This window comes from Drosophila rhopaloa, unplaced genomic scaffold (genome assembly GCF_018152115.1).
Source record: "Drosophila rhopaloa isolate 14029-0021.01 unplaced genomic scaffold, ASM1815211v1 contig_3, whole genome shotgun sequence".
NCBI classification, from domain to species: domain Eukaryota; kingdom Metazoa; phylum Arthropoda; class Insecta; order Diptera; family Drosophilidae; genus Drosophila; species Drosophila rhopaloa.
The window spans coordinates 20,742,934-20,884,025 of record NW_025335123.1 but is presented as its reverse complement, the minus strand read 5'-3'; the positions used below and the strand labels follow the sequence as shown (position 1 = coordinate 20,884,025).

The following is a 141,092-nucleotide window of genomic DNA, read 5'->3' as shown; positions in this document are numbered from 1 at the left end:
GAAGTGCAGATTTTGGACACTTTTCCGCAAACCCATTTTTCGACCATTTGGAAAGGGGTAACATCATTGAAAATGACGAAAAATCGACCCAAAAAAATTTTTTTACTAAAAACACAGATTTTTAGGGAATCAAGCCACAATCATTTTGAGGTATGCCACTTCGAAATCGGATGTCTGTAAGAAAAGTTATGAGCTTAGAAGTGCAGATTTTGGACACTTTTCCGCAAACCCATTTTTCGACCATTTGGAAAGGGGTAACATCATTAAAAATTACGAAAAATCGACCCAAAAATACAAAAAATGTGTGAATGCAGATGTTTAGGGAATTAAACCACGAGCTATTTAAGACATACCATCTTAGAATCGGACTTCAGATATAAAAGTTATGAGCATAAAGGTGCATCTTTTAGATCAATTTTCTGCAAAGACATTTTGCGAAAATTTCAAAAATTTCAAACAGACTTATAATAAAGATCCAGATATAGACAACCATTGTCACAATACATAGCAACAAGTCTTTTAGAGCTTTTTTGAATGCCAAATATAGTCAGCAAATATTCTAAGGCGACGAAATAATAAAGTTAATTTATCATTGACAAACAATCCACTTGAAAAGCCATTCCAAATGGTGCCACACAGTTTTTCCTTAGTTTCCATTTTAATTGTTTACCATTTTGCAGAGAAAATAGAACTCTGAAGTCGTTTTGCCCAACTCAATTAAAGTTTATTTATTTTGGAAGCTTATATAGTTCAAGATCCCCAGTCATTATTCTATTTATTAACCATTGCCAGTTGTTTGTTCCATTCAATTAAATGAGAATTTATTTTCCGTTTTTGGCTTTAATGCGCCAATTGTTTGCACATATCGTTGAACAAATGATGGGCCATATTTTTGCCCGCCATACGATGCCAGAGTAAGGGGTGAGTAAGCGGTGCGTGGGGTGCTGAGTAATGGGTGAGCAGTAGAGTGGGGAGGGGGGGTGCGGCTCGTATTTGTTCTATGATTAAATATAAATAAAGCATTACGAGAAAATGCCGCGCCAAAACTATTAAATGCTCGTTGGGGCGACATGGCCCCGTGGTGGGGAGGGGGGTGGGAGGGAAAGGGGGGATAGCCATGGCATGCCATGCCATAAGGGTCATAAACATTTTGCGGCCCAATGATGTATGGACATGTGAGGTTTTTCTGCTGCAAAATCTGGGTGGATGGTGTGAGGGAGGGGGGGTGGGCGAGGAGGCGGACTGCACAGCAGGTGCTTAAATGGCGCACAATTAAAGGGGGAGGGGGGGTCAAAGTTTGCCCCTGGGTGGGTTTGTAGGTGCCACAGCAGGCGGTAAGGATAATAAATTTTGGTGCTACGTTAAATGCAAACAAAAAAAAAAAAAAACAGGGAACTATAACAAAAGCGGCAACTGAAAATGGAACAGGATTCTCCGTGTATCGTCGCCAAACTCCCCCTCCCCCTCCCCCGTTTTCCATTATACCCCCCTGTGTTTCTCTTTGTCCAAGTCACGCTTTTCATTGTCACAGCAAATCCGTATATAAGTGACCCCAGTACTACACCCCACCCCCCCGCCAACCCATCAGTTTTCCACCCCCAACAAAGAAAAAAAAAAAAAAAAAGGAAAAGCTGTTGGTCAAAATAATAAATTTGTTCAGGTTAATAGAGTTATTTTAATTTATGTGATTTCATGCGGTTTTTCGTGTGGCTTTTTGCAAATGCGACCCGTTGTTTGGTTTAACCCCCCTCGGAGAGAGCCCCTGGAATTTTGCCCTCCCCTCTCCTCCCCCCTTCCCCCTTTTCACCTGCTCAATTAATGACACAACAAGGTTTCGACCCATTGATCATTTCGCTTGTGTGCGGCAAATATTATGATTTAATTGATTCAATTTCTTTTCACTTTTTTTTTACCCTCCTCTCTGGCATAAATAATATACTGCGGTACATAAATGCATTCACTCGATATTTATGGCTAAAATGTAATTGGCTTTGGGGTTCAGCTGGCTGCAAATCGAGATGAGCAGCAGGGATAAATCTTACGGCAATTGGAATTTATAGGGGGGAGATATGAATTCAGATTTGAGGCATCATGATAATAGAAATTCATTCGTTTATCAAATTGCTTAAAAGTTCGGTTGTGTATATATCTTTATAGGAAATACTAATATATTTCACAGCAGGAAATGATGTAGGTAGAATGATAAAATACGCTTTTTGGATGGCAAATGAGTGACTTCTGTGACTTAAAGTCAGCTTTTAAGTGAAACGGATGACAATAGTGCCCCGCTAAATAGGGCTACAAATCTGGCCGCAGCAAACTCACAGAAAAGCAGGCATTTTCCGGCCCAAGTTTTCAGTTTTCCCAAGTTTTCACCTGCTCGCCTGCGTAATCGCACCGCATCCTGTTGCTCAAATTGAGGGGCCATCAAAGAGCAGAAAGCAAAAAGCAGGAGCTGCAGCCAAATCTTCGGTTGCATTTCCTGTCCCACAATGGGAAAGTGCTGATGATGGTGTTGCACTGGGCGAAAAAATCGGTATTTGCTTACCCAAAAAAAATCTGCATTTTGCTATTAGTTTAATAATTTAATTTAATTTAATTTAATTTAAGTTTCTTGCCACCCATTTCTTCTTATTTAAAGAAGTTAAATGGAGTTCCTATTCTTTACTTTTTTGTGTCTATATTTTTAAAAAATGTATCTATGATTTTTAACATGTATTATATTATATTCTTTTTATTCTAGCTCTTATTAAAAATGTACATATTTGTGTACTCGACTAAACAAAATATATTTACTTAAGGACAATTAATTTATTCTTTGACTAACATTTGATATTGCGGAAAAATAAAATCAACTAGTGGCTTTAATTTAGTCAGTGTTTTTAAACATTTAATGTTGTGTGCATCAGTTTCCTGAGATTACAAGCATTTCTCACCGTGTCGACACTGAAAACTGAGTGGTGGCTGAGTGCTGGGGCAACAAGTGTTGCACTTAATTTGCATGCAACATGCAGAACGCCGAATGCATCGCCCCCTCTCTTTCTCGCTCCCCCAGCGAAGATTTGCATACAATCAAAGTGAAACGAAATTGATTTGCCACTTTGTGTCTGACTGGGCATCATCATCACCCATCACCCATCCGCCCAGCTGCCCATCTGCATCCATATACAGCATACGGCATTCGGCATTCGGCATACGGCATACAGATCCCCATCCATAAAGCCCATCAGCTGCTGCTTTCAATTTAGCAAATGGCACTGATGCCGTCTCTTTCAGCGCCCCCGCAGTCCGTCTCTTTCGCACCGCTCAATTATTAATTTCTGTCGCGTGCCAACGCAACGATGCGAACTTGAAAAATGATTGCGCATAATTGAAGCCGAAATGATGCCCAGCATTTTCGTTAATGTCAACGCCTCCGAAATCCCCCCTCCTCACACCCCTTTTATTCCGATGCCAACCACCTGTTTCCAAGTGTGATGAAAGGATTTAGTGACGAATGATACACGGAAACGCGCAGAGAGAAAAATATTTGAAACTTCGCTGAAGGACAAAAAAAACCCAAAGCAAGTGTTTTTAAGTAGTTTTTTTAAAGATTATGTTTCAAATTATCTCAAACTTATCTGATAGTGTTCGCTAAAAATATATATAATATTGTTATGACCATGATTATTAATTAATATATTAAATGGCCACCTTTTGCAAACATATTTTATATATTTTTTTGTCAGTGGGCGGCCCTTGTTTAACCTTTTTTTATACCTGTCCATGTGTCAACTTCGCTGGCCCACACAATTCGTCAGCCGAAGACGGGGATTCACGAAAATAAAGCAGGCACACGCATGCATATCGATTATTTTCGCAGATCCTATGAATAGACACAACCTGACCCATAATTATAATAAATATTTCAAAATAACCCCAGCGAGACAAGCGTGAGAATTTAACGTTCGGTGTTCGTCTCTCTTTTTTCCCTCAGGTCCGTCCGCCTGCAATTATATAATTAATTATTAAACTGCAGAGCGAAGAAGGAGAAAATTGTGTGCGGCATGCAAGCCAAATGACTCGTCTGTTGGCCAAATCGGGGCTATATCTTCGATATCCCGACAATTGATGGTCCCTGCGGAGTGCTCGAGCCACTGGATTTATTATTCCAGCATTTCGGTTGTCAGGCGTATTAAAATGGAGGTCAAGTGGTAGGTATTTATATATATTTTATATTATTATTTAGCTCCTGCAGAGCCACATATATTTATCAACGTCTTTAAAGATCTTTAAATTGCCCACCATTTAATGTCTAACCTTTTAATGCGAAACCAAAAGTTTCACTTCCGACTTGTTCCCAGCTTTAATTCTGTGATGTTTTTCTGCATTAAGTTGAGGGGAAACTTTTGCAGATCGTAAATTATTTTCACCGAAATAAAGCAGGCGAGAGAAGGAAAACAACGCACTTTGTCTGTTGAAACAAAAAACTCGTAAATTTTCATAATTGCATTGGACACAACATCTCGCAATGGCTTATATACCCGGGACTTTATTCCGGGTTGGAAATGTTGGGTGGTTTGCTGATGGGGGGGGGATAAGGGGGATGCACGGGGGGTCATACGGGGGGTTATTCGGGGGTCTTGGCGGTCTCAAGACTAAACACGATTTCCTGCCCTCGGGCGCGGTGGCAACAACGTGTCGTATGAGCAATGTCTCGGTGCAAACTCAAGGCGGATGTGTAATCATTTTATCATATTACCCCCGTACTTTCCTTTACCCCCCAACCCCCGAAAACCCCGTAACCGTAGACGGGGTCGTCCGTTGGCCAGTGTTTTAGCCACGTTTCGCTCGTTAAGTTCCGTCGTCTCGTTGATGGCGGCGCAAATTCAATTAAATTAAATACATGGCGAGTCGTGGCGGGGCCAAAAAAAGAGAAGCAAAAAGAAGGCAAGTCTTGTAGTCTCCAGTCTTGGGCATTTTTCGCACCAAAAAAGAAAAGGCCGAAGAAGGCCGAGACAAGCGGTCTGTGCATTTAAATTTCCGCTGAAATGCGCTCGGCCGACGCTTATAAATCTTAATTAATTAAAATACACAAAAAAACACAAAAATACACGCAGCACAACAATAAGCTTCGACAAGACGGAAAGTTTCCATACGCTTGGGAACTAAACACGGCCTAAGTGCTCGAGAGCCAAAATCCAGAGAAGTTCATAAATATTTGCTTTTTGGTGGACTCAGAAAAAGGCACTATAGATATCAGATTTAAGAATAACAAGTAAATAAGTACATATGGATGTGCCTTATGTTTTTTTTTATTTAAAGGTACCAAAAATGTAGAATTGTGATAAGTATTGTTTAAGATAACACTTCTATTCCCTTTAAATTATTATAGGCTTATCTTAGTGTTTTACTTTATTGAAATAAAAAATACAAAAATTTACTCAAATTTTAAATATAATTATAAATATGGTGAAATTAAGCTTGTTATTATGTCATACAATGCAATCCATATTATTTCAAATAAATAAGAGTGTATTTTTTATACCACTTCTTCTGGTTAAGACAGAGGTACGAAAAAATTCTTCACACCAAATTTCCTAACGAAATCTCCAATCAATGTCGAGTTACCATGGGCTGGTTTGGTTTTCCTCTTTCAGAAGGCACTTAAATTTGCCCTCAATTGCGGCTGCCGTGATGACGAACTTCCTAATAAAGTTATTATGCCCCAGAGTTAACAGCAATTACATGGCCCCTCATCGTCATTTAGCATCTCTCAGCATCTGTCAACGCGGCAACTTGAACTTTATTTTATTTTATTTTATTTTATTTTATTTATTTTTTCCCTGCTTTTTTGTGGCCGTCATCCATCGGCTCATCATCAAACGCCCCAAAGAACAGTTAGCTTCTGGTTCTGGTTGTGCCGCTGCTTTTGCTTTTTCATCATCTTCAGCGTTTTTTGTGGTGCTGCTCCTCCGTTTTTCTAATCGAAATGATTTTGCTTAATTCATCTTAATTAGAGGAGCCAAAAGGCAGAGCCCAAAGTTTGCTGACCGACGCAACTCGCAGATCTCTTGGATTTCTCGGATTTCTCAGCTTCCATCTGCCGGCAAGTAAACATAAATAAAAAAAAAATAAAACACACAACATAGAACAAGAAACAAAAAAAAAGGGGAGAAGAGTTATACTTTTGCCAGCCGGTTGCGATTTATTTTAATTTTAATTTGCGCTTTTGCAATGTCCGTTAGTTTTTTCGTTGGGTCACCAGAAGTTCTTGAGAAAAAAGACGGAAAAAACATAATAATAATAATAAAGATAAGCTCAGCTGGGAATTTTTAGCATTCAGAGTCAATCCGAAAACGGAAGTTACCGCTTGAAACGAAACTAAATGGATTCGCTCCATATTCGCCGCTTTTTAATTTGCCAGTCTTATTCTTAATCTCAGGATTCCATATTAAAAGGTTTTGCGGTTCTTTTTATTGCCTTATGTGAAAAAGAATAATTTTTATCAAGCGAAAAGGTTATTATACCCTTGCAAAGGGTATTATAATTTCAGTCAAAAGTTTGCAACGCAGTGAAGAAGACATTTCCGACCCAATAAAGTATATATATTCTTGATCAGGAGAGTCGATTTAACCATGTCCGTCCGTCCGTCCATTTCTACGCAAACTAGTCCCTCAGTTTTAAAGCTTTGTTGTTTTTAATTTGAGATTTGGTAATGTTTAAATATTATGGAATTACGGTTTTAATTAAATTAAAATCGGATAATATAGCTGCCATAAAAACGATGGCAAAATGCAGAGCAAAATCGACTTAGCTTCATTGTTTTTAGTAAAATAGGCATAGAATTCGAAATAGTCATATAAACTTCGGCTTGCCGATGTTAACTTCCTTTCTTGTGTAATTTATTTTCGATCAGAGAATAAGTGCACCTTTTTTGTATAAGGTCGTAAATGTATTTCATTGCAAACTTCTGACCAATATTATAATATAACCTTGGTATAAAAAGCGAACGCTTAACGCACTCGTTTCGTACTTATATATATGTGTCTAGCTGGCTGATAATCTAGAACAGCAGAATGATCTTCAGAAGCTATTGGAAGTGCTTATCTGTGCACAAATATGTTTGTAGACACCGTCTTCCGGTATTTGAATTGATTTCGGGAATCACATTCAACATCAGAGCAGAATCGTTGCCTTGACTTTGCCCCTTGGGTAGCATCCACCCAGGAATAATAGAGTCTGCAGGCTGGAAAGTACCCTTATTCAGATCATTTCCCCAAACTCCCTTACATACCCAGCAAATTGACTTAATACAAACTATTTAAATAAGCAATTAATTAATAATGGTAGACGGCATCCGAACAAAAAGTAAAGCGTAAAATCTATATTCCCCATCGTTTATATAGGGAGCGTCGTTGAATGAATGTTTCCCGGGGTCTGGATTCAGGATTACGGATTCAGGATTCCGAATTCTGGCAAATTGGGAGCACCCAAAAACGCACTGACAGATTCATGTAAACCCTAATAGAGCAAAATCTACAAATAGCTTACCAACCATCTCCACTTATCCGTATTTATGTTCCTAAAATACGCAGATCAACTGTAAAATAATCTCTATCACTTTATCAAATCTCCCATTTCATCAAATAAAATTAAATTAATACCAGTCAGCATTAGGAGTACAGGGTAGATTTAGTATTTTTTATTAATATTCAAATATTTCATACTCAAACAGTGCGACTTATAAGGACTTGGGCCTTATCATCATTTCGACAAAGGTAAGTGATACAGACCAATATTTATGCCATGAAAACCAAGTAATTCCTGCATAACCTTCGCCATCTTTGAAGTATTTTCCATTGAGCATACTGTAATTTTAATGATTATAGTAAGAAGATTTAATGAGAGCATAAATAAACAGGTATACCTATCTGTACAGTTATTGTGCCACCATGCACCAAATGCATTGGCACAATCAAGATCACGACAATTGTCATTATCCCGATCAAATGTGGAGAACTTTTGGTTCTTATTGCGTGTGAGTGAGTTTCCGGCTTCACCAGAATATTTCCCTAGATTCTTCAACTTGTAGGCTTCCTCCTCACTCCCGATCCCAAAATCATCGTATTGAGCGTAGCTGGTGGATCCATTAACCATCCCAAGTTTAATGTAGAGTTCGTGGGGTCGTGCCTCAGTCATCCGATGCAATTTTTCCAGCCCGATGAAGAATTCTCCACTGACATTCCCAAATCCATATTTATAATCATGCCAGTTTCGATCGAAGTTCTCGGATCCGTCAATGCGTCTCTGAATTACAGTCCAACCACTTGGAGACGTCGCACATGGCACTTCAAAGGGTTCAAGACCCCGAAGCTTTATTTGGAAAATCCCATTGGGACTGTCACTCGGACAGGAGTCAGGTAAAATGTCATCAGTTTTCTGCAATTCAGAAAGCTGACTAGATAGTTCTGATTTTATGATATCAATCGAATTAATTTGAGTCCTAAGGTCAGAGATTTGTTCATCTTTATTTTTAAGGTGTTCATGCTGGCTTTTGATTTGCTCCTCTTTCACCTTTAAAATATCTTCTTTGCTTTTGGTTTGACCTTCGGATATTTCTAACTGACTCTGCAAGTCTTTTATGGTGTCTTTCAAGGTATTTACTTGGCTTTTGAGTTCATCGTTGGCATCGGCTGTTATTGTCAGCTGTAAAAAATGATTTAGAACAGGCGATAAAATAATAATCATTGCATTCGTTTCCAATATTTTAATTAGTTGGTTCCTGTGATAAATCTTAATTGAGTTTACACCAAAAAGTGGATGTTCTTCCAAAAGAAAATAAATATATAAAATGGCAGCGTCGTTTTGAAACTAAATACAGAAAAGAGTTCTACACAACGCAATAGCATGATTGTTTCAGCGTAGTATTATTTAATGTGCTAAAAAAACTATTGTTTACTACTGTGCTTTCTTTACATGCTATTTACATATTAAAAGAGATAAGCACTTCCGATAGGAACGCGAAAGGATGTTTGTCTATATGTAACTCACCGTCCTAAGTACCTCCATTCTGTCCAATCTCGCATTCTGCAGAGCCTGAATGGAATTCACGAAGTCTTCTTTTGTGATAGTCTTGGTCATCATAAAGGAATCGTTAAGGGCTCTCTGCCCTGCCTCGATTTCATCCAACCTTTTTTGGATATTATCAGATATAGGGTTCAGTGTGGCCAGGCAAAAGGAGCCGCATTGTGTGGGTGCATCTTGGAGAACGCACAACGACTGATCCTTTGAATTGGACGCAATTCCTCCTTGAACACTTGGAAAAATTAATAAGCCAAGCAAATAGAACAATAGTCTCAGCATCTTAAGATGTTCCATCTACTCTAATCGAATTCAAAAAGTGTACTGAAATGTAGCTATAAGTTGAAGAAACAACGAAGCCAAAAATATTGTTAATACGCCCCGTGAACGTTCATATTCCATATGTATTGCACGTGGCCCTTCTAATCTCTAATCCGTTGGCCAAAATTATATATAATATGTATAGACTACAATATAAATAGAAATGAGCTTATGTTCTTATCGCTTATATGCGCTTTATTTTTATACCCTTGCAGAGAGTATTATAATTTCAGTCAAAAGTTTGCAACGCAGTGAAGGAGACATTTCCGACCCTATAAAGTATATATATTCTTGATCAGGATCGCCTCCTGAGTTGATTTAAGCATATCAACTTCGGCTCCGCCCGAAGTTAGCTTTTCTTTCTTGTTTAATATATTGTAATACCCAGTTCTAGTCGGCACAGTGTGTATTGCTATTTCTTAAATGCTACATATTGTTGACAATGTTACAATGTGTTCTTATTGTGCAGCTGGGGCAGACAGAATATTTTCGATGCTTTTCAAAAAGGCTCCGCCTTTTGCAGACTGACATGGCAAACTGGATCCATGACTCAAGTGTGGCATTCCGAGTCACTTGACTGTTTGCCTTGCCACAAGATTTGTGCACTGAAACTTTGAGACAATTTGCCACAGGATAAACTTGGACTTATCGCCGCAACCGCACAAATTGAAATGTATTTGAGGAACTTTTGGATTCGAGACTTGGAGAATTTTCCCAACATGTTGGCGCCATCAAACTGGCGCCAAATCATTCGCAAGTCTCAATGACACCTGCACGGATTGTCGTGTAACACTTTGATTTTATTTCCCCCTGCCTCCGTGATACAGACATATTTTTTATTTATTTATTTACCTCGCTGGCAACGGGTTTTCAAAAGCGCGCGAGACCACGCGACGTATACGCAACGCGCGGGTCTCGTTCGAAAAAATGTTGGTCGCGTGGGCGTTTCGTCTTCAGACAAAACAAAGCAAAAAGGAAAACAAAAACAGAAATAAAAAGAGAAGAAATAAAATAAAAACCTGCCCCACAACTCTGAGGCCATAACTTTGCATTTTGTTTTTATTTTTATATCTGTTTTTTTTATATTTCGACTCCGGCCACAGAAAACATCAAATGACAGAGAAAAATGCTAATAACAATAACAGCAAAAACGAGCGACATCAAAACAAGTTTTCGTGTCGCCGCACACTGCCAGAAATTGCAATTGAGTTCGGTTTACTTTGAAAACAAGTTTAAAGTTTATGGCCAGAGAGTCGGGGGCCTTAACTTTTGACATCAACTTAATTTGAAAGAACTTGTTGAGGGGTTTATTTTGCAGGTACTTTGGTTTTTACGTATAAATGATGTACTTTCAAATAGGAGTTATATTTTATCCTCTAAGTTACTGATTAATTAAAAGCTAGTTGTTTGCTGGCAATATCTTAAAGTTCTTTGTTAAAACTACAAATTTATAAATTTAATAAAATTTATTGCCGACTAAAAAGGGAATTAGCTATTCGATTTGTTCGATTTTGGCCCACTTCCTATACGTTTCTCAAATTTGATCCGAAACTGCTGCAAGTTATTGTTGGCAGTGCTTTTTATTAATCTTTAAATTATAAAGGCATTTTATTGTGTTGCTGTTTTTAACTCGAATCAAGTCAAATTTTATCTTGTGCTTATACACTTTTGCGCATTTTATTTGGACTTCTGCTATTGTCATTTAACCTACCAATTTTTATTGCAGTTTTGTTTTTAATTTTGGCTCGAATACTTTGGGTTATTTGGACAGAGGCAAATTGAAAATTGTAATAAATAATTTGCGGAGGCCGTCCAACAAACGTGTTAAGGAAAATCAATTATCTAATTGTAATCGAATGTGAGTTGTGGGCGTTGTAAAAGAGGCATTCGAAATATGTTAAATCAAAAACGATGATTAAATATTTTGTATTGCTTAGTCGGCAAAATTGACTTGACCTAATTTAATTTAAAATGCTTAGAAAATTTAAAACTTCTCTTATCAATGAGCAGTGAAGGTTATCAAGGGATTGAACTTAAAGATTAAGCAATGTAGGTCATTAAATTTCGAGTCAAATAATTTTTCATCAAGATAAGTTAGAATAATCGTGTTACGGGGACATTCAGTGATATTCAAAATTGGTTATTTTTCAGCCCGAAATTAATTTTACTATCTGCCTCAAATAAATCTCTGAGTAGCCAAATTCAGTTGACTTATCAAACAATTAATTCGGAATATTTCCAATTTGAATGCAAATAATAATGGGACAGAGGAGATTTATGGTTTCTATTGCTGGCGATAAGAAGGGTCCCCCTGTTTGGCGAATGAAAAAATGTTAACAACATTTATTAATCAACCCCGGCAATTTGTTATATTTCCCCGGCCCTCGAGTTGAGATCAAAGAGCCCCTGAGAGCCGAGCATCTGGAATTAGTCAGTGTTCGAATTTGGCAAATGGATCGTAAATCACTCGTCAGATCCAGAATGCAAATGCCTCGGTTTCATCATAATGATCAGCGTTTTGAGGTGATGACACATTTTTCACGCGCTTTGTTGTCGGTCTTAAGCCGATTTCAGAGACATATTTCATTTGGCACCTTAAGCCGTCTTTAAGATATATTTTACTGGACCATTTAAAGTAACACGGCGACTTGTGTGGGAATCTAGGTTTATTTGTCCACATAAATAGACCAGCGGGGCCTCTTGCATTTTGCATTGTCTTGGCAGCAAAGTCGTTTTGGGGTTTTATTTTTGGTTTTCGTTTTTTCCGCGGCTTAAACGAGATTTGAATAATTGCAGTGCCGAGAATTTATGATGTGTGCGAGTGCCGGAATTAAGCTGACAATAATAGCGGCAGATCCGCGGGTGAAACACTTGACAAATTGCGAAAAAATAATCACAAACATGACCTCAATTAAAAATTATTGCTCAATAAAATCTCTTGTTAATTTAGATACTAATTTTATATATCTGTCGAGGTGGCAAAATATTGCGAAATACCGCCAAGTCACTAACGAAGCAATTCTAGAAGGGGAAAATATTATCAGTAGAGTAATAGTAGAGAAAATAATACAATAAATTTAAAAACAGTTCATCAGAAAGATATTTTTGTAAGCCAACTTATTATTTATTGTATTAAAATCACGGTGAAGAAAAATGTTCTTGTACTAGGCTTTTTTTCAACTCCTGCTCGGCCAAACCCGGTGGTATAATATCCCAAGAAAAAGCGAAACACACTGCACCATCATTTGTTATGCTCAACCCAAAAAGGCAAATCTTATCGGAAGACAGAAGACAGCCCGGAAAAAAGAGAAAAACCCAGTGCGAACCCAACCCAGAAATCGTTCTTATCAGCGGCTTGTCAGGCCCGCCGAAGACATTACCCAGAAACCGAAACTGAAACTGAAACCGAAACTGAAACTGAAGCCGAGCGTCGAACCCCCTGAAAAACCCCAACAAAGACCGCTCACATTTAACCTTTTTTCGGTGGCGTTTCGAAATTGAAAGTTTGGCGCTGAAACTGGTTTATTTGGCTAAAAACTAAAAGCCAGCAACCGCAGTGGCTAACTGCAACCAACTGCAACTAAAACGGCAGGCACAGTGGCTAACTTTAATTGAATGCCAGGCAGATGCTAATGAAGGAAAATATATTTAACTCAATAAGAGCATTCGGGACTCATATACAATGAAACATAATGTTTAGCAATTAGATTGTTTCAAGAAAATTTAATAGAAACAAATTAGATTTGTTATACATTTTATTATGATGTTGGATTATAGTAAGCTAGCATTTTAAGATAAGGTTTTGAATGATAGATAACTAATTTTATTATACTTTTGAATCCCATATTTTTTTTACTTTCTTATACTCATGCTGCATATTTCCACAGATGTAAAAATCATTTATTTAATGTAATTTAGCTTACAATTTATTTGGAATATTTTTTAAGCTGCTCGAATGATGAATTGTATTTGTTTTCAGAAAATTCAAACCACGGCCCACGGGCCCAACCTCAATTTTCCACATTTGGGGATCTTTTCGGCCGACTTTCGGGCTTTATTTTGGGTTTTCGGTTTCGGGCCTTCAGCCATCGTATTGTCTGCGTTTTCCCGTATTTTATTCGCTCGCTTTTGGCTTTGTTTTGGCTGTCTTGGTGGCTTTTTGGCTAATTTGTGTGCACCTCTCCTGTCAGAGGCGTGTAATTGCCATGGCAGTTGGTCGACGGGGGCGTGTTGCCACTCCCAATTACCCAGTTTTTCATTTTCATTTTCATTTTTGTTTTTTTTTGTTTTTTTTCCCTCTTCGATTTTCCACCGTTTGATATTTCGGGGGGCTCAGGTTGTTTGGGCAACTTTTGCGAACCGAGCCGGGACAAACCCGAAATTATTTGCAACTTTGGCCTTTGCACACAGCAATGATGCAATGATGACGCATGCACCTGTCAGACAACCGAATTCGCCTTATTTTTCCAGTCTGCATCCTTGGAGATTTCAGTTTTTTGGCCCAAAAGTTTTCGGGATTCTTGCAAAAGTGTTAACACACAAATAGGAAGGCTTCCTGAAGGTGCCATAAATAATTACAAACAACTGGCAGAAGTTGGGTCAGAATAATTTCCAACTAAGGTTTGAGGTTTCGCAGGAAGAAAGAGCCCCCATTCTTTGCAGCCGGTCAAGTTTCTGCGGTCAACTTCTGTGGTAGAATGTGTCTTTGGTTTTGCCACTCAACTCGCAAAAAGAAGGATAAAAGGAGTTAGGACAGAAGTTACTTGCGAGCGAAATCTGTTGGCCCAACTCTAGGATTTTATTGTGGAAATTACGTAATTAGTTAAATTTCACTGGAATGAGTAAAATAAGTATGGGTTTGAAAATTTAATAATAAGTGAGTGATATTTATAATTTAACATAGAATTCATTTTCTTTACAATTGAATAACATTCAACAGGGCAAAAAATGGATCTTGAAAACTATGTAATCGTTTCTGTCGAGTTTTTAGTTTTAAGTATGTTTATTTATTTATGGAATTACTAACAAATTCAAAATTAATATAAAATTGATAGCTTGTATTTAGCTATCCCAGATAAAACTAAATTATTTAATGCTTACTTCCTTATATTATTTTAATTATTCCTTATATTATTTTAATTATTAATTAATTATTATACAAGTAATTCTGATTATATTTTGATAATTCCCAACCATTTAGCTAAGAATTCATTTATCCATTTTTTAACCGATACATTATTATTTTTCTTAATGTTGAAGCTTGTGACATTTTTAATGAATTTGATAATAATCAAGATATTTCTGGCGGGTTTCTTTTTTCAACTAGCTTTATCCAAATCATTCTCCGCTTTTCCGCACTTTTCCCAGGTTTTTTGTATCTTTTCCTTTACAGTTGACCTCGTCGCTTTGGCCGCATCTGCATCTTGACTTTGTCCAGCTGTCGGTGGGTCTGGCTGTGTTTAATTGCACTTTAATTAACTTGCATTGTTCAAAGCGACGTGTTAGCCCCCTTTGGACCCCCTTAAACCCCCTCCCCCTCCCCTCCGCCACGTTCCCTATCCACTTTTTTTTTGTGAAAGGAAGAAGAAAGTGCGGTGGCTGTCGGCTGTTGTTTGTATTTGTTTAAAAAGTGTTGCTGCAGTTGGGCTCAGTTCGCTTCAATGTGTCCGTGTATCTGTGCTTGCACTTTGCGCCTGTGTGCGTGCGTATCTGTGTGAGTTGTTTTGAATGCCAACTCAAACAGTCAAGTGTCGTGCAGTGAACTGTCAATAGAGTGTACCAACATTTCGCCCTGGCAAATAGATGAAACTCGTTTTTTCCTTGTCGCAGATGAGGCAGACAGAACAAAAAGAGTTTATATAAATGTGAAATGGACTCAAAAAAGAATTCGAAATAAACGAAACAGTATATACTCTATAGCAACATTTGGTTACACAAAATGCACATTTGCTTTGAATAAAATAAGGCCAATAGATTTGATAAGTGCCTTAAAAATATAAATTCCTGGTATTAAAGGATATATTGTTTCAGTTGTTTAACATAAATATATTTCCTTAAATCTGAAAAAACAAAAGTTTAAAATAACTTAATAGCTCTTTGCACATTTATAAGTTATATTTGCAAGTTAAACATGAAACAATTGGGTCCAAAAATTGTATTAAATCTTTATGTAAATATGGAAGCAAACGATTGTGGTGTATTGCTTTGAGAAAAGGTAGTTTTTGATGTTTTTAGTGGTGGTTGATTTGCAAATGGTTGTCCCTGGTCCTTCGATTCGCTTGGCATAACTTTGGGAAAGGTGAGGTCCTGTAATCGTGGGTGGGATCCACTCAGCTGAGAGTCAGTCTGGGGCATCGCTAATGAGACCACGTCTTGGTCCTGTCCTGTGTCCTGGTGCCTGCTCCCCATTGTCCTTGTTCTGGCTACGACTTCCTGCTTTGGTCTTGGCTTTTGTTCCCCAGCCTGCACTTTTCCACCCACTCGCCCTGCCCGCTTTCCCCGCTTTTCCAGCTGCTGACTAATCCATTTCATTGAGAGAACTCGCCTTACTCGCCGCTCGTCTGTGATTTATTTTATGAATGAACTCGGCACTTCATTCATTCGCGCTCCGGCTAAATACTACGACTGAAAGGACGAAAAAAGCAGAAAACAAGGGGAATTCTGTGGGTGGGTGGATGGATTGTTGGGTTGAAGGGTTGATGGGCGGATTATGGGAAAACACACACATACACACACACACACACACACCCGAGGACATGCAACGGTATGCAGAAGGATATGCGCTTCCGTCTTTGGCGAATTCCTGCCGATGTTTTCCTCGTCCTGGCTGCCAATTAAAATACCACCGCCAGGCAAATGTGAGAGTGCCTACCACAAAACCCGACGATCCTGTCTAGCACAATTTGCCAAAGAAGCCAAGATGACGATGGAGGTGATGATGATGATGACGATGATGACAATGATGACGCTGATGGGGTTGCCACGCGGAGGAGACCCCTTTTAATGACTGTAAATCAAGCGTACTTTGCATTTTTGCCATCCGCCACATCCTGGCATCCTGCAGGCATCCCCACATCCTGCGACACTGAGCTACATCTTCGCGATACACAGTCGTGTATATTCTTATTAATACCCTGGCACAACAGGTAATTCTGCCCGTAATTCACTGTCTACTCTCAAAAATGTTTAAGAAAATATACCTGTAAATAATAATTATTATATGCTTTTTATTTAAAATCTGGAGAAGTCAAGAAGGATTCTCACAAGTACATGCACTTTATATCGTACTGATATTATATACCTATATGTAGTATTAATTCGAAATTGGTAAACTAAAATGAAACGACTATAATCATTTTTATTTTTATAATTTAACTAAATTGATAGTATCTGTATTATAACAACCTCTAATTGAAGCATCCTTAAAGTAACATCGCTACGATTTTAATTCTGTGTAGTACAGTGCAGCCTGGATTGGGGCAACAAACCCATGTGACATGCGGCTCGAACTTTCAAGAGCCTTGACTGACTTGCAGACTTTCCCCAGTGGTGCTGCCAGTGGTGCTGAAGCTGCTGACGGTGGTGCTGCTCTGGTGGTTTTCCAGGTGGGTGGGATGTTGCCATAAGCTTGTGGGCGGCTCATAGGCGTGGCCAATTAGCATTTGGACAATCGACAGTTTGTTAGAAGGCAGCGCACAAATAAGGGAGAGTTTGTTACCGCGTTTTTTTTAACGGCTTTGAAAATACCCTTATTTAAAAACATTGAAAAATTCTGGAAAAAACAAATAAGTTACTTTAAGGCCAGTATGCATTGCAGAGACTTAGTTTATCATTTCAGGTACGCTTTAGTTACAAAACAAGTCAATTGCTTACCAGCCAAAACTCAAAAAAAGCAAAGAAAAATATAGTTTAAGAACAAGATTAGATTGACTTACGTTTCCCAAATCAATCCATGTTTAAAGGTTGCACCTTGGCGACTTTAATCAAATCGTTTGACGGGGCAGAGCCAGAAAATGGGGTAAATTTGGAATACCCCTGGCAACGCAGGGTACGGCGACGCAAAGCGGTTTCCCCCGACGGCGGGCCAAATGAGTCACGTTGCAGCCACGGACCGGAAGTGAATGATGCAGAAAAAGGCAGCACGGAAAAGGCAACAAGGACACGGGAAAAGCAGAGGCAAAAGCAAACGCAAAGGACCCGGGCCAGGACAGTCCACCCCCGAAGTCAAGGAGCAGAGTTGTGACGTTGACAAATGCCTTGGAAGGGATCTGCTTTTGCGGGGGCAGGTGACTCAGGCGGTAATCAGTGCACCTGCGCCCTGGCACGCGACCCCCTTCGATACATTGTCCATTGTCCATTGTCCATGGTCCGTGAGTCAGCCAACCGAAAAGTGTCCCTTTTTCCCTTGCTTTTTGGGCTCAGCGTTTGATAAGGACGGAATTATGCAACTTTCCTGGGGGAACTGGTCGCCAGTCAATCAGTTAGTCATTCATTCATTGAGTTAACCCTCAAATGCTCCAGCACGTGGCAGACATTAGCCTATGCGAAACCGATTGGTTTGGTCAATAATCCATAAATTTGCCTGCTCTGGTCACATTTAAAAGAAACATTATTTTTAAGAAATTGTACACGCTATTAAAGTAAGACATAACTCAAGAACTAGGAGCAATAACTAAATCAATAGATGTATTAATTCAACTTTGGAATCCTTATGTGTTCTTATGTTTTAAAAATAAGAACTTAAAGGTGTGACCATCTCCCAAAATATTAGTGGTTTATTTTGGGAGATGGTCACACCTTAAGGTCTTATTTTTAAAACATAAATGAATTTAAGTTAGCAAGCGAAAAAAATATCTTATCCAAATAAAACTAAAACTGTCCACGCATATTTTTGAAAACCGTGAAACGATGAGCTTTTGGTGATACTTTAATTAAACTGTATAATCCCATACGAGAGCTCCAATTTCGCCAAATTTTTCTGTCTACCATGAAAACTGAAAATTGCAACCTGGTCGATTAAATTTATTGTGAAAAATTGCTAAAATACCATCGCCCCCCTTCCAAACGTTGGAAAAGTTGCAAATTATAAACCCTCAAATGGTAAAATTATTGACCAAATGCTGCACAAATTTTGCGGAAAATTCAGCCATAAAGTGAAAATTTGCAACGCATTCCAACAAATCATAATCCATCCGCAACCCCTACTTGTTTTTGTGGACCAATCGCTGACCTCATTGTCACATTACACGGCATTTGCATAAAAATGTTGTGTTTTGGTTTTCGAATGATTAAGCAAAAATAAAAATTAATTAAACATAAAACAAGAAAGGAAAGCTAACTTCGGACGGAGCCGAAGTTGATATACCCTTGCAGAATATTCTGTAAATTATATTCTTCAAAATTATTCATATGGTGTATTCTTAATACTCATAAAAAGTCTCAACTTCCTAACTTTAAAAACACCAAAGTTATGGCATTTCCAATCGTTCAGTTATATGGCAGCTATAGGATATAGTCCGCCGATCCTTATGAAATTTGGTAGGTCGCATTGATTGGCCAAAAATAAGACTCATAGAAAATCCCAACTTCCTAACCTTAAAAACACCAAAGTTATGGCATTTCCGATCGTTCAGTTATATGGCAGCTATATGATATAGTGGCCCGATCCGGCTCGTTCCGACTTATATACTACCTGCAATAGAAAGACAACTTTTGGGAAAGTTTCAAGCAGATAGCTTTAAAACTGAGGGACTAGTTTGCGTAGAAACGGACGGACGGACAGACGGACAGACGGACATGGCTAGATCGACTCTCCTGGTGATGCTGATCAAGAATATATATACTTTATAGGGTCGGAAATGTCTCCTTCACTGCGTTGCAAACTTTTGACTGAAATTATAATACCCTCTGCAAGGGTATAAAAAAACGCTGCGACTAAAATGCCAAAAATATCCTTTCTAGAAATATATATGCTTGACAAAATGATTGCACTTTGCGGCATTCATCACTATGTGATGAAATGAAATACGATTGCACAAAGCAATAACCAAAGCCCAAAAAATGAGATTCCAAATTAATTTATTGAATTTTCAGTTCAGTTGTGTTCCTCGCAATTGATATAGTTATCCAGCCAAAAGAAGCGAATAATGCATATTATAAAATAATGGTTGGTTAATTACCAGTTTGGAGTATGAATAGTCCAAAATTAATCTTGATTTAATTGGTGCTGCCGTATTGATTTAAAAATAATTATTCTTTGTTTAAGCGAAAACAATCTTTGGAAAAGGATGGTCAGACTATGGAGAAAAATCGAAGGTTATTATATTATTATAAATACTTAGGCCTCGTTTCCCTTTTTTTTTACCTTCTTCGGCAGCAGCGCTCTTGTTTTTTCTGGGTCGGCTGGGATGCCTTTGATTTGTGGTTCCCGACTTGTTTCCATAATGAGGCGCAAAGAGTTGAGGTGAGAATTATGAACAGGTAAGCGACGGCGGCGGGCGGAGGAGGGCAACTCCTTCGAGAAGTGGACACATTAATTGCCGGCAGAAGGTCGCACACGCACAGGCAATCCGATACCAATACAAATACCAGTCCTACCGTCTTGTCTCGTTCACAAATTATAGATGAAGGCAAATTATGATTCCCGACGTTCGTGTGGGAAACTGACAATGACACGCTAAAGACCCGCAGATCTCGCAGATCCCATCCCGACACTCCCAATCCCGAATATCCCCGAACTGCACACGTCTGAGTTCTACTTCTAATCCCGAAACGGCAGCCTCACTTCTGTTTGTTAATTGCACTTGGGTGTGGTGTGTCTAGTTTTCACAGGATCACCGACGCATTCCGATTCCGGCTCACAGGAAGCCGTGTCGCCAAGGTCCCAGGGTCAGAAAATAAGACTAGAAATATTTACCTTCGCCACGGGAGGGGGTTGCACATTACCCATTACCTGGCCACAGGTACAAAATGACTTCACACAAAACTAGACAAGAAAACAGCAATAAACACACGGCCGAAATACATTGAAAGAAATGTAATGTTGATAAAAATAAAATAAAAAGGATAAGGAAAATATTAAATACTAAAATACTTTTATCAATTGATTGAGAAATACATAAACGCTAGTCCAAACATCCGTTTGAGAATATAATAATTAAGAAATATATATTTTAGACGGTCTTAAGAACATTTTAAGTCACAAGAAGAAAGTAAAGACTTCGCGGAAATATTTTATAAAATGTATGTTAGTATTCCACAAGATTTAATCAATTTTAATAATCAAGCTAAAGAGTTAGCCAGCTTCTTACATGTGAACAATGTTTATTAGCTTGTCAAGATTGTTGCTTTAGCTTGAAACTTTTTCTCGCCGTGTAGTAAATTTATATCACCAGAAGAGTAAGGACCAACTGCAAAACAAACGAGCGAAAAAATTCAAAGAAATCAATTGCAGGGCCCAACAGGCACGTCGTCTCCGTCTCCGGACTGCTCTGAATGGGATTGAGGGTTTGAGAATCGGAGAATCGGAGAAGAAGCGGTCGGGGAGTCGGGGAATCGGGGATGGGGGAAATCGGAGAGAAGTGAGACACACGCACCAGTGAAAGACACGCACCGAGAGAAGAGGAAGGCCTGTCGATCCTGAGCTACCGGAAATGCAGCACATTGCACCACAGCAGCAACATCTACCCAGCAGCAACATCATCCCGGCCCGCCAGCAACTTCTGGGGTGCGGGGGCCTCCAGAAAATCCAGCTACGAATGCGGTTCGTGCGTTTGCACTCGATTTTTTCCACTCTCCCGACTTCCCCCAATATTATTTCTCCTTTTTTCTTGCATTTTTTACCCCGCTTCGGTCTCGTTTTTATTTTCATTCCCTGATTTGTGTGAGCCGCAGCTGTCTCGGGTTCCAGTGTTTCGAGTATATCTGGGGGGAATCGTACGAAATCGAGCGATATTATCTACCGCAATATCGAATCATTTTCTGCGGGAATTCTATTTTTAAGAGGGGCTTTTCAGGAAGAACGGTTTTTAATTGGGAGATTTCTCGGATTGGAACCGGATCTATATATATTTATCGTTCATTTCTTTATCGTAAAAGATACTCGAATATCAAACCAATTGCAAAACTGAAATATTCACTTTATTTGTAACAAAATAAATAAACTATTATAGCAGTTTATACCGATTCATCTATTTGAAAAACTTGTTGAAACCATTTATCTGCGCTATGCATTTAATTTTATTTAACAATTCATTCGTTTCTTAACGAGTTGGGAGTTCTGTAATCTATTTGCGACCTCTTAAGCCCACTGTGCTGGCTGTTACTATTCTTTGAAAGCCAAAACTTAATCAGCCGCATTAATCGCATTACAAATTGTCGCTGGTCTGCATTTTTTCCCATCGCAAAGCGGAGCAAAAAATACTGGAAAAATGAGAGCCAAGGAAAATGTTGTAATGGAAAACTAAATGGTATAAAGTGCATTGACGGGATGCCATCATTGCACTTGTCGCACTGCTCCCTTATATTTTTTTTTTGCTCTTTTCTTATATTTTTTCTCAGTGTGACCTCAGGCGAACTTTGAGGAGCAGCTGTGCTGCAGATGTGTTGCTGTCGTAGCTGCAATGTTGCTGCTGTTGCTGTTGTTGCTGCTGCTGTTGTTGCTGCTGCTGCTGCTGCCACGATGTTGCACCTCCCGACTGCGAGTGAATTTAATTGACACCCCGGCGATGGGCAGAAATCTGCAACTGCAATTAGCCAGGCCACAGATCCCACAGCTTAAAGATACACCCGGCAGATACGCAGATACTTTAGTATCTTTTCCCACACGCCACTGACTTGGTTTTTGGCCAAGGTTGCTGCTGCTGTTGCTGTTGCAGTTTCCGGAGCAGCGATTCGTCAGAACAACCCACTCTCCCAGTTCTCTGGCCTACAAATTATGCAGAAATGTTATAACTTTTACTGCTGCCAACGAGATCCATTCGAGGGCCCATTCTCAAGCGGGACAAGGTTGCCAATTGACTGTGAACAGAGCCAGAGAAATGGAGAATCGGAGAGTTTGTGGAATGCGGCCAACAGAAACAGAAACATTTATGTTTTGATGGATGGCCGGGGAGAACATTGTAACAAAGGTCTAACTAACACTTTCAAATTAAAATGAATTGAATAACAAACGTGATTTGTTTCATATTTTTTTCTGGTTCTTGATTTTTCAAATAAAACAAAATAATAAATATGCAAACAACGAAATAATGGTGGACTTTAATTAATTTATATTAATAAAATTTATACCATTTTTTTTCGTTATACTAAAATTACAGAAATATTAAACTTTATTTTCCATAAAATGTATTTATTTTGAAGCAAATAGGCATGTATTTTAGCATTACACATTCTTGTGTGAATTAATTTGTTTTTTTAATGCTTTCTTTTCAAATTGGTTTTTGAGTCTTCTGTTATGCGATGCCACATGTATCGAGTTTTTCTCCATTCAAGTGTATTTCAAGCAGAACTCAAACTCCTCTCCGGCCTTTCAATATATTTTGAAATAATATTTCATCAAAATTATGCCTAAGCAGATCTTGGCTTCCTCTTTCGCTGCCGGATTCCCAGATTTTAATTGTCATTATTTTTAACTGCTGCGGAAACTGAACGAGAAATGAGATTTCAAATGCTATCGCCATCGCCCCTCTCTTTCTCGAGCCAACTACCTGTCTCTTTCGCTAGGTGTGTTGTAACAACAACAATAAACAGTGAAAGAGGCAACAAGATGGCATTTAATAGCCCCCCGGAGACACGAGGGTTAAGCGTGTGAGAAAAGCCAAATTCCAGGGAAAAGTGAAGAAAAAACAAGAAAGAAAAGCTAACTTCGGGCGGAGCCGAAGTTGATATACCCTTGCAGAATATTCTGTAAATTATATTCTCCAAAATTATTCATATGATGCAATCTTAATACTCATAAAAAATCCCAACTTCCTAACTTTAAAAACACCAAAGTTATGGCATTTCCAATCGTTCAGTTATATGGCAGCTATAGGATATAGTCGGCCGATCCTTATGAAATTTGATAGGTTGGATTGATTGGTTAAAAATAGAACCCATAGAAAATCCCAACTTCCTAACTTAACAAAAACCAAAGTTATGGCATTTCCGATCAATCAGTTATATGGCAGCTATAGGATATAGTCGGCCGATCTTTATGAAATTTGGTAGGTCGGATTGATTGGCCAAATATAAAACCCATATAAAATTCCAACTTCCTAACTTAACAAACAGCAGAGTTATGGCATTTCCGATCAATCAGTTATATGGCAGCTATAGGATATAGTCGGCCGATCCCGGCCGTTCCGACTTATATACTGCGTGCAAAGGAAAGAAGGGTGTGTGCAAAGTTTCAATTCGATATCTTTAAAACTGAGAGACTAGTTCGCGTAGAAACAGACAGACGGACAGACAGACGGACAGACAGACGGACAGACAGACGGACAGACGGACAGACGGACAGACGGACATGGCTATATCAACTCAGGAGGTGATCCTGATCAAGAATATATATACTTTATAGGGTCGGAGATGTCTCCTTCACTGCGTTGCACACTTTTGACCAAAATTATAATACCCTCTGCAAGGGTATAATAAAGGGCGGTAGGTGCACCAGAAATTATTGTAAATTTTATTTAATTACTAATGAAAATATCAAGGATTGTGTGCGAACGGGAGACCAAAAACAGAACCAGAGACAATAAAGATTCCAGAACATGAAAAGGGCGATCATAAAAATGTCAAACGGGGCCGGAAGATGCGATCCCGAAGGCAGAAGAAAAAGAAAAAGAGGAATTCAGGGCGGCAGAGGTCAAAGGTGACCAAAACAAGACGGAAAAGGTAGATGGAGGCGCAGATACTGAACCCCCAAGTTCAGACACCCACTCAAAAACCCGAAGATTTAATCACACAGCCATCGATCATTATTGATTATTCAAAAACCTTAAAGTTGACATCAGAATCATGAGAACCAAGAAAGGCTGAAGATGAAATACCCTTTGAGATTTACGGAAAAACTTTGCGTGATCTTGTAAAATCCGGATTTTATTTTCTAAACTTATTCTGTAATTATTAAATTAATAAAATTAATTAAGAGAAAAGGCAAACTTCGGCAAGCCGAAGTTTATATACCCTTGCAGTTATTACAAAACGACTGTTTCGATTTCTATGCCTATATTATTAAAAACAATGAAGCTGTGTCGACTTTGTGCTGCATTATCCCATCGTTTCTATGGCAGCAATATGATATTTTAATTTAATTAAAATTTTAACTCCATAATATTTAAAAATTACCAAATCCCAAAGAACAAAAAAAAAATCAAAACAAAAAAATTTATAATTTTTTAAAATTATTTTTTCCAATTGTTCCTATAGGAGCTATTTTATATAGTCGCCCGATCCGGCTCGTTCCGACTTATATACTACCTGCAATAGATAGACAACTTTTGGGAAAGCAGATAGCTTTAAAACTTAGGGACTAGTTTGCGTAGAAACGGACAGACGGACATGGCTAAATCCACTGTCCTGGTGATGCTGATCAAGAATATATAATGTCTTCATCACTGCGTTGCAAACTTTTGACTGAAATTATAATACCCTCTGAAAGGGTATAAAAATTAAATTTTGACTAACTAACAGCAAAAAACACTTTGAAAGTGGGCCTTTTATTTTACCAAAAAATCTAGTCAAGTTTTGGTTTTTTTTTATCATATCCCTTGGAAATTTTTTCGGAAGTAGAGGTGTCATATTTCGTTGAACTCGTCATACAAATTTCCATCGAGTGTTTATTACCAATTTTCGAAAAAAAAATCATGGGGTAAGCCCTTATAAAAAATGCGAAAAAAATTAATTTGACCAAATCAACCAGGAATTAATTGTATAGGTTCTCAGCAGCCAAAATTCATTTTTTTGGCTGTGTATCTTGTTTTGTCAAAGTTTCAATAAAAAACCTTCAAAACTGTGTTTTTAAACATATGAACTATGCACCTATCCCGCTGTTTTTTGGTTTCTAAATGATTAAGAAAAAATAAATCGCAAGTAAGCGATAAGAAAATTAGCTCATTTCTAATATATTGTAATCCATACATAAGTAAACATATTAGGCGATCTGGTTTCTTCCGATTTTTGGACAACGGATTAGAGATTAGGAAGGCCATGTGCCATACATCCGGAATATGAACGTTCACGGGACTTATCAGCAATATTTTAGGCTTCGTTGCTTCTTCAACTTATAGCTACATTTTAGTATACTTTATAAATTCGATTAGAGTAGATGGAACATCCTAAGATGCTGAGGCAATTATCCTATTTGTTAGGCTTATTAATTTTTCCAAGTGTACAAGGAGGAATTGGGTTCAATTCAAAGGATCAGTCGTTCTGTGTTCTCCAAGATGAACCAAGACAGTGTGGCTCCTTTTGCCTGGCCGCACTCAACCCGCTTTTCGACCATTCCCGCAATATCCGAAAAAGGTTGGATGAAATCGAGGCTGGGCTGAAGGCCGGATTCGATTCGAGACTCAAGCAGGAACTCATCACAAAAGAAGACTTCGCGAATTCAATTCAGGCTCTGCAGACCAAGCTGGATGCGAGATTGGACAGAATGGAGGGACTTAGGACGGTGAGTTACTGATAGCAGACATACAGACAGACATTCCGACGACAGACAAATAGAAATTTTACAAATCCCATCGGATAGGTAAATTTAATGTATAAAAAACACAATTATAACAGTTTTTAGAAAATTAAATCTAACAAATCCAAATTTGTTATTTTAAATTTAAAACGAATGCAATCATTTTGTTTATCGCATGTTCTATGTTACAGATACAAATCACAGCCGATGCCAACGATGAACATAAAAGTCAAGTAAATACTTTGAAAGATACTATAAAAGACTTGCAGAATAAGCTAAAAATATCCGAAGGTCAAACCAAAAGCAAAGAAGACATTTTAAAAGTGAAAGAGGAGGACCTTAAAAATAGAGATGAACAAATCTCGACCCTTACGACTCAAATTCAAGCGCTTGAGAACACAAAATCAGAACTATCTAGTCAGCTTTCGGAATACCAAATAAAACTCAGGGAAATGGAACCATTTAAGGTGTCATGTGCATCGTCTCCACGTGGTTGGACTGTAATTCAGAGACGCATTGACGGATCCGTGAACTTCAATAGAACCTGGAATGACTATAAATCTGGATTTGGGAATGTCAGTGGAGAATTCTTCATCGGGCTGGAAAAATTGCATCGGATGACTGAGGCACGACCCCACGAACTCTACATTAAACTTGGGATGGTTAATGGATCCACCAGCTACGCTCGTTATGATGACTTTAAGATTGGGAGTGAGAAGGAAAACTACAAGTTGAAGAATCTAGGGAAATATTCTGGTGAAGCCGGAGACTCCCTTACATACAGTAAGAACCAAAAGTTTTCCACATTTGATCGGGATAATGGCAATATCTTTGATTTCAATTGTGCCTTTAGAGATGGTGCATGGTGGCACAAATACTGTCCACATAGGTATATCTGTTTATTTATGCTCTTATTTAATCTTCTTACTATAATCACTTAAAATTACAGTATGCTCAATGGAAAATACTTCAAAGATGGCAAAGGTCGTGGCGGAATTCATTGGAACTCATGGAATATATATTGGTATGAATCACTTACCTTTGTCGAAATGATGATAAGGCCCAAGTCCTTATAAGTCGCACTGTTTGAGTATGAAATATTTGAATATAAATAAAAAAAATACTAAATCTACCCTGTACTCCTAATGCTGTCTGGTATTAATTTAATTTTATTTGATGAAATGGGAGATTTGATAAAGTGATAGAGATTATTTTACAGTTGATCTGCGTATTTTAGGAACATAAATACGGATAAGTGGAGATGGTTGGTAAGCTATTTGAAGATTTTACTCAATTTGGGTTTACAGGAATCTGTAAGTGCGTTCTTGCTTCCAATCCGCCGGAATTCGGAATCCTGAATACGGAATCTTGAATCCGGATTCCGGGAAACATTCATTTAACGACACTCCCTATATAACCGATGGGGACTATGCAAGTTTTCGCTTTACTTTTTATTCGGATGCCGTCTACCATTATTAATTAATTGCTTATTTAAAAAGTTTATATTAAGTCAATTTGATGTGTATGTAAGGGAATTTGGGAAAATGATCTGGATAAGGGTACTTTCCAGCCTGAAGACAATATTATTCTTGAATCCGCACATTGGAGGTGGTTGCTACCCAAGGGGCAAAGTCAAGGCAACGATTGCACTTCTGCTCTGATGTTGAATGTGATTCCCGAAATCAATTCGAATATCGAGAGACGGTGTCTACAAACATACTTGCGCACCGATAAGCACTTTCAGTAGCATCTGAAGATCATTCTGCGGTTTGAGATTAGCAGATAGCTATAAAGTACGAAACGAGTGCGATAAGTGTTCGCCTTTTATACCTAGGTTATATTATAATATAGGTCAGAAGTTTGCAATGCCATACATTTCCGACCTTATACCTTATACAAAAAAGGTGCAGTTATTCGCTAATCAAAAATAAATTACACAAGAAATTAAGCAGTTTCGGCAAGCTAGGGACCAGTTTGCGTAGAAAAGGACGGACAGACGGACATGGCTAGATCGACTCTCCTGGTGATGCTGATCAAGAATATATATACTTTATAGGGTCGCAAATGTCTCCTTCACTGCGTTGCAAACATTTGACTAAAATTATAATACCCTATGCAAGGGCTTAAAAATAGGTAATTAAAAAAATATGTTACTGAAAATACAAAATAAAGATTTTCTTTGTGGTTGCCGGAGAAGGATGGTATTTAATAGTTGTATAAAACTTGTGTAAATTCAGGTATATGGGGTTGTAAATATTTGTTCATCCAAGTCAAAAACTCAGTGATCGATTAGAATTTGTTAGCCGAAAAAACAAGCATCCTGAACCTTTCCCTTCTCTCTTTCGCACTTCAACTATCCTTTTCAGTCACGTCGCTGCCTTTTCGACTTCATTATAAACAAATCCTCTTCGGCGCATACACACACACACACACCGAGATACAAGATACAAAGATACAAAGATACAGACGACCTAATGATGCTCATTAGACGTCTTTAGGGCTCTTCAAACAGGGAAAACCAATTCCCAGGCGGAGACGATCTTTCGGAGAATTACTCAACAGGCAAGTTGGAAATTTTCTCGGTTTCCCTTTTTTCCTCATTTCCCGTGCTCCGTAAATTCTAGACAATTTGCAGTTATTTTTAGTTCAAGGGAGTGAGTCGGTCGAGTGTTATAAACTATATAGTCTGAGATTTTCCGGGATTTATGCGTCAGACAAGCGCGGCTTCGGCTGGCAATCGTATATTTAGACAAAGCACTTAGGATTTCTCTGTGTGTGGGGGCGGCTGGAGGGGGGAGTGGCCATATGTGGGGGTCGGTGTCTTTAGTTCCCATTCCAACAACGGGATTCTCTACCTAAGTTGTGAATTTATCTCGCTTTGTTTTATTATAATATCTAAAGGCATAACTAATTATTGGTATTGATAATAAATGATCGTTTAATAGGATTTCTATAGGGCAGTTCAATATTAATATGCAATATCTGTGTAATAACTATTTATAGTCAAAATTTTATATCTTTGCCAATAAATACCAACAATTTATGAGCATTTCTGAAGTAACTCCCTTTTTGTACTTATAATCTTTATAGGCCCCCTCCGAAGTAAATCTCTAAGCTTTATCATGTGAAATTGAAACCGAAAGAGGTAAGAAAAACAAAAGGCAAAAACAGAAGTAAGACGGCATAATTACCAGGCCCCAGTTACTCTTCAAGTCTTTTTTTTTCAAGCACCTTTTGCTTTGATAATTTGTGTTTTCCGAGGGGAAAACCCCCTCCCCGCTTTTTGTCTCAGTTAATTTGTTGTTTTCATTGAAACTTGCGCAAAGTACACGAAGTTTCCCAGGCCAAAAGTAAAAGCTGCACTTAGGTGTTGTTCGTCGGCGATGCTTAATTAAGTTGGTAGCAAACTTAACCTTTTTGAAAAAATATATCAGCTTTTATGGATTTTTTCAGTCGATTTTTGTAATCGCTAGAATAAAAGGGGAATATAGCGGTTAAAAAATCTAGGCTTTACTAGCAATGCAAAAGAATATAAGTGACACGAATTAAATCTAATGAAAATAAAAGTTCGCTCAACATGTGAAAAATGCTAACCGATTTTTCATCATAAAAACTGATGGACAAAGATAAGACTATATATATATACATATATCGGTAGTGTGCTATAAAAACTGCCCCATCTATGCCAAAAAATACGGAAAATCAAAACCCTTTTCACAGCTCCCCCAAAAAAAATACTGGCAGATGCTTTAATTTTTTTTGTCATCGCTTTTCAGTTATGTATAAATCTGAAATAAATCGCTGTCATTTAAAATTCAGTCAATGGCGTCGCAAATAAATCAAAAATTTATTGTAACGCATTTAAATACATGCATATTTCATCTGTAAAACCAAAGAGTGGGGTGTAATCGATGATGGGCTTCGATTTATAAACAGGGTTCTGACAGGTCAGCAAACAGGTTGGAATCCTGCCAACGGTGTGCTGAAATGCAACTGAATAGTGGGATTTTAAGTGATTTCTTTTCATGAATAGAACTCATAGAATACCCAAGCATAAAATTCAGCTGTTAGGTCAATCACTAAACGAATTCTACCCTTGATCTTCTCTTGGGTTTTCCATATGTTGAACACATAAAAATTATGAGAAATGTTTTGGGATTTATTTTGATTTATTTTAAGCATATGAGTCATAAAAGAAATCGTAACCATAAATACAATTTAATTGTTAAGTACAATTTATGAAGAAGTCTTTTTAAATCATAGAAATGAGAGAAAAAACCCTTCTTTACCCCCAAACGAAGCCAAATAGAACCATCTACCTGGCTAGACTTGAAAATAAAGTCGTCACTCGGCTAATAAATCCCCTGCTAATCGGAGAAAAACTTAATTGAGCACTGGGCAAAATGGAATGGAAAAAAAGCGATGAAAATTCGAAAACCACAAGACAAAGTCATGCTGCCCCTCGAGCGCTTTTCCACATTTTCCATTTTCAAGTTCATTGTCACTTGTCGGCGGAGAAAATGGAAAATGGGGACCCCCTCAAAGGCGACGACCGCTAACCAAGAGCTCCGAGTTGCCATAATCCAATTATGAATTTTCACATAAATTTTTACTCAGAGCCCCGGTCGAAAAGAAAAAAAACGAAAATGTATATGTTTTTGATGGAAACAACCGAGAGTTTCCCCCAAAATTCCCCTATCAATCGGAACGATTGCTCTCCTAATAATAACAATAAATTTCGAGCATGAAGCGATTCAATGAAATGGGGGAAAAAACAAGAAAAGAAAGGCTGGCTTAAAGACCGAAACTTGCGATACTCTGTCCCTTTCTTTCTAGTTTTTATTTTAGTTTGGTTTTGTTTTATTATTATATATATATAGGAACTTTAAAGACACTTAAAATAAAATCAACATTACTTATCCCCTGGTAAAAAAGTGTATAACAATGTACTTTTCTTAGAACCCTTTCTATGTATTACATATCCTCTAAAAGCTCTATAAATTGCACCATAAATTTAAACATGTAATTTAGTTTTGAGCAAATTCAATTGCCGAGTAGCCATACTCGATTTAAGTGTATTGAACTTCCAAAAAAACTTAAGTTGGTGACAATTTCGAAGACTGCAAGATTACTTTATTTTTATCAGTCGGTCTGCAAGAGAGAAGCTGATAATGCCGGGTAATAATTACTGCTCAAAAAAAGACTTTGCGATGGGGAATGGGGGACTTTTCTCGGAACCCACAAGGGGTAGTGTGGTGGGGGGGGGGTTCTTTGGCCCCAGAATTACATGGGTGGACCGGGGGGAGAAGGGGGATAGGGGGAACCTGGAGTTGACTCATTGAAAGTCATCAGGGCGACAACGTCAACGTCATTGTCAGGCTGCAGCCTGCAGCATCCACTCCATTGGCAACCCATCTCCAATCCAACTGCAGCCCATCCCATCCTATCTCAAGACCCCATCCCAAGTCCCCATCCCATCATCATCACCATCGCCATCACCATCACCATCATCTTCATCTGGGTGTCTGAGTCTGCATCTTCGTCTTCATTTTTCGCTTTCAGCTGCCCCATCAAACCCATCGAGTATGACAATTTCATTTATTTAACATGATTTTTACGCAGCTAGTGTCACAATGGCTGGGCACATACATATATCTCATATATATATATGTATATTTAAATATGTGGTATATATCCCCTGGAGCAGGAGCAAAAGGGTGAAAGATGCAGATGCATCTCAGAACCTCAAGCTGGGGAAAAATGATGGAAATTGCTTGGCGCATTTATTTAATGATTGCCTGATTGAGGTATCTATTAATCAATCATTCATCGCTCTCGAAAACAAATGATTGTTTTGGCGAGTGATTCACTCGGAAAGTGAGTTACTTTCTTTTATTTAAAAACATTTTATTCATACACCTTTCGACTTATTTATTGTACCAAGAAGCTTTAAACTACAGTGTGTCCTTACTCTTGTTTATCTCTAATTTAATTCCGCGATAATCTCTCCACTTGCCATCGGCGATTGTCACTTTCGATTCCGATTCTCGAGGCCCCCTTCTCAATTATTTTTCCGACGCTTATCACAATCAGCCGACCCCCTTCGAGTGATCTGCTCGCACTTTGGGTAATGAGGATGGGAAATGAAGTGCTAAGGGTGTGGATGGGGAGGGGAGGGGTGGGCAGGCCCTCTGATTATCAGCCATTTTCATACAGAAATGGAAAATCGAAGTGGGAAAAGATGAGAGCCGAGCGAACAGAGTCCAAATAAAATTCTGAAATGAAAGCCAAGTGCCAGGCGGCGACGTGGTGAAGTGGCTCGACCCTGTCTCAGCCTCCTATCCCCCCTACCCCCCGCACCCCATCCCCTTTCCCTTCGACGCCCCTGCCCCCCAGAGGCGTCTCCAATGCACGCTTTCCATTCCATCAATGGGCTACGTGCCTTTTCAGCGATTTTGCAGCCTCTTCGGCCGCCCAAATAATAATAATGAAAAACAGAAAGGCAAAAAAAGAAAAGACAAAACAAACAAATAGCCAAAAAAAATATATATATCATAATAATAATATTAATACAAGCTCAGCGATGGGAAATCACAATAAAAAAAGGGGGACGCATCTAAAGGATGGCAAGGTATGACTCGTAAGGGATCATCAAATCAAATTCAAGGGTCAGGATGGGAAATAATAAGGTAGAAACATAGGTTTTTCTTACAATTTTGTATAAAAAGAGAAAATGGAAATAAGACTTAGCTTTAATGCCCATTTTGACGTAGCGTTTTATGACATTTTTGTATCAGCAGGATATGGAATTACTTAGTCGAATTTCACCAAAAATTATCAGCAACATTTTCGTTTATTTTTCCTCAATTTTCGAAAGTAAATGAAAAATCCAAATTACGGGGGGAGGGGCATACAGTGGAGCCCCCGAGGACGTGGACGGGTGGCAACTACATGCCAGGTTTCGAGTTACAAATGAAGCGGGGCTAAAACGCTGGCAATTTTAATTACTTACATTTCACTTTTGTCAAGCGAACGGCAGCCGGTCAAGTGCACCAACCCCACCCTCCCCTTCAAATCCACTCGCCACCCGCCTGCCACGCCCCCCGCCCCTCGAGCGGGCTCCCAAACGTGCTATAAACCGGTGCACGCACCCCGCCCATTCCCCCCACCAATTGGAATCCTCTAAAGACGGTCGAGCCTTACAAGTACACTGAGAGAAAATATACAGTAGTTGTAGATAGAACAGAAATAAAATTGAATTGAAATTGAATCCAGTATTAAAATATATATTACATTATTGTATTAAATATTATGGAAATCATCGCCTTGTTAACATTCTGTTGTAAATAAGAATAAAATAAATATTTGATATATATCATAAGATATAAGAGTTACATATTATTGGGTATTTCTCTCAGTGCAGTCACGACTCATCGAGTCACAGTCGCATTTACAGGCAGCTGCTTTTTAACTAATTACCGTTGCGCCATTCACCTTGAGCCGCCTGTCGCTCCCAACACCCAAAACCGTATTTTCCCCCCACTTATTTGCCAACACTTTTCATACTCTTTTAGCAGAGGTTGCGATGGATGTTAAAGAGATTTGAAACTGACTTATTTTTACAATGAAACACAACTGAAAAATCGTTACAATATTATATGTTTGAATATGTTTATATAGTTTTATATTTCTTAAGATACAATCACAATTTGTAAGGGTATTAAACGCTTCGGCAGTCTAAGTCAAAGCAATTGGCCCCCACTTTTTTTTGCGCAAATAATTTAGACAGCGAAAGTAATCGGCAACGAGTTGGTTTAGAGGCTCGGACAGATGGACAGGCGGTGGAAATTTAAATGAACTTGGGGAAAATAAAAACCCACTCGTACGCGAGGCCAATGGACGGCACGAAAATTCCCCACTGCCTGTTTTCCTCCCTCAGTTTTCGCGAGGGAAACTGTAAGACTTCATGGTGTGATGGAGGGGGAAAGGGGGTGGGAAAAGTGGGGGTGGCTGGGAGGTAAGGTCGGTCCACCATTTCCACCAACAGCTGTTGCCAATGACCCCCAGGAATCGAAAAAGTCACTTTTCACCCGGCCTTAATAAGAGCATTTCTCAATTAACTGGTGCGAAGGGAGGGATTTCGTCTGGTTGGTAAGAAATACTTCTTAAGTTACAGGCCAAAGAAGAAAAGGTGTCGTGTGGAAAAGTATTTACTTGATGAGCAAATTAATTTAAGGATCACATTTTTATTTGAAAAACCTTAACAAAAAAATCAAAAAAGGAATGGAAAAAATAATATTAAAACACTTCTGCCAAAGACATTCATAAAATACCCGAATTGTTGCATTTCTAATTATCTAAAATTATATTTACAGCTCTTATGTACTTGAAATATTACGTCATTTTATTTGTATAAATAAAATACGTTTCAGGGAATTTATGTTAATACATTTATTTTATATCTAGACTTAAGTTTTAAAACTGTGACTTCGCCAGTCACTGTGACTGCTTAACCTTTGGCTTATTTACTTTTGGCCCCATTCAGTGGCTCTTATTTTTTTTTGTCACCCCCTGCGAACTATCGCTTTGAACGATAATTACATGTCGTCTTAGGCGCGCAGAAGGGGGGGTTGGAAAGCGGAGATGGCATGGACGGGAAGCGGGAAAATTGAGCAGGGGGCAGGAGGGGGTGACTGGCAAAGTGTTAGTTACATTCTGGCCCAGCACGTAATTTGCTGATTTTGAATTTCGCCAGGCGACGGCGGCAAATGAAATGCTCCTCATTCTGCATTTTAATGCGCCCCAGACTGACAGCCATGGGCGGGGGTTGTCGGGGGGATTGCAGGGCAGGGGAGGGGAGGGGAGGGGTCTTGATCCCTTTCGCTTTGCATTTTGTTATATTTTTATTTCACTTTATTTCGCTTTACTTTATTTTTTGGATGGCTGAAAACTATTTGTTGCTGCCGCTGCTGTCAACTTCAGGGGCGGGGTGATCGGGGGCCATTGAGTCAGCATCCCCTTTAGTGTCCCCCCTTATCGCCCCTTTGGCTGGAACATATTTGCACTGTCTGGCAATTTTTAAGCAATTTCAGCATGACTTGGGTGGGACATTTTCCCCCTTTTCCACACCGCCCCTGCCCCCTCCCCCACCCCCCCCACTGCCAGCAAATGCTGCATCCTGTTTAAATGTTTTCCCTTTCCACGGCTTATTTCCACAGCCAGGCGAAAAAAGAAAAGGGAAAATAAAACTAGGAAGAGGAGGGTGCAGGTCGCGTCGTTTAAATTAAAAATAAATTTCACAGTAAACACACATAAAAAGAGACGCTGGCATTGGCCTCTGTACCGAGGGGGGACTGTGGGGTGTATATATGTGGGGATAACACAGCAATATTCGATCACTGCGATGCCCTCGAAATACAACATATTATTTGAGGCAGCATCATCGTTAAAGGTTAATAATCTCACAACACTATATATTAACTTTTTAAGTTATATTTCATAGCGCATTACATTTTCTATTTACTGGTGACTATTTTATATTTTTGTTTGCCATTTATGGAATCAGTTTCTATAAAAAACAAACAAAAATAAATACACAACAACAAATAGTATTTAAATATTAGAAGATAAAGCCAATGTGATTTTAATTTAATTATTTTTATTATTTAAGTGTTTTCCTGTAAATACATTTTGTACAATCAAAAACCGATTTAAAAGTTCCTTTTAATGGTGAACTGAGCAAACCATTGAGTATGTCGATAATCTCCTGATATTCCAGGGTGTCTGCCCCGAAAAAAAAGGAAGCACAAAACACGGGAATTTCCAGGGGAACACGGCGCAGTGCAAAAAAATAAAAGGCCGGACGTTCAAAAATAGTTCGAGGAGTCTGCGAGACTCCCGGGGGAAGGACGATGGACGACGGAGGACGGAGGACGGATGACGGAGGAAGGAGCCGACGCTTCTGGAGATTGGCGGTGTCTTTCTGCCCTTGAATCCCAAATCCCGGAGAATCGGGACCGGAGAAGCGTGCCAAAGTACAGCTGTCCGGGAGATGCAAACTCGGATGGAGGTGGAGATACAGATGGAGATGGAGATACAGATGGAGTGGGGGCTGTGGAATACGGAATACGGAATACAAAATACGGGATATGGACTTCGGATCGGTGGTAGGGGACTTGTAACTTACACGTCTGAGTGCTTATATTTAGCAGCCTGGCAACAATGATGGAAAATCCGAGTGGGGATGGCAGCGAATGTCTGCATCTGCAGTTGCCATGGAGAGTTTTTCCCCCAGCCTTTCCCGCTTTTCCCCACCTTAATGAGCAGCCAAAACTGTCAACTAACAGGGAAAAACAGGGCGGAAGGTATAGCATTTTTGATTTGATTTGATGCTATGGAAATTGATTTTGTCTTCAAAAGGGATTTTAAAGACATTGTCGGGCTTACTTGCGCTAAAAATAGGCAAAGGCCTTTAAAAGCATGTCAACCAAAATGGAGGGATTGAAATCAAATGGCTGTGTTATATTATAAAATTGCCAGGCTTACAAAACAAGCCCACAAAAGAACACAGTAAAGTTGAAATTTAATGTCCTATTATGTACAATTATATCGGTTTACTAAACGACAAATTCCAGAAGTTTTAGTGCTTCAATAAAATATTGAACAGCATTTTGAAGACCACAAATTAGCTCAACAAATTTTTTGTAAGGTTAAAAAACTCTTTTCGAGATAAGGAACTATTTGAAATATAAAAGGACACAGTATGTGTGTAAATTTACGATTTTAATTGGTAATGCAGTGTTTCAATCTACGAAGCTGTTGCACCCAAAATTCGAAAAAACCCTATCGATGCTGGAATTTATGGGATCCGAGCCATGATCTTTCTTATCGAAAAAGCCTTTTTGTTATTGTTCGTTAGGGTGTTTATAAACAATTTTCGGCTGGGCATATTGAAGTCGAGTAGAGGAAATACCCTAACTATCCGGCGTTCAGTCTTTATCTGTCGTTTTTGTGTAAATTTAGAGCGCATTGCATTGATATTCCCATACGGCGGCCATAAATTACACGACAATTACTTGGGGAACCGGAGAAAATCAGCGGAGCTCGAAAAATCTCCCCCTCGAAAAAAAAAATGAAAAGAAAGAGGCGCGAAGAGAGCCGGAGAAGTAAGCGGAAAATTGGAAGAGAGCAGAGCCGAGCCGACACTTCATCACGGCCCTCCTCCAGCCAGTTTTCCATTTTCCATTTTCCTCCCTCACACGCGTAGTTTAAATTGCGTTCGCAGCAATCGTGCCATAAATTTCCTCCCGAAACTTGTTTATTTTGGTCTTCGCATGTCTCCAGTGCCGAAATCTTCCCATCCACCAGTCCATCTTCATCGCCAGTATCTTTGTATCTTTCTATCTGCGTATCTCATGGATCGCGGCCTGTGTATCGATTCAATTATGGAGAATCTTAGAATCGACCCATCATGCAGTCGATTGATTAACAAGTCGCACTCAGCAAATGGCTCCCACAGCGCCACATTTTCGGCTTAGCTGGGCTCTATAAATTCTTAATCATGCTTAAATGTATACATAACATCAGTAAATTTAAAATTAAAACAACACTTTGAATACCAACCAAAAACATAAAGTTGAAATCACAATTCCAAACAAACGGGTGAATTTATTTATATATCGAAGTCAATATCGATATTATTATACTATTAATGCTCATTCCAAATGTAAGATATAATATCTATGTAAATTGACAGTTCTCTTAGGAATATATTTCTCTTTAATAGCTTTACAATTATTGGTTTAAAAGAATTTGTTACAAATAACTCAGAATGGCTTATCCCCAATTATATGATTGTTATTAAAATTTACATATTGGGATCTTCTTATATGTATTTACTATTAGAAATATATACTTTTTCGGTTCAGTGTGATTGAAATAGGACTCCCACAGTTTTGTCAAATCAAAGCTTTGGAGTTTTACCCAAATTGCTCTCCAAACGCTAAAATGGACCATATGGCGCTCTTCTCAGCCCTTTTGGCATTCCACAATCCGAAGAAAGACTGCAGATTTCTACCAAAAACCGAAGAATTGTGGGTGCGAAGAAGGAAAGGAGATGGCGAACAGCTGCTGTCCCGACAGCATTGACCTCTCGGAGGCCAATTCTCCGACTTTATCTCAATCTGCGGCTCTAAAAAGGTTTATTTTTATTTAATTTTTTTTTAATCTTCTCCGGCAACAGTTGGTGGTCCACACTTTCGGCGGAAGGTGGCGCTGCTAACAGCAAATCAGAGGGCAATTAGGGTGAGGCCAAGAGGCAGATGGCCAAAAAAAGAGGAACTTGGCCAGCGGTATCCCCAAAATTGCTTGCACAGAAAAAAACCGATCCGCTTTGTAATTTTGTAACACTGATCGTTAAAAAAAGTTTAATTCATAAGGTTAAATGTTTAAATTCCGCATTCTTCTGTTTACTAAAAATTGCTCAATGAAAAATATTTATTTATTTTGTTTTTGAGGAAAAATCGGCGATAGTTTTGGGCTGCAGAAAATAGGCTGAAACATTTCAATAAGTAAAAAGATTGGTAACAAAATGGTTTTTTTTTACTTATTATAATCTGCTTATCTTGTTTATGCATCTAAAACATGAGTTCAATTTGGTTTCAAATTTAAAATACTCTAGCCTAAAAATGTATTTAAATAACGAAAATATAAATATATAACAGCGGTTGCATCGAACCGCGCTGTTCGCCCTGTTGCGCACTGTTAACTGAGGAAAACAGGGCTTGCAACCCCAGCGAACATGTTGCGTCGCTTTGTTTTGTTCGAGGAAAACCGGCGTGGCCAAAGAAGTCAGATTTTCGGATCGAGCTCGCACTTCGTTCCGTTCGCTCGCCCCGTTCGCTTCGTAGCGGCGGAAACTCCGAAACTCCGACACTCAGTATCTCACAGATACTTTCTCGAGACCCGAAGACGAGAATTCGAATTCGCCCGAGGAAAAACCCCAGACTCTCAATAAAACATAAACAAACCCGAAATCTATTCAAAAACTATTTTTTTTTTTTGGTGCAAAACGCAAGCCAAAAAAGTATACTTTGGTGTGGATTACCAGTGGAAAAGTGAGTGCTAAAAATGGATTAAACAAGGCTATTAAATATAAATAAAAACAAGGCCCAAATAAAACCAAACAAGCTAGAAATTGTCACACAACGATTATGGATTAGTGCCTGTGAAAATTCGGAAGCAGATAAAAATATATACACTGCAAATAGGACTAAGGAGCCCGAGCAAAATATACAAAAAAGTGTGAGTAAAAAATAAATAAAATACAAGTTAAGTCCCAAGAAAACCGCTTTGTGATGGTGATTTTTTTTGTGTGCCAACTGCAACAGCTGCTCCCTCACTTTGACCTTTTCGCTTGATATTGTTTATAAAATACAGCTGCCCAAAGTCTCCGCCCCTCAAAAGTTTCGGTTTTGGCCACTTTGACATTTTGGTTACAAGTGTTTTTCTTGGTGTGTGTTTCGGTCAGGGAAAATAGGAGTTTTCGTGTTGGAATCAAGGCAAAGCTGGAAAACCTGAATAAAAAATAGGTTTTCAGTGGATAGTATTTAACTTATCTTCATTCTATTCTTAAACTAAAAGAACAATAGAAAAAATGTTGATGATTTTTGTAGGAAAAATATTTTTTGCCAACTTTATACATTTCTTAAAAAATGTAAGTCTTGAGGTCAGAATATAACAATATATGTTAATTGGAAAATTAAAAAGGCAACCTATTTAATTTGACCCCTTTTTTAAGAAATATGAAAAAAAAAGTGTTTGCGTAAACAATTATTTTGAAATTAACTAAACTAGTATTTTAGTAAATAAAAAAAATCGTCGGCGTAAATTTCTAATCTAAAGAATTTTTTTCTCATTGTTTATTCATATACGTATTGAACGACTATAGTCTTAACACCAATTGAAGATCTACTTTTCCCTCTTCAGTAATAGATTTTCTTCTTCACCTTGGCCACCTAATTAACTTCTTCTGACCATTTCAACCGAGAGCATCTTCAGAAAAAAAGTGCTCTGCTTAACTGATTCGATCTTTGTCTTTCCTTGGTTTTGCATGATTTATGATTACTTTCAAACAAAAAAGTTGAAGACACAAGAAGTAATAAACAAGAGAACGATTAGCATTCCTTAAGTATTTGAGTTTAAAATTAAAAAAAAACGTGTAATATATGCGAGAAGAAAAAAATGTTTTCCTGCACTGAAATAATAAGATTTGGTATTTCATGTAAATAAGTATAACTTTTTATAAACTAATATGTAAATTCACGGTGTGAGCAGACAAAAGAGATAATGTATTTTATATGAGACTTTAATTTTCCTAAAATGTATACAGAAAATAAATGTTATATTCACAGCTAAGTTAAACAAATATGCTAAGCGTTAGCAAAAAGTCACAGTTAAATTGAATCATTAATAATGAATTTAAAAATTTAACCTCGAGCTCTTATCTAAATTATATCCAATTTAAATCAAAGGAGTATTTTATTTTATGATACTTCTTCACATTTGGGTATTTATATGTCATTCTTGAACAGTGATTTTATTAAATGACTTTAGCCATGCATTTATATTTAAATTTGTTGTAATTTATATATTTCTTAAGTCAAGTCTACAAATTCGATACTTCATTTTAATTTATCTATTTAGTTTATTGTCTTTTGAACATTTTTTTTTCTGTGTAACTAAGAAATACGATGCCTCCAGCTGTGAATCGAGAAAATGTAGCTGGCAGCTTCGGTGCTAAAGACACAGATGCGAGTTGAAGAAGCTGCAGGCCCAGAAGCTTCACGCATCACACACAGATACTCACACACACAAATACAGATGCATACGTATATATATCTTAAGGCTCACGCACCTGTCCCTTGTCATTAAAAAAGCAAGCAAAGTTTCAATCGTCAGCAGCTTCTTCTCTGCCAAGCTAACCTTTTACTTATGCTGCTGTTTCCTCTTGCTCCATATATGTGGTATATATACACAGAAAACAATATTGTGTCCTATGACTTAAATAAAAATATACTTTAAACTGATCTCTAGTTTTTTAAGTTTAATGATCTTAACTTCCAAATATTACTTTTGGTTTTTTATTACTTAAAGATTAAAGCAATAAAACAATAAACAATACATAAATTAAAATATCTAAAGGCCTCAAATTTTTATAAAAAGTTTGATTGTATATGCTGGTCTTTAACTTAAGTTTAAGTACTGAAATCAACAAAGTTTTTGCTCTGTGTATTTGAGAGTGTGTGTGTGCAGTTTTTGATTTTATAATTTGGCCCAATTTGCTGGCATTGCAAATTGCTAAAAACGTCTGAAACAATCGACAGGAAAATGGGGAACGGGGGGTATAGCAGGCTCAAAAAGGGGCGTTCAGGGACGATGTGGGGGGGCGTGGCAGGAAGTGCAACATGCTCATGTCGCAAGTTGTTGTTGCCTCATTTTTCCTGTACTTTGTTGTTGCATTTTTTTTGCTGTGTTATCGATTGGCGAGGCCGCATTTGTTGGATCGTTTTGACGCGTCCTCGTCAGCATGTCGAAACTTATTTTTCCTTTTCAATTTCGCCCTGCGATTTTGCAGTATTTTTTTCCCTGCCTGTCGCTTTGTTAGTTCTTTGCATGCCACAAATTATGTTCGGCACCCCCTTAGCCCCCTTAACCCTCCTAACCACCTTTAACCCCCTGCTGGCCCTCCTGATTCACCTTGAGAGCGGAGCTGTCAGACTTTTTGACAGTTTCTGCCGTATCGTTTCCACTGATTTGACTGCTTCACTCATCTCTTTGCCCCCTTTTCGTCCCCGGCCTCAGTGGGTTAAGGAAAGTTTTTCGCTTAATGAGATTCTGAGCTATTTTAGAATTTGGCATTTAATATAGCTCATTAATAGCAAAGTCTACCCCAAAATGTTTCAGGAAACTGTATTCCTTTCCAACTTTATTTTAGTTTTGAACACCAATTTGTTTTAAGAAAAGTCTATAAAATGTTTTTAGACCATAAATGACATCGAAATACAGATAAATTATAAGCTATTGTTATTACTATCAAAATAACTAAACAAATGTATTTAGGAAAAGAAAGAAAATATTTATTGCATGGGATTGGCATCTTCATCTCTGTCCCTGCCAGCTAATTTCTCATCTCGTTTAAAAAGAAAAGCTACGGAGGGCATTGAAAGGCAAACAATTTATCCCTTGGTTAATTTGGTTAATTGAAGACAATTGAGAGCCGCTTTGCAGTTCATTAAGCCTCATCAGCGTTGAGAAACGGGCCCAGAATCCGGAATTCAGTATTCGGAATCCAGCTCCATTTCCATCTATATTTCCATCTACAGATCTGTTGTCTTGTCGCCAGACTAATTAAAATATTTGCACTCAAATGCTTAAGCAATAAATATTTGTCAAGCCATCATCATTAGGAGGGAATGGTGGGGGTCTATGGGAGGGGTGGGGGTGTTCTGACCCCAAAAACATAGCACTCTACTTTTGAGGGTGGGGGCAAAATGGAAATGGAAAATGAAAATCTATGAGAGGCGGCATTTTTAAAGTGCGCCACTTTGGCCTGCATTTTTGATGAGCTTTAATGGCGCCGCCTTAATGCAAGTGAAGCATGCAGGGAGTGGGGGGGGGAGATAGGGGGTTGGCCCACCCCCGGCCATGAACTCAGCACCCCACCCCCTCCAACCATCGAGAATGCCAATTAATAGTCATTGATGGGAAAAGTTGGATCCAGAGTGGAAATGCAGGGAAACTGAAGTGTGCCATCGCCTTGAAGAGTCAGCAAGGGGGGTGGAAAAAAAATTGCAGGGGCCTTTGGGTAACCTCCTCTCCCCCCCCCCACCCCCCCCCTGAGTGGGGGTTAAATTGGGAAACGGGCGGCCATGTGTGATTTCATTCCCTTGACTTTTCGGTGGTTGGCAGACGGCCCAGAAGAAAAAAGGAGGAGAAAAGACCGAAGAAATTCGAATCTCAAATGGGGACAAACATCAAATTAGTCCAAAATTGAAAGAGGGTGATTTGCAGGGGGAAAAAATAGCCAAGGACCGAGCTCAAATGGGCATAAAATTTCCTTATTGTCGGACAATAGTTGGAATAAGTAGACGGAGTCGACAAATGTATGCCATATGGCCCAAAAAGGGAGAATTTCCAGGGGGTAGATGAATAAAAGTGTCTGAAATGGGAAGATGAATTTTATTTCAGGCCTAATTAAATTTTATTTGGGGTGAACCCAAAACATAGTACAATGTAAGTCTTATCTAAGCAGATAATAAAATGAAATATTTGATATTATTTAGAGATTTCTAATGTAATCGAAAATGTGGTTTGATTAGCTAATTTTATATTTTTTTTACAAAATATTAAAAGTGATGAGTGACATTTACCCTCGACAGTTTCTTGGTTAATTATCATCATTCCACTGAAATTAGAAATATTTAATACCTCACAAGCTTCACATTTAACGTGATCCTTAGCACTAATTAATTTTATCCACAGTACTTGCTTTGGTCCTTTGCCAAGTCCCTAGATTTGCTCCCTCCAAGGACCATTTTCATCAGCAATTGAACGCGACGCGAGCTGGAAGAAAAAAGCGCTCAGAAATTGAGAGAACTTATGAAAATGTTTTACAATATCCTTTTCGTGTTATTACAAGTGTACGTCCTTGTCGCCAGCTTTGTCAGAATGTCTGGCAACGCTTCTTGTGCACATTTCCCCCTTGGTTTTCCCCACCATTCCCCCCCCCTCCTCACCACCGATTTTCCCCGCTAAGCGTCTTCTTGGTGTAGAACATCTTCACTCCTTTGGGGCGTCGTCAAGTTCGCGCTGCGTTTGAATATGTCATTACTCGTTTGGCCCCCGCATTTTCCCCAACAATGTTGACGCGTTGTCGCCCCCCCCCACTTCACCGCCTTTCACCACCCCCTTTCACCCACTTTCTCCCGACGTGTGGGTGGTGCGGGTTTCCTTTTCTTGGCCTGACTCCGCTTGGCCCGTCTGACGGAAGTGACAGTTGAACATTCATTCATTCATTCATTCGCTCGCCGGCTCATTCATTCAGCCAGCACTCAGAGAACCTCCTAAAAAAAGAAACCACCCAAAAGCCACCCCGCGGAAGGGGAAAAATCAAGCAAGGGAGCCGGCGAACGGGAAACATAAAGGAAAAGCGAGGCAGTCGCAAAAAAATACAAGAAGCGCCCGGGAACCTACGAAATTTCTATGGCAATTTGGCCAACAACGTGAAAAATATCTAGAGATGCCAGCGTGATGACATTTTAAAACTTATTTACTTACGAATCAAGCTCATTGTTAATTTTCTAAGAAATCGCGAATTCTTCAGCATCTTTCAACATGGATTTTACCGATACTTTTGTTCAATTAAATATATAGCACAGCTCCTGAAACTTTATCAATTTAATCGAGTTTTATTAAACTTAACCATTGATCAATTACCTTCATTACATTATGTAGTATTTTCTCAAAGAAAACAAAGAAAGAAGTAAACGCGAATTCTTTAGGCCTTCTCATTTACATTCCTACTATTCAGAACTGAACTAGATTGTAATATAATTTCCAATAGATCGGGTTAGGCTCATATTCTGTATATATTTCTTGACTTTCGTGACCTATTCACGATGCCATCTCAGACGAGAAAAGAAGTAACCATGTGCGATGTCTTCGTCTCCGACTTCTGGGCGGAAACACAACGCAATGACTGAACGGAAGTTTTTTGGAAGCGCATAAAATTATTATGGAGTCGTCCGTGGAGTCTCCTCTCTCCCCTCTACCCTCTACCCTCTCCCCCTTTCCCCACGCCCCGCAATCCGTATCTGGATATATGTATCTTTTTTGCCTTCGAGGACGTGGCGCGTCAATTGAGAATTCGAGTCCAGGACCTTAGCCTCCACTGGCACTTCATAGTCCTGCCGCAGTCAGCTTTTTATGGCTCTCCTTTTCCTTTGTGAATTCACTTTAGTTGCCGGCCCGACTGGCTATCTCTATCTACTCAACGTTCCACACTCTACGTTCTCTTTGCCGTATTATTTTTATGCGCAAATTTAATATTTACATTTAGCCAAAGTGGATTTCGAGCTATCGCTGACTCTGCCCGGGTATTTTTATCAACTGACAACTTCTGACCGCAGAATGTTCCCATCCTCGCAGAGATGTATCTGCAAGATAAACAAGAACAAGCCAAGAAGCAGCCGGAATAAAATGGCATTTAGATAAGCCCAGAAAACTTTGGACAAACGCTTTGAGGTGGGGGCCCATGGCTGGCAAGGGAAACTATCATGTGAAATACTTGTGGTCCCCGAGATGGAAATGCCGGAGCGATGATTAAAGGCTGGTCAAGGAATGGGAGCGGACTTTGGCCGGGATCTTGGGAAAATCCAGTCGGGAAAATGCCCAGTCGCTTCGAATAACAATTAAAATGGTTGAAATTAACAGTTTAGTGAGTTGTTCAGGGAGTGAGAATGGCTGAAAATTCATTATCTATACTTAAAGCAGGGTATTTTTATAGAAAAACAAATAAACCATTTAAAACTAAATAATAGAGTGTGACTTATGTTGAAGAATATATATTTAAATACATTTTATTTGTTCTGCTAATTACTTTGGGCAGATAAAAGTCCAACAATCAATAGAAAATATCGATTGCTCCCTGGGTTTCTTGAACTTTTGACACTAAAACATAAATTCTAGCATAATTTTGTGCTTACTCAGCAGTGGGTGAAAGGGATACTATAGCGGAAACTTCTAATAAATAATTCATCTGGCTGGGACTATGAGTCATTATGCAACCACCCCCGCGGCTGCTCTAGTTTAAGTTTCGATTTTATTTCTTTTTTCCTGTTGTTTTTTTTTTTGGACAACCACCGAAAATAAGGAATCGCAGTCACAGTCACCCCGTCGCACTGTGAGTCATCGTCATCTGGCAGGACACCCCCGCAGAGGATTAGCAGCTGACTTTGGTCTACGAAAAACAGCTGACGGGGTGGTTTCACCGCCCCCCGCCCCCCAGTCACAACCCACAGCTGGATTTCTCGATATTCCCCCTATTTATTTCCATTTTTTATCCACGCTGCTGAATTTGTAAAACATTTCCAAGTACACGAGCGACAAACAGGCAACCACTTAACGCTTGTTGCCACATTCAGCTCCGTTCCAGCTGTCCTGTCTGCGTCCTGAAGTGCGTTCAAAGCCAGGACACCACCCAAAAAAAAACCACCTCCCCCCCCACCACCCATCAAAAATAAAAAAGAAATATAAAAAACAAGAAAGGAAAGCTAACTTCGGGCGGAGCCGAAGTTGATATACCCTTGCAGAATACTCTGTAAATTATATTCTCCAAAATTATTCATATGAGGCATTCTTAATGCTCATCAAAAATCCCAACTTCCTAACTTTAAAAACACCAAAGTTATGGCATTTCCAATCGTTCAGTTATATGGCTGCTATAGGATATAGTCGGCCGATCCCGGCCGTTCCGACTTATATACTGCGTGCAAAGGAAAGAAGGGTGTGTGCAAAGTTTCAATTCGATAGCTTTAAAACTGAGAGACTAGTTCGCGTAGAAACAGACAGACAGACAGACGGACAGACGGACATGGCTATATCAACTCAGGAGGTGATCCTGATCAAGAATATATATACTTTATAGGGTCGGAGATGTCTCCTTCACTGCGTTGCACACTTTTGACCAAAATTATAATACCCTCTGCAAGGGTATAAAAACAGAGAGACAATCGCCTGATTCGGCTTTCGTGCCACACACGTTTTGTACTTTTTCATTTTTGTGTATTTATTTGTATTGTATTGCATGTTCCGTCTGTGTTTGTGTACCTCCGCCCCTGAAAAGGGGGTTTCGCCCTCCGCCCCTTTGCCCCCCTGCCCCCTTTGAAAACCTTAGGCATGCAAGGATATAATCGAGAGCATAGCCAACGGAACCCTCCATGAATCATGTCCGTCGCTTTATCAAACTAAAAAGGGGGTAAAAATGTCACGGAGCGGGGCTAAAAAGGGGGTTAGAATGCAAGGGAAGGGGGAGGGGGGCGGTTGGTTGGCTTTTGGGGATGGGCGTGCCCCGTTATCTGTGGTTACATTTACAGGACTGCGGCATAAGCGAAAGGATTGCAACAGCCCCCTAATGCAGGCACCAATTTTTCAATTTGTTTGGCGTCTTTGCATGCCAGTCGAAAATATTGGGAATAACATCCTTGATTTAATATGTTTTCATTCCCAAAAATTTATAGCCCTAAATTGTATACTATGTGACTCAATTGTTCAGTAAAATAGTTAACTCAATTATTGATTTAACATAGATAGTGGATTTAAGGGGACTTCATAATTTACTTAGAGCAGTTCTACTAAACTTTCCCCAATAATCTCATTTCATTCGAGAACTTTCATTAACAAATGGCTGCTGCTTCCGACCAACCCCTGTGTCAATATTTCCAGCAATAAATTTTCATTGCAACAATTACCAAAGATCATAATAGAAAATTAAGTAGAAAAGGACTGTCGCACACACACACACACACACACAACGTTGCATAAAAACGTCGATTGTTGACTTTTTATGCGAAAAATGCGTGATTCCCTGCTAGTTTTTCGGCCAGGATGAGAGTAGAAACTGCGTGGGACTGCGGGTACATAATGTCTAATAAACATTTTGTGCCCTATAAAAGGGCAATGAATGCGGAAGCCCGTCGCTGCCAAACACGGCCTGTGCGTGTTTATGGCCAAGATGAAGACGAACAACGTTAGGGCCAACAGAAACAGAAACATTAGCAGCAACAATTAATACGTACAGAGGCAAACAAATGAAGCAGCACAAGAACAAGAATTGAATTAATAATCTTACTTATGTTTTTCTTTTCCCTTTTCCCCTTTTTCCTTTTTTTTTTTGCAGATCTGAGAGCCCGAAGACAAACAGCAAAGAAAGGAGGGCAGAAAAGAAAAGTGTGAAAGTGACACTCGAGACTTGTGTTCTCTTTCATTAAAAAGGTGTTTAAGGTGAGTCGGAAAAGTAAGAAAAAAGTGCTGAAACTTAATCATGAATACAAGATATATATATATAATAACATATAATTTATAATAGCAATATTTGTTTCCATTTGCTTACAATGAACTTTAAAGATTCCCTTTGCTTAGACACTTACTTAAATATATACCTACATGTTTGAACAACTTTGATATGGACACATGACTGACATTACACAATGGCCATAACAAAAACCCAACTCAAGTCGCAACCTCAAAAAGAGGAGAATAATAAAGTAAAGCCAAGAAATACAATGAGCAGTGAGATGGAGGTACAAAAAGAATGGCCCACGCCAAGCCCGCAAATAGTGTGGCAACCCTGGCCCCTCGTAACCCCCTTCATTTTATCTATTTGCCGTCTCGGGTTCAGGTTCGGACTCGGATTCGGATTCGGTATTGGAATTGGAATCGGGCTCGGCGTCCATAATAATTAGTTATAATCGGATTTAGTTAGACGCAAGCGACCGAAGGTGTCGCCAGTTGAAGTTGTCGTTGTCGTTGCCCGTTGTTCTCGTTGTACCTTTTGTTGTCACAGTGTGGTGCAACCACCACGTAACTGGGATATACATATGTACATATATACAGATAGATAGACATGCCACCCACCCGAGTAACGCTCGACCACGAGGCAATCAAATGGAAAAGCCAGCGAAAGAAAAACTGACATCCACGAGTGGGTCGAATCGGTATATCGGCGAATGTCCCAGTATCTCTGCATCTGCATCTGGATCTGCATCAGTATATATATATCTGTATCTCTACTGCTCTTTTCTAACACGTTTGTATTTCCAGAGAGAGGGGGGAACGGGGGGGATAACCTGTATGGGAAGGGTCCCGCTCTTATTTATTGAATTGATTCGTATTTGTGTGGAGTCTCCCTTTTGGTTTTTGGGACGATTTAAAATAGGTTTCGTCTCTCAATCGCTTTCCGCTTTATTTTCCACTTTTTTTTCGGGGCCTGCAATGTCATGTGGTGGGGATATAACTCAATTAGCTGCATGGGGCGAAGGAAATGGGGGATACTGACGGCCGGACAAAAGAATAAGCCCGAGATGAGGTAGCCAGGCGGAGATTGTTTATTTTTTGGGTTCGGTTGGGTTTCTGGTACCTCTGGACAGGTACCTCGAAACAGTGACAGCTGTCAGGTGAGGGTTTCACCGATTCTTTTTCTTATTTTGTTTTTTTACTTTCTTGGCCGGCCAATTGTCGTTGTGGATGATAATTTGAAATGGAAACATTGCCTATGGGAACGCGACTTGCAGTGGAGTTTGTTCAATGAAACGTGGTATGGTGTTTAGTTAGATGGTACACTTACAAGTGCGTGAAGATAGGGGTAATTGTCACTTGGCCTTAGAAAGTTGCCTCAAGGAACTGAAGTTGCTGCCTGGGTTTTTTGGGGAAATTTGGTATATTGACTTGGTTAACACAGTAAGTTGAGTATACATATAAATTAATATAACATCCATAACCAATATAAAAACCTCCGAGAAAGTTTTATGACTAAGACTGTGTTTATTGATAAATTATTAGTGCGATTTAAAATGTATTGATTTCAGGAAAATTCTTACTAGGGATCTTTTGCTGGCCCAGAGTAACTCAAGTTCCAGCTGAGTGTTCGATCTGAAATTTCATAAAAATATAGACTTATTAAAAACCAATGACCATCCAAGAGTGGCTGAAAATCCACACACTAAGTCGCCCAGAAATATCTATGTTTACCATCTGACGTCTACTCAAATACTGTCTGGTCAAGTGCCGCTTTCGAAATCATTTTTCACTCTTTGCCAATCGCATCGCATGGGCTTCTCTGGTGGGTTTTCGTTATTTTTATTTTATTTGGGGGTTCGGATTGGATCGATCTATGTCAAAGTGGCGGCCCACACGAAAACGGAGAGAAATAAAACGAAATGAAGAAAAATGTCGGTGTGTGGGCGAACTTGGACTTGGAATGGAACTCGAATGGAGCATAAAATATGTTAATAAGGCTTAAAGTTATACAAATCTTGACTGGCTGGCCGGCTGACTGCGATCACTTGTAATACAAAACCATAAACATGAATTTGAAAAAAATGCTAAACGTAAAGTGGAGAAGCTGCTGCGGTCGCTGGGGAGCCCAAAACTGAACCAAAAGCCGAAAGCCCCGACTAAACCCAAGTCGAAGCCAGCTGGCTTCCCCCGGCTTGTCATTGTTGCAGTGTCTTTCTTGGCCTGGCTTAATTTCCTGCTGCTCGACTTCAACTTGTTTTGCTTCTTCGCAGCTTCTCCCCTTTCCAGTCAGCCGAAAAAAAAAAAATCGAAATAATATAACCACACACACAAAAGAGCATAAAAAAAAACAACAAAAAGCAACCACGAAATCAGTTAAGTTCAGGTGTTCAATTTACTGATTGAAATTCTGCTTCGATGTGGCCAAGCAACTTTCATTCGCTCTGCTCCATTCCCCAAGCCCATCTCCTTTATATATATATCTATGTATATATATCGTATGCCTGTGTATATCTCTTTCTTATGATTTTATTTGGAGTTTCGGCTGCTGTGAGTTCGTTTCATAATTTTATGCCTGACCATGTCAGGAATTATGTTAGAATTATGCTAATGAGAGTCCGATCGAGCCGAGATTATATTAATTATACACGGCTAACAAGTTTTCCACCCCCCTCGCCTGATATTATCCCCGCGCAGCTTGAAGAATTGATGAATAACTTAACTCGTTCTTCTGGGTGAGCTGCAGTTGGTAATTATATTAAGGCAAGACGGAGTCTCGGGTTCATTCGATTAGTGTTACGAAATCTGATCTGGCTTCAAGTTTCGATTCGGGTCTTCGGGTCTATTGATCTAGGGGAGTTTATTGCCTAAGACATTGTTGACTTTTGTGTATGATTTATTGCTAGGCAACACTGGTTGATCACAAACACAACACTGAGGTCTTAGGATCAGTGTGGTAAAGTTCTAAGGCCTATTAAGACTCACCTTATAAAGTTATAAGTTTGGTGGTTGGGTCCTTTCTATTATATAACTTTTCAATTATTAATGTACCTAGCACTGTTCAAGACTGTCAACTTAAAGCAGTGAACAGCACTGGTTGTCACTTTCTTAAAAGTCACTTTACGCTTCGCTTCTGCCAACTCAAAACCCTACTGATAATTATCAGGGATGAGCGATGACCTTTTTAGCCTGCGTTTACTGTTGCGTTAAGCGTTGTGCTGACTTTGGCCAAAAACTTCTGGTGTGTGGCCCATTAATAGGCGATTTAAGTTTATTTTTTGCCCGTTGCCTTTTTATTGACATGGTGGAATGGGGCGCCCAGATCCAGATCCAGATCCTAGTGCTCCAGATCCAGTTTTGCCCCAGGACACACATTTGTCTGGCAATCGGAGCAGACGGATGGACGGGAAAGGAGAGGGAGAGGGTCAATTGAATCCCGGCCAGTCACCATCCTTTGACTTTGACTTTGCCCCGGATTTCTCCTTTTGCCACTTAGCCGTTGCCTTTTAGTTGATTTGTTCGAGCAAACAAAGAAAGGAGAAAGGAGAAAGCAGGGGGAGAAAGGGGAGAAAGGGGAGGAACCCACACAGACATACGCACAAATTGATTTTAATTGTTAAGCATTCCCTTTTTTAATTGTCCTAATCTCTGCTGAACCCTGGACCCCGACCAATATCCTTGATGCCTTTTCCGGTTCTCCCCGATCCCGATCCCAGTCCCTTTTTCCGTTTCCCTTTTCCCTTCCGCTTGTTGCCTTTTCCATTTTGTCAGCAAAAGTCCTTTAAGTAGCCTTCCTTTGGCCGAGCTTTCTTTTTTTGCCTTCCTTCTGGATTTTTTTTTTTTGTTTGTTGGTGAAGGGTTAACCGGTCCCTAAGGGCACTTGCATGTGTGTGCGACAGAGAGGGGGCAAGGTGCGACAGAGACAGATGGAGGCGTCCTCAAGTACAGTCGACACTTTAACTGACAGTTAAAGTTGAGTTTTCGGTTTGTTTTGGCAAACTTGCAGGCTGCTGGGACAGCTTACTCAGGCAAACAGAAAGCCAAAGGATGTGTGCCACAAACTCACTTATTTTACGACGAATACAGTTGCCTTTTAAGACATATAACGCTTTCCTTATGTGCTTTCTATTTTGATTTGCATCCTACAATGTTTTAAACCATCGCCACTTTTGAAATTATCTATATTAAATGTAGAAGCTTTTCCGAGACTGTACCTTTTTAAGTAGCATTTTATTTCTTAATTATTTTTAACTGAAAAATAATAAAATATTAAAAGTATTTGTTTGACATCATATAGTATAATAACTTTTATTTTACTTTTCCATTTCCATTTAAAAACTTTTTCTGCGTTTGCAAGCAGCTATTTTGAGATTGAAAAAAAAAAAAAAAAAAAAAAAAACTCGAAAGACTCAATTGAATTTTTGTGCTTTTTTCGCACAATTTCATTCCCAGCAGATCGCTGAAAATCTTATTCGGTCGGCAGGCAGACAAAATCCGATTGCCACACCATTCGCGAAGATAATTCGTCCGATTTCGATGCCACAATCTGGGACTTAACCCCCCACTCGCTCTTAACCCCACGCTGCCAATCACTGGCAAACAGAAAACTGCGATGGCAAGAAAAACATTTCCGCTGCGAACGCTTTCCGCTCCAGTTTTCAATTTTCGCAGCTCTCCGGCAGCAAAGAGATACAGTAATTATTTTCAGGCGACGCTTATCACACATAAATCTCGACTCCCCGGCCCTCCGATCCGAACCAATCCAATCCAATCGATATGCCGCACTATATGGGGAGATGTGGTGCCTGTTTTGTCAGTCAGTCGGCAGTCGGCAGTTGGAAGTCGCCAGTTGCAAGTCGCCAGTTGCAAGTTGCCAGTTGCAAGTTGCCAGTTGCCGGTTTCCAGTTGGAAATTGGCAGCAACTTCCCCGGCCATCGGGCTTCCTTTCTGCAGCTGCCTTTCGGGCCCCCCCTTTCTTACAATCCCCCTCCCCCTCCCCGTTTGCCAACGCCCCTGGCCACCTCTGCCGATGACCACAAGATGCAGCTGCACTTAGCCAGCGTCCAACGGCCAACATCCAGCATCCTTTAATGCCACAGCCCAAGCATCTGTTGTGATATTTATAGTTGCAACTTGCAACTGGAATCGGGGGAACAGGTGCTAAGACGACGCCCGAGATCAAGTTGTCAGCCCAGAGCGAGAAAAAAGGGTTAACTGATTTGCAGAAATATTAAAATAGCCACAACAATCCAAACCGAATGAAAATATATGTAAAAGGTGGCAAAGTCTCCCCAAATAATACAAACAAAAGATTGCAAGTCGGAATAGCAAGCATTTAAGAATGAGAAATCAAAAATATGTAATCTTATAAAATCTTTAATAGCAGATTGAATACGAAATAAAAGAATTAAATCTAATGTTGTTCAATAAGTCAAACGAGTAATCTAGATTATTTTCTTGGTCATTAATCAATCATTAATCAATTACCAATCAAACGTCAAACTCAATTTTGTTGAATTTTTCATAAGTAACTTAAAACATTAACATATTAATAACTATGTATATTTTTATTGGCTTGGTTAAAAATTCTGGTTAAAGTCATCATATTCCATTAAATCCCATATTAAATCAAAAATCTATAATACATATTTAATAATTTTAATATAAGATCGACTTAAGCATCCCTGTCGGCGCTAATTGTTCTTATTTTTCCTTGTTGGCCAGTGTAAAAAACGTAAACCAGTTTCCACGATCGCATTATTATCGCCAGTTCGCTTCGGTTATTAGATGCAAGCTGCAGCGGATGTGCGGCTTCCTTCGAGACTTTTGTCATTTACGGTTTATCTGCCCGCTGCCCCTCCCCCCTTTTCCATTCCCCACCCTTTTTCCGACGCCCCTGAAGTTTCTACGGCTGCTCCTTCTAAGCACGTCGAAGTGGCTCTCATAAATCAATAAAGAAAGGCCCACCTGGTACAAATAACTTTGAAAAATTTATATTGAACACTCGCCTTGCCTCTTTCTCTTGCAAAAGTTTTTCGGCAGGTGGGCGCCAGGGAAGGGGGTGGGCAAATGCAAGGGGGGTCAGAGGGGCAATGGCGCCCCACTTGAGCTTTAGTTTTCCGAGGGGAAAGAGAGAGAGGGAGAGAGAGAGATGCCCAGGCACTTTCCAACCAGATGGCAGCTGCTACTGTTAAGTCTCGGACTTGGCCAATGAGTGGAGTGATTTGTATTGTTGGCCAACCACCATCCATGCCACCCACACACCACCCACCACCCCCTGCACCACCCACACTTTTCCGGGTGGAGATTCGGAGCAGTTTTCGTGTATGACATGCCCTGGATATCGAGACAGTGACAGCGAAATGGAGAAAACAAATTAAAAAAGCCAAAATGTGAAAGAATTTCAAGAGGAAAACATGATCAAAACAGCATTGAGATGATAGAAAGAAGGAAAGATGTTCTAGAAACTGGAAAAGAATATTTAAAGACAGCTTCATATTTGAGTATTTTCCCTTAGATATTTTTTAACATTTTTTTAAATACAGAAATTGTATCATGACTATAAAATAAAATTTTTTTCTAACTAGGTCACTTCCCTCGCTGCTTTTACTAATAAGAAATATATGCTAACATAAAGAATATATAAAATTAATCAATAGTCCGTTGCCATCCAGGTTTTCCCATAAATTCTTGCAGGGCAATAAAGTCAATTTCCACCATCGATACGCAGGCCATCAACACTCTTTTACCTCGCTTTTCTCCCAAAAACCGAAATCTTAAAACAGATGAAACCGAATCTTTATCGGCCATAAAAGGCAGGGCCTCAAAAAAAAAAGAAAAAAACTCTCTGCTAGCGTGTCTAAAATCGGTTTTAATTGGCTTAGCAAACGCAGTATTATCATCTTCAGCTTGGAAGTCGGTGATGATTTCGAGATTTCCATCGTGTGTAGTTTCTCCCACAGCCTCCAGTGGATTTTGGATTTCGGGTTTTTTTTTCTCTTTTCGGATACAACTCTAATTTTGAGTAATTTCCAAGCCCTGCCCTCGGATTTCTAACCATTCCGTTTTGTCTTTTCTATTTTTTGTTCAAACGGAAGCCCGCTAATCTTTTGCCTCCGTTTGCATCTTTTTTGGGTTATTATACCCGTTACTCGTAGAGTAAAAGGGTATATTGTATTCGTGCAAAAGTATGTAACAGCTAGAAGGAAGCGTTTCCGACCCTATAAAGTATATATATTCTTGATCAGGGTCACTAGCCGAGTCGATATAGCCATGTCCGTCTGTCCGTCTGTCCGTCTGTCCGTCTGTCCGTCTGTCTGTCCGTCTGTCTGTCTGTCTGTCCGTATGAACGCTGAGATCTCGGAAACTATAAAAGCTAGAAGATTGGCATTTTGCATGCAGATTCTAGGAGTTCCTACGCAGCGCAAGTTTGTTTCAAAAAGGTGCCACGCCCCCTTTAACGCCCACAATCGCTTAAATACGATTTTAAAAATTTAAATATTTCGGAAAAGTAAAAATGCAGTTTTATTGTGTTTATCAATACCTATCGAAATGTAGAAGAAATTTTTCAAATCGGACCATTCGTTAAAAAGTTATGCGTGATCAAAGTTTCTATCTCCATCTCCCTCGCACTCCCTTTACCTGAGTAACGGGTATCTGATAGTCGGGGCACCCGACTATAGCGTTCTCTCTTGTTTTTTTTATGGATTTCTTCTCTGCCATCGTTTCATTTTCTGTTATAATTTCGTTTAATTTGAGGCGCCAATTTCCGTATAAATGCAATAAAAACAAATAATAGCGACGAGCTACAAGAAAACGAAATTAGACAGACGGAAGCAAACCGAAAATAAAAAACGAAAATAGAAGAAACCCTTAACTCCAAGAGAATATACAGAAATAGTTAAATAGTTGCCCAACAACTGGGAAAAATGCGTGAGAAAATTCCAAGTCAGGCGGCACCTGTACGTCGAACTGGAAAAGTGCTGGGAAACAAAGGTGGAAAAGCGGAAAAGTGGAAAGGGAGAGTGTAGTTTAGTACTTAGAGTCGAGATTGTGCTTCATATACTGTAGCTGCAATTTATTAGGCAAATCTCCTCAAACGCAACTCGAGCTGAAAGTGGGGATAGAAACTTGGTGGCTGGAAATAAGTGGTTAGCCGAAGGAATTTACCTCAAGTGATGGAAGCGATTTCAATGAATCAACCTTAATAAAGCCATAAATTGGTATTGAAATAAAGATCCAGAAATTTAAGAAATAATACAAACTTTTTCTCAATCCATTCAATATTAATGGGAAATACATTTGCTTTTACAAATGTTAGTTATATTATTTCTAATTTCTAGACTTGTATTAATCATTTTAGTTTTAAATATTTTCTTAATTACTTTTTTTTCTTGCCACACTTTTTATGCTCCCTTTTTTCTGTTTTTAATACTTGTGCTTTACATTTTGGCCCGGGAACTTTGTGAAATATTTTCGCAAGATTTTTACACATTTGGCCCGTTTATGGGCGGTCTTTGTCGTAAACTTCGGCAGTACCCCGCGGCTTAAGCCTTTTTCTGCGGTGGCTCCCCGTGCACCACTCTGCACCACCCTGCACCACCCAGGCACCCTGCTTTGACTAATTTGAATGTAATTCGTTTTCGGGGCTCACGTACGGCTGTCTGCACTTGGAAAACATGAATAAAACCGAATAAAATGCGAATGAAAATAAAACTGGGTACAAGCACCGCACAAAAAAAAAAACACGGGCGCCAACAGCGAACAATAAACGAACAATAATAAGTAATAAGACCCTGAGGCAATTGTATCCCCCCCTTGAAAAATTTGTTCAACAAAACGCGAAACGCGATAAAAAACAAACCGAAAAACGCAACAAAGCAAAACAAAGCGCATAAAAAGCACAGCGAATAAACAAATAGATACATGTGTGCGCCAGAAGAAAAGACAATTTTATTTGGGGGCCCCATTATATTGGCGCCTGCTCAAGGCTTCCCCAAAATCCAAAAACCAAAAACCCACAACCCAAAATCCAATCCGGTTTCACCCGGCCTTTTGTTGCACCCAAATCGCGGCTAATTGAAGGACTTTGTCGGTAGTTTCCTGTTTGACAAGCGGCTTAGGAAGTATCTCTCAATGGATATAAAAACATTCAAGCATTCGTAGAATTTAATGAGGCTTCAATTTAAACATATTGAAAAACACTTGAACGAAATAAAAAAAAGGTACTTGCTTTAAAATAATATTTATTAAAAGATTTATAATATATATTACTCTAATTTATATGAATTGATTAATATGTATACCAAAACTAAATAAGTTTCTTAAACATGCTGAGACTAACCATTATTCTGTGTATTGTATTTAATTTATTTTTGTAATAAATCAAAGCAGTGTTTATATAGTGTATTAATTCGAGTGTTATTCCCTTGTTTCAGCAACATGCTGGACTCGATGCAGCTGCTCCTGCTGGCCACCTTGGTGGGGATGGGGATGGTGAGGAGCTCCCCGTTCACGAGCTACCAGAACCAGCGGTTCGCGCTGGAGCCGCAGGACCAGACGGCGGTGGTGGGGGCCAGGGTGACGCTGCCCTGCCGCGTGATCAACAAACAGGGAACGTTGCAGTGGACCAAGGACGACTTCGGACTGGGCACCTCCCGCGACCTCAGTGGCTTCGAGCGGTACGCGATGGTGGGCAGCGACGAGGAGGGCGACTACTCGCTGGACATCTATCCGGTGATGCTCGACGACGATGCGCGGTACCAGTGCCAAGTGAGTCCCGGCCCCGAGGCACAGCCCTCCATCCGGTCCACCTTCGCCGGACTCACCGTCCTCGTGCCGCCCGAGTCGCCCAAAATCACGCAGGGCGACGTCATCTTCGCCACCGAGGATCGCAAGGTGGAGATCGAGTGCGTTTCGGTGGGCGGAAAGCCAGCTGCCGAGGTGAGTGTCCTCCCTTTCCTTCTTAATTGTATTTTTAACCAATTTTCCTATATATATTTTACATAATTTTTAAGTTAATAAGCCTTTAATTGGCCAAGTTTCTTCAAAAATTACATATTAGTATTTTATAGTAGAAGTAGAAGTCTACTTTTAATTTTGGTTTTCTTCTTTTGACAATATCTTGAATTTATATCCAAAAAATGTTTGAACTTTTAGAAAATTAGAATTTAGTATGTTTTAGTAACTTCTACTTTTAATTTTGGTTTTCTTCTTTTTACAATATCTTGAATTTGTATCCAAAAAGTGTTTGGGATTTTAAACTCACCTTGTTTTGTTCTCTTCTAAATGTTTATCTATGTTCAATGTATTTCACTTTCCATCTCATATATCCTTTGTTATTGCCAATATGTTAGTCACGGAAATTGTGAATGAAATATTTGGAACGCGTAGGAATATTGTCGCAAAATTGATTTATACTTGGCCATTATTTGGCAGATAATCGAACCAACAGTGAACCGCAATCCGCATTCTCCCCTCCCCTCCCGCAGATTACCTGGATTGATGGCCTGGGCAACGTACTCACGGATAACATCGAGTACACGGTGATACCGCTGCCCGATCTGCGCCGCTTTACGGCCAAGTCCGTCCTGCGGCTGACCCCCAAAAAGGAGCACCACAACACGAACTTCACCTGCCAGGCGCAGAATACGGCGGACCGCACCTATCGCTCGGCGAAAATACGTGTCGAGGTGAGTAGTCCTCCGGCCAGAAAACCGAAAAACCAAAAAACCACCACCCCCAGCTGACCCCCCGGTGGTCGTCCTGCTGACAGGTCATTGCAGGTTTTGCATCGCCCACTCGGGGAAATTTCAGCTCGACAAGTTACTAATTTTAAATGAAATCCGAGAATTTCTCTCAGGCTTTTCTACAATACCTAGGTATTGATTTAGATGATATTTTAGAGCTTAAATATAAATAATTCATTTTAAAAACAATTTTTTTTGGGTTTTGCCTTTTTAAGTTCTGAATAGTATATTCTTATACTTAATTATGCATAGAAACAATGTGTGTTATGGAAAAAAGTAATATACAATTTAGCTTACATTACCGACTTATTTTCAAGGTAAAAATTACGTTTTTATTTTGGCCTATTTAACGGACTTACACTTTCATATCAAGAATAATTTTCTAGGTAATTTTAAAATGCCCATGCTGTCCTTTTCTAAGCTTTTTCTGGCTAAGCCGATTTTTTTGAGTGCACTGCCCTGCCGCAAGCCCTATCTATAGTATGAACGGGGCAACACAGAGAGCCTGCTATCAGTTTTACGTGATGCGAGGCTGCGGAAGTCCCCTTCTTTCCCGAGGACAGCTGCAAGCCGGGGATAGTATTTTTTGAATGGGCTTTTGTGCCGGACATGGCACGACACTGACGGGCTAATTCATGCCCGGACATAAAGGCGCCCATCATGGGCTCCCCGAATCCCGAACCCCGAACCCCGGTCCCCAAACTCCATCCCATTTCGGCAGGGGTGTGAAAGTGAGCAGCCAACAAAGACCTGACCTCAGCCCACTTGTCATTGGCCTGGTTTTTCGGGGGAGCGGGATATCGGGGCAGTCACATGTCCATGGCGCTGACAAATCCCTGACGAAGATGTCGGGCCAAGGAGTGCCGGGATCCCCAGCTGATTGAGCCGAATGAGCTGAATGAGGGCCAACTTGGAGCATGCCAGGACTTGGGACATAAATTCGTAGTACAACAGGCCCCAAAAAATGACTAAGAATATGGTTGCAAGGATGGTTAAGGCAATGTTTTTAATGCCATTAAAAAGTATTATTCATAGTTTTAGCATTTTAAATCTTGCATATTAAGATTTCCCACTGGAAAAGGAGAGAGTTAGTGAATTCAGTATTTTGAATACTTAAAAATGTATTTGAAGTCCTTATTATGAGCTGATATTTTTTCGAAACATTTAATACAAATACCAATAAGAAAACCAATACTTTAAGATATATTTTAAATATCTCCCATCTTTCTCTCTAATTTCCAGGTTAAATACGCGCCCAAGGTGAAGGTGAATGTGATGGGATCGCTGCCCGGTGGTGCATCTGCATCTGCCGGTGGTGCAGGTGGTGCAGGTGGGGCAAGTGGTGTCCATTTCGCCGGTGCCCGGATTGTGGAGCACTCGCAGGTGCGGCTGGAGTGCCGGGCAGATGCGAATCCCAGCGATGTCCGGTACCGCTGGTTCATAAACGACGAACCGATCATTGGCGGCCAGAAGACAGAGATGGTAAGTGGCGCTCCTCCTCATATTTCCCCCCGCTTTTCCATCACCCCCCCCCCACTGATTTTCCCCCGAGATTTCCTCCTTGGGGAAAAACTGGTCCACATTCCACTTGGCAGGCTGGCGCATAATTAGAGCAACTATTGCGATTAAAATGCTGCCCCATGCTGTTGTATAATGTTGGCAATTATTGGAACCAGTTAGATCGCCACCGGAAAGGCCTAACGTTCCCACAATTAACCGCAACTGGAACTCATGGATCGACCCTCTCTCCCGTTTTTCCCCTTTTCCCAGGTGATACGCAATGTGACGCGCAAGTTCCACGACGCGATTGTCAAGTGCGAGGTGCAGAATTCCGTGGGCAAGAGCGAGGACAGCGAAACCCTTGACATAAGCTGTAAGTAGTCCTGAAAAAACTAGCAAATTCAACATAAAAATAGTAACAAAAAAACTAGAGTATAGGTAGAATCAAAAAATCAAAACTATATATGACAAAACATCGATTAGTTTTTCCATTTAATAAAAACAAAACTTGCTTTCACTCAAAAGTTTGCACCTGTCATTTCGATGTATTTACAAATCGTTGTTAATATCAAAAAAAAAAGTGAAATAAAATAAACAAATATTTATAGACCTAAAGTAAATTGTTGACACCTACATTTGCAAATTTCCATAAGTCAACATCACATTGCTTTGGGCATCAAATTATTGGCAAAATCACATTAAAACAGAATTTTTGATGTTGAAATGGGGAGGAAACTCTAATGAAATAGAGAAAGAAAAAAATATTTAAATTATTGTGCAAATTTATGTTTCCTTAGGCTGTATTTATTCTATGTGTGTTTTTTGTTGTATAAATTAATAGACTTATGAAAAAATGATTTTTCTATGTAAAATTAATGGGTAATATGTAAAGTAATGGGTTTTATATTTATGTACAAATTGGAAGTTTCAATATTTAAAGTATTGGCCAAAACTGTTAGTTTGTTAAATAAAAGCAGTAAATTTTCCATTTCTATTAGATATTTATTATTTTGTATTAATAGTAGTTAGAAACATTATTTTGTTATTGTAAAAAGAATAACAGATTTTGGAATATGAAATCTTTTAAATATATATATCTTTAACGAATTATGGAAATGTTTTCCAAGGCTCTTTAAATCGCTTTCAGAAGTTTTTGATTTTTGAAAACATTTTATGGCCATGAGTAATATAAATATTAAAACATTTTCTGTTTCTCCGTAATTTGCATTAGTTAATATTATTCAATTTTCGCCGTTTCACCTGCAGATGCGCCCAGCTTCCGGCAGCGACCGCAGTCGATGGAGGCGGACGTGGGCAGTGTGGTGTCCCTCGGCTGCGAGGTGGACAGCAATCCGCAGCCGGAGATCGTGTGGATCCAGCACCCCAGCGACCGCGTGGTGGGCACCAGCACGAACCTGACCTTCAGCGTGAGCAACGAGACGGCCGGGCGGTACTACTGCAAGGCGAATGTGCCCGGCTACGCCGAGATCTCGGCGGACGCCTATGTCTACCTGAAGGGCTCGCCGGCGATCGGATCCCAGAGGACGCAGTACGGCCTGGTGGGCGACACCGCCCGCATCGAGTGCTTCGCCAGCAGCGTGCCCCGCGCCCGCCACGTCTCCTGGACCTTCAATGGCCAGGAGATCAGCTCCGAGTCCGGCCACGACTACTCCATCCTGGTGGACGCGGTGCCCGGCGGCGTCAAGAGCACCCTCATCATCAGGGACAGCCAGGCGTACCACTACGGCAAGTACAACTGCACGGTCGTCAACGATTACGGCAACGACGTGGCCGAGATTCAGCTGCAGGCCAAAAGTGAGTACTCCTGGGATAAATATTTAGTCGTGGCCAATAAGGCTTTTAATATATATTTATTAGGGCTAAGAAAAAAACCACATATACTGTTAGCATATAGCTATAGGTTAAAACAAAGTGCCACAAAAGCACATTCCATCGACAGGTATTATTCGCATACTTATTTTTTATGAATTTTTAAACTAATACTTTGGTTTACCTTTATATAAAAAACCTTATTGGTTGATTCTTCATAGTTTTATATATTCTCACAATATCTTTAATAAATATAGGCATTTATCAATTTGCCTATTTACAGAAGTCATTTATTTTAATACATTTATAAAAGTACATCAACACAAAATTTATAAATATTTAAGATATTTTTGTTTTTAACATTTTTGCATACAAAAAAAGGATGTTTCCATTAGATACCATGGGTTGTAAGCTTGTTTCCATTCTTTTATTGGTCATTTAGTCACTCATAAGTTATTTGCTTTTTAGTTTTCACCATACTTAAGTCGAATTTCCCCTATTTTCTTGTGTTTTTCACAGAGAGTGTTTCCCTGCTGATGACCATTGTGGGTGGCATTTCGGTGGTGGCCTTCCTGCTGGTGCTCACCATCCTGGTGGTGGTCTACATCAAGTGCAAGAAGCGCACCAAGCTGCCGCCGGCGGACGTGATCAGCGAACATCAGATCACGAAGAACGGTGGGGTGAGCTGCAAACTGGAACCGGGCGACCGTACGTCGAACTACAGCGATCTGAAGGTGGACATATCGGGGGGCTATGTGCCCTACGGCGACTACAGTACGCACTACAGCCCGCCGCCGCAGTACCTGACCACCTGCTCCACGAAGTCGAACGGCAGCTCCACCATTCTGCAGAACAACCACCAGAACCAGCTGCAGCTGCAGCAGCAGCAGCAGGTCCACCAGGACAGGCACCCGGACAGGCACCACCACCAGCCCCACCACCACCAGGCCGCCAATCCACAGACCCTGCCGATGACCTTCCTCACGAACAGCAGCGGTGGCAGTCTGACCGGGAGCATCATCGGATCGCGCGAAATCCGGCAGGAGAACGGGCTGCCCAGCCTGCAGTCGACCACCGCCTCGGTGGTCAGCTCGTCGCCGAACGGGAGTTGCAGCAATCAGAGCACCACCGCGGCCACCACCACCACCACCACCCATGTGGTGGTGCCCGGCTCGATGGCCTTGAGTGTGGATCCGCGCTACAGCGCCATCTATGGCAATCCCTATCTGAGGTCCTCCAACTCATCGCTGCTGCCACCACCCACCGCCGTTTAGGCGACTGCGGTTGCACCACCGTCGTCACCAGGAACCACCAACAACGATGTGACCCACTGAGCCACGCTAAGACTGATCTCAAATGGAAAACGAGGCCCCGGCGGCTGCTTTAGGGGGGCATCACTGTTGGTGGTGCGTTTTTTCAGCTACCAAAAATTCGAATTGCTTAGGATTAGGCACTTAGCTCACACACACCCTCACACACACACACACACACATCTGATTATATAGACGTAATCGTAAGCCGATCTTTAGCATCATCATTTTTTTAGTCCCTAGTTCTAGGATTCTTTTTTTTTTGTCGTTTTTGTGTTCTTAACTTAGGAGTCGTATACAGTAGGCTAATACCCAGTTCGATCTAGAGAGAGACTAAGCTTCAAAGAATGAGTGTTAAGCATTTACAAAACAGAAAAAAGAAAAGAATTAGGAGGATTAGAGAGTTTTACTGCTTGTTGAGAAAACGCCTTAATGTAATGGTTAACTGATTGGTGATTTAACCTCCAGTTACAAAATTCGGTGTTCTAGTGGGTTTTTTTGTGGGGGAATCACGAGTATGCGAGAACCGTTCTGAACTTGTTCTCAGCTTTTATATATTTTTTACCCTCACAGTCTTAATTTTATATCCTTTAACTACATTTCAATTAGGTTTGTAACAGCAAATACATTACTTTTCATATGGTGTTCTATCAATCTACTAGACAATTTTAAATAGCTACACAGCGTTCAATATTTTTCACAACTTAATTAATATTTAACTTTTCCTTCCCCCACAACAAATGCCCCTTAAGAACTCGCAAAAAAATATAGAAATGAAAAAAAAAAAAGAATTCAATTATGTATACACGGATATAGTATATTCTAAATGTTAACGAATATATATACAAGCATAAAGACATTCAGTTGAATGGTTAGCGAGTAAGCGAACGAAATGCCAAAGTACCTGATAGTATTTAAGTCGGGGGTGGAAGCCCTTCAGATCGGTACCGCCCCCACATCAACTTCTTCTGAATCATGTAGCATTATCTTATCTCGCCCGGAACTCTAAGCTAGAACTTAGATTTCGATAGTGCGTTATGCGGTTAAATAAATATAGAAGCTAGATCTTGACAGTCGCCTTAACTTATGACACGCCCATACATCTCAAAACGCCCATGACAAAAAAAAAACACAAAAACGAAAAAACCAAAAAAAAAAAAAGAAATAGAAATGAGAAGAGCGTAAACGTATTCAATTCGTCAGTTCAATTGTGCTAAGTGTACTTCTAAGTGTATAACGGTCTAATTATCCTAGTTGTAGCCTAACTAAAGATACACACGCATATTTAAAATATAGACCTAGCCCTAGTTATATATACATGCATTTTTTTTCATAGCCCTAAGCATTATATTTTGATAAGCGAGCGTATTTCATCTAAGGAATCCCAGAAAAAGTAAATATTACTCCGCTCTTTTGCTATATTTATTAGCTGTGGGTATTTTATTAGTTTCGCCAATTAAGCGCGAAACGAACAAATGTTTTTTGTTTACAAAATGCAAATGATAAAAGCAAATAAGCAGCATGAAACACACACAAAAGTTAAACACGAAAAGAAAAAAAAACTGAATAAAAATGTATTGAAAAAAAAACAAGAAAAGCGAGTTGGGAGTTGGACATCAAAGACGAAAGACAAATAGGGGGAATGGGGGGGGCAAAAAACATTTTTAATTTGCCCAGGTCGGAAGGACCAACTGTCAGCTAGCTGCAAAAAGCCAAAAATCAAACAAACAAAAGTGAAATGAAAATGTTCCACCACTGGCACCACTTGCACCACCACCACCGCCAGTCATGTGTGTTAATTTATGGCAAGTTGCCTGGGAGTTGACGGCGTTGCTACACTGCTAGAAATTGGATTCAATTGGGGGAAAGTGGATAATTTAAGCGGCGCCAAAGGTGGGTATATAACAATATTTAAATATGATCCAAGCATTCAATTTAATTAAAAACAAAATTTACCAAAAAATTTGTACTTAAATAGTTTACTTACTTTGGTGCATTATCTATTTCATAATAGATTTAATTAATTATTCATTAATTTTTTTGAACTAAATATTAAATATTTAAAAAATATTTTTTCAAATACTTTTGATTTCTCTAAGTGCAGTTTTCCAGAGTTGCAGAGTTGACAGTGCAAACAAACGGCTCGCTAAGCTCGACTAAAAATGCTTAATGAGAGTGCGTAAGGGTGGCCCAACCGCCCAACCGCCCAGCCACCCACCGATCCACTCCTGACCCTTGACCCCCGACCCCTTTCACCCCCATCCTTCCCCCTTTTCGTTGCCCCCTTTTTCGCCGCCCCTGGAGGCAAGTGTTGGCCGCAAGAAATTCTGCGGCTGTGGGCAACAAAGTCGCGCACGACGCCCATTAAACTAAATTAGTTGCCCTTTGTCACCGAACGACCCTCGCTGTCACACGTGGCTCGCTGGGGGCGTTGGGCGGTGGGCGTGGTGTGCTAGGGGGTGGTGGTTAGAGAGGGTGGTGGCGTTGGGGCTGGAACATACGTGCACTTAGCCAGAAGGAAGTTGCAATTGCGGTTGGCTGTGTTAATTAGCGTTTTTTTTTTCATTGGAAAAAGCGAAGAGGAAACTCTCGAAAACTGAAACTAACGTGAGTCGGCAAATGTCAAGAGTCAATGTACTGGGAAAAGTGAAGCCAGTGCAACTGACATAAGTTGGAACTCTTTCGAGCTCCCTTTCTGAAAGTCTACCCCTCAATAATTGGAATACTCGATTTGAGTTTCAGTTATTTTCGCCTAATTAGATGGAATAATCAAGAAAAGACACACAATATGATTTCTTTTTTATGTGTTTAACTTGATCGAATTCTTAAGACTCTTTTTGAAATTTTAAATGATATACATATTAATTACTTGAGATCTCAAATTTAAAAGAGCAGTTTTCAAGATTTAACTTACACTTTTTTATTATCAATCGAATAATATTTATTTCCTTCAATAATAGATTTCTCATTGGTACAAATGTATATTTCATTTCTTCACCTTATGGAGATATTGTTTACCATTTTCAAACCGCAACTCGTTGAAAGTGTACCATCTCCTGCTGAAACTCCGATTCCCGTGAAGTCGTGCGGAGTTTTCCCGGCGCGTTAATCACCCAGCTCTGCGATCCAACATCCTTTCGGGCTCCCTCGGCTCCTTTTTGGATGCCTTTTTTGTCTGAGGACATGAGATGGCACAAAAAACGGACACGAGGCGCCCGAAGAGTTACGATTTCATTAACATGAGATATGGCTAGTGCCAAAGCGCTGGTCGCTCCGAAGTCGACGGTTTTTGGGGGATTTTGGGTGGTGGGTGGTGGGTGGTTTAAGGGGGACTCGGGGTTCGGGGTTCGGGGCCAGGAATTGGGGTTTTTTGGGGTCGTTCCGGGGGTCGTGTTGGGCTGGTTTATGGCTCAAGTGTTGGCTTGTCGTCGCCGCTTGTGTCGCACTGCGTTGTTAATTGCTACAAAGAGAGCGGTCGAAGGAGCGACAGGGACAGGTGGATGGGTGCACTGGGAAAAATCACTGACTGACTGATATAAATGCTTTAAATTATTGTCCACAAACCAATAACCATTAAAGTTGTGAATGAAAACGCTACAAGTCTACATTTAATATCAATAATTATGTTTTTTTCATTTTCATGGTTATTTTTTTCTAAGAAATATAATATATATTTTTTTAATATTACCATGCTTCTTTTAAATTGGTTCTTAATTAATAAAATCAAAATGTAAATTGGTTTCGAATTCGAAGATTTTGTAACTCAGCAAGAAAAATAACTTTATTTCGATAAAAGGTACTTATTAAATACATAATCGAATAAGTAACTTAACTACTTTTTAAGGAGTTAAGTAAAAACTTAATTTTTAAACATAAAACTGTAGAATTGCCGAGGACTTGGAAAAAAAATGAAGGGACTACCACATTTTTCTATGATTTTCCCAATGCAATTCTTTTTTTTTCAGTGTATAAAAAGAGCGGCAGCTCAGGGTCGCTTCATATGATTAGCAAATGTTTTGTTTTTCACTATGCACTAAAAACCAAAGGAAATGGGAAACGCACCAGCCAACAGCTGGTGGTTTGGTGGCGGTGGGCGGTGATTCGGTGGGGTGTGGGTGGTTTTTCCGCCCGTCGACCCTAACCCCAAAATGCCTGGCAAGTTTTGTGTGCGCCTTTGTGCGGTGGTGTCGGTGGTTGGAGGTTGCTTAATGTCGGGTGGCCACTGTAATTGCTGCTCTATGCGTCTGTGTTTGTGTTTGTGTGTGGGTGCTGCTGTCTCTGTGTGCGTGGCCAGTATGGGAGAGTTGGATTTCTTGAATTAATAAAATGTCTTCATTATTTAAATTGCACGCACGACCACAGAACCACCCTCTGCACCACCCAACCATCCCACCATCCAACCACCACTCAAACATATGTGTGTGTGTCGCTTGACATGCATATATCTCCCCCTGCGACAGTGTGTGTGTGTGCCACTGAGTTAATTAGCAGCTGGGGAATTGTGAAATATATTAATATTGTACATTTCGGTGGGTCTAGGTCCAAATACCCACCCGAAAGCCCCGTCAATAAACCACAACAAGCCGTGTCGCACATTCCGTTTCCCACTTCAATGGTCCTTTTGTGGTCAATCGAAAGGGAGGGGGATTTCGCGGTGGTTTCACCCAGTGGAGCATAGATTTCCGCTTGAACCCACCGATCGAAAGTGTATACACATGGCAGATAGGAATAATCAATCAAATATATAGACTTGGAGCGCATTTTGCTGGCATACTTTTAGGCACAAGGATTACTTGTAAAATGCTGCCCATAAGAAATACCTGTTATCATGCTGTCAAATAAACAAATACTTTTTTTCTATTAAAAGAAAGGTAAAATAATTGTTGGAGAGGTAAATATATAATTTTTTATAATTTTGTAACCTATTTCCAAGTTTTAAATATATAATTTTTTATAAATATATTAAACTATTTCCAAGTCTTTTAAGCGATAGTATCGATAGACCGAAAAGCTCTGTGATTGGGAATAAAGATCACTACTAGATGGCGTTTTTTTATCAGTAGACAAAATCAATAGGTGTAGTTGTCCTAAGGTCAAAGTTCTGATTAGAAAACATGTTTCTAAATTTGATTCGGTAATATGTTTTAAGATTATAGCCTTTTACCATGCACCTTCCTTAATAAGTAGGAAAATAAATAAAGAAAACCATATGGAGTTAAAACCCAAACAGATGGTAGTAAAATTGCGATATTTATATATTTAGGAACAAAAAAACTTCATTAAATGGCTGGACAAGTAAATGCAATGTTCTGGGCCCACCCCACATACATATGTATAGTCACTTGATTTCACCTGTATATATGTATATGTAGGGTATATATAAAGTACTATGTTATACATCAAGTTCTACCTTGGGAGTTGGGGAGTTTCGAGATGGGGAAATTGTACTGCCTGTAAGTGGCACATTCTTATTCTCTATGTTTTCACTTGAGACCCCCGGTGACCTCGATGGCGGCCCCATTGACGTAGGAGGACTGTGGGGAGGCCAGGAAGGCGATCACCTCGGCGATCTCCTCCGGCTGACCCAATCTTCCCAAGGGACAGCGCTGCACCACCTGCTCTTTGACGGAGTCGGGCACCACCGCCACCATGGGCGTGTCTATGTAGCCCGGCAGGATGCAGTTCACCCGGATGCCGAACTTGCCGAACTCCTTGGAGGCCACCTCCGTGAACGAGATCACGCCGGCCTTGGTGGCCGCGTAGTTGGCCTGGCCCACGTTGTTCATCCTGGCCACAATGCTGGAGAGGTTCACGATGCTGCCCTGCTCCAGTTTCTGCTCGATCATGGCCTTGGCGAAGGCCTGGGTCACCAGGAAGGTGCCCTTCAGGTTCACCCCGTAGACGTCGTCGTAGTCCCGCTCGGGCATCTTGAGCAGATAGCCATCCCGGGTGATGCCAGCCGAGTTGACCACAATGCTGGGTGCCTTCGAGAACTTCCCGAGGGCCTCGGCCACCGCGGACTGGACACTCTGGGCGGAGGACACGTCCACCTCCAGTGCGGCGGATCGCTCGGAGCCCAGTTCCCGGGCGGTTTCCTGGGCCGCCTGCAGATTTCGGTCGGCGGCGATCACCTGGGCTCCATCTCTGGCCAAAATACGGCAGGTGGCACGTCCGATTCCCGAGCCGGCGCCTGAAATATAATCATGGTATTACAAACATCAGTTGCCTGGAAAGTGCAATCCAACACCCACCTGTTACCAGGGCCACTTTACCCGCTAGCACTCCCACTGACATTCTGGCTGGACTTCTGCTCGGCAAATAACTCAGCAAACAGCAGTTTTCGCCTGTTCTCCTCGGGAACGTGTGACAAACCCCATAATCCCAACAAGTTATCGCTGGCCAAGTCAAACAGCTGTTCAAAAGCTAAACATAAGTGGGGGCAAGCTTTTCAACACGATCGGTGGCATAGCTTTTCGAATGGAATCACAATTAGATTTATAAAAGATAAGGAATTCATGGAAATCCTCATAATCGCTACTATAATAGATAGATAGTATTTGTAGGTAATTGAAAAACATAGAAAACACTAATTTATCTTGTTATGTTATACGACACGTTAGCCCCTTTAAATGTTGCAACATATTTTAAGGGTGACTTTTACCACGGATAAATAAATAAATATAAACATTTCCGAACAGAATAAAGATCTCATAATAATAATAAAATCAATTCGTAAAAAATAAAGCCCCCATAATAGTTTTAACTATTTAGTTGAGACATTTATTCAACTAATTCTTGTTAAGATAGGTGTTATTAAGATGCTCCCAAGGTGTCAACAGTTTTAAAAATAAAGCAATCTAAGCTAATACATTAATCATGTTAGATTCAGATAAATAAAGATATGTCAAGGAAATACTGAATAAACATTCTTCATAAAATAAAAGAAATAGGCTCAAAAAAGTCAGTTCTTGAAGGTCCGCGCCCGAAAGTATGCAACTAAAAAGGCGGTATTTTTAGGCCGTGTGATTTCCCTCGCTTTATTTCACTCCAGCGGTATGAGGTAGTACTCCTCCAGTTGGGGCACCATGTCCGAGCTCCTGACCCCACCGTATCCGCTACTCCTGGCCAATCCGAACTGCCTGAGCAGCTTCTTCAGATATCTCTTGGGTATTTTCACCAACTGTCGCCGGATGATGCGCTGCACTCTGTTCCACGGACGACTTCCACCGCGGTGATCATCCTCGGGGTCCTCCAAGTCGTCCTGCTGCTGGTCTTCCACCCGGTTCTGGTCCTCCTCCTCCGCCTGATCTTCGACCTCATCCTTGTCTTTCCGGGACTGAAGGTGGGCCAACTGCTGGACGAGTTGCTGCAACTGCCTTTCGCTCAGCCGACTGAGATCTATGGCTTCGTTTTGGGAACGGAGTTGGAGCCGCTGTCCACAGCTTTTGGCCGAGATCTCCGGAATCGAAGGGGCCAAGAGCAAAGCCGCGACCAGAGCGATCAGCAATCGGAGTCCATCCATGTTTGTCCAAGGCCCCGGGCTAAACAGCCGCTTAAATACCCAAAATGTGCCCCATCATTCGCCACGATCTGATCTCTTGGGCGATCGCGGCCCAGAAATGTGGGTCAAGTGCGTACTTTTTACAAAATTATTTCACTGCTTCTATGCCCATAAAGGCGATTGGCTGCGAATTAAGAAGCCACAATTGTTTTCTGCCTTTGTTTGCCCCCGGAGATCAACGATCTCCGATCTTTGGTTGTGGTTCTTGATCGCCGAATCTTATCGCTCTGTTCATATGTGGGCCAAAAATATATGTAAACTATTTGTAGATTTTAAAAATATACCATTACACCTGGCTTCAATTTAAACTAATCAGAAGTTGTGTAATTATACGATTAGTGTTATCTTTATCTTTTATAGTCTTTATAATACTCTTAGTATAATGAGTTCATTTCAATGCTACAAGCAATTTTAAAACTATTGTCTAGTTAAGGGCAATATTTAGAACTGGCATTTGAATCTTATTTAAGTTCCGAAATAATATATATATTTCAAATTTAAATGTAATAATAAAAGTACTTTAAAAAGGCTTTAGTAATGGTATAACCTCACACAGTAGTTTGCATTATTTTCAATTTGTGAAACTTACTGAGCCATTAAATATTTCTTAACAAGTGCCCCAGAAAATAATAAAATATCAGTGAATTATTATATTCAAAACTGGTTTCACTAGTAATTAATTAGAGTACTTTTACAATGTCATTTAAAGTTTGTAATGCTTTAGAGATGAAATATTTTTAATTTATGTTTCCCAACTGATTCCAATGCCTCGAAAAAATCAAAAAAAACTGGCAAGTACTTTTGAAAGGGCTTTATTAAGGGTACATTCCGCCGCAGGAAGTGTGGCAGTGTCGAGTTAGGCTACAATAAATTAGAAAAAAAAAAAAGGTTTATTCGCCGGATTGGGGATCCAGGGCAATGGGATCCTCCGCTTTTCATCCAGGGTCCTTAGACGGCGGTGATGCGATTGCGACGGTTCTTGTTGCGATTGCGACGGTTCTTCTTGTTGCCGTTGCGCCTCCTGTTCACGTTCTTCCTATTGTTGTTGTTCTTCTTGTTCAGCTTCTTGGCCGGCACACGTCGGCGGACCACGCGGCGCTTGGAGGAGGGCCGACTGCCGGTGTTGAGCATCACCTTCTGGCCGTTCTTGAAGTAGCGCCTGTAGCGGGGTGGGATGCGGACGCTGATCACCTGGCCGCGGCGGGCGCCCTTGCGGCGCAGACTGATGTGGTTGCTCTGGGCCTTGCTCTCGCCGGAGGAGCCGGCGGTGCCCTGCACCTCCAGACCGGTGGTGACCACCTCGTACTCCTGGGCACCCGCTGCCAGGGCGGCCTGCAGTGCCTGTTCGTCCATCAGCTCGGCGGGATAGGCCTGGGCGGCCAGCTGCGGCTCCTGGTCCTGCTCCTGGTCCTGCTCCTGATCCTGCTCCTTCTCGATATCCTGGTCGTGGTCCTGCTCCTGCTCCTCCTCCTGATCGTCGCTGCCGTAGCGGGCCCCCTTGACAATCGTTCGCCGGGCCGTGGTGGTAGTCGTGGGTGATGAGGTGGGCGAGGTGGTGATGGTGCCCGTGGCCGAGGGTACGGTGCCCGTCGAGGTCACCGTTATCGTCGGGGGGTGGTGGGGGAGGTGGAGGTGCCGGTGCCGCTGCCCGTTCCGGCACCCGTGATGATGATCGGGATCACCGGCTGGTTGTTGCTGCTGAACAGATTCTTGAAGGTGAGGAACTTCTTCAGGAAGAGCCGACCGCTGGAGGGATCCTTGGCGGTAGAGCTGGCAGCAGCTCCCGCTCCTGCTCCCGCTCCCGCTGCCCCTGCCACGCCCACCTTCGCCTCCTGCGACTCCGCCTGGCGCGACTTCTGGGCCACCTTCTTCTCGGGCGCCGCCTGGACGGCCAAGAGGCCGAGGGCCAAAAGGACAACAACGGTTTGCAGCTTCATCTTTTTCAGCTTTTTGTTTTTTTTTTTTGTTGGTGGTTTTACGGGAAACTACTCTGGGCAGAGAACTTTTCGGGTGGACCAAAATCTGGGTGACTTCTGTTGCTCGCCGATGGCTGGACAATCAGGCTCTGATATTTCGATGGCCCGGCTCAGGGGTTTTTATAGTCGCTGATGGAATGCAAACGATCGTAAAGTGCCAACAAACGGTAAAGCTGTGTACACAATTGAAATTCAATTGATCTGCGGTGGCTCAAATCGCAAATCGCTGCTAGCTATTTTCAATATTCTCCGCCGTCATCATCGTCAACCGGGTTCTGCCGGTCATCCCATGGGCCTTTCGGCCAAGCGGAACGCCATTGGGCTTTCGGTTTTCTGGTCTTCTGGTCTTTTGGTCTTCTGGTTTCTGCAGCGCCTTGGGCTTTCGCTGGAGTGGACTCTAAAAAAGTGAAAATCCATTGAAATTGATTTCTAATTGAAGCCGCCGGGTCGAAGGTGGCCCACAGCCTGCGAAAGTGACCCACAAATCATTTCAGCTTCTCATTTTCGAAAAATAGGAAACCATAATTTAAAATATACAAAATATGCTATTAAGTTATCAATATTTTTAAGGGCTCTCAGTCGTAAAACATATAATTAATTGTAAAATGGCTTATACCATTTCAGTTACCTTTATTCTAACATATTGGTATGCCTTTCATTTCTTAGTATTTTATATTATCATTCATCGTGCAATTTTGTTCAAATCCTTGATGACAAGTTAGTTAAAGTTATCTTTTTTTAGCTCCTTTTTAATAACATTTAGATTCGATCAAAAACATTACAAAAATAAAAACATTTTTAAAGATTTTGTGTGTCTATCAATATGTTGCCGCAGATACAAGCTCAAATAAACGAAGCAAAAGATTATTTTAATAACTATGCAAATATCCCGCTGTTGATGATTTAAAAAAACAAAAATGTTTATTTGTGGTTTTCCATATATATTTGGTGATTTGGGTTTTTCCAATTGTTGGCCGACGGATTAGAGATAAGGAAGGCCACGTACTATTTTCTAATATTTTAGGCTTCGTTGTTTCTTCAACTACCAGCTTCATTTCAGTACATATTTTGAATTCGTTTTGAGTAGGTCGAACAACTTAAGATGCTGAGACTATTATCCTATTTGCTTGGCTTATTAATTTTTCCAAGTGTACAAGGAGGAATTGGGTTCAATTCAAAGGATCAGTCGTTCTGTGCTCTCCAAGATGAACCAAGACAGTGTGGCTCCTTTTGCCTGGCCGCACTCAGCCCGCTTTTCGACCACACTCGCAATATCCGAAAAAGGTTGGATGAAATCGAGGCAGGGCAGACAGCCCTTAAGGATTCCTTTAGGATGACCATGGCGCAAGGACAAGATCTGAAGGCCGGAATGAAGAACCAACTGCAGGATCTAATCACAAAAAAAGACTTCGCGAATTCAATTCAGGCTCTGCAGGCCAAACTGGATGTGGGATTGAACAGAATGGAGGAACTTAGGACGGTGAGTTACGGATAGACAGACATCCTTTCGTGTTCCTATCGGAAGTGCTTATCTCTGATCATATGTAAATTGCATCTAAAGAAGGCGAAAAAGTAAGAGTTTTTGGAGCTAATATTACTGCACTGGAATTATGCTATTGCATTATGTAGAGCTTTACTAGGTAATATTCAAATTTCTTTCCTAGCACTTATTTTAGTTTTGAACTTACACTGCCATTTCTCGGCGTATTTTGAAATTGTTCGATTTTTTTCTTTTGGAAGAACATCAACTTTTTTGTATAAGCTCAATTAGGATTTACCGCAGTAACCAACTAATTAAAATATTGAAAACTAATGCAATGATTATTATTTTTTCTTAATCATTTTGTTCAGATGAAAATAACTGCGGATGCTAACGAAAGTCAAGTAAATACCTTACAAGACACCATAAAAGACTTGCAGAGTCAGTTAAACATATCCGAAGGTCAAACCAAATTAAAAGTGGAGCAAATCAAAAGCCAGCATGAACACTGTAAAAATAGAGATGAACAAATCTCTGACCTGATGACTCAAATTAAAGCGATTGAGAAAACAAAATCCGAACTATCTAGTCAGCTTTCTGAATTGCAGAAAACTGATGAAAATTTACCTGACTCTTGTCCCAATGGCAGTCCCAATGGGATTTACCAAATAAAGCTTCGGGGTCTGGAACCCTTTGCAGCGCCATGTGCGTCCTCTCCACCTGGTTATACTGTAATTCAGAGACGCATTGACGGATCCGAGAACTTCAATAGAACCTGGAATGACTATAAATCTGGATTTGGGAATGTCAGTGGAGAATTCTTCATCGGGCTGGAAAAATTGCATCGGATGACTGAGGCACGACCCCACGAACTCTACATTAAACTTGGGAGTGTTAATGGATCCACCAGCTACGCTCAATACGATGACTTTATGATTGGGAGTGAGGAGGAAGGCTACGAGTTGAAGAATCTAGGGAAATATTCTGGTGAAGCCGGAGACTCCCTTACATACAGTAAGAACCAAATGTTCTCCACATTTGATCGGGATAATGACAATCATAGTACAGTAAATTGTGCCGATGATGATGGTCCATGGTGGCACAAGCTCTGTTCATACAGGTATACCTGTTTCTTTTTGCTCTCATTAAATCTCCTTACTATAATCACTTAAAATTACAGTGCGCTCAATGGAAAATACTTCAAATATGGCCAAGGTTATGGAGGAATTAATTGGTACTCATGGCATGAAGATTGGTCTGAATCACTTACCTTTGTCGAAATGATGATAAGGCCCAAGTCCTTCTAAGTCGCACTGTTTAAGTATGAAATATTTGAATAGAACGAAATATAGAGAGAACGCAATAGTCGAGTGCCTCGACTATTAGATACCCGTTACTCAGCTAAACAACTTAATATAAATATCCCTTCTTGTAATAAATTGACTAGAAATATTAAACATACATACTTATATTGGCTAAACACATACATTCTTAAATAGTATTATGTATATTAAAGTCTAAATGAATAGCTTTTTTGAAAGGAGTTATCTTTGCCGGGCAATTGCAACTGTGTACAATGTAAATACATACATATGTATATGCTTACATAAATACGCCATTGTTTGACTCAGACCTCCAATTTGGCTAACTTGATTTGATTTGCATAGTTCTTGGGATATAGTTCGGTATTGACAAATGAAAACCATCGCAATTTCCTTTAATAGAAATCCTTATCGAGAATTAACGTTGACTCTGTTGAACACCTTGGTCAGCTGTTCCAAAGTCATCCGTTAGATGGCGCCATAAGAGGCCGAAATGTAGGCGCTAGCCAGGCTAAAGCGTTTAATGGGTTTTTGGGCGTTAGAGTGGGCGTGGCAAACTTTTATTAGGCCAATCGATATTTATTGACGAAACAAATACATATCAATTAAAATTTTCATAATATCATCAAAACTGTGGCCACAGCTTGTGGCTTATGGGCGTCAGAGGGGGCGTGGCACCATTTTGAAACAAACTTGCGCTGCGTAGGAACTCCTCAAATCTACATGCAAAATGCCAATCTTCTAGCTTTTATAGTTTCAGAGATCTCAGCGCTCATACGGACAGACAGACGGACAGACAGACGGACAGACAGACATGGCTAGATCGACTCGGCTAGTGATCCTGAACAAGAATATATATACTTTATAGGGTCGGAAACGCTTCCTTCTACCTGTTACATACTTTTGCACGAATACAATATACCCTTTTACTCTACGAGTAACGGGTATAAATACTAAATTTGTATTGTACTCCTAATGGTGTCTGGTATTCATTTAACTTTATTTGATGAAATGGGAGATTTGATAAAGTCATTGAGATTATTTTACAACTGATTTGCGTATTTAGGAACATAAAAACAAATACGGATAAGTGCAGAGAGTTGGTAAGGTTTTTGAAGACTTTGCTAAATTTGCGTTTACAGGAATCTGTCTGTTCTGGGCTTATCTTCTTCCTTAACTCTTTTTTGAGACGTTTTAGCTAAGAGTAGGTTTCGGTTGGGTATATTTACATATTTTTGTTCCAACTTCGCCAAAAGAATGACTGTTTTGTGCAACTGAGAGCCTATACTATCAATTCCAGGTTGAATTGGTAAAATTTGGGTGGGAATACCAATGGATTGGAAATTTTGTAACGAATTCAACAAGATCTGACCCTTATTTTTACCGAATATGGCTATCAACAACCTTTTTTAATGGGTTTTTGTTCCAAATTTGCCGAAATAAATCGCACGACCTTAAAACGAAAGTAATGCCTTTCAGGATAACTTTAGGACTGTGCACCTGGTAAAAATCCCAAAAAAGTGATAAGATATATGCCATCGAGGTTCTTCAGGAATTGGTCCTTTAGGGCGGATTTTCACTCAACCCCCCAAGAAAGTAAAAAAAAATTGTGTTTTTTTTTATATTCGCTTTATTGAAACCATTTCGCATACAGGTCGAAGGGCGGGGTCAGAGGTCAGCCGTCAGCTGTCAGCTCCTCAGTTGCGGCGGCGGTTGGCGCGGCGACGCTGGCGCAGGCGGTTGAGTCGGTTGTTGCGGCGCTGGCGGAGGCGCTGGGTGCGGTGGCGTTGGTTCTGGGAGCGGCGCTGCTGCTGGTTGCGGCGGTTCTGGCGGCGGCGCCTCTGCTGCTGCTGCCTGCGCATCCGGCGGCGGCTGGTCTCGGCACGGCGGCGGGTCTCGCTGGCCCGGCGGTTGGCGTCGGCGAGCTGCTGGCGCAGCTGCTCGTTGAGGTCCTGCTGCCGGCGCAGCTCGAGCTGGTGCATCAGCTCGGTGGTGGACAGGCCGTTGTTCGCTCCGGAACCGGAGGAGGTGCTGCTGCTGCTGCCACGACGGCGCAGCGAGGAGGCGGACGAGGAGGAAGAGGAGGCCTTGGGCGCCGCCAGATTGAAGCTCTCGTCCTCGCTGTCGTCGTCCTCATCCTCCTGCTCGTCATCGTGGTCCTTCAGGTACTTCTCCTCCTCCTGGTCGAGCTCCTCATCGTCCTCCTCCTGCTCCTGGTTGTTGGCGCCGTTGCCCAGCTTGCGAGAGCTAGAGGCCGGGTCCGGGGTGGAGTAGATGGTGGTATAGCCGGTTGAGGTGGTGGGTGCGGTGGGCTGGAAGGTGAATGTTGAGGTGAAGGGTGAACTGGTGCTCGTGTCCGTCGGCGGACAGGCGGGCTGCTTCGAGGCAAACCAATTCTGCAGGTTGCGAGCCTCGCCGTGGGAGGGCTGCTTGAACAGGCGGTACTTGGACTCCTGGACGGCATCCTGGTTGGACTCATCGTTGGAGCGGGCCACTAGGGGTAAGAGGTGGTTCAATTATTAATAATATGTTTTATAAGGAACTCAATTCGAATTTCACACGCTTAAAAATAGTGTTTCTATCAGAAAGCTAGTGCAAATAACATTGCGGAGTTATCCAACCATGTTATTGCATAGAGAAGTGCATTTAATATCAAGCTATAGAGAGTATTGGATATATATTTTGGAAATATATATATATTTTTTTGTTTTTCATGAACGGTATTTAAATTTGTTTTGCAATTCGAAAATCTTTTAAGTTCAATAACAAGAACTGATTGGAATTCAAGGAGCACCGAGTAGGAAGTGAACTCACCAGCCGCCTGGGCAATAATTGCTGTGCCCAAAATCAGCAGAGCGCCATAGAAGAACTTCATCTTGGGTATTTCCTGGGTGTTTCCTGTCGAATGGACTGAGCCTTTGGATTTGGTTTGACTGGAGGACTTTGCCTGGGGGAAGGTCGCCGGTGGACTGTGATATTGCCAGCGGCCAGCCGGGGTTATATACCCCACGCTCCAGTTACTGATCTAACAACAAAGCGGCCCAGAATCGGCGACCATATTTCTCATTATCATTTCTTTTTCGCAAATTTGCACAATCGCTAAAGTTTTTGCATAAATTTCGCCGATCGCTCGGCGATCGTTGAACTAGTTTGACCTATGCGACATATTTTAGCCGAAGTTCGCTTTAGTATGCCGCATCGATTGGGTGGTGATTGATAAACACACAGTCTCGATTTGATGATATTGGGCTACACAATTAATTTTCCTATTGGGTTATCAAAATAGCATTATGTCTTATTGACAACAGTCAAAATGAGTGTAACTATTTAATCAACTACACAACTGCATAAAACATACGAATAATGCTCCCTACATAAGCCTAACTACGGTTTATTACTATTATAAATTTATGTTTTTACAAGCTTCTTTTAGGTCCTTTCTGTTACAATCATAAAACAATTTCAATACTTTGGCATGTTTTGTATAAGTGTGTCTATTTAAAATCCCATGGTTCCTTTATTTAATGATGGAAATATTATGTAGGTCAACGATTTTGCAACTTTCAATTTCACTGCAATATTCGAAACGATTATCATTTACTATCTATTGGTCTCATAAATCAATTTAGATCTCCTTTCGAAAAGGTATATAAACTTAAAAGTAAACATGGCAAAAACCATTATTTTTTAAAAAGGGATTCTCCTTTTCCCCTTTATTTTGAAAGTTTCTAGTCGCTGGTAACAACTAAAAAAAAATAAAATATAACAAAATAATTTAACCTATATTTTAACAAATTTAAAATAAAATTGATTCGTAGTTTTGTCAACTATTTTCGCTTTTCTATTTCAACAGCATTGATGTTAGTTTACAAAAAATTCATTGTTGTAGTTTGTTAAAACCATTAGTGGTTCTTTAAGATATGTTTGTTGATACTTTAAAAATGTTCAAGAAAAATTTTGACTTTGATGTTCCGTGGTCTAGATTTAAAGGTGCTAATAATTGTAAGACTGTTTTACGATTTCTTAAACTTAAATATTTGCTAAATTAAAGCTTAAGAAATCATAAATACAAAAATAATAATGGATAGTGGGAGAAGTGGGAGCTATGTTAATATGTAACTTTAAGATGATATAACTAATAGGTGTAACATTCCTGATCACCTCCCTTTATTTGCAATTGTAAAATACTCAAAGAAGTTTTGTATCGTAGGTCATCTATGAAAGGGATAACTCTCGCCTTATGGTAATATTTATAATCTCTTACCATTTAAATGCAGATGCAAGTATTGTATAGTTGATGATCTATAAGGGGGTTCTTGTAACATTAACCTTAAACCCACCACCACACTTTCCATTTAAAAATCATGAAAAGGGTATTGTATCGTTGATGATCTCTTACATGGGATTCCTGTAACTTTCAGGTGATAAAAATGGGAGTGATGACATCCACCCCCTCATCCCTCACTTACAATTTAAAGATCCTAAAAAGGCTATGATGACCTATCAAATGGGCTTCTTCTCACTTTAAGGCGTTACACAAAGAGTGATGACCACCCCCCCTCCAGTTGAAAAATGCCCATAGAACTTTTGATTCATTGCAGTTTATTGGGGGTCAATTCAGATCGGTTTCCGGGGAATTCCCGCCTTAGGCGGCAATGCGGATGACGCGGTTCCGGTTGGGGGTGCTCTGGCGGAAGCGGCTGGCCAGGCGCATGTTGGTGCGGCGGTTGCGGCGCTGGCGGCGCCTCTGCTGCTGCTGCTTCCTGCGGCGCTGCTGCTGGCGACGCTGCTGCTGCTGGCGGCGCTTCTGCTGCTGCAGCTGGCGGCGACGGCGCTGCTGCTGCTGGCGGCGGCGGTGCTTCTGCTGCAGCCGCTGGCGCTGGCGACGGGCGTTCAACTGGCTGCGGCGGCTGGCCTGCGAGCGGGCCACCTGGTTGTGCTGCTCCTCCTCCTCGTCGTCGTCCTCCAGCTGGAAGCGGTGCTGCTGCTGGTCCACCTGCTGCAGCTCCTCCTCGTCATCCTCCTCCTGATCATCCAGGGGCTCCAGTTGGCGGCCGGTGGTGCCAGTGGAGGTGGGCGTGGTGGTGGTCGTGGAGGTTCCAGTCGAGGTGGTGGGTCCCGTGGGCGAGGTGGTGATCGTGCTGGTCGAGGGCAAGGTGGTGGTGGTGGGTGCCAGGGTGGTGGTGCTGCTGCTGCCCTTCAGGCTGTTCAGGATGTCGGTCAGCTGGGTGGCACTGAGGCGTCCCTGGGCCGCGGGCTCATCCCGCTGGCGTCCGAAGACCTGGAAGTTCTGCGGCTTGGCTGTGGATCAGAGGTGGAAAAATTAAAATAGACAGTTGTTGGCTTTGAACCCAATGGGGTCACCCACCGCTGGCAAAGGCCGCCAGGCACACCACGATCAGTAGTCCCTTCATCAGATGCATTGCTTCAGATAGTTATCCTCTTGCTGGGCTTTGCTGTAATAAGTATCTCTTGGATGGCTGGGCTGCTGTGACTGACTTCTGGGGTCGAGACCCGGCATATTTATATGTAACCATGGCCCTTACAGTTACAAGAACTTACAACAAATGGTCCTAAAGCCAAACAGAATCAGAAAGAGAGGCGAGTGGCTTGTAACGGTGGGGAGGGGAGGGGGGTGGTGGAGAGAAGAGGGTTTTTAGGCCTACCACGAGGAAAGGGCCAAGAAACAGCCGGCCCGCGTTGTAAACGCTTTGCATAATGCCATAAATAATCGCCGTCTGACCCGTAACCCCGGTCCATCGATCGCCGCTAATCATTTGCATATGGCTCGCGAATCGACGAGGCCATTTGCATATTCATATTCGGTTCTGATTTCGGATTTCAGATTCTGATTCTGATGCGAGTCTCAAACATGGCAACCAAAGGGCGAAAGTGGAGGCGAGGTGTCAATGAACCACTGAGGCGGTGACCCCACACGCAATTCCGCGAAGAAAGACATTAGGTGTAGAGAAAGAGTTCCAATTCGCACGACTTCAAACGGTATTACGATGTTTCAGTAGATTTTATGCGAACTTGATCGGTTCTGTAAGTAATTACAATCATTAAATTAGCTGCTAGAGGCTACAGATATTCATACAGCATACATTCTTGTAGCTTTAATAATCTTAAATGATGTCTTGCTTATATTTACCTCATACTCGACAATGTCTAACGATATTAAATGGCACATCACACCCTTTCCTATCTCAATAATTGCCTTTCTACATTTATATTTAACAGCTGTTATTTTCTTCTTTAAAAGTCAAATGTTCTTGGTGCTTTTTAAGGATCAATGATCCTAGCAAATCTGACATGATCTTCGATAATGAGATCTGTTCCTTAATAATAACTTATTTTCATATTTGATAGTGGCTTAGATCCTCAAGTTGTTATCTACTTAGGAAAATATACATTATCCATGGATCTTTGCTAGTGATCTTATTATACATATTTACTATAAAGTTTGTAGAGTGCTAATTTGGTATTACATGATATAGCTCATAAGGTTCTTCAAGTAGTAACTCTGTTATCTTTGCTGGGTGTTCCATGGTATAGCCTATGAGGTCTCCAATCCATCTTCTTAATTTAAGTCGATCCCTTTTGGTATTCGCTAGTTACCCCATGATGAATCCTAGTAATCCACCTCCCAAAGTGAATGTAGTAATTAAAAAAAAAAAAGGGGTGGTTTGTTTTGCATACAAGTTCGGTTTATTTCGGGGTTCGGGGTCGGGATCGGGATCGGGGTCACCACCTTAGTTGCGGCCACCGCGACGACGACGGCGCATCAGGCGCATCAGGCGACGGCGCTGCTGCTGGCGCTGCCTGCGCTGGCGTTGTTGTTGCTGCCGACGGCGACGGCTCATCTGGCTCTTCCTCTGCCGCTGGCGCTGGGCCCTGTTGCGGTTGCGGTTGCGACGCTGGCGCTGCGTGGTGCGGCGACGGCTCTGCTCGCGCTGGCGGCGCAGTCGCTGCTGGCTGCGCTTCTCGGCGTTCCGCTGGCGGCGCAGGAGCGCCCTGATCCGCTGGTTGTGCTCCCGCTGCAGCCGCTGGATGCGTCGGCGGTTGCGCTGCTCCGTCTGGAACTGGCGCCACTGCAGCTCGGTGGGCCGCACCACCGATCCACTGGACTCGGACGCCGGCTGCTGCACTTCTGCGCCGACGACCACGGGTGGGTCCACGAAGAAGCTCTCCTCGTCGTCGTCATCGTCGGCATTCGAGCTGTCGGCCTCCTCGTCGTCATCCTCCTCCTCGTAGGACCTCGCCAGCTCCTCCTCCTCGTCGTCGCCTTCCTCTAGGTTGGAGGCGCCGAAGGACCGCTTCACGGTGGTGGGCGTGGTGGTGGAGGTCGAGGTGCCGTAGGAGGTGATGGGAGCGGTTGGGGAGTAGGTGGTGGTATCGGTGTAGGGGGTGCTGTATGTGGTGGTGCTGGTGGGTGACGTCGTGGTCGACGAGGTGCTGCCCTTCAGCGCGGTCAGCTTGTTGGCTATCGAGGTGAAGCGGCCCTCCAGAGGAGCGTCTCCCGAGGAGCGCGGAGCTCCCAGGCGGTACTCATGGCGGCGTTCGGCTGCGAGTCACAAAGTGAGGAGTTCAGTGGGGAATTAGTTAAATAATTTTAGTTCAGGCCTTGTGTAAAAGTATGCAGGCTTAGACAGCAAATCTAGTGGAGATTGGATAGCGCTCAATTTATATTAAATTCAAAAATAATATTTTTAAATATATCGTTGAACTACTTATAATACTAATTCAGCAAAGTCGCGTTCTTACAGAGGTTTACAATATTATCATTCCAAAAGTTAATAATTATAAAAACTTTAAACACTTTTTTTTTTATTTTCGAGCTATCAAATATTTTGCAAAGTTTTGGTTTTTTGTCAAAAATAAATTTTGAATTTTAAAAAATTAATATTTTTATAAATGTGGCTTTGTTTGAGCGAAAAAAGCAGTGATCAGATATTAAGTTTTGATAAAGAGTGGAGGGCTTGGCTGCGTTTTTGCCTTCTTCTCCAACTCTTTTGCACAAAGTGACTCAACTTTTTTGATAAAGAATCAGAGAATAGAGGGCTGCAGTAAGTCTCTAATTTCTGGATATTTTGTAAATAGACTATCGGAGGACTCACCCAAAGTGGCGGATGGTACCAAAAGGGCACAAAGGGCCACGGCCAGACTCAGTTGAAGCAGGCAATGCATTCTGCAGGTGGTTATCCTGATTTTCCTGGTTGGGATTGCTTGGTTGGGGTTCCTTGACTTTGGATCGAGGCTTCCTGGCTCACTTGTTGTCTCTGAGTTTGCACTCACAACTGACTGACAACTGAAGGCCCGACCCGGGATTATATAGCCACTTGGGAGCCCGTCCAGCTGATCGATTGCTGTCATCCGCCCCTCGTCCCAGCCCATCCCCATCACCTCCAAATTCGCAGTCTTTCGGCCAGCTCTATTAGCCAAAGTTCGCCCGGGGTCAAAGTGAACCGGGTCGCGGGTCAGAGACGTACGAATTTTATGCTAATTTCCCATCTCTTTCGCCAAAAACATTCTTCCATCCATCGCCGAGCAGCCGATGATTGATTGACGTCAAGTCGAGATTGACCCCCGGAATCTGGCCCAAACAGAAGTTCTGGGCTGTCAGTTCCCTGTGTTCCTTAGCCCAGTTGGTGCCGGTATTTCCTCCCAACAGAGTGAATTTCAGTTAATTACTGAGTTACACCAATTACAGCATTTGGCTTAATTGTGAAGAAAACTGAAATTACCACTGAACGGAGATCTGCCCATAAAATAATAGCTATTTGCAATCTAAGTGTTGAATATTCCCCAAGTTGCTCAAGAACAATTGCAACGTTTTACTTATTTCAATAATCAATGCAATAAGCTGTTCTTTTATAAATTAAGAAATAATAAATGTACAATCTTTAAACAAATGCAGCAGTATTCTATTGTTACCACCTTTTAAAATTTGCAAAAAATGGTTTCTTTTGGTCACCAGACTGTAGTAAAATTTATTTTGTTTGCAAGATCTCAGATCATCAGATTCATTTTCAAGTGTTTTACATTAGTATATATAACATAGTTGTAAAATAAAGATGAAAATACAATTTGAGAGCCTCATACGCCTATTTCCCCAAAATAGAATGAACGAATTTTTTAGCAATTGCCAAGCAATTTGCATAAATCTTGCTTTGATTGTAAACAGTTAATTTTCCCTAAATAAAAAAGTAAACAAGTTTTTAATTTAATTTACAAATTTATCTTCGGGAAATTGCTAGCTTATGGAACTATTTTAATTTATATACTTCTCAAATTGAATATTGAAATTGAGTTTCCAATAAAGTATATTTAAAGTATATTATATCATATTCAACCAAAGTAACGTTAAACAAAATTAAAAGTATATTACATTTCATATATTATTTGCCGCATTGTAATCAAGTGTCTCATATACAGAAATAAAACGGGTTTCCCTTTAGTCAAATACTATGAAACAAATCAAAATAAAGTATTTTGAAAGAAGAATAAACTCAGAGAGTCAATTGAAGATACTCGATTATTCAACGAGAATTTATTGCTCATCTCTTCTGAAAATGAAAGATTAAACTCTCAGAACATAGATTTCTTCATTTTATTGGTCACAAAAGTAGTTAAAAAGAGCTATTATAAGAACGTATTAAAAAATATAAATCTTACAAATACAAACACATTTAAAGTTTTCATTTTGGGCATATCAAGAGATTCTGTCAATAAGAATTTATTTATTTATAAAAATAGATTCCCAATAAACTATTTTTGTATCATAAGCCCATTAAAAACTCCAACTAAAAACAATTGAATATATCTGTTCGGCAGTCTGTCTTAACTTTAATTAATATTAAGTTATAAAGATATATATTTTCTAAAAATCGGTATAGCTTGTATCATGAATAAGCTTAGTAAATTATTTAAAAGGTGTTAAAGGTGAAGTTATGAGGAATAAAAATTTTCTTGCAATCTCTTACTAAATTTTTACAAGTTGGGAATTTACTTCCCGATAAATTTTTTTCGACATGCAAAAAACACCCATTAAAAATCTCAAATAAATATTAATTTCATATCACATGTGCCTCTTATTCGAGCCTGGTTCGCCAGTAGATCTTAACAATAAAATTAGATATACAATATATTATATACAATTAATACGAAATCTAATGTAAGAAATTTTATGTATGTATGTACAAATATTTGCTAGCCAATAAGAACTAATTTCCAACCTCTTCAAAATATGAATTAGTTACCGCCCAGTAAACCCTTCCCATGTCATACACCCATTGAAAATCCAAAATAAATATTATTTTCATATCACATTTTATTTGTCGCATCGGTGTCAATTGTGTCATAATTCGTGTCCTGTTCGGCAGTGGATCTTAACTATAATACTACGTAGAAGGGGCGTTCGTGGATGGGCATCACTCAACCCTGGAGGACGACCTGACCGCGGCGCCTCTGGTTGCCACGCCTCCTCTGGCCGCCGTTCTGGGGCTGGATGACGCGGACGTTGCGCCTCCGGTTGCCGCCCGTTCGGCGGCGACGCTGGGCGGGGCGGCGGCGACGGCGGCTGTTGTTGTTGCTGCCGCTGATGCCGCGCCGACGGATGTTGCGGCGGCCGTTGTTCTTGCGGCGGCGCACCACCACGCGATTGGCGCGCTCCTCCTCCACGGCGTCGTCGTCGGCGGGATCGGAGGGGCGTGGCGCTCCATCAGGGCCACCACGGCGCCGTCGGGAATGGCGTCCAGGGCGGCGCGGGGAACGAGGAGGGCCGCCTTGCCGGTCTTCCCGTCCAGGACGCTCTGGCCCTCGATCTCGATGATGCCGTCGGGCACCATGATGGCTCCGGCCTGGTCACGCTGCACCATCATCTGGTTCTTGGCCAGCTGAGCTGGCTGGGCGTCGTCCTGGTCGTCGTCCTGCTCCTCGTCCTCCTGGCTCTTCCGGTAGGCCAGGCCACTGCGGGCGAAGTTCAGGCCGAGCTGCTGCTCCAACTCCTCGTCGTCGTCGTCGTCGTTGTTCACATCGTCCTGCTGATCCTCGTCCTGCTGGTCGACCTGATCCTGGTCCTGGTCGTCCTCCTCCTCGACGATCTCGAAGCCCTGGACCACGGCGCCGGCATTGGCACGACCCTTGGGAATGGTGAGGAAGAGGTAGGGGTGCTGCGACCTCTGACCCTGCAACTGGCCCCGCCCCCGCACCTGCCCGCGCCCCTGGAGGCGTGGCTCGGCCAGGGCCGCGGAAACGAAGAGGCACAGGGCCAGCACCAAGATGGCTCCCAACTTGGACATCTCTATCCTGTAGGCTTTTTGCAAGTGCACGTTGAAAATAAAATTAGATTGCGATTTACTGCCGACCGGATCCTAATTGTAAGCAAGGCCCAAACAGAACTGTACGATCTGCGGCGGCGGCATTAGGTTTTTATGCGAAAAAGTTCTGGCCAAAATCGAGAATCCAGAACCCAGAACCCGCAAAAAGCCAATGGGCAGAGAGAGCCCCAAAACACTCAGAATAACATTGGGCATAATTGCGGTCGATGTCGGCATAATTTCAAGTGGCGAAATTTGTGGAAATGTAGAAAAATGTAGATGGGGGAATAGAAATGGTAAGAGTCAGTGACCCTCTGGCGGGACAAAAGAAAGAGCGCTGAATAAATCAGCAGTCCGGCGATTGCCGAGTGCCGAATCAAAAAGTCGAAGATCACCAAAGGCCCAAAAAAGCGCGGCGGTCATGCTAATGACAAAACAATCAGAGACACGCACAAAGTTCTGGGCCCCCGAGAACCAAAAGCCTGACCAAAAAGACTTAGAAAACCCGAGAAGTCAAGGGCCGGCCCGAACTTATGATGGACCTGCTCCCCAAGTCAGCGACGCATGCGAAGTGCGAGGCATCCCAACCCCAACCGCCGGTCATATACCCAATCCCCGGTCAATTCCAATGGGAGGCCTTGCCAAGATTGATAGACCCTCGTTGGCCAAGAATTATGGCCCGTTGCCGTTCTTGTTTCTTGATTCTCGTGATTAATTGGCCAACGGAGTGGCTTTCGCAGGTGAAAGACTGAAAGTCGACTAATATTTCACATGCGATCAATTCACAGCCTCCAAACGAGCTGGCAAACATTTTTTAATTTTCATATTCATCAAGTTCATTATGCCGTGTATAAGATTTTTTTATTTGGATTATGGACTTGAGAATATAAAGTTCGCTGTTTGTTTATTTATTTCCACATTGACCTAATTATGTACATAGAGCATTCTTTAATAAATAGGTTAACAGAAAAAACTAACATATAGGTGGGTCAAAAAATATAAAATCAACGTTAAATTAATAATAATTTTAATGATTTTTAGAGAATCAATTCACAAGTCTTTAGAGGTATGTCACTTTGAAATCGGACTAAATTTGGAAAAGTTATGGACTGTGGAAGTCCAAGTGTGGGTCACCTTTTAGCAACTCATCGGAAACTTTGAAATAAGTAACATGAAAATGGGTCAAAAATTCGATCATCGTTAAAATGAAAATTTTGAATGCAGATTTTCAGAGAATCGAATCACAAGTCTTTAGAGGTATGCCACTTTGGAATCGGATTAAATTTGGGAAAGTTATGGAGTTTAGAAGTCCAATTGAGGGTCACCATTTGACACATCATCGGAAACTTAGAAATAACCAACATGAAAATGGGTCAAAAAGTCGACCAACGCTAAAATGAAAATTTTGAATGCAGATTTTCAGAGAATCGAATCACAAGTCTTTAGAGGTATGCCACTTTGGAATCGGATTAAATTTGGGGAAGTTATGGAGTTTAGAAGTCCAATTGAGGGTCACCATTTGACACATCATCGGAAACTTAGAAATAACCAACATGAAAATGGGTCAAAAAGTCGACCAACGCTAAAATGAAAATTTTGAATGCAGATTTTCAGAGAATCGAATCACAAGTCTTTAGAGGTATGTCACTTTGAAATCGGATTAAATTTGGAAAAGTTATGGACTGTGGAAGTCCAAGTGTGGGTCACTTTATTACAACTCATCGGAAACATAGAAATAAGCAACATGAAAATGGGTCAAAAATTCGATCAACTTTGAAATGAAAATTTTGAATGCAGATTTTTAGAGAATCATTCCACAAGTCTTTAGAAGTGTGTCACTTTGAAAGCGGACTAAATTTGGAAAAGTTATGGACTGTGGAAATTCAATTGTGGGTCACTTAATTGCACTTATTTCCCTGCAACCCAAAATAAAGGCCTTTACAGCCAACTTGTTTAGACCAGCACTTCAATTGGGAAATAAATAAGCTTACTGATGTGTCGCAAAGAGACAAGTGTTATTTCTAGCAATTAAAATTGGCTTTCATTTGTTTTTCATTATAGATACAGATCATTATGCTATAGAGTTCATTCCACGACGAGGTCACTCAGGTCCTTCATCTTGAGCCCGATCCCCGTGAACCAGCTCCTGGGGAGCAGGTGGACGATGTCCTTGGCGAGGCAGAGAAACTCGTAGCCGGTCACCGCAACGGTGGCGCCCAGGGTAATGATCTTGAGCCACTTGATCTGCCCGCTGCTCCACTCCCGCCGCGCGAATCCCAAGTTGAGGGCGAACCACTGGCAGCAGCAGAGGCATACGAAGCCGCAGAATCCCGTCAGGCGGTGGACGAGGTGCAGCACCAGGTGGCTCAGGTGGACCAGGGCCAGTCCGGTGACCAGGGAACCGGCGACCAGCAGGAATCCCAGAAGGCCGCAGGCTCCGTGCTTGGAGGCGAAGTGGCGGTCCCGCTCCTTGGCCCTGCTCTTGGCCAGACTCTTCAGGAAAATCCCGATCAGTCCCAGCCAGAGGCCCGCCATCCCGAGGACCATGTGCAGCAGGACCAGACGCCTCCGGCTGGTGAGGTCCTTGAGCCACCAGGAGTGGCACACCAGCAGAGCCTCGCCCGCACAGAAGATCAGTCCCACGGTGGAGTACACCGCGTGCTGTCCGCTGCGGGAGTCGTCCATGCCCAGCGACTTCCTGACCACCACCACGGCCACCACGGTCAGCAGGGCGTGGGCCACCAGCTCCAGGGCGATCCTGTACAGGTCCACCTCGAACAAGGCCACCAGCAGTGGCCAGGCGAACTCGTAGATCACCACATGGTCCGTGGTGACGTTCTGCACGTGGCTCATGTTTCGGGTTTTGTTAGTCTATTATAGTTTCCAGCTTTCTGATTTTCAAGTGACACTTCAGGCTTTTCAGCAGGATTTCTACATCGAAAAACTACTTTCAAATGAAATTTTATATTCCAAAATATCTCTAATTTTTAACAATTTCGAAACATGTCCCCTCTTGGGTATTTAGCAATATGTTTTTCATTAAAAGCTTATAATATTCTTAATGCAGATCGATTGTTGCGACCAAAAAACATTCTGAGTTCTTCAGACTTTGAGATAATCAAAGATAATTAATTAATTAATTTAAAACGAAGAAAATATGTGATTTTTTCGTAATTATATCTTTTATTTAAATTGTTAAAACTGAAATCTTCATACAACAAACATATTTCAAGGGAGTAGTAATATTTTTTGATGTTTATACATTTTTTTAAGGAAAACAAGTTAAAGGAAGATGGGAGAGAGATAAATTAATAAAACTAATTTCCATTTATATGTTAACACAAAAAATGGCCTGGGATAGTTTAAGAAATTAATATATTCCTGACTTGCGGCATTCCTTAAGCTTCTTTTTCAAGGTAGAATTCATTAACAAACATGGTAGATATTAACAATGATCGAAGAAGTCAGAGGTATTTTTAGATAAAATAATGTGGTTTAGTCACTCCAAAAGTTTAGGCTTTTTGCCCATAACATGGTGAGATGACAACATTAAATATAAATATTTATAATGCAAGAGAACCTAGAAAACGGTAGCTAGTTTCGTAAAAAATTTGCAGGCCAATTTATTGATAGATCTGGATTTTTTCTCAAAGTCGTTAGATCGCATAAATTACATTTGTTCTTTTATGAGTTTCAACTTTTAACTCTGATGAACTGTTACACAAAACTGGGTCACCAAAAAATATCCATGTATGGATGGGAGAAATCCCCCTAACGGTTTCAAATTTGTTTCATAAGCCGGCCAATTTATAATAGCTGCTTCCCCCCAAAAAAGAAATCCAAACGCACTTGGGTCAATTTCATATTCAAACATATTTTATTGAAGACTTTCGAGAAGACGCAGAAAAAATCCGCTTGGCAACAGGCGGCGGAAACTGCGAAAAATTTCTAAAAAAAAAAAAAAAAAAAAAACAATATGACAAAAAAGAAACGCCAACATAATTTCCATAAGAATTTGCCGAGGGAGAAGTTCAACGGGGTCAGGCCGCTATAAACATGGTATTCAAACGAGACAACGGCACAAAGAAAGCTGCTGTCCAGTTCGCTGTTTTTGGCCAACTCCGGCAGATAGATAATAAATTGGCCTTTGTCGGATTATGGGCTGGGCCCCGATCGAGTTGAAAGTTCATTGTCCGTTGCCCGCGGGCCTTAATTAAATGGCCAAAAGCCGATTGGGCAGGTGCTGACCCCAGCCTGGGGGAATTTATGAGATATCCGAATCGGAGGGCAGGAATCCCAAACTCTTTCCACGGCCTTTTCTAATTTGGCATCCAGTTTGGGCCAGCTTCTCGGCCACTTGACTGACCGTTCACCCCGGCCTTTTGTCGCTGCGAACAATTAACGATCGTCGGAATAATGCTGGAATAATGTTGTCAACTGGCCGGTCTGAAGTGCTCGCATGTTGGCCCAATAGTGTCCGCTCATTTTGGGATGATTATGCAAATTTCCATCTTTGGGCCCGGGGGCCGTAGCCATATGGCCATATAATCGCGCCAAGAGTGTTGGCAGCCCCTCGTCGCGATCTGGGATGGGTTTGCTGGATGGGATGGCTCCAGCTCCGCTTGACTTGCTAAACGCTGCCCGGGGTCATCAAGCTGGAAAGGAATTTCTGCGTATCTAATGTGGCCCAAACAAGAGTCTATTGAGCCGGCGAGAAAAGTATAAATGTGGCCTACGAGTCGCGTTATTAAGCAACATTGTAAGAATGCGATGCTCTGGAGTCTGATTTCACACAATATAATTTGAAACAGCCCATATATGGAAAACACTCTAGATAACAACAGCAAATCAAGGCTGTCTGAAAAATTAAAAGTCAATACGACAATTTCATTTGGAAGTGATTGAGTAATGCAGTCACAAGGGCTACAAAAACAAAAATATCTTACTTAACATTAATTTTAAATAAGCACATAAATTAAGAACAGAATATCTTGTATTATTTAAGCAAGATCTGGATTTTAGTATTATGTGAACTATTTTGCAAAAATATAGCAAAAAAGTTAATACAAATATTTAAGATTTTCTATTAATTCTGCAAATGCTTTTTTAAGTCTATTAATAGGAAAATAACAATGCTCACGAAAGGTTTTTAAATATTGATTTATAGCATTATGCGCAGTAATAAATAAAATTAAATATTTTACTTTACGATCTCTACCCAGCTTTATAATTTGTGTGGCTCAGCTTTTTCAAGTTTGGTATAAGCTTAAAGCTTGAGCTTTAAGGATATAAGCGAAATCCTTGCAATAAGCTTTAAACTCTGAGATCACTTAAAGTTCTGTAAGCCCAAAGATGTCAGATATTTATCTACTCTCTTAAGAACAACAATTCCAAATAAGCTTCATAAAGTTTGATAGTGTCCTGTCATTAGGTATATAAAAGTTCCCAGATATCTGTTGCATAGCTTGATAAGTCTTACTGCTATGAAACTCAAAAGCTGCTGTAGACTACCTAAAAACTCCTTGTTGAACTTCCTAAAATTCTCGAGAAGCTACCTGCTATAAAAGCCCTCCGCAAGGTTGCCTTCGATCGATTATTCTGCTCAAGCAACTGTGTGCCAAATACCGTTAATCGGTCAACTAATTTGCATATCTATTCGAATATAATCAGCGGAATTAATTATGCTGTTGACCTCAGCAGCGAATTTCTTTTCTGGGCGAATATTAATTATGGAAAGGCGAACAAAAATAAAATGAAGCGTTAGTAGATACATATTTAAATCGGTCAAAGCGCACGGGCCTCATTAATTAGCCATCTTTTTTTGATTCGAGATCAGGTTTTCTCGTCTTTCGAGGTTCATTGATCTCTCGTGCAGATCTCGCATACGAAAACTTGAACTTTCAACTGGCCAACGAAAACAATAAAAAATTTAGTTATGCTAATAGTTTTCTCTCATTTTTTTTTTTTCGCCGGCTCTTCAACTTTTTGGTCAGGCATTAACACACGCAAAAAAAAAGGTAAAAAAATTTATTTCTTTGTGGTTTTCACGGGGATTGAAAATCGTTTGGTTTTGGTTTTGTTTGTTATTTTCTTTTGTTTTCTTCATTATTTCGTTCGTTTGGGTTCGTTTTTTTTCGAGGGGGGGTCTATGATTTTACAGAATTATGCTGGGAGTTTTGACTGCTCCAGAGGTTGAGGCTTCTCCTTTTGGATCTCCTCCTTTTTGGGTTCCTCCTGTTTGATCTCCTCCTTCTGGGGCTCCTCCTTTTTGATTTCCTCCTTTTGGGGTTCTTCCTTCTTGATCTCTTCCTGCTTGATCTCCTCCTTCTTGACCTCTTCGATTTGGGCCTCCTCCTTCTGAACTTCCTCCTTCTGGACTTCCTCCATCCGGACTTCCTCCTTCGGGACTTCTTCCTTCTGAACCTCCTCCTTCTGAACCTCCTCCTTGTGAACCTCCTCCTTTGGCTGCTCCAGCGACCTGCCGCTCTTCCTCAACGCGAACCGCCTGTTCTGGTGCAGCAGGTCGAAGTAGGGATGGAAGTCGCCGTAGGACACGTAGCGGGCATCGCCGAAGGCGGGCTGGACATGACGGGTCAGACCGGGCTCGTCGTCATCGCCCACCAGGATGAACTCCTGCTGCTCGGCGGGGGAGCAGCTGCCGCAGCCGCCGCCTCCACACCGGCCATCGCCTCCTGCTCCTGCTTGACCTCGGTGGCCTCCATCGCGGGCTGCTCCGCCGCCTCGACCACCTCCATGGCCGGGGCCTTCTCCACGATCGTTCCGGGTCGGATGCGGGTGGGCAGGCCCAGGCCGCCGGCCTTCACGGGCTTGGCGGCGATCAGCACGGGCTGGGCGGAGATGGGCTTGGTGGCAACCGGGGAGGGGGCTCCGGTGCGCGAGGGCGGGATCTGGGGCGGCTGGAAGATGTCCATGAGCGAGGCGTCCGCCAGCAGGGGCACTGCGGCGGGGGGTCAGCTGGGGTCGCCGCTTCTTCTGCCCGCCGCTGGTGCTCCTCACCGGGCTGATGGCGCTCTGCGGGATGTTCAGGATGAGGGGCTGGGCCTGGAGGCCCTCGGCCAGCGAGACCGGCGACTGCTGGTCCGGCGGCGAGAGTCCCAGCTGGCTCCACGGGATGGTGATGTACTGGGTGGGCCGTCCCTGGCGTCGCACGGGCACCGTGAGGGGGGGCTGGGGGAAGGCCCCGCCCACGACGGGCACGCGCTGCTTCTTGGGCTGCCCCTGGACATAGGCGTAGGGGTAGGGGGAGCTGTTCAGGCCGAGCAGTTCGGGGGCCAGGTAGACGGTCTGTCCGTTGCGGTTCACCAGGAAGGTTGTGCCCTGCTGCGGCCGGCGGCCCTGGGAGCCCGACGAGGATGGGGAGGAGGCGGAGGTCCGGCGCAGGGTGGTGCCCAGCTCGCCGGGCGTTTGGCCGCGGGTGAACTGCCGGATCTGGCTGATGATGCTCTGCTGGCCGCGCTGGATGAAGTTCGGCTGGTTCTGGCTGCGACGCGTGGATGTGGTGGCGAAGAGGGGCTCGGGCTGGAAGTCCTGCTCCTGGCTGTCGTCGTCCTGGACCTGATCCTCCTCCTCGTCGTCGTCGTTGTTGGCCTCCTCATCCTCCTCGTTCTCCTCCTCCTCGTCCTGCTGCTCAACGACCACTGGCTTCTTCGGCGCCTTGGGCTTCTTGCTCGTCGTCGCCGGCTGACGACGCTTCTGGGTGACGGCCACCTGCTCCTCCTGCTGGAACTTCCTGCGCTGCTTCTGGGTCTGCGCCTGCACTTGGGTCTGCTTCCGCTTGGGCTTCTGCTTGGGCTTCTGCTGCGGACGCAGCTCCAGGGAGTCCTCGTCCTCGAACTGCTCCAGACTCAAATCGTCCTCGTCGTCGTCGAAGCGGTTGCCCTGCAGGTAGTCGTCCTCGTAGTAGTCCTCCTCGAAGGAGTCCAGTCGGTTGTTGAAGCGGTTGGGTCTCTGCTGGCGCCGCCTGTTGTTGTTGTTGTTCAGATTGCCGTTGCCGTTGCCGTTTCCGTTTCGGATTCCATTGCCATTTCGGTTGCCGTTCCGCTGGGGACGCTGCTGCACCCGCACCACAATATCGGGTCGCTGGGTGGTGGTCGAGGTGGTGGTGGTGCTGCTGATGCCGCTGATGCCGCTGCTGCTGGCCTCGGAATCGCCGCGCACCGGCGTCTCCACCAGGCCGGGAATCTGCTGGCCGGCGGCCGCCAGGCGATCGCTGAACCAGCCGGACACGGAACCGGCCAGCGTGGAGAAGGAGGAGCCCAGCTGCTGGGCGGGATTCATGCCGAACAGCCAGGTGGCCGGCGAGGCGGGGGCACTTGCGCCGGGAGTGGCCGGCGCCTGCTTGCCCTGGATCTCCTCCAGCGTCGCCTGGCGCGGCTTAAAAGCGATCAACGGGTGGATGATGAAGTCGGCCACCGTGTGCGGCTGCGGAGCGGCCTTCTCCTGGGCGGTGACAAGGGGTGGCTCCTGGGCGACCACGGGCGGCTTCTCCGTGGGCGTCTTGGGGGCCAATGGCGCCTCCGCTGCTCCACCACACACACAAATCACACAGTAACAGTAACAGAAAAAAAAGCAAATCAATCACACACAAACAAAACAAACAAAACACGGCACATGAAAAAAAAAGAAGAAACACAGGCAGAGATTAATGGGGATTCTGGAGGGGTTGGGGGGGGGAGGGGAAGGGGATCCTCGGTCCTACCAATCAGCGCCATGTCGGCGATGGGCGACTCCGTCGACTGCTCCACCTCCGGAGCCTCGGTTACGGCGGAAGCCATCTGGCCGAAGGCCACTAGCAGGCACAGGCCCACCACCACGAACTTGGTCATGGCTACTCGGGATTCTCGGGGTTTGCTCAGGGTTTTCTCAGCGTTTTCTCGGGATTTTCTCGGCGTTTTCTTTGGGGGGACGCTATCACGCACGCGACTGTTTATCAAGCTCTCGATTTCTGGGGGTCCACTGACAGAGGTTTCTTTTGCCGAACTGTTGGGGGAGCGACGCGACCCGAGCTTTTTATGTGCCGTCTACAAACGGTTTTGGCCAAAAGCGCGTGTTGGCCGGCAAAAAGAGCGAGAGATCCGGAGAGCCGGCGGCTTGGTAAAGCTCTCTCTCTCTCTTTTTTTTCAGTTCCATCTCGGGGCTGTAAATCAATTTGCGGTTTCTTGACCGCTGGCCAAAAGAGATCGGGTCGCAGGTCGCATTGCCAAACGGTCGCGATGGTTTTAAAGCAGGCCAAAAACTAGTTTCAGGGCCCAGAATCGTAAATACCATGGGCTTTGTGGCCACGCCTAGGTTGTAAGGGATTTCTGGTTTCAGCCAGTTGGGTAGTCTTCAAGATCTAAGATCTAAGAAACTAAATTTAAAAACTATGTTTGACATTTCCTTTAACTGGTTCCTTTAAAAAAAATATCTTAAAAACTTAAAATACCATCGAATACTTGTGGTTTTTAAATACCACTGTTGTTGCATAAAATAAGTTCGAAAAATATATTATTTAATGCTTTGTTTTTTTTCAAAACTGAATTGAATTCATTTTATTTTCCGCAAACTCAAGATGGGTTAAAAATTTGTCATGTAAACGGCTTGGGTTTCATAAAATTTGTAAGGTTTCTTAAACAGATAAAATTTCGAATAAATGAATACAAGTATTAAACAATTTTATTGAGTTTAAAAAATTCACTATATTAGATAAACATCAACCAAATCGATTGATTGATAGTTGAATGGTTATACAAATTCTGCTTTTTAAACTAATATAAATGAATTCTAAAAGACTTGTGATCAATTAAAATCAATTGAACGAAGTCATTTAAGGGGTTTTTCCGACGACTCTTTTGGGAAGGAAAGAAATATTCGATTGAAACGAAACTTTCAGGTTTTATTGTTATATATTTCAACAGTCTTCTCAAATTCTTTCATTAAAATATATGTCAAATTATGCCTGGTACAAGCATTTGTGCATGTGTCGTTCGTCGGGAAATATGCAGATCCCAATTTCCATCAGAAAAAAAAATTAAAAAAGTTTCTATTCTCAATAGTATATCTTTAAGTTAAACTACAAAAATTTAACAAAAAGTGAGAAATTATACAAATTTTCGCAAATTAAACCAAAAAAAAACTTTAGATTGTTTAAAAACACATAACTTTTTAAGGTTTTTAGGTTCGTCTAGAAGAGAATTTAATCCCGAATCCAATAAATGCACGTTTCGATAGGACGTTTAATTTTAGGAGAAAATCGTAAAAATGAAAAACCGAGAAATCGCATATGAAAACTTTGCGTATATAAAAAATCGGATCCAAAAAATCGTAACGCTGACTTGATTTTTCTTCTTTAACCTTAAAAATATTTTGAATTTGCTTCTGAAATTCTAGGGTAGACATTTATGCAAAACAGAAATTCTATTGTTTGGAGCCTCTAAAGCAGGCTCTAATCTTAAGGGTTTGTAAAACCATAGTTTTGAAGCATACTTTTGTAGCAAATGACTTTGTGTACATTTTTAACCGAGAGGGAGGGTTGTGAACCCCAATTTCGCTCCATGGATCCGCCTCTGGCCTGAAAGTAATGGTGATTTCCGCCCAGAGATTTCTTTTCGCCAAATGTGGATCATTGTGCTAATTCCGGGAATGTTTCTTAGTCAGACGGTCCAAGAATATAACTTTCCCTACCACAGTAACTTTCCAAATATGTTGACCCCGCGAACGATGAGGTGAGATGAGGTGACCCCAAGTGGGGGGTCCAACTTTCTTCGCCACATACCCCAAACACATGCAGAAAAAAGAATCACTTTGCTAATGAGTATTTATGATTTTTTTATGCATTTCCATTAGCATCAAACAACTTGGCTCGGATCTCTTTTGCTGGTCCAGACCTCAAAGCTAATGAATACATTGCGCTCCTCTCCGCATAATTTGGTTATTAAAACATTTGTTTATGTCGCCCATAATGGGCCGCAAATATGTTTTCCTTTTTTCCCAGGCCGCCCTCGTCATTACAAAGAGCTGCCAACGGTAGCCGTGGAAAATTTAAATAATTGCCGCGGCAATAACATAAATTAGATAAACCATCGGAGAGGCTGGCGAAAAAAATGTAGCTCGAAAAAACAGAGCACATAAATTAATCATACCACCCGTGGTCAGTGGCCCAAATTCGAAATTAGATCGGACGGCGGCCATCGATTGCTTCCCGATTCTATACGTTATTCAGGGAGATTAATTAATATTCAGGCCAGGGGATCGATATCGGAAATGATTAGATTTAACAGTCCCACAGACATTGTTGTTGTTTTGGGAAAGTTTCGCCATGTTCACCACAAACACGTGTAATGTACGTCACATAAATGTATGCTGTCCCTAACTTTTTTATTATGAAAATACCTGAGACAGAGATATTTTATATGCAAGACCATTTATGGTTTTATTACAGAATAATATTAAAAATATGTTTTAGAAGGTTATTTAATTAAATTTAAAATAATTAATAATGAGGATATGCAAATTTGTAAATCTCAAACTATATTTTTTTCTTTAGATAAATATTTAAAGGAGTGTGAGACATTTTTGTGTCAGTTATTTCCAAAGCTCCGAAGGCAGAAAGGTGACCCAAAACTGGACTTCCAGAATGCAAAACTCGGTTTACCGGGTAAAAATGATTGTGTTTTTATTGATTATTTTTTATATTGATGCTCAGTTTCCAATAGCTCGCGGAATGGTATTTTAGAGCCGTATAAAAATAGTATCCTTTACTGATTTTTTACTGATTCATTGAACAATCAGTTCTGGTACTTGGCATTGGTCTTAGTATTTGTTAAATGAAAAGATTTTCTTAAACTTATTTATTTGGAAATGAATGCAATACTGAAAATCGTTTGACTTAAGGAACTTAAACCTTTCACAAGTACGCAACATATTTAATTATCAACATTCGATTTTTACATTTCTTGGCGCCTTTTTAAAACCACTTTTAGTAAAATAATTTATGTGGCCCGTATTATAATTTCTTGTTCCCTAATTGGCTTCGATATTGAACAAAGCTTAATCGACAAAACGTTATTGATTTAAATTAGCAAACAATGGCGGAAATAAATAAATAATAGTAAGCAAGCGGCCATAAATCGCATAAAACCATAATCCGTCTTGCCATTATTTCGCTCAGCTCGCAACTTATAGTTCGATGGGTTAACAATTTAATCGCTGGCACTAAGTGGAACCGACTTTCAATGGGGTGAATGGCGGAGAAAAGAATAAATTTCGCACTATGGACTCGATCCATTTGATTGATTTAAGCGCCCGTTGTTCGATGCGAATGGGGAACACATGCTGGCCAGAAATGGCCAGAGATAGCCAGGCATATGAGATGTGGCCCAAATAAGCCCCGAACTCTGACATCTGGGGGAAGAACAGTGGGACCTCGCCCACTTCGGACAGTGACAAATGGAAACGGCTTGACTTATTGAGAATCTCACTTTTGACCTCAAAATTGGCTCAAGAATCGGCCAGACGGTTCTCTTTCTTTTTTTTTTTTTTTATATATATTTTTCCGTATTTTTGAGACGACCCAAAATGCAAATTTCTAGATTTTGGTAAGAGGCAAACTGCAACTGGAAATGGAAATGGAGCTACCAAAAGTCAACGTTCTGGGTTCTCTGGACTGGGATGGTTTTAGGTTTTCGATTGTCGGTTGTCGGTTCTCCATGTTTTCTGTTTCTGGTTTCTGTGCATAAATCAGTCGACAGACATTTGCATAGTTTAATAATTTGCCAATCGTCCAAATCCCCTCCAATTTCGCCACATTTTACTTTGTTCTGCCTTGCTACCTAATTTCTTTTGTTTTTCGGGTGATTTTTATGTGTCTCCGCTGTTTCTTCGTTTTTCTGCGGCCAGGTGAACGTTCCTCCCCTGTATAAAATGTCTTTGCCGGGCACTTGATGGACCATTTAATAGAGGCCCTCGTCCAGCGACAGACTTAAGTCCAGGTCCAAGTCCAAGTCCAAGTCAAGTCCAATCCCAAGTCCAAGTCCGCAGTTTCCAGATCCCATCATTATGGCAATTAAGTTGGTAGCCCTTTTGGCCATCGGCCTGGCAATCTTGGCCGTCTGCGAAGGTGAGTTCGTGATCTCAGATGATCTTTGTTCGCTTCTGAAAGTCCCATCATAATCGAATATTCGCTGGGAAGTCGTAATTATCGTGCGGTTACTGATTAATAGAAAACTCTCCATTCATTAAATCTATTATATTTTGTTGGATTTAATCACTGATTAAATTCCAAGAAATCTTCCTGAATATTACGGACTTATATATCTATACTGGCATTCTTCTCATGTCTTTGTCATTTGATTTACTGTACTGTTTTGATTAAGCGGACTTATACCACAGTATTACAAATTCTTATTCCAATTTCCCTTTAATTTAAAATCAAATTTGTATCCCACTAGCCCGTCACGTGAGTGGCCACCGTAGGCAGCACTACGAGCAGCGGGCGCTCATAGCGAAGCCGCACAGTGGGCCCCAGGGACGCGTCTTCCCCGGAGCCGTGGCCATCAAGAAGCTGGTGCTGCTGAAGTTCAAGAAGATCGTGCCCATCTCCCTCATCCTGCTGAAGTCGAGCAACGAGAACGAGGCCGAGCTGGTGCCCGTCTACCCCACCGACCAGATCCCCGAGAACGTCCAGTTCATCCCGACGCCCAACGGCATCTCCGGCCACAAGGACGTCCAGGCCATCGCCATTCCCGCCGAGCTGCACGACCAGCTGCAGCTGAACGGACTGACCAACCTGGAGAACATCGAGGCCCTGCTCCAGAGCAGCTCCATCTCCGGCGCCGACAACGAGGGCGAGACCCCGGTGGGCAACAGCATCGCCGTGGCCCAGCCCGAGGATCTGGTGCTGGAGCAGCCGGAGAACGATGAGGATCAGCTGTTGGATGGCGCCTCCGCCGTTCCCGCAGCCGCCCCCGCAGCCACCCCCCGCCGCCCTGCGCCGCCTCTCCGCCGCCCAGCAGCAGCAGCAGCAGACCAGCGTGGAGGAGATCCCCCTGCTCCTGTACTCCGCCGGCGAGGGCTCCTCCTCCGGAGGAGGAGTGGCCTCCGGACGTCGTTTCGTGGCCGCCGCCCCTGCGCTGCGCCGTCGCCAGCAGTTCTACAACTAGGCTGCAGATCCGGTCCCCCGATCCAGGACCCCACCCCCTTTCCATCCCCCTCTCTCCTCTCGATGGCTGTCACACGGGCTTCACTGTACCACTTCCTAACACACTACCTCCTACTACTACCACTGGCTATTCTTTTTTTTTTTAGACTGAACTGAATATAAATTAACGTTATGAGCGAAATGACAAAAGGGGCGACTTGTGCTTCCGGGTGGTGAAGGGTCTCTAGTGGGTCTGCTGGAAAAAAGGCTACACTCGCAGAAATCGGGGCGGGGTGCCAGTTCGGCAGAAAACTCCCAGTGAGAGAGGTCAACAGAGTATACAAAATTGAAGGCAGACCAAAAAGTGAATGGAAAATTTCGAATATATTCATCAGCATTTTTGCTTACTTCTTCTTTTGAAAGAAAAAGTCTGAAGTTGTGTAGCACAGCAAATAATGTTGATCATCATTTTTAAAATGACTGAATATTACAAAAAATCCTATAATTTACAAAGAATACCTTATGGGATAATTTAAATGGGAATACTTAATCAACTGAAATTAACAGGGGTTATTAAAATCTAAGTAGAATGCCTAATTTGACGAAACTATTGTGATAAAAAACATATGTTAAATGGTCGTTCTGTAATTACATTTCAAGTTGAAAGGTTAACCTTTTGGGGTGGAAAAAATACTTGGATTGTTGGTGAGAAGTTTAAGTCAATGGTTTCCCCGAGTTTAAAGCACCAGTACATTTTTTCCAGTGTCGCTGCGGGGACTGGAGATCCTTGTTTGGGGCGCTGCTTATCAGGCGACTGCAGTTATCAGGCCTTTGTGTTTGGGCTTTGTGCCGCTGACGTGACATGTCCTGTCTGTGCCTCGGCCTCAGCCTCAACCTCGGTCTCAGTTTCAGTTTCAGTTTCGGTGTCCCGATCCCTGTTTCAGTCCCAGTCCCAGTCCGAGTCGCAGCCCAAAGAGTCCTCGTGTGGCAGGCTGCCAACAAATTTGAGCCAACAAACAAAGCAGCCACAAAACACATGGCACAAATTTTGCTTAGGCGCAAAAGTCAACGGCACAAGAGGCCCAAAGAAAGGCGGCCGCACAACAAAAGCGACACAAAGATGGGACACGTTAACCTGCCATTTTCGAGTTGGGACTACGACTAGGGGATGTCCTGAGATCCATTTCAGAAAGTCTCTTGCCAAGGCCTTGAAAACCACATTCTACGAATCGAAAAATATATTAAGATACACTGGGAAATATACAAAAAAATATTAAAATAAAAATAAGATCTTTGTTGAATAGAATATTTTAATGTAAGAACTGAAAAAACAGTAAGAGACCAACCAACATTTATTTTAAGAGCCAATAAATATACCATACTTTCTATTATTAAAAATAACTATTATTATGATTTTTTAACCATACATTTTTGAAGAAGAACTTTAATTTCGAAAGAACTTTTTTCTGGTTGGTAAGGGTATCAAAACTTTATTTCTTTCCGAGTGCAGCTACCTATATACCCCACACCCCCCCCGCTTGCCCTGTCCTGTGTCTTATTTGCCGCATTTTTGACAGGATTCCCCCAAGCAACAAAGCACCACCCCCAACCCCCTTCCCCACCCCACTGAGATTATGCAAGCGTTTTCCGAATTAGCCAGGCGGAGAACAAACAAAACAAAGGGATCTCACGGGACAGACATACGGTAAAAATATTGCCACACTCAAAAGCCTTCCGTTTTTAGCTTTAAGAGCACATTCTGCTATTTTCATTTTACGAATTAATAAGTGCACTCACAATTGGCTTGAACTGAATGGGGTGATGATAATTAAAAATACTTTCATTCAAGAGAGAGAGCATTCCAGAAATATCTATAACCTCGTAACATTTAAAGAGTACGGCAAGAAATATTTGACGGCATACTTTTGGGCCTTTATGGGTAAAAAGTGTCTGGAATTCGCCCCTTTATGGGGAATAGCAAATACTTTCATTAACATAAAAATTATAGCTAATTTATTTAGTTCTTTTCTACACTTCGTTGTCAGTGTGGCAAAAGAGTGTGTTTTATAATAACAATAAAAGTCTTTCATTTCCGTGTTAAAAAGTAAAACGCTGTCGTTTCTGTCGCCGTTTTTTGTTTTACATTCCAATTAAAAAACAAATTCAGGTATGACATTTCAATATTCAAACCTTTTGTCCCAGGGCTCGGATTAAAAAACCGAAGCCCCACGAACTCTACATTAAACTTGGAAAGGTTAATGGATCCACCAGCTACGCTCAATACGATGATTTTAAGATCGGGATTGAAAAGGAATTCTACAAGTTGAAGAATCTAGGGAAATATTCTGGTGAAGCAGGAGACTCCCTTACAGCCAATAAGAACCAAAACTTCTCCACATTTGGCGATTTTTTTATCTTTTATTGCTTCACTTTTTGGCAACTAGTTTTCACTTTTTAAGAAATTCTTCTTTAAAACAAAACATTTCTTGTTTATGTTTGTCAATACGCCTTCAAGTGAAACTCATGGCATTTAAATGATTTACTTTCTGTTTTATTTTAAGCTTGCATGGCCAAAAAAAAGGGACTTATAGAAAAGAACTGTGTGCAATTATGGACTAAGAAGGCTGTATTGTATTTTCTAGCGACCATAGTAGGGTGGCGGCACATAGATGGTGACCTTCTTGCCGTCGCCCCCGCTGCTGCTGCCGTTGTTGTAAAACCGCCCACAGGGCGGTGGTCCGTAGTAGGTATATGTGCACACGGTGCAGCAGTTGATGGGCGTGGCCACCACCACCACGGGCGTTTTCTTATTGGGATAGACGGGCGGGTAGGGGGTAGGGGCATGGGTGGGGGCGGTGGCAGTGGTCTGGGTGGCGGTGGAGGTGGGTAGGGGGGTCTTACAGGGGCACAGCAAGTTTGAGGCGGTGGTGGTGGGGGCGGGGGCGGGAGTGGCGGATAAGAGGGATCCACCACATAGGTCTCACAGCAGGTCTGCTTCTGGAAGGCCTCCAACGTGCAGGGCGAAACGCAGGAGTTGAAGAGTCCACTGATCCAGTCGTAGATCAAGCTGAAGGTGCGGCCTTGCCGCTGGGTACTATCGTAGGGTCCGAAGGCATCCACCGATGTGTTGAGTGGTGATTGTGCAACGTCCTCCAAGTCCTGCCTAGAATTCCCCGAGCTTTCAGGCTGAAAATCCTCCAGGCGAGACGACGAGTGGTTAAAGTACACATACTCAAAGTTATCGTTTATCGAAGAGGTCCTGGACGAAGTGCCGTTTTGGGGGCGTGGCCCCCAGCGCTGCAGTCTAATCTGTTGCTGAGCACGATGCCGAACTACGGGTTGGAATGGATTCACTTTAATTGAAATGCTTTTAAAGTGGCCCAATATAACATAAAACAAAACATTCCATGTTTCCCCCCTTCGATTTATATCAACATTTTAGCCACATTTAACAACATCCAACCGCATTTAACCATATTAAACAACATTCAACAACATCAAACAACATTGATTAACATTCTACAACATATAAGATTTTTCAACAACATTCAACAACTTTCAACAACTTTCAACAACTTTCAACAACATTCAACAACATTCAACAACATTCAACAACATTAAACATCATTCAACAAAATTCCACAACATTCAACAACATTCAACAACATTCAACAACATTCAACCACATTCAACAACATTCAACAACATTCAACAACATTCAACAACATTAAACATCATTCAAAAACATTGAACAATATTCAACAAGTAATGAGTAAGTAAGCTGTTTAAAAAGTGTAATCATTTAACGCCAAGGTGCTTAAAGTTTGTTTTAAATTAATAGAATGCAGTTTTATTCTCGTGCTTTTCGTGGGTGACAAAAAAAAAGTGTGTGTTTGTTGCTTAAGAAATGTGTAAAACTAACGTCCGAAGAATCCAAAGCCGCCAAAGTCCCCGCCGAAAGCGTTGCTGTTGGCATTGGCACCACCGCCGCCACCGCCGAAATTACCGAAGTTACCGCCATTGGCGCCGGCATTCGCGCCAGCACCACCGCCATTCCCGAAGCCACCTGCATTCGCGTTCGCATTGGCATTGGCCGACTGGCCGTTCTGGGCGGTGGCGGTGGCGCTGCTGGAGGCCGAGTTGGTCACGAATCCGCCGGGTCCCTGCTGGCTGCTCGTCTGGGCATTGGTCTGGGCGGTGGCGTCGCCCTGGCCATTGTTGCCCTGGAAGATGCTCTGGCTGTTCGCATCGCTGGTGGCGTCCTCCCGGTTGCCCTCCTTGGTCACCTGCGAGTTGGTGTTGGCCGTGTTCGTCGAGGAGCCGAACTGGTTGTTGTTCGTCGACGTGGACCCGCTGTTCGAGGTGTAGGTGTCGCGATCGCCCTGCTGCGTGTGGCCGGTGTTGGCGTTCGCACTGGAGGCCTGCTGCTGGCCGGGCTTGAAGTTCAGCGCCTGGCTCTGCGAGTTCTGGCCACTCTCGAAGCCCCCGTTCGCGGTCTGGCCCTGGTGGGTGTTTGTGTTGGCGGAGCTCACCTGTCCGCTGCTGCCGTCCATGGCCAGGTTGGAGCTGATCGAGCTGCTGCCCGTGTTCCCGGGACTCGCATGGTTGTTCGTCGAGGCCTGCTGGTTGAACCCGGGTCCTCCGTGGGCCTGCGCGTTGCCATGCGCCTGGTTCTTGTTGCCCTTCTTCCTTTGCTGGTGGTGCTGCTGCTGCTGCTGGGGCTGCTGCTCGTAGAATTCGTTGCCAAACTGGGGACCACCGCCACCGAACTGAGGACCACCGCCACCGAACTGGGGACCACCGCCATATTCAGGGCCTGAAGGGAGTTCAAAAGTAGTTAATATACAGTCTAACGGAATTTCAAATTAACATAACTATTTTCTCATCCACTCTCAAAACCTATCCTTCGTCTAAAATAATTACACACTGCGTATGAGTTATGTACATACAATACGCATACGCCATGTTGTACACACTTATTTGCTAAACAGGAATTTTCGCAATCAGTAAAAATGTATATCCTTTAAGGAATGTTTAAAAACTGATTAACAAATTACTCTTTAAAATGGCGTATGCATCTACTACAATTATTTTAAAAATGTAATTTGTATATTACATTATTTTTTGAAAATATATGCTTCATTACAATCAATAATCATTAAAAAAAAGTATATTCATAGGAAAGTTTTAAAAAAGATGGCATTTTTGGAGTGAGTATCTAATGCTATTATTGTGAAATATTTCTTTAAATGTTAAATGTTTTTAGTCGTATTCATCTAGAGAGCTAGGTGATTTATATTTATATTGAAGACGATCAGTGATGTTTCCTTTAAGTACTCGTATAGAGGGAGGTTCTATCTTAATAAATTACTAAGCTACCTTGATAAGCTGCCAGACTTACCACCTTCGAATCCTCCGAAGCCGCCGCCGCCGAAGCCGCCGCCGAACTGCCTCCTCGGCCGGTCGAGAGCCAGGCCAAGGGGCCCCAGGCCAAAGGGTCCCCGGCCGAAGTTGCCGCCGGGGTAGCCGAAGGGCACGAACTGGGCCCTCCTCTTTTGCCGGACACCAAACACCTGGGGCTGGCGCACCAGCCGCTGGAAGGGACCGCCGAAGCTCTGGCCGTTGGTGGCCGCATTGCCGCCAAAGCCGCCGGTGGTGGCCGACGTCTGGCCCCTCCTGGTCTTGCCGAAGGCATTCGAGTTGGCCCGTGTGTCGGTGACGGTGACGCCGCCGAACTGCTGCGTGTTCGACTGCGTATTGCTGTTCGATCCCGCCTTGGCGCCCTTGCCCTGGGCATTCACCTGGGCCTGGGCCAGGGTGTTCGGATTGGCCACGTTGCGGTCCAGGTCGAGGTTAAGGAAGCCCAGGCCCAGGCGGAGGTCACCATCGGCGCCGCGCTGCAGGCCGAAGCCGTTCTGGAGATTCTGGGGCGAAAGCGAGGCACCCAGGCCCACGTTTCCGATCCTCACCTGGTCGGCGATGCCCTGCGACACCTGCCCATTGGCGTTCGTGCGGGTCCTGGTCACCGTGTTGCCCAGCTGCAGGCCGCCCAGGTCCACGTCCCTCGTCTGCGCCTGGCTCTTGGTCACCACGCGCTGCCCATTCTGCTTGGTCACCGCCCGCGAGTTGGACAGGCCCTGGGTGTACTCCAAGTTGTTGCCGAAGTCCACCTGCCGCTCGTAGGCGTTCGTGTTCGCCTTCGAGACGGATCCCTGTCGCTGGCGGGGCTGTTGGTAATAGACCAGAGGTTGTGGTTGGTTTTGGTACTGCCGATACACCTGCTGCGGCTGGCGGTATACCTGTTGGAACTGCGGCTGCTGGTAGGCGAACTGCGGCTGCTGGTAGGCGAACTGCGGCTGCAACTGCGGCTGGAACCCAAAGCCTCCTAACTGCGCCTCGGCTGTTAAAAATATGTACAAAAATAAAAGTTAGCGGAAGCATTAAATCCAAGCTAGTATTTATTGATAGCCTGACTGTTCTTCATACTATATACTGTGTTTACTTAACATTATCGCGCATACGCCGTGTTGTCTTTACGTTGATACAATCAGAAATACTGACACAATTAACTTCTAAATGTTTAGACAGAGTCTTAAAACATGCTGTATTGCATTTTTACTACACTGCTCTTCCTTTTAAACTAAACATCTTCCGCAATACACTGCGTATTAGTAATCTTATTGCCCATATGCCGTGTTGTCTTTACGTTGATACCATCAGAAACACTGACACAATAACCTTCAATATGTTTAGACAGAGGCTCAAAAAATACGGTATTGCATTGTTACTACACTGGTCTTCCTCTAAAACTAAAAATCTTCCGCAATACACTGCGTATAAGTAATCTTATTACCCATACGCCCTATTGTCTTTACGTTGATACCATCAGAAACACTGACACAATGACCTTCAATGTGTTTAGACAGAGGCTCAAAAAATACTGTATTGCATTGTTACTACACTGCTCTTCCTTTAAAACTAAAAATCTTCCGCAATACACTGCGTATTAGTAATCTTATTGCCCATACGCCGTGTTGTCTTTACTATGATACCTTCTGAAACTCAAAAATTACAGTATTTTGACTCAAAGACACACTTTCATGCTTATTAAAAAAATGTTGTTTTTAAATAAAGCTGACTTCTAAAACTAAACCCTCCGTCATATACTGCGTATTAGTAATAATAATACTCATACGCCTTGATGTCTTTCATATAAATTTACTATGATACCTTCTGAAACTCAAAAATTACAGTATTTTGACTCAAAGACACACTTTCATGCTTATTAAAAAAATGTTGTTTTTAAATAAAGCTGACTTCTAATACTAAACCCTCCGTCATATACTGCGTATTAGTAATAATAATACTCATACGCCTTGATGTCTTTCATATAAGCTCTGCCATAATTTTTGTATATTTTTTCTGTAAAACACTTCAGTGGCAATAAAAAAATGTATTCTTAATCTTAAACTAAAAGCATTTCGTCATTCAGTATTTAAATGTCTTGATTTGACCACGTATGTAAGCTTTTTTTCTAATTTATTTATTTTGTTATTTGTTTAGTTCGTTTCACGAAAACTGCAGAGCATTCCAATTTATTGCTTTCTAAAAGGTTTTTGACTTTATGCTATTGTCAGTGGCAATGACATTTCATCCTTTTTAGTTGCTACTAAAGCGAGAATAAACAGTGGTAACACACATCAGTGGAAAGTTCCACAAGTTGCCCTGACAGCAGTCAAAAGTAAACACAAATCCCTAACGCGATGCATTTATAATCTTTTCGCAAAACTTGTTCCACACATACCATTTTATTGTATTTTATTCCGCCACAGCTTTTGAGTATTGTTCGTTTTTATGCGTTAGATAGCACAGAAACGAAAGAGATGGATGAATGCGAAAAAGAGATGAAAGTGGGGAGATCTCTAACAGGTTTATCAGAAAGATTTTGTTTATTTAAAATTATCTGACAACAGGTATTGGCAGTCAAATAGATGGAGGTTACTGTCTTCTCTGTCTTTTTCGTCATTCGATTTTAGACAGTCCCAAAAACAATTTTTAATATATTTGGATTACGTTCTCATTAGAAGTTGGAATTATAAACAAGAGTTGAGTATGTTTTAAGACCAATTTGCATACAGATTTTTTCTTATTAACTGTTTTATTAAATGGATTTCTTCTTATTTGTTATCTTTCATTAATTTCGATTTAAAGATAATGAATAATGTGTTTATCACAATGGAAACATTATATTTAAATATATATATTTATAAGTAATGAAAAACCATAAACCCCTTTCGCTTGTCCTTACTAGATTTTAAGTAGTAAATACTTAAATACTGAAATGAAAACGGTTATAGAAATTTTTGTTCAGCTGATATTCTATATGCAGCCCACTGATCCTCCACATGCCTCGTGTTTCCCAAATAATATGGCTTAAAAGGCGGTAAGAACACGGATAAGCCTTTAGGCCTTTGATGCCGCTTCTACCTCTTTACCCATCTCCTTCTTTTCCTGTATTTCCGTCCCTCTCTCCCCATTTGTGAAAGAACACTTTCCACTGTTTTTCTGTTGACAATGCAACGCACGTAGGCGCAAAATCCAGCGATAATTTTGCAATTATTGCTGTAATAACAAAGGACCGTGTGGGTGTGTGTCTGTGTGGGGGCGAATGTGTATGTTGTGTGTGTGTGTGCGTGGGGGTATATATCCTGTCATTATCCTGTCTATGCCCGATTCCCGGCGCCATGGCGTATTTCAAAAATATTTACCTTGCGGTTGACAAACTGCCAGCCAGCACACAATTAATCCAACAAATGCGTGTCGCATCCTGGCTGCGTATCCGTTCTCCTGCGTCCTCCTGTTTTCCGTACACCCGTAATTTTCGTACTACCCGTACTCTGAAAATCCGTATTCCTCTGCCGTACACACGCCGTCCTGCTCGCACCTCAACTGGGTGGCTAATTTTCCGTTGCCGTTGCGAAAACAGCGCACGCAATGAGCGCGCTTTTGGCCGCCGGCCGACTTTTATTGTCTCTCCGCCGTGTTTTTCTGCGGTCCGCTGTTCAGTTTGCTGTTCCGCCGGTTCTTCTCCGCAGCTCTTCCGCTCTCACTTCACTGAAAAAAATTATTTTTTCCCCAATAAAGAAATGAAATGACCCTTAGCACTTAAACTTTTTGTTTCATCGGCAAAAACATTTCGGTTGCATAAAAACCTTCTGCATATGTGTGTAATACAGCCACTTATCAATATGTGTTTTTTGTTCCGATTTATTTACCTATTATTTTTACACCATCAAATAAATATTGTTTTTCAAGGACTTTTTTCAATGTTGCTGAATGTATTTCAACTCTTATTATCTTTTATTTTGTTTTCATTATTTTATATTTTAGTTGACTCATTAAAGATCATTGCTTTAGTTAGGTAAAACATATATTAAGATGGCCATATTCCTCCAGTGTTTAATGTCTTTGTTAAAAAACGTAATCGTAAATGATTGACAAAACAAATAAAAAAAAAGTTGTGAATAATATAATTTTTCTCCGTGTACCTCTCTGGATTTTTCGGGTTTTTAAACACGTTTTTGGAGAGCGCGATTGAAGTTGTTGGGCGTCGGACGTTCCGTTTCGTTCTAAGCCCGTTGCCGGTTTGTTAATCGGGCTTTAAACTAATCAATAATTAACGCCCGACTTGACGTCCAACCGTCAATATGCCTATTGTTCGGTGCGACAGACCCCCGAAATAAAAACAAAATTCTCGTTTTACTCGTTTCGCAGGGGGACGATAAGCAACCACTTTGGCTGATCACTTTTCGACGTTGGTTTTTTTCTGTTTCGATCACAAGTTCGAATGGTAAATTTTTATTTTTTGATTTCCCTTATCACTAGACGGTTTCTCTTTGGGGGGATTTTCGACACGGAGAGAAAGGCTTACTTGATTATCCGGGTATATATTTGAATCACTTAAGACTCTCCCGTCGAACAGAGAAAGCCCATCGGTGAAATGGTGCTTATATAAACGAAGATTTTAATAAATTGATTGGTAGACATTTTTTGTAATAAACACATGCCATTTGTTAAAATAACATAACTGTGTTCAAACAATTTTAAAATATTACAAATATTATACATGTTCCCAAACAAATTAAATATTTTACCAATATTTCTAAAAAATATTAAAATCGTTACATCATTTTTATAATTACATAATTTACATAATTTTTATTCATTTAAATTATTTTCTTTAAAATATTCTTAATTTTGAGAAATTAATCCTTTGGATGTGACTTACAAAAACATTCAAGTGCTTTTAAGTATTATAAATTTCAGCAAATGATGTAAATGTTCTGCTAAATGCCGTATAATAATAGCCAATAAATGTATTTTGGCTGACTTGCTAACTATTTTGAATGACTCTAATTTTTCTGGGTAATTCCCATCATCGACCTTAGCACAAGTGGGCATTCGGATGAATCCCCTGCTCACAGTTTCGGTTTTGATTTCCGCTGAGCATCTGCCACTTCATGGTCAAGTTTTGAACTTCAAATGAACGCGCTGTAGGTCAATTGGAATCCGTTCGTTGGGCGCCACGTTTTCCCCCTCCTTTCCCCATTTTGAACATCTGCCACCCCCCCGTTTGCCACTTGTGCCCCCTTAAAGCCACTCCCAAAAAAAAAAAAATAAAACGGCAGCCTCCGCATTTGGTCAGCAAACAGACAAACAAATAGAAGCATCGACCAAAACCCGTCTTAACTCGCCTCTTTTTTATTTGTTGATGTTTTCTTTTATTGACAAAAGTTTTTAGAGCTCATTTCGGGTAGAAGGGGCTGAAAAATAAACCCGTCCCGAGAACAAAGTGTGCGAGTGTGTGGAATAAAATTAAGCCAGCAGGTTCTAACTAATGAACTTGTAGATACATTTGTATCTTTCGGATGGGCTGCTTCCCTTTATGAATTAATTGAGTTGCTAATAGCGCACAAGCTCAAACCGTGCAGATGTGGGCCGAAAAAAGGAAAAATATATCACAAAGACTTTAAATATTAAATTATTCAGCACCATTAAATGCTGACTGCAACCTGAAAATATATATCAAATTAAAATTTGTACCAAAAAAATATGCAATCGAAACAAATATTACTTCGTCCAATCAACTATATTTGCTTAGATTTGTATATACACAGACCAATTCTCTATCAATAAGTAATTAGTAAGATGCAATATTTAAAGTCATATGTTTTTAAAATCGCTACCCAATTTAAACCAAATTTGAGAAAATCCGTTTAGCTTTATTGTTATTCTTGAAATCGAAATTTTCTCGCATCCCTAACTCACAATAATTCTGTCTAATGCTGTGATATTCTAGCATTTTGGCAGAAATGTTGTTTACAAATCGAAATTTGTACACTGCAAGAAACCAGTGAAGGGTAACAGCAGCAAGGCCAAAGTAAATTGGGTCAACACGCATACACACACACACACACACAACTGCAACTTTCACCGGGGAGAAGGAGACAGAGAGAGAGAGTGGGTGTGTGTGTGTGTGCGAGAAAGAGAGGGCTTAACTTCAGTTTGGTGTTCGATATAAAAAATTGGTTTTTATTGTTATTTCATTTCTAGCGTTTATCGGTCTGGCGGCATCTTTACGCTGACGACTCCCCCATACACCCCTCTCTTTCTGACCGAGTTTCCCCCTCTCTTTCTGGCCAGCTTTTATGGTTCTGCCTTGAACGCGTGAAATGGAGTAGAAAAATTGTTTTTCTATCAAAGGCAAAATATCGCAGCAAACTCTCAAGCCCCCCGAAAGTACCCCTTCCAATATTTGTTTGTTTTTTACCCGACATTCCCCCCTTTTCCATGGTTTCTATCAATTTAATGCCCACAACTTTTCTGGACACGCGGCTTTAACTTTTTTGTAACTTTATTCTATTTTTATATTTTATTTTTGGCTTGGCCCCTGGTTTCTGGTTCCATTTCCCGACGTTCATGATGCCACTTGTCCTCCGAACGAAACTGTCTGACTTTGATTTGTGCTGCTAATTGGAGTTTCATTTGCTTGCGAGGGGGAACATGCACACGGAGTACCTTATAATGGGTACTTTCTGTAGTCCAGAAGTAAGCCCCCCACACGGGCTTATTTAAGTTCACTTCGGTGCAGTGCTCTCAGTGTTTTTCCTTTCAGGGCAAGTTCAATTTAATCACATTTCCACCTTAGGCTTAAACGGGAATTTCTAGTTGACCCTTAAGTTGGGTCACACTTAAGCGATAAGCGATAAGAACATTGGCTGATTTCTATTTATATGCTAGTGTATGGACTAGTCCATACATATTCATATTTGGTGATTAGGGTTTATGCAATTGTTGGCAGACGGATGTGAGACTTGGACGGCCACGATAAGAATATATTATATTTTCTAATATTCTAGGCTTCGTTGTTTCTTCAACCAAAAGCTACATTTCAGTACACTTTTTAAATTCGTTTCGAGTAGGTCGAACATCTTAAAATGTTGATGCTATTGTCCTATTTGCTTGGCTTATTAATTTTTCCAAGTGTACAAGGAGGAATTGGGTTCAATTCAAAGGATCAGTCGTTCTGTGTTCTCCAAGATGAACCAAGACAGTGTGGCTCCTTTTGCCTGGCCGCACTCAACCCGCTTTTCGACCATTCTCGCAATATCCGAAAAAGGTTGGATGAAATCGAGGCGGGTCAGACAGCCCTTAAAGATTCGTGGATGACCACGGCGCAAGAACAAGTAGATCTGAAGTCCGGAATGAAGAACCAACTGCAGGAACTCATCACAAAAAAAGACTTCGCGAATTCAATTAAGGCTCTGCAGGCCAAACTGGATGTGGGATTGAACAGAATGGAGGAACTTAGGACGGTGAGTTACGGATAGACAGACATCCTTTGGCGTTCCTATCAGAAGTGCTTATCCCTGATTATATGTAAATTGCATGTAAAAAAAGCACAAAAGTAAAGAATAATTTGTTCAGCCCCTTAAACATTACTATTTAAATTAACGCTGCCATTTTTCCGGGTATTTTAAAATTTTTACATTGTTTCATCAGAACATAAACTTTTTGGTGCTCATTTAAGATTTACTGCAGTAACCAACTAATTAGAATATTGAAAACGAATGCAATGATTTTTATTTTATCGCCTGTTCTATATTACAGATGAAAATAACAGCCGATGCAAACGATGAACTGAAAATCCAAGTAAATACTTTGAAAGATTCCATAAAAGACTTTCAGAGTCAGTTAAAAATATCCGAAGGTCAAATCAAAAGCAAAGAAGATATTTTAAAGGTGAAAGAGGAGCACCTTAAAAATAGAGATGAACATATTTTGACCCTTACGACTCAAATTCAAGCGATTGAGAAAACAAAATCAGAACTATCTACTCAGCTTTCGGAATGTCGGAAAACTGATGACAATTTACCTGACATTTGTCCCAATGGCAGTCCCAATGGGATTTACCAAATAAAGCTTCCGGGTCTTGAACCCTTTAAAGCGCCATGTGCGACGTCTCCACCTGGTTATACAGTAATTCAGAGACGCATTGACGGATCCGAGAACTTCGAGAGAACCTGGAATGACTATAAATCTGGATTTGGGAATGTCAGTAGAGAATTCTTCATCGGGCTGGAAAAATTGCATCGGATGACTGAGGCACGACCCCACGAACTCTACATTAAACTTGGGAGTGTTGATGGATCCACCAGTTACGCTCAATACGATGACTTTAAGATTGGGAGTGAGGAGGAATTGTACAAGTTGAAGAATCTAGGCAATTATTATGGTACAGCCGGAGACTCCCTTTCAGCCAGTAAGAACCAAAAGTTCTCCACATTTGATCGGGATAATGACAATATCAATGATTTCAATTGTGCCTTTAGAGATGGTGCATGGTGGAACGATTACTGTTCACATAGGTATACCTGTTTATTTATGCTCTTATTAAAACTTCTTACTATAATCACTTAAAATTACAGTGCGCTAAATGGAGAATACTTCAAAGATGGCAAAGGTTCGAATGGAATTATTTGGTTTTCATGGCATAAAAATTGGTTTGTATCACTTACCTTTGTCGAAATGATGATAAGGCCCAAGTCCTTATAAGTCGCACTGTTTAAGTATGAAATATTTTAATATTAATAAAAAATACGAAATCTATACTATACTCTTAATGCTGTCTGGTATTAATTTGTTTTCATTTGATGAAATGGGAGATTTGATAAAGTGATTGAGATTATTTTATAACAGCTCTGCGTTATTTAGGAACATAAATACGGATAAGTGGAGAGGGTTGGTAAGGTATTTTTGGGTGCTTCCAATCCGCCAGAACTCGGAATCCTGAATACGGAATCCCAAATCCGGACCCCGGGAAACATTCATTCAATTGCACTCCCTTTATAAACGATGGGGACTATGCAAGTTTCCGCTTTACTTTTCATTCGGATGCCGTTTGCCATTGTTATTAAATTGCGTATTTAAAAAGATCAGCCATTTTGATGGGTATGTAAGGGAGTTTGGGGAAATGATCTGGATAAGGATATTTTTTTACAGAATTTCACAACATGGAGGCGTTAGAGTGGGCGTGGCCAAATTGTCCAAGACAACCTGTAGAAAAATCTGCCAAGCAGCCCGATATTTTCTTTAGGTATGTGGCTTTGGAATCTGGAATTTCTTTGGAATCCACTTGTTGACTCGTTTTAGTTAAGAGTAGTTTTTAATTAGGTATATTTATTTTAGTTTTTGGTTCAAACTTCGCCAAAAGAATGACTAATTAGTGCAGCTGAGAATCTATACAATCAATTACAGGTTGATTTGGTAAATGATTTTTCTAAGTGCCGTTAACTAAATTTGCGTTTTACGACACGAGTAATAAAGAGTATTTTCATTTTGTATGCCATAACTCTTCCTAAATTCGGAATCTTAATTAATCTATATTTAAAACACTTATTATTGACATTTCACAGGGGACTTTCTCATCTTATATGCGCAAGTTTTTTTAGTTTGGCCTCTCTGAGATTCTTTCTTTTTCCTTGTTTTATTTTCCCGCGACTGATGAGCATTTTATGATAATTTGTTTTGACAAATTTTTTAAGTTGCAAATTTTGTTAGCCGAAGTTGGCGAGATGCAGACACAGACGGAGACATAGATACAGTTGCGGATGCAGATACATTGTGCATTCGGTGAGCCATATGTTTGTCTAGGGTTGCCACGCACACATATGCTGCATATCCTGAAGGTCCTATGTTTGTTTCCAGTTTACTTCTGCCGCGTCTGCATTGCGTCTTTTGTTATTATTACATTTTCATAAATGCAAAAGATACAGATACACACACGAGGGCTCGTTGATAAATTCAGCAAAGTTTTGTCTGCCATGCGGCTCGTTAGCTGCTCGTCCTTCGTCCTTCGTGTTGAGTCCTGCGTCCTTTGCCGTTGTCCCCCTTTATACGCATGAAAAATTGCCTCCAACTGCAGCGCTGAAATAAGATATTTCAATTTTGTATTGTAATTTCAGAACTTAAAATGTAATTTTTGAAGACATAAGGGAGTCCATTGTTTGGCCCCCCCTTCCCCCTCCCCTTATCCCTGCCCTTATCCTACGTTTTGTTTCCGGCTCCTTTTGGTCCCTTTTTCCTTTCAACTTGGGCTCCTAACTTCTTCCGAAGTGAACCCTTGTGTCTGCCGGATAGATGGTTCAATACATACATATATATATATATATATATATATCTATAAAAGCCAGACACAGTCAACTACAGAGAAAAAAATAAATGTATTTTATATTGTTGACAAATAAAATTATTTTTATTAAAAACAATGTATTTTAGAGACTATTTAATTTATAGATAAGCTTTGACCTTTTGTGACATAAAACAAACTATTACAGCTATAAATAAAGCATACATCGCATTCCTCTCCGAACACAATTAGTGATTCTGAAAAGAAAAAAAGGAATATCATTTGCTTGTACTAATAAATATTAATTTGGTGCTTGGATTACATATTTTCTTGCTGTGCTTAACCCACCCCTGCCCTTGCTTAACCCCCTGCCACCCCCAATTGTTGCTTCTCTTTGGGAAATTATGCAAGCAGGCCAAAAAACGACGGGACCTTAGACAAGAATGAGATGTCTCCTTCTTCTCCTTCCGCCGGACTCGGTTTTTGGCCTGTAATAAAGTAGCAAGTGCACCACCCAACCACCTACCTTGTTACAACTGCATAGGCGGCACTTTCGGAGCCCAATACCCTGGAATGCGCCGTAATAAATATAGCTGCGATGGCCCAAGTTCACCTGGCTAAAATTTGCCTAATAAATAAAGTATTTGTTGGTGCTCCCAGTGGATTTTGGTGTAAAAAGTCAGCCACAGAGGATTATTTACAGTACCTTAAGTTACAAAAATAAAATGAGAAAAAAGCAGTCTGAACGAAAAAAACCAGAAAGTATAATTTCTTTGACTATTTTCAAAATATAAAAGAAATTAATCTGATACAAAAAAATATTAGATATAATTGTGATTAATTTTTGGAAATGAGAAAATACTTTAAAGGGTTTTCTTAAGCATTTTGGCAGTATCTTTACTCACATATATACCTTATCCTGTGATTGCCATCCTTTTTGCTGGTTTGTTAGAGGGTCTCTTCGGGGTCGTTTCTGCCCCACTCGCAACTGTCGCACTTTAACTATTTCATGTGCGACGGGAAGCAGCGGCCGGGGGCGGGGGGCAGGGGGCGTGTCATTTGTGGGGTTGCCGCCTTAGGGTTGCCTGCACGGGCTCAAGTTTTTGGCAGCGCTTAAGAACTTAACACACAATGCCAAAATGTGCAAGCAACAAAAGGATGGGGGACTGCCACGCCCCCTGGAGCACAGCACACGCAAAAGTTTGCAGTAGTCACCGCTTTAACCCATTCCACCCCCGCTTTAACCCACTGAAGCCCCACCAGTGCACTGGTGACAAAGCTGGCAGCGTCGTGTGTTGTAGGAAATGAGCCAAATTATGGCAAATTGTTGGCAAAAGTATTTAAAATGAGTTTATTTTCGAAATAAAAACTTCTTGTTGCGAACTTGTGGGCGGAACTTTTGCGGGTGCGAGTGCGAGTGCCCGCCGCTAGGTGGCGCACGCCGATGATGGCAATGGTGAACTGGCAAACTGGCAAACTCGCATGAGACAATTAAAATGCCATTAGACAAGCAACTGCATAAATGAGCGAATCAGTCGAGCGGCCCGGGGCTAAATTTTCGAGTCGAGTTCAGATGAATCCAGGCGAGCTGGGCTGAGCCAAATTAATGGCCAGCGGAGCGTGGAAGCTGTAGGAGAGCGGATTTAAATCATCGCCGAATCACTCGCCAATTAAGTGCGAATGGCAGCGGACTGCATGTTCCACCGGCCCCTCGATTCAACAGAATAATCCCATAATGATACACACAATTTATAAACATTTTTAGCTATTGGATTTAAATGGATTTAAAGCTTGATCAGCATCGCCTGCAATTGTCCTTGCGTCCACGATTATAAATTAAATAAATAGGTAAATATATATATATTTAAATCTTATTCCTGATTCCAGATGCTTATTTATTCCCCCTGCCACTTAAGTACATTTATTCGCACTTAGAACATCACTCAACTGCCCAATTACTTTCAAAATATTCGCACCCACACAATAAATCCAAAGACAACTCGTTGACAAACCATTGACAAACCCATTTGGAGTTTTCCATGGGGCCAAAGTCGCCCTACCAGATCCCAATCCAAATCCGAAAACAGAAACTGCAGACCACACAATTATGACTTGTCTTTGGGCGACCTTAGCTGTAAAACAAAAATGTTGAAAAGCATAACAACAGAATGTAAATCCTTTCAATTGAAATGTTACATTCAAAGGTTCTCCGAGGGGGCGGTTTCACCATCCCAGCTCGTCAGCAGATTTCCCTTGTTTGCTGGCTGTTAAGTTATTGTTACTGGTGCCAACTGGCTTAGCGACTCGACTTGATCTTTTGGATGGGTGGCACCACCGAACCACCCACTCCCCCAACCACCCACTTTTCGGCCCCCTTCAACCCACCCACCCTCGTCCTCGAAATCCCCCCTTCGGATAGTCGTCCTGTGCTGCAGGAGTGAGTACATGGGGAAAAAACTACCTATGAATACAAATTAATGTTATATTTAAACAGAAATTTAAGTCACCTGCTAAATGTATATGTTATGGATAATAACTATTATGATTTAATCAAACAAAAATAATGTCCAAAAATGTATATCATAGCAAAACACAATTCGATTAGAATATATTTTACACATAAATAGCTACTACTAAATTAAAATATTTTAAAAATTAATATTCAATGATAATAGATAATAATTGCTAATTTTATATTTGCATATTGGCCGTGACTTTGGTTTTTCTTTTCCAGTGTAGCCTTCATATTTTCTATTTGTGTGTCTCCCTGGAAGACCCTTTTTGGCCCCTCTTTCTCCCCTCTTTTTCCACCAGCAAATGTGTGTGTGTGTCAACTGGCTTAAAGTTGTGCGTGGATTTGTTTGCTAATTCCATGGCAAGGCATTAGCATAAAATTGTGCACATAAAACGCCACTTCAGCTGTCACTTCCCTATCCTCATCATCTTGTTCTTGGGACTTGCTTCATCATCCTCAGTGTTTGCCAAATCTCATTCGCAGCTCATCAACAGGTGCAGTCCCTAAAAAATACAGAAAGTAACCAAAACGCGAACAGCGAAATTGGACAGCAAACAAAAAGGCAAAGCAGTTAAGAAATAATCCAGAAAACCAAATGGTTAATGCCCTGAAAATAAAAAAGAAATGGCAGCAATAAAAAAAACAAAAGCTTTTTTTAAAATGAAAAAATTCAAAACCAAACAAGTACAAAATTAAGATATGAATATGTAACTTTGAGCAGTCTTTTCTGGGCAAGCTTACTTTAATAAAAACCTTAAGTGTCTTGAGAGCAGTAATTAATTTCTTTAAATTATTATTAATTGAAAACGTTAATAGTTTTGATGTGCTTTCAAGACTGTTTTTCTATTGACCCAAGAAAGCAATAGAGTATTTAGACTGCTCAAAGAAATGAGGCAAAGTGCCAAAGACAAACGAAATGAAAGTGATGGAACGAGCAATGAAGTCCAGGTCCAAGATGTATAGTGTACACTGAACTTCGGTGGAAAAGGAGTCAAGGAATGAAATAAAATAATTCTATATTTATTAATTATTAAACTATTTAATGTTTTGCAGTCCTAAAGAACGAAATTGACAAGTCAGTAATCCGTAGATCACCCCTGTTGAGACTATAATAATCTTTATTTGAGTTGCCACATTGACCGACATTCTTTGGTCCTGCGAACATAATACACATATTGTAATAGTGACGTTTTCCGTATTCCTGCCCCCAAATGTTTTCTCCGAGCGTAATGCTGAATCAACAGAGCTGTCAACTTGGACAATCCTCGGAGCCATTTCGGCGAGTGTTTGCCCGAGCCTAGCGATTGCGTCCTTGTCTCCGCATCCTGGCAGGTCCTTTCTTGCTCCTTCCGCGTCTTGTTCTCCCGGCTGGTAACAAAAACCCAGCGTGAGATAGTTAATTTGTTTTCACTTCAGCAACAAGAATATCATCCACAATCCCCTGGCTGCCCAGCCCCACTTTCACCCCACTTTCACCCTCCTTTTGGCCCCTTTTCCCGCCACTTTCTTTGGCCCTTAGCTGCTCACCACTTTTGGCTCATTTATTTTCAGTTTGACGCCTGAGCGCTGCTTATTTGCACAACAATACACAGCAGAAAGAGTGTCGCAGGGGCGGGTGCTACAGAAAGGGGAAACAGTGAAGGGTGCACTGGAAGAAAATGTTAGCGTAATTAGGTGCTAAAGAACGTAAACTATGGTAACAATATATTGGTAATTGAAGAGCCAATTTACAATCTATATTATTTCCATATTTCTAAGTAAGAATAGCTAAAACAGAAATTTAATTAAACAATTTTAAAAAATATTTTTAATAATATTTTAATTAATACCTTAATTATTCGAATAATTTTGTGAGCACAATGGTCGAGAATTGTATATTTATTTGTCAAATTGAAATTAAGCATGCATAACTTCATTCGAAATTATTAGTCTGGTAAAGACAAGCACTATATTAATTGCAATCATTTTTGTGTTCTTTCAGTGCAGCCATTGAAGAGTGGCTGGCAGCGAGGGGAGGCTGAGAAGTAGCCGTTGTCAAACTTATCAAATGGCGACGCGAAGAAAAAAGAAAAGATGGCACAAATGAAGACAACACAAGGGTGTAGTCTAGAGGGTTGGAGGGGGGGGGTGTGTTGGGGGAAAGGAGGCGGTTCCGACAGGCAGTTGACAATTGCGAAAATAAAGAAGTAGCAGGACGAGGAAGAGGACGATGAGGAGGGCGGAATGGGGGGCAGGATCCTGAGAAGTAACAGGGAGATTGTCACAAAGCAAAATTAAAAACGCAAAAACAAAGGGGGCTTTTGGGCGGGTCCTGAAAGGGGGGGGGGTGGGGGGTTCAACTCAAAATGTGGAGCAAGTGGCTGCAAAGTTTTATGGCAACACCGAAAGGAGGCCTTCGTCCTGTCCAGTCGCAAAATTGTCACCCGTTTCTGTCACGGCTGCAAAATGTTTCAATTTGCCATTTTATCCCAGCGACAATTGTTGTTTTGTTTCATTCGGGTTTGCGGGTGGTTTGCGCCTGCTTTTCGGCTGGCTCACTGACATATTTTAATTAAACTGTTTGCCGAGCCGAACGCCTTGCGAAAGATCCCCGAAAATCATCAGCACTTTATGAGTGGGATTTATTTTGGCACCGAACGAAGCCCTGTGAAAGCTGCTGATAAAAATAAGTTATAGAAGATTAAAGGACTTTGCTGCAAGGTTGGCTCTAAGGTGAATAGAATAGGCCTTAAATTAAATAGGGTTGCCCTTGAGGAGCAATCTTTATCGATACCAGCGAAAAACATTACCACATTAGTTTTTAATTTTTAATATTAGCCATCACCGTTCTAAGGCTTACAACAAACTCTTTATCAATTGCTCCCAACACAACAGCCTATTTTTCAGACTTAAATTTAAATTTATGTTTTCGTTCTCCTCTGATTTCTCCCCCCTGTTCCCCTGTTCATCCCTCCATTGTTCTGTTATGTACAGTCTGCGCCATTGTTATCATTCTATCCGTACTTAGCCCGTTCTCTCTCTCTTCCTATTTTACAGTTTTCGCGGCCATGTTGAATAGCAAGGATATCACCTTTCCCTTTGGATTTTACCTCTCCTATTTTCCATTGTTTGAAAATACACTTTACTTTTTTTTTTGGAAATTAGTAAGCGTTTGTATTTCATATTATATAATTTTAGAAATTTTTCTCTATTTTTCAAAGCTTGAAAATGCTTTCGTAATTGTTATTTTACAATAAAGGATACACAACTCTTGGTATAAATATCTCCAGCTAAATTCGTTTATAAAATAAAAAAACTTTTTGCTCTATCATTTTTAAAACCAAATATGTTTTTCGACGTGTCCGTGCGTCGAGATCAATGAGATAAAATATATTTTATTATGTGCACAGCAAAACAAAGGGTACCAGATACCAATTGCCTGGGAACCACAGACCCGATCAAATATTAGGAGAATTATGAGAGGTCCGCAGTTCCGCCATTGCCCCCGACTTTTCCGATTTTCACGCCCAACTCTCGATATTAATTATGCACTGGCATTCAGTGCCAAATTCGCACTGTCCAAACACTTTTCCACTTTCGGCAAACGAACAATTAAAAGGCCAACATTTCGGTGTATGGAGTCGGGGCCGGCTATTAAATTTGTTGGCTTTTGTGATTATTTGATGGGCAATAGTGTAATAAACAGCTGGAAATTCCCTCAATGCCATTTGCCAATTTTTTGATTGCCCCGACCGGCCACGCCCCCTCCCTATTTCCCAACGCCCCTTTGTGGTCTTGGCCAAAAACATGATAAACGCATAGTGGGCCAAAATCGTAAGCCTTTCGAAATGACTTGAAATTGGAAATTGGACTTAGGATCCTCGTTGTGCATTTTTCATTATTCATCTAAAAGTGTAACTAATTAACATTACCTTTAAAAAGGGCAAAACCTTATATAAACGTTTAATTAAAATCTCAATAAAATATATACAAATTATTTTATTGTAAAAGGAAGTACATTTTTTCAAGCGGATTGCGGATTTCTGGTTCGGCTGGTTCTGTATCTGCGACTTAAGTTCTGGGGCTGATCCATCTAATAGCCCCGTCCCGGACTAGGTTAGTTAATAGGACTGGGAGAAGGACTGCTGAGGAACATTTCGGTGTCTCTCACATTTCTTTGGGTTTCATACCGCTGGCGACTAAAGACACGGAATTTCGGCGTCTTGGCTGTGGATTACAACATATAATATAAGTTTATTAAATAACTCAAACCTAAATTTGTGTAGGCCTTAAGATCCGGGTAAAAACTGAACTCACCAGCCGCCTGAGCAATAATTGCTATGAATAGAACCAGCAGAGCGACGTGGAAGAACTTCATCTTGCCGATTTCCTGGAGAAACTGAACTGAACCTTGGATTTGACTTGACTGGAGAAAGGTCGTCGGAAGGCTGCGATATTCAAAGCGTACAGACGGGCTTATATACCCAACTATTGAGTTACGGATCTAACAACAAAGCAGCATCTATGTAAACGACTACCATAATCCTCATTAACATTTTATTTTCATAAATATTACATTCCCCAAGCGTTTTACATAATTTTCCGTTTCGATTTGGCGTTCGTGGAACTAGTCTGACCAGTGATCCATATTCTAGCCGAAGCCTACTACGTTCATAAATATTTAATTAATTTTTACATTTACAATTTTAAAATAAGGAATAAGAAAAACTACTTTGACCATTTAAACAAGTGCACAAAAGGGATGAATTATGCTACCTAACTAAATTTTACTGTTTCCGTTTTTCAATCATGATTTTATATATAAGTATTTGAAATAATGGTGAAAAATGTATTTCTTACAATACAAAGTTGACTTTTTATAGGTAGATTAAATATTTCGATTGGTAAGCATTTATTGTAAAATTTGTTTATTTTGACTTTAAGAAAATATCAGCTATTATTTTTTGTGTTAATTTGTTCACTCCAAAAATGCATTTTATACTTACAGAAAAATCTAAAAAAAAGTAATCCTATGGATAAATAATGAAGAAGGGAAGGAAAGACATTGGCGACGAAGTGAGCCAGCTAAGATAAATAAACAATTAAAGACACAAAAAATAAAGTAAAAGAAACAGAGTCGAAATGATTTTCTAAGTAAGTGCAAATTGCGTTTTAATTAAAAATGTAAAAATAAAATACACAAACAGAGCGAGCCAAAAAACAATACTACAAAAAAGTAATGAAAATAAAACAAAACACGAAATGAAGACGGCGAAAAAAATAATTAAAATTGGGAGAAGTAAGTTGGAGATGTTTTTCCATTTTCCCGTTTCCCGTTTTCCCGCCCGTCTCGGTGACAGCTGCTTTTCCGTCGATTTTCCAGCCATTTTTCGCGCTTTCCGCGCTACGTGCCAAAGTATTAACTCACTCTAAGCTCACAAAACGCGTAAATGTCACAATTCCATTTATTTTTCGTATTTATATTTTCTTCGAATGGCCCCGCCCACCTAATGGGCCGCCCATTTTCCGCTTTCCCGGCACTTTTCCTGTCTCTCTATCATTTGGCCGCCTTATCAGCATACCACATCCCCAGCGTAAGCTCTCGATTGGCCTGTGAAAAATTATTTGACAAACAGTTTTCCGCACGCGTTTTCCTTGGCGCTTTCCCTTCATTTTCCCCGCCGTTTTTTTTTTTTTTGATTTTCGCCTGCCTTCCCTTTGGCACAACATCTTTTTTTTTCCGCGAGGCTGAGGCATAAAAATGCAAACTTTTTAATTGGGTTTTTGTGTGATCGCATTTGGCTAAGGCTTGCCTTAGGGGTAAGGGAATTTTCCGGGGGCTGGAAATTTCCGGGGCGCAGAAGAGCGAGGGGGGGAGAGGGGCGGATGGAGGGTTCATTGAATTGGTAAGTCCGCGGGCCCGAAAATCCCCGTTGATGGCAGCCATTTGACGTCGCCAACTGGTGTGCTCGAAATTTTAAGCCGCTTAGCTTGACCAAAACTTCCTCACACCAAACACGGCCAAAACCCCTTGTCCACCCTTAGCCACCTAATGAATTTGCGCAGGATGAAAAAAAGAAAAACAAAAACCAGGGAACAAAACTGGAAACGCTGACCAAAATTGAAGGCAACACGCTTGGGGGCAAAAATTAGACAGGCTCAGCTTAAAATTTTGACAGCTTTATGGACCCCTCCAAAAAATCACCAGCAAAGAAACTATTTGCGAACGATCATAAAAACGTGAAAACTTGTATAAACTCATGGAAATATAATAAAACTGCGAAAAAACTTATGAGTATATATTTTTCTCTGTTTCCAGTGCTTTAATCTAAAACAATTGACACATTTATAATTAAAACCAAATTTTCAAAAAAATTAAGCAGAGTCAAAAAAATATATTATAATATAAATACAACGATTTTAAAAACAGAAAATGTCGTAAACTTGAGGGATACCTAAGTTCTTGGCCATTGAATCAAATAGAGTGCTTAAGTGCTTACAACTGTGAAATAATTTACCATCATATCGTGTCCATTTCTTTTATGAATGTCTCCAAAGGGTGTATGTTCTGTATAACAAACAGTTGCCAAAGTATAAGTGACAAAGGGTGAAGCCCCAGAGATAGACCAACTCAACCTCTTGGCGGACTGTCATAAAAGTAATTGAACTATGTATTTATTGATTAAGCAATTAGCTGAAATTACACTAAGCACACAAAAGATACATCTCACGTGTGGTGTTTCAGTGCTGACTATGACTGTGACTGACTGTAACCCACTGGCACCACTGGCACCACTGGCACCACTAGCACCACTCGCACCACCCTGCCTTTTCAGTGGTTGTGGCCCTGTGTAAACATACGCAATGTCCACACAGCGAAAGGGAGATAGCCATGGGTCCCCACTCCGAACCCCGATTCCCCCGAATCCCCGATTCCCCCGACTCCCCGATTCCCCGACTATATAGCCATGGCCATAGCTATAGCCATGTGCTATTTATGCCGGGCACACAGCACAAACACCAGACTAACAGACTAAAACCCGAGCCCCGCGCTGGGTGGCAAATAACTTACTCGGAGTCCACATTTTTTCAGGCGGCGAATAACAAATGGTTTATGAGCTGGTTTAGCATATGCTCTGTACGAAGGGACTTCAATTTTAAGAGGGGTCGTGCAGGACTAAGATATGGCCTAGCTGGGGGCTCAGTTTTAGGTGAGGGTATGGATTCTATTTAATTAGGTTGTGCCATCCAGCTAAATTAATGATTGATCCATTTTATCTTGCTATTAAGATTAAATATATAACAATAATTTATGGTCTTTAAATATCGTTTCAATAAAATGATAATATTTTGTATATTATTGATCACTGATTTTCTTATTATTTAAAAATGTAGCCATTGTTAAAAGACTATTAGTTTAAAGCTACTCCAATGTTGAGCATAGAGAGCATCCCGATTCCGTTTTGGCCGGGATCGTTGGCTGATTTCCTTGTTTGCATTCGCTTTGTCGGCTTTAACTGGCGGCGCTTTAATTGCTGCCGGCGGGGGAGGGGGAAGGGGGCGACGGAAAGGGGCGGGGCGAGGGGATAAAAGCAGCAGGAGACCGACGAAGTCAAGCCAAAGAATCGACTCCCATGGCAGCGAATTCTCTTTGGCTTTTGGCTCGCATGTGTTGCCATCGATTTGGCCGTTTAACATCTATCGCCTCGGGTTTGGGGCAACAGAGGGTTAAGGGCCAAGGGGAAGAAGCAGCAGCAGCAGCAGCAGCAGATCAATATATATGTCCAGCAATTTTGCACATTTTCCACTGCGTGTCACCTGCGCAGCTCAGATAAATGGCCAAGAACTAGGATACGACACGAAGATGCTTAACCCATTTTACTCCACGAAATCTAAGCAACTGCCAATACTTACTAAACAAACTTTTGATTAGAAATTGAAAAAAAATGTAGGTTACATGTAATACGAAATCTGTAGGAAATTAAAATCATTATCAAAAAACATCTTTCATTTTGAAGATAAGAAAACTTTAAGAGTCTTTAACAAAGCTTAGTAAAAATAATGGTATTTTTGTGAAGTGATATCATATACTAGCTAAATATTTGCTTAGCAAAGAAACACCTGTTTAATTTGCTGGCCAGTTTTTCACGGTGGGTTAAGGATTTTTAGGACAAGAATTGTCTGGAAGGGAGTGGAACCGGGGATCCTGTAACTGCCGCAAAAGTTTCGCAGCCAACGGCGATTTGTCGATTTATGTGCTGTGAATTGAAATGCAGCCAAGAAAATGCTCTAATGCAAAGCCAAACCGAAAGTTGGGAGGGCGGATGTGGAGAAGTGGGTGGGACCGGTGTCACCTGCTAAGCCAGTGTCCTCCTGAGTTATTAAGATTCCCCCCCCACACTCTTCTTCTATTATCTGAGCCGATAGAGAAAATAAAGAAATTCAAAAAAAAAAAAAAAAAAAGCGAGACGAGCGAGAAAATGGCAAAGCGCTGAAGCGTTAGCGACATTGTTGACCGTTAGACCCGAGTACCGCCGGCAACATGGGTTAAGGGGGCGTATTTGACCCCAGCTGGTCCGCTGGCTGTCCAACTTGTCGCTGCGATGATTAATGGCCAGCAAACTGATAAATCAACTTTGTCGCTGTTGCTGTCACTGCACAAACACGCCGCAAAATGCTGCGCCCCACCAATACACTGCGATAAATATTCCAATCAGACCAAGAAAAGTGTGAAAAATGTGAGATTCATCTAAAAATATCTAGCTATGCTTACTATCTTCAGTAAGCAACATAAAAGTTAGGCTTCGAGCCTCTTAAGATTGCCATTCAAAAACACAGCAAACAAGAAAATATTGCTTAATATTTTGCCTAAAAAGATTCAATGAATTTTTAAAGCTAATTGTTAGCTTCACTACTTATTATTTTTGTATATATATATTTTCATTTATGTCCACTAGTCGTATACGCAATATAAGGGTGAAGCCCTAGGCGCTCTGCAAATTGCGTTTACGTATATTAAATATAAATATTGCGTATACGTTGTTTGAAGCCAGCCACTAAATGCAGCAAAAAAAGGAACTTCTATTGAAAGTTATAGGAAAGTGTGACTTTAATTTACATTTTAATATTAAACAATTGAAATTTACACAATTTGAGCTTTTTTTCCAGTATGCAAGCGCTGAGGGGGGATTTTAGAGAGAGGGGTTGAAGGGGGGCTTCTTTTGGTGTGCCCCACATTCCTTGCATCGTTCCCGGCTGGAAATTCGATTCGTTTCAATTCGTTGCGGCTCACTTGAGTTTTAGCTAATGTTCGATATGGCCACGCCCCCGGCATGCCCCCCGCCCCCTCCCCACGGCCGCCCCTGTGCGGCAGGAACAGAGGCGACATATGCAAACATGACCATTTTGAACGTCGTCCTGCTCCGATGCCCCTCCTCCCCTTCTCTCCACCGCCCATGCTCCTCTGGTCACTCCTTTATTTCATCCTTGCCGGTGACGTTCCGAAAAATTCGATTCTCGATTGTCCATTGTCTACCGGAAATTATTTTGCAGCTAAGCAAAGAATAAAATCGAAGCAATTCCAGCAAAATAACGAACTTAGAATGCCCTGCCAAAAAGCTGGAAAGTAGAATGATTGATCATTTTGTCTACAGAGTATTCATTTGGCATTTTTGCTTTCAAAAATTTTCAGATTGGTAATAAAGCTGCAGAAGGATAATAAATTTAAAGGGTTTGCATGCGCTTAGAAATGAATATGGAATAAAACAGGTACCCGCAAATATCTATAAGCTTTTTAATTATTAATAAAAATTATAATTAATTAGTTTTTATCGGCTTTTATTTTATTAAGTAAATCTAACATATTGAACAATTGAATAATTTTTAGTTCCCAATGGAAGTATATAATATATATTCATATTAATTTATGAATTACAAGCAATGCTCAGAAAAAACAGGAAGTATGCAAAGGAACACAACTCTTTTTAATTTAAAAAAAAAAAGAAAAGTTTTTGCTACCTTCTCCACTTTTCCAGTGTCAAATTCCGATTTTCGTGCAACTTTCTGCCGACTCTTATGGCCGTGTTCATTCGCATCGGTAATCCTCTGTGCCATTTCCAGGACCTCGCATTGGCATTCATTGCATTTCGCCATTTGGCTCATTAGACACATTTCGTTGGCAATTAAGTAAATAATTTGCAAGCCGCAAAACGTTGCAGTGGCTCGTCTGCGGTGCTCCCTCCCAACCGCCACGCCTCCCAGCCACGCCCCCGCCCTCCGCCGCCCTCTTCGGCGGTCGCGACCTGTCCCGTTTATTATGTCGTGTGGGTCAGCGGAGGGGAACCCTCTGCGGTCGCCTCCTGCGGTAATTTATGTTACTGCACCGAGTAAATGCCGCCAAAGCACAACTCACACGGCACTGGGAGAAACTGGGGGGTATAACATACAATCAGAATATAAAAGTTCACGGAAAAATGCACACAGTACTCTCAAAAATATTGTTAAATTATCTTGCTTTTCAGGGTTCGATTTAAAGTATTAACAATTAAATTAGAATAATTAAAATAAGTGGATTAATGAACCATATGGTAGTCACGTTATACTTTCTTGAAATGAATATTACAACACAAGCTTTGCTCAGTGTAACTGAGTTAATCAAAGGCAAATTCTTATTTACTTATGAATATAAATTTGTGAGGCACTCTCAATTTAATCAAAATCTCAAATTTATAAAACAAAATATTATAAATATGTATATATTATCTACATATTTGTTTTTGTATTCTCTACGTTTTCTTGAGCACGAATTTTTTGTAAGAATCCTAAGATTATTTATTACTTGTTATTGTGTTGTATATTTTTCTCTTTCTTAAAGACTGCAAAAATAGGTCTCTGTCGCAACTTAAACTTAAGTTAGAGTTATTACTTTATTAACTGAGAAAACTAGTTTCCCCTATTAATAAACAAACGATTAAAAAGTAAATTGAAAATAGAAATTTCTCCCAGTGTCCGCGCACACAGTCACAGGGTATTCACTCAGCCAGACACACACAAACACAAGCGCACACACACGCATACACTAAATTCCCTGTTTGTGTTTGCGCTTTTGTTGTTCTGTTTGCCAATTGATTTGAAAATCGCAGCAACAACAATCACAGCGGCCGCGTGGCCTTCCAATGCCGAAAACATTGCGCTGAACCTGCCCCACCTGCCCCATTTGCCACGCCCCCCAGCCCCTCCACCGCCCTACGACGCCACTGCTTTTTCGCACGCACTGTTTGCCTGCCCCTAAAAGTATGCAGCTCGCATATTTAAATTCTCGCTAAGCTCTCGACTTTGGCGCGTTCCGGCTGGCTCAGAATTTTGGGAGGTAGCACCCACCCACCGGGACATCCCCCCAATGTCCTGATTGAATTTCATGGCAGTCGAGGGATTTCATATTGAACTTCTTCAAGTTTTGTGCGTGAATTGAAAGTTAGAGGCATTTTTTTTGGAGTGCAGTGAGTGATTTGTAGTAAAGTTTATATCGAAAGAAATAAGGTTTGCTAAGTAACAAGTGATACGAAGTACTGAAGAAACATGAACCAAAATTTTAAACTAATATATTGCAAACAAGATAGGAAGCAAACTTCGGCAGGCCGAAGTTTATATACCCTTGCAGTTATTACTAAACGACTATTTCGATTTCTATGCCTGTATTACTAGACACAATGAAGCTATGTCGATTATGCGATGCATTTAGACATCGTTTTTATGGCAGCTATATGAAATTGTTATCCGATTTTGATATAGTAAATAATTACTATGTCTTTAAGGAATATTTATATACTTGATAGGGTAGGAAATGTATCCTTCACTACGTTGCAAACTTTTGATTGAAATTATAATACCCTCTGCAAAGGTATAAAAACCTTCGAAATACAAACTATGCGATTATTCCGCTATTTTTTGGTTTCCAAATAATTTGAAAAAAAAAATAAAGCGCAAAAAAGCGATAAGAACATTTATACATATTTGGTGATTTGGGGTTTTTCAATTGGTGGTCGACGGATGAGAGACTTGGACGGCCACGTACTATAGATAAGAATATATTATATTTATACCCTTGCAGAGGGTATTATAATTTCAGTCAAAAGTTTGCAACGCAGTGAAGGAGACATTTCCGACCCTATAAAGTATATATATTCTTGATCAGCATCACCAGGAGAGTCGATCTAGCCATGTCCGTCTGTCCGTCTGTCCGTCCGTCTGTCCGTCTGTCCGTCTGTCCGTCTGTCAGTCTGTCCGTCTGTCCGTCCGTTTCTACGCAAACTAGTCCCTCAGTTTTAAAGCTATCTGCTCGAAACTTTCCCAAAAGTTGTATTTCTATTGCAGGTAGTATATAAGTCGGAACGAGCCGGATCGGGCGACTATATCATATAGCTGCCATATAACTGAACGATCGAAAAAGCCATAACTTTGGTGTTTTTAAAGATAAGAAGTTGGGACTTTCTATGGGTTTTATTTTTGGCCAATCAATCCGACATACCGAATTTCATAAGGATCGGCCGACTATATCTTATAGCTGCCATATAACTGATTGATCGGAAGTGCCATAACTATGGTGTTTGTAAAGTTAAGAAGTTGGGATTTTCTATGGGTTTTATTTTTGGCCAATCAATCCGACATACCAAATTTCATAAGGATCGGCCGACTATATCTTATAGCTGCCATATAACTGAACGATTGGAAATGCCATAACTTTGGTGTTTTTAAAGTTAGGAAGTTGGGATTTTTTATGAGTATTAAGAATGCATCATATGAATAATTTTGGAGAATATAATTTACAGAGTATTCTGCAAGGGTATATCAACTTCGGCTCCGCCCGAAGTTAGCTTTCCTTTCTTGTTTTATATTATTTTAGGCTTCGTGATTTCTTCAACTAAAAGCTACATTTCAGTACACTTTTTGAATTCGATTTGAGTAGATGGAACATCTTAAGATGCTGAGCCTATTATCCTATTTGCTTGGCTTATTAATTTTTCCAAGTGTTCAAGGAGGAAATGGGTTCCATTCAAAGGATCAGTCGTTCTGCGTTCTCCAAGATGAACCAAGGCAGTGTGGCTCCTTCTGCCTGGCCGCACTTAACCCGCTTTTCGACGATACTGATAGTATGCGAATGACGTTGGATGAAATCAAGGCAGGGCAATCAGCTCTTAATGCTAGGATGACCACGTTGCAAGGACAAGAGGATCTGCAGGCCGGACTCGATTCGAGATTCAAGCTGGCGGAAGAACAACATATGGCGGTAAACTCCGAAATGAAGAACCAATTGCAGGAACTTGGAAGAAGAGTAAGCAGGACCACCACAAAAACAGAATTCGCCAATTCCATTAAGGCTTTGCAGACCAAGCTGGATGCGAGATTGAACAGAATGGAGGAACTTATGAAGGTGAGTTACTGATAGCAGACTTACAGACAGACATTCAGACTGACAGATAAATAGAAGTCTTAGAAATCCCATCGAAATTGCTTATCTCTGTTTTTAGAAAAATGTATTGTAAAAAAAAACAACTATAACAGTATTTTAGAAAATTAGAATGCTTAGTATTAGTATACTGCAACAAAAGTTCATTACACACATTTTTTTCAGTTTGTTTAGAATCGACGCTGACAACGTTATCAATACTTTCTGTTGTAAGCTCAATTAAGATTTATTGCGTAACCAACTAATTTAAATATTGACAACAAATGCAATGATTATTATTTTATCGCCTGTTCTATATTACAGATGAAAATAACAGCCGAAGCCAACGATGAACTTAAAATCCAATTAAATACTTTGAAAGATAACATAAAAGACTTACAGAGTAAGTTAAAAATATCCGAAGGTCAAATCAAAAGCAAAGAAGATATTTTAAAGGTGAAAGAGGAGCACCTTAAAAATAGAGATGAACATATCTTGACCCTTACGACTCAAATTCAAGCGATTGAGAAAACAAAATCAGAACTATCTACTCAGCTTTCGGAATGCCGAAAAACTGATGACAATTTACCTGACTCTTGTCCCATTGACAGTCCCAATGGGATTTACCAAATAAAGGTTCGGGGTCTTGAACCCTTTAAAGTGCCCTGTGTGTCGTCTCTCTTTGGTTGGACTGTAATTCAGAGACGCATCGACGGATCCGAGAACTTTCGTCGAACCTGGGAGGAATATAAATCTGGATTTGGGAATGTCAGTAGAGAATTCTTCATCGGGCTGGAAAAATTGCATCGGATGACTGAGGCACGACCCCACGAACTCTACATTAAACTTGAGAAGGTTGATGGATCCACCAGCTACGCTCGTTATGATGACTTTATGATTGGGAGTGAGAAGGAATTGTACAAGTTGAAGAATCTAGGAAAATATTCTGGTGAAGCCGAAGACTCCCTCAGATACAGTAAGAACCAAAAATTCTCCACATTTGATCGGGATAATGACAATAACATTTATTTCAATTGTGCCTTTAGAGATGGTGCATGGTGGCACAATAGCTGTTCATACAGGTATACCTGTTTATTTATGCTCTTATTAAATCTTCTTACTATAATCACTTTAAATTACAGTTCGCTAAATGGAGAATACTTCAAATATGGCCAAGGTTATGGAGGAATTCTTTGGTACAATTGGCTTGAAGATATGTCTGAATCACTTACCTTTGTCGAAATGATGATAAGGCCCAAGTCCTTATAAGTCGCACTGTTTAAGTATGAAATATTTGAATGTGAATAAAATATACGAAATCTATACTGTACTTTTAATGGTGTCTGGTATTAATTTGTTTTCATTTGATGAAATGGGAGATTTGATAAAGTGATTGAGATTATTTTACAACAGCTCTGCGTTATTTAGGAACATAAGGCAGATTTTGCTCAATTTGTATTTAAGGAATCTGTCAGTGCGTTTTTGGGTGCTCCCAATCCGCCAGAATTCGGAATCCTGAATACGGAATCCTGAATCCGGACCCCGGCCCTCCCAAACGATGGGGACTATGCAAGTTTCCGCTTAACTTTTCGTTCGAATGCCGTCTGCTACTGTTATTAATTTGCATATATATAAGTTTTTATTAAGTCATTATGATGGGTTTGTACGCGAGTTTGGGAAAATGATCTGGAGAAGGGTACTTTCCAGCCTGAAGACTCTATTATTATTGGGTCCGCACATTGGAGGTGGTTGCTACCCAAAGTGAAAAGTCGAGGCCACGATTCTCTTTCTGCTTTGGTGTTGAATGTGATTCCCGAAATCAATTCAAATACCGGAAGACGGTGTTTACAAACATCCTTCGCACAGATAAGCACTTTCAGTAGCATCTGATGATCATTCTGCGGTTCTAGATTAGCAGCTAGCTATAAATAAATACAGAAGTACAAAACGAGTGCGATAAGCGTTCGCTTTTTATACCCAGGGGATATTATAATTTAGATCAGAAGTTTGCAATGCCATACAATTCCGAGCTTATACTTTATACAAATAAGGTGCAGTTATTCTCTGATCGAAAATAAATTAGAAGCAAGAAAGAAAGCAAGCTTCGGCAAGTCGAAGTTTATATACCTTTGCATTTATTACAAAACTACTACATTTCGATTTCTATGCCTATATTACTAAAAACAATAAAGCTATGTCGATTTTGCGCTGCATTTTGCCAGCGTTTCAATGGCAGCTATATGCTTTTGTTGTCCGATTTTAATTTAATTAACAAAAACAAAATGATTTAAAACAACAAAGTTATAATTTTTTAAACTCTTCTTTCCGATTGTTCCTATGGGAGCAATATGATATAGTCGCTCGTTCCGACTTATATACTACCTGCAATAGAAAGACAACTTTTGGGAAAGTTTCAAGCAGATAGCTTTAAAACTGAGGGACTAGTTTGCTTAGAAACGTAAATCGTAAATCGACTCTCCGGATCAAGAATATATATATATGTATATTGGGTCGGAAATGACTTCTTCACTGCGTTGCAAACTTTTGACTGAAATAAAAATGTAATCACGCAATGACCTTACATAACCAGCTGATCCTTTTAGAAGCAGTTACAAGGAAACGAATACAAACCAAACGATATATTTATGCTGTCCGCTAACAAGGCTTTGACATGTCCAATTTTTTTAAATTTTACATTCTTATTTAATTAAAAAAAGGACGAAAAGTTATCTTAGATCTATAGAGATGGTCAATTTATTTTCTTGAAGTAAAGCTCGAACAACTGAAATATACAAACAGTACATTACTTTTAAGGGCATGTTTACAATAAACTGCTTATAGTGCAACTAACTCAAAATATTTAAAATTTACAGGTTTCAATTTTGACTGGGATAATATAACTTTCAAGTTTTGAGTGACTTGCATACAAAGGTATATTTAAACAAGCCGTACAGGTGTTTTAAAGGACTGAAGTAAGAGGCAGCACAAAATTAGAAATCGAATTCCATTCATGTCCCATGCCGTCATTATCATTAACCCCCAATCACCTGGGCTGCTCCCCCTCCGGAATCAAAGGTGTCCATCTCCGTCGCCATCATTCATCCAACTAATCTGGATCCCGGGACTTCGAAGGGAGGATGGGTGCAATCTGATAGGCTCTGTGCGAATCTATAACTCTGATATGCCCAATAGTGATGCCAAGTATTGGAAACTGTGACGGTAAAAACAATTCAAAATTAACATAATTCCACTGGCCGTTCTTAAAAACAACAAGTCATATTCACTCGCTAAACACTTCATAAATAATTGGAAATTAATTTAGTTTAATTAAATTAAGAAAATTTAAAGAATATATGATGTTGAAAAACTTATTTAACTCTTGGTTTTTATTCTCTCCTATATTTTGTATAATTCCAGCTTAGTAGTTGCATTCAATTTAAGAAGCTGATCATAAAAATAAATCAAATTGATCATTTTTTACAACTGCTTATGAAAGTACCGAATCCAAAAAGTCGTTGAAGAACAAAAGAGCTGGTGGAAATCGATCATAGAATCACATTTAGTCACCGTGACTTTGGTGCAACTCTGAAAAATGTTGATAAGCGCGATGGCCGCAATTCGACACATCCCCATTCCCAAACCGTCTGGTCAAGGACAATGGCCAAAATGCGATGCAGACGCTTTTCCCCCATTTTCCGACCGGCTTTTTCTTTCCTCTTCACCCTGTTTTTCCCATTTCCCATTTCCCATTCGGCGTGTCCGAGCGTGGCTCCTCCGTTATGACGATGTCGCCGTCCCATCATCGTTGGCATTGCCTCCTGGTCCTTGTTTCTGCTACTTGTTTATGCATGTCATTGTTTGCATGCAAATTCCGAGCAGCCTATGTACGGACTGGACTTTGCCCTCCCCCCTCCCCCCTTGCCCCTTTCCCCTTGCCCCATGTCCCTCTCCACTGCAAGTCCTTTAAAGACTTAAAGCCCATCGCCGTCTGCTAACAACAATGTCCCCGCCAGAACCGAACTGAGTGGATAGCTGGGCACATTAGGAGCAGGGAGTATGCGATGTGGATGTGGATGTGGATGTGGCTGCCTTGGACCTCGGCTGCCATTTTAATTGAATTATGGCGGCGGAGGCGACTTCAAAGCAGCCCGACAGCCTGATAAGAACAAAAGTATGCTCGCCGCATGGAATTTCCTTGGTTCGGCGGAGGGCAAAGGGCAGGATGGTGTGGTGGTGGCGTCTTTCAAATTATAAAACACCGGCACAGTGTGGCCAGAGGCGGGATTAAAGCTTAGTCCTTAAGGAAAGGCAGTGTTTTTGTGGTGTTGCAAAAATCTTATGCTTCTCGAAAGCATATTCATAATTTGACAAGGTTAAGCATTTTTTAATAAGCTCGTAAAAATCCTAAAACAGTTTATAAAATATTACTTACTTTTTAATGTTTTCAATAATAATTATATTGGTTCATATTCAATAATATATTATAACTTCACAAATTTCAGAACTTCTATGTCATATTTTTGTGGCTTTTATTTGACTAGCTTAAGTAGTTATTTATTTTATAAATTATGAAAAGTACAATCAAATTACTTTAAATGTCAACTGTAATATGATGCTTTGATTTTCGTTTACGAACGCAACTTTCCTTGTCCTTGAGAATCTTCCTGTATTAATTTCGACCCACAGTGGTGTCCATTGTTTCTTCTGTTTTTTTTTCTTTGAGTTCACCCAGTCTGGTCTCGCATTTCAGGCGTGTTTGGCTACGTGAGAAACTCGAGACTTGGGTCTCGAGTTGGGACCTGTTGCAGAATCCTCCGACAGTTCGCAGCCCGCGGCCAGCGGGCCAGGAAAATGCAGTGCATAGCAAGAACAGGAAGTGGATGTGGATGTGGAGGTGGATGGAGGAGCTAGGGGGCCGGGCGAAGACCTGCCCACAGAAAAAACGGAGGAGGGGCGCGGGGAAGCACCGCAAATTATGCCAAGAAACTTGTTAAACTTATTAAAACGAAACCTCAGCGTTAAGTTGCCAAGTGCAAATACACATGCTGAGACACTGAGATTCCTGTGGATGGGGCGAGGGCGGGGGCGGAGTGCCACGCCCACTTCAGGATGAAAATCCGGTGGAGAAAAGCGAGAGATGCGGAAAACGGGTAGGCGAACGAAATGCCAGCGAGCGGTAAACAAGTGGGCGTATGGCATTACATGTGTGTGGGCGTGGCCCGGATAGGATATATGCGTTGGTGTATGCTTCACATATATCCATATACGTATATGTATAAAGTGTGTGTGACAATTAAAACGCAAGGATAAGGGAGAGAATGAGCGACAAGTTGCGGCTTGGCGGTTGCATTGCAGCAAGAGCTATCATTTACTTTGTAGGCACACAACAAAAACTCTACAACAATAACAACAGCTACAACAATAGCACCAACAACACAAGCACATCAGCAAGCAATTAAGCAACAACAACAACAATAGTTGGTGGGACAAAAACTACAAGAGAAATTACACCAACAATTCCACCAACATTTACAACAACAGCTTATACACCAACATCTACACCAAAAAGCGACAACAAAAACAACGACGACTAATTTAACAAGAACTACAACAACAACAATAGCAATTACAACAATCAAACCCACAGCTACAACAACAACTACAGCAATAACTACAACAACTGGCAACTACAATTGAAGGCAACGAAGTTTTTGAGGCAAACTTTTGCCCAAGTTGAAATCTCAGCCATGTCGTAAATATCGAAGCAGACACTCAAAGACGCCGACCTCTTTTTGGATGGAATGGCAGGGGGGGGGGTCTTTAAGCCCCCCCCATTTTGCAAAGCCCCCCATCTTGTCAGGATTCTTCAACTTGAGTTTTATGAGGGAACCAAACAAAAATAGAGCGAAAACAAAGCGAAATGAGACAGATGAGAGGAGCTGCTAAGATTCGCTATATCCCTGCCTCTTTCTACTCATCCAGCCCCCTCTCTTTCTACACGAAGTTCATTTGCAGCAAGAGTGGGAAGAACAAGAAGAATAATTAGCCATGAGATAAAAGTCAAGCGGGAATTTAATGAAACTCCTTGGCAAGTAAACGGATGAAATCTGAGAGCGATCTATGAAGACAGCGAAGGGGATTCATGGACTAGGAAAATATATAAAAGAATAGTATAGGTATGTTCTATACGTGAGTAAGGTTAAGCGTGAATTGGAAATGAAGATAAGGTTCTTTACGTAAATTGCAGATTAATTGTTATGGATACCACGGCAACTTAACATTAATAGTATTAGATACATAAATGACCATATTGATTGTTGAACTAATATTAAAGTTTATTTTACAATAACAAACCCTAGCAAAAATCATTATTAACTTGTGCCACACTGCGACTTCCGAGTATCCAAAACTACAGAAAGCGTTTAAGTGTCCATAAACAAACCACTCATTTTCTGATGCCTGCGGGCCAAAAGCCAAACTTCTTTCTAATGATTTAACCCGAAATTAATTGTCTTCAGCTTGGGGCCCTTTTCGACCGCAAAGAACTTTGCCAAAAGTTTGTGGCCCACCGAAAATGTGTCGCCAATTTTCGTAAAAAAAAAAATTGGAAAAGGCAACTATAAATTCGAAATTGAATGGCAATCAGCACAAACTTTAAACAATTTATCATTTCGATCGGTTTTTCGGGGGCCTGTATCTTCGTGCTGCCTTGGCCCAAAATGGCATTACGCATACGCCACGTGATCCGGCCCTCGTCACGTGCCCGGCCACAAAAAGATTTGTTGCGCAATGTGGTCGCTCCACTCGACTCTAGTGCACTCCATGCCACACCATTCCATCCTATTCCATCCTCGTCTTTGTTTTGCTGCAAGTGTTGCAAATAATTGCCAGACGAAATGAATGTCCACGTCCAGACAGGTGCGGAGTGGGCCCAAAGGGGCAGGGGCGGGGTCAAGTGGACGGGCATTAAGTTGCACAAGAGCAAGGCCACACTGGACGAGAAAAGGGCTTTCTTTTTTGGTATTTTTTTAGATCTCTCAAGCGAAAACTTTTTCAGAAGAGAAGAACTAGAAACATATATAAAGATTTTAGTCGCGTCTTAGAATTACTTTAAATCAAACTTGTTTTTTTTATTATTTAATATAACAATGTCGTAACATTTATAAAAAGACCAATATTGAAATATATTAAATTATTAAAGAGCCAAAAATCATCATCTTAGCCTTCAGTTAAAATAGCTTGCTTAATTTTTAGATAGCTAGATTATATTTTAAGAAGAATTTCAAATGAAACAGCATTAATTTTATATTAAGACCCCTTTTCTGGCTGTGCATCCAAAGGCGTTGCGGCAGATGTCATAGTGTTTGTTGACTTTTAATGCCGTCTGGTCTCGCTTTTCCTTTCCCCTTCCCCTTTCCGTTCCCCTTCCCCCTTCCCCTTCCTCATCCGGCTGCCCTCGCATTACGTAAAACCGCTGGCGGATCCGGCGGAGAGGGCCAGGAATCGATGTCATCGCTGGATGTCGCCACATTCATTAATCAACTGGGCCAAAGGGGGGGTCAAGGGTCGGGAGGAGGGGCTGGGACAGCTGGGTGTCATCATCTAGCCAATGGCAAACAAATGAATGCTGGACATTGATGGTGACAGCATCGTGTTTATAATTACAAAGCCCCAAAAGCCAGAAACTTTGATTTCTCAAGAAGTTGATGACATTAATGAGTTGGTAAGCATTCCCGATCCCTCATTTCCTTCCTTTGCCCGTGTAATTAATACACTACAGACCCTGCTGAAATGCGAAGTGTAGAGGTGCGGGCACTCATACGCCCCGTTGCCCGGCTAAGCAAACGGAAACTTCAATCACGCCCCTTTACCTTTCACCCTTTGCCTCCGTTGCAATTGCAAACTGCACAAAAATAATGACAGGCACTGTGTGCATTTTTGCCACTCATTTTTGGATTTTTCGGCCTCCACTTGCGTGCCTCACGTAACGAATCCAAAAAGGTATAGGAAAATCTGGAGGGCAAATGGCCAAAGGAAAAGCGAAATTCAGTAAAGTGAAAATGTTGTGGAATGGAAAATCAAGGGCCGAAACTCTGCTCGACTAGATTGAGCATTGAGCAGAGGGAAACCCAAGAATGTGAATTGATTTTATAGATTTCA

The 141,092-nt window shown here is 41.1% G+C and overlaps 17 protein-coding genes across 18 annotated transcripts; 6 read left to right on the top strand and 11 right to left on the bottom strand.

Moving 5' to 3' along the window:
• Positions 1-7,655: 7,655 nt before the first annotated feature.
• LOC108045456 (fibrinogen-like protein A) lies at positions 7,656-9,367 on the bottom strand. The gene is made up of 3 exons (XM_017124787.1): positions 9,034-9,367; positions 7,910-8,688; positions 7,656-7,850 (listed from the first exon to the last, which is right to left on the bottom strand). Exons 1-3 carry the CDS (start codon positions 9,358-9,360, stop codon positions 7,724-7,726), a joined length of 1,233 nt encoding a protein of 410 aa, XP_016980276.1. The 5' UTR covers positions 9,361-9,367; the 3' UTR covers positions 7,656-7,723.
• Positions 9,368-25,706: 16,339 nt separating this feature from the next.
• On the top strand, positions 25,707-27,129 carry LOC108046065 (fibrinogen-like protein 1). The gene is made up of 3 exons (XM_017125618.1): positions 25,707-26,038; positions 26,245-26,942; positions 27,003-27,129. The coding sequence occupies exons 1-3, from the start codon at positions 25,709-25,711 to the stop codon at positions 27,127-27,129; spliced, it is 1,155 nt and encodes a 384-aa protein (XP_016981107.1). The 5' UTR covers positions 25,707-25,708.
• Positions 27,130-38,929: 11,800 nt separating this feature from the next.
• LOC108046140 (irregular chiasm C-roughest protein) lies at positions 38,930-63,568 on the top strand. 2 transcript variants are annotated; one of them, XM_017125713.2, is made up of 8 exons: positions 38,930-39,355; positions 48,009-48,112; positions 57,562-58,066; positions 58,615-58,815; positions 60,115-60,354; positions 60,643-60,745; positions 61,639-62,187; positions 62,722-63,568. In XM_017125713.2, the coding sequence occupies exons 3-8, from the start codon at positions 57,566-57,568 to the stop codon at positions 63,474-63,476; spliced, it is 2,349 nt and encodes a 782-aa protein (XP_016981202.1). In that variant the 5' UTR covers positions 38,930-39,355; positions 48,009-48,112; positions 57,562-57,565; the 3' UTR covers positions 63,477-63,568. The 2 variants fall into 2 exon arrangements, with proteins under 2 accessions (XP_016981202.1, XP_016981203.1); XM_017125714.2 differs by lacking the exon at positions 48,009-48,112.
• A 5,175-nt stretch (positions 63,569-68,743) lies between these two features.
• Positions 68,744-69,899, bottom strand: LOC108046087 (estradiol 17-beta-dehydrogenase 8). Its single transcript, XM_017125641.1, has 2 exons — positions 69,764-69,899; positions 68,744-69,702 (listed from the first exon to the last, which is right to left on the bottom strand). The coding sequence occupies exons 1-2, from the start codon at positions 69,804-69,806 to the stop codon at positions 68,996-68,998; spliced, it is 750 nt and encodes a 249-aa protein (XP_016981130.1). The 5' UTR covers positions 69,807-69,899; the 3' UTR covers positions 68,744-68,995.
• Positions 69,900-70,507: 608 nt separating this feature from the next.
• Positions 70,508-71,034, bottom strand: LOC108046066. The gene has a single exon (XM_017125619.1). The coding sequence runs from the start codon at positions 71,032-71,034 to the stop codon at positions 70,555-70,557; it is 480 nt and encodes a 159-aa protein (XP_016981108.1). The 3' UTR covers positions 70,508-70,554.
• Positions 71,035-71,889: 855 nt separating this feature from the next.
• Positions 71,890-73,123, bottom strand: LOC108046104 (nuclear transcription factor Y subunit beta). Its single transcript, XM_017125665.2, is given in 2 exon segments — positions 71,890-72,684; positions 72,687-73,123. Coding segments are annotated over 2 exon segments (987 nt in total). The 5' UTR covers positions 73,011-73,123; the 3' UTR covers positions 71,890-72,021.
• Positions 73,124-75,071: 1,948 nt separating this feature from the next.
• LOC108046067 (fibrinogen-like protein 1) lies at positions 75,072-75,836 on the top strand. Its single transcript, XM_017125620.2, has 2 exons — positions 75,072-75,649; positions 75,710-75,836. The coding sequence occupies exons 1-2, from the start codon at positions 75,072-75,074 to the stop codon at positions 75,834-75,836; spliced, it is 705 nt and encodes a 234-aa protein (XP_016981109.2).
• A 1,712-nt stretch (positions 75,837-77,548) lies between these two features.
• Positions 77,549-78,744, bottom strand: LOC108046110 (UPF0746 protein DDB_G0281095). Its single transcript, XM_017125670.1, has 2 exons — positions 78,666-78,744; positions 77,549-78,345 (listed from the first exon to the last, which is right to left on the bottom strand). Exons 1-2 carry the CDS (start codon positions 78,724-78,726, stop codon positions 77,549-77,551), a joined length of 858 nt encoding a protein of 285 aa, XP_016981159.1. The 5' UTR covers positions 78,727-78,744.
• Positions 78,745-80,467: 1,723 nt separating this feature from the next.
• On the bottom strand, positions 80,468-81,342 carry LOC108046107 (trichohyalin). The gene is made up of 2 exons (XM_017125668.1): positions 81,220-81,342; positions 80,468-81,152 (listed from the first exon to the last, which is right to left on the bottom strand). The coding sequence occupies exons 1-2, from the start codon at positions 81,272-81,274 to the stop codon at positions 80,497-80,499; spliced, it is 711 nt and encodes a 236-aa protein (XP_016981157.1). The 5' UTR covers positions 81,275-81,342; the 3' UTR covers positions 80,468-80,496.
• A 1,261-nt stretch (positions 81,343-82,603) lies between these two features.
• Positions 82,604-84,134, bottom strand: LOC108046068 (vicilin-like seed storage protein At2g18540). The gene is made up of 2 exons (XM_017125621.1): positions 83,969-84,134; positions 82,604-83,415 (listed from the first exon to the last, which is right to left on the bottom strand). The coding sequence occupies exons 1-2, from the start codon at positions 84,036-84,038 to the stop codon at positions 82,604-82,606; spliced, it is 882 nt and encodes a 293-aa protein (XP_016981110.1). The 5' UTR covers positions 84,039-84,134.
• Positions 84,135-86,203: 2,069 nt separating this feature from the next.
• On the bottom strand, positions 86,204-87,234 carry LOC108046106. Its single transcript, XM_017125667.2, is given in 2 exon segments — positions 86,204-86,546; positions 86,549-87,234. Coding segments are annotated over 2 exon segments (864 nt in total). The 5' UTR covers positions 87,152-87,234; the 3' UTR covers positions 86,204-86,285.
• A 2,020-nt stretch (positions 87,235-89,254) lies between these two features.
• Positions 89,255-90,033, bottom strand: LOC108046070. Its single transcript, XM_017125623.1, has one exon. It carries the CDS (start codon positions 90,020-90,022, stop codon positions 89,255-89,257), a length of 768 nt encoding a protein of 255 aa, XP_016981112.1. The 5' UTR covers positions 90,023-90,033.
• Positions 90,034-93,210: 3,177 nt separating this feature from the next.
• On the bottom strand, positions 93,211-96,156 carry LOC108046092 (histone acetyltransferase KAT6B). Its single transcript, XM_017125650.2, is given in 4 exon segments — positions 93,211-93,828; positions 93,831-94,137; positions 94,139-95,709; positions 95,889-96,156. Coding segments are annotated over 4 exon segments (2,502 nt in total). The 5' UTR covers positions 96,016-96,156; the 3' UTR covers positions 93,211-93,331.
• A 3,986-nt stretch (positions 96,157-100,142) lies between these two features.
• LOC108046105 lies at positions 100,143-101,406 on the top strand. The gene is given in 3 exon segments (XM_017125666.2): positions 100,143-100,286; positions 100,618-101,143; positions 101,145-101,406. Coding segments are annotated over 3 exon segments (771 nt in total). The 5' UTR covers positions 100,143-100,225; the 3' UTR covers positions 101,329-101,406.
• Positions 101,407-103,944: 2,538 nt separating this feature from the next.
• LOC108046157 (nucleoporin nup189) lies at positions 103,945-110,930 on the bottom strand. Its single transcript, XM_017125730.2, is given in 6 exon segments — positions 103,945-104,141; positions 104,144-104,638; positions 105,229-106,122; positions 106,711-107,706; positions 110,075-110,420; positions 110,855-110,930. Coding segments are annotated over 5 exon segments (2,640 nt in total). The 5' UTR covers positions 110,133-110,420; positions 110,855-110,930.
• Positions 110,931-113,765: 2,835 nt separating this feature from the next.
• LOC108046091 (fibrinogen-like protein 1) lies at positions 113,766-115,482 on the top strand. Its single transcript, XM_017125648.2, has 3 exons — positions 113,766-114,181; positions 114,477-115,234; positions 115,295-115,482. Exons 1-3 carry the CDS (start codon positions 113,804-113,806, stop codon positions 115,419-115,421), a joined length of 1,263 nt encoding a protein of 420 aa, XP_016981137.1. The 5' UTR covers positions 113,766-113,803; the 3' UTR covers positions 115,422-115,482.
• Positions 115,483-132,692: 17,210 nt separating this feature from the next.
• LOC108046071 (fibrinogen-like protein A) lies at positions 132,693-134,201 on the top strand. Its single transcript, XM_017125624.1, has 3 exons — positions 132,693-132,917; positions 133,635-134,014; positions 134,075-134,201. Exons 1-3 carry the CDS (start codon positions 132,693-132,695, stop codon positions 134,199-134,201), a joined length of 732 nt encoding a protein of 243 aa, XP_016981113.1.
• The last annotated feature ends 6,891 nt before the right edge of the window (positions 134,202-141,092 follow it).

Excerpts from the sequence above, each read along its gene's own strand:
- LOC108045456 (XM_017124787.1), bottom strand. The coding sequence starts at position 9,360 with ATGGAACATCTTAAGATGCTGAGACTATTGTTCTATTTGCTTGGCTTA. Across the intron at positions 8,689-9,033 it reads GAATGGAGGTACTTAGGACG|CTGACAATAACAGCCGATGC; the intron begins GTGAGTTACATA and ends CATTTTTTACAG. Across the intron at positions 7,851-7,909 it reads CACAATAACTGTACAGATAG|TATGCTCAATGGAAAATACT; the intron begins GTATACCTGTTT and ends TTAAAATTACAG.
- LOC108046071 (XM_017125624.1), top strand. The coding sequence starts at position 132,693 with ATGACCACGTTGCAAGGACAAGAGGATCTGCAGGCCGGACTCGATTCG. Across the intron at positions 132,918-133,634 it reads GAATGGAGGAACTTATGAAG|AGACGCATCGACGGATCCGA; the intron begins GTGAGTTACTGA and ends ACTGTAATTCAG. Across the intron at positions 134,015-134,074 it reads CACAATAGCTGTTCATACAG|TTCGCTAAATGGAGAATACT; the intron begins GTATACCTGTTT and ends TTTAAATTACAG.
- LOC108046087 (XM_017125641.1), bottom strand. The coding sequence starts at position 69,806 with ATGTCAGTGGGAGTGCTAGCGGGTAAAGTGGCCCTGGTAACAG. Across the intron at positions 69,703-69,763 it reads TAAAGTGGCCCTGGTAACAG|GCGCCGGCTCGGGAATCGGA; the intron begins GTGGGTGTTGGA and ends ATTATATTTCAG.
- LOC108046107 (XM_017125668.1), bottom strand. The coding sequence starts at position 81,274 with ATGCATCTGATGAAGGGACTACTGATCGTGGTGTGCCTGGCGGCCTTT. Across the intron at positions 81,153-81,219 it reads CCTGGCGGCCTTTGCCAGCG|CCAAGCCGCAGAACTTCCAG; the intron begins GTGGGTGACCCC and ends TCTGATCCACAG.
- LOC108046091 (XM_017125648.2), top strand. The coding sequence starts at position 113,804 with ATGTTGATGCTATTGTCCTATTTGCTTGGCTTATTAATTTTTCCAAGT. Across the intron at positions 114,182-114,476 it reads GAATGGAGGAACTTAGGACG|ATGAAAATAACAGCCGATGC; the intron begins GTGAGTTACGGA and ends TCTATATTACAG. Across the intron at positions 115,235-115,294 it reads AACGATTACTGTTCACATAG|TGCGCTAAATGGAGAATACT; the intron begins GTATACCTGTTT and ends TTAAAATTACAG.
- LOC108046140 (XM_017125714.2), top strand. The coding sequence starts at position 57,566 with ATGCTGGACTCGATGCAGCTGCTCCTGCTGGCCACCTTGGTGGGGATG. Across the intron at positions 58,816-60,114 it reads CGGCGAAAATACGTGTCGAG|GTTAAATACGCGCCCAAGGT; the intron begins GTGAGTAGTCCT and ends TCTAATTTCCAG. Across the intron at positions 62,188-62,721 it reads GATTCAGCTGCAGGCCAAAA|AGAGTGTTTCCCTGCTGATG; the intron begins GTGAGTACTCCT and ends TGTTTTTCACAG.
- LOC108046070 (XM_017125623.1), bottom strand. The coding sequence starts at position 90,022 with ATGAGCCACGTGCAGAACGTCACCACGGACCATGTGGTGATCTACGAG.
- LOC108046065 (XM_017125618.1), top strand. The coding sequence starts at position 25,709 with ATGCTGAGGCAATTATCCTATTTGTTAGGCTTATTAATTTTTCCAAGT. Across the intron at positions 26,039-26,244 it reads GAATGGAGGGACTTAGGACG|ATACAAATCACAGCCGATGC; the intron begins GTGAGTTACTGA and ends TCTATGTTACAG. Across the intron at positions 26,943-27,002 it reads CACAAATACTGTCCACATAG|TATGCTCAATGGAAAATACT; the intron begins GTATATCTGTTT and ends TTAAAATTACAG.
- LOC108046068 (XM_017125621.1), bottom strand. The coding sequence starts at position 84,038 with ATGCATTGCCTGCTTCAACTGAGTCTGGCCGTGGCCCTTTGTGCCCTT. Across the intron at positions 83,416-83,968 it reads GGTACCATCCGCCACTTTGG|CCGAACGCCGCCATGAGTAC; the intron begins GTGAGTCCTCCG and ends TGTGACTCGCAG.
- LOC108046110 (XM_017125670.1), bottom strand. The coding sequence starts at position 78,726 with ATGAAGTTCTTCTATGGCGCTCTGCTGATTTTGGGCACAGCAATTATT. Across the intron at positions 78,346-78,665 it reads AATTATTGCCCAGGCGGCTG|TGGCCCGCTCCAACGATGAG; the intron begins GTGAGTTCACTT and ends TCTTACCCCTAG.
- LOC108046066 (XM_017125619.1), bottom strand. The coding sequence starts at position 71,034 with ATGGATGGACTCCGATTGCTGATCGCTCTGGTCGCGGCTTTGCTCTTG.
- LOC108046067 (XM_017125620.2), top strand. The coding sequence starts at position 75,072 with ATGACTCAAATTAAAGCGATTGAGAAAACAAAATCCGAACTATCTAGT. Across the intron at positions 75,650-75,709 it reads CACAAGCTCTGTTCATACAG|TGCGCTCAATGGAAAATACT; the intron begins GTATACCTGTTT and ends TTAAAATTACAG.